At 44.2% G+C, this 140,252-nt stretch overlaps 9 protein-coding genes, 1 long non-coding RNA gene and 1 pseudogene across 17 annotated transcripts; 7 read left to right on the top strand and 4 right to left on the bottom strand.

The window, feature by feature from the left end:
- The first annotated feature begins 619 nt into the window (after positions 1-619).
- Positions 620-14,862, top strand: mrc1b (mannose receptor, C type 1b). 3 transcript variants are annotated; one of them, XM_076148043.1, is made up of 31 exons: positions 620-823; positions 1,032-1,388; positions 1,654-1,824; positions 1,949-2,104; positions 2,550-2,660; positions 2,966-3,103; positions 3,260-3,436; positions 3,548-3,702; positions 3,786-3,899; positions 3,988-4,103; positions 4,191-4,339; positions 4,443-4,642; positions 4,768-4,883; positions 5,086-5,158; positions 5,265-5,418; positions 5,600-5,638; positions 6,094-6,257; positions 6,366-6,427; positions 6,571-6,671; positions 6,785-6,927; positions 7,041-7,146; positions 7,248-7,378; positions 7,468-7,512; positions 7,661-7,763; positions 7,885-8,117; positions 8,497-8,662; positions 8,773-8,937; positions 9,045-9,161; positions 14,087-14,245; positions 14,496-14,525; positions 14,664-14,862. In XM_076148043.1, the coding sequence occupies exons 1-31, from the start codon at positions 751-753 to the stop codon at positions 14,789-14,791; spliced, it is 4,152 nt and encodes a 1,383-aa protein (XP_076004158.1). In that variant the 5' UTR covers positions 620-750; the 3' UTR covers positions 14,792-14,862. The 3 variants fall into 3 exon arrangements, with proteins under 3 accessions (XP_076004158.1, XP_076004152.1, XP_076004146.1); XM_076148037.1 differs by lacking the exons at positions 14,087-14,245; positions 14,496-14,525; positions 14,664-14,862 and adding exons at positions 9,446-9,604; positions 9,903-9,932; positions 10,075-10,660; XM_076148031.1 differs by lacking the exons at positions 14,087-14,245; positions 14,496-14,525; positions 14,664-14,862 and adding exons at positions 9,446-9,604; positions 9,903-9,932; positions 10,072-10,660.
- On the top strand, positions 11,255-13,805 carry LOC142996556 (macrophage mannose receptor 1-like; annotated as a pseudogene).
- A 1,008-nt stretch (positions 14,863-15,870) lies between the features above and the next one.
- LOC142996887 (macrophage mannose receptor 1-like) lies at positions 15,871-27,005 on the top strand. 2 transcript variants are annotated; one of them, XM_076148011.1, is made up of 33 exons: positions 15,871-15,889; positions 16,539-16,701; positions 16,825-17,169; positions 17,318-17,488; positions 17,653-17,808; positions 17,923-18,033; positions 18,286-18,423; positions 18,536-18,712; positions 18,848-19,002; positions 19,155-19,268; positions 19,634-19,749; positions 19,923-20,071; positions 20,162-20,361; positions 20,535-20,650; positions 20,752-20,827; positions 20,935-21,088; positions 21,237-21,275; positions 21,494-21,657; positions 21,752-21,813; positions 22,097-22,197; positions 22,299-22,441; positions 22,702-22,804; positions 22,894-23,021; positions 23,110-23,148; positions 23,294-23,314; positions 23,545-23,647; positions 23,826-24,058; positions 24,315-24,480; positions 24,770-24,931; positions 25,014-25,130; positions 25,349-25,507; positions 25,610-25,639; positions 25,757-27,004. In XM_076148011.1, the coding sequence occupies exons 2-33, from the start codon at positions 16,608-16,610 to the stop codon at positions 26,026-26,028; spliced, it is 4,314 nt and encodes a 1,437-aa protein (XP_076004126.1). In that variant the 5' UTR covers positions 15,871-15,889; positions 16,539-16,607; the 3' UTR covers positions 26,029-27,004. The 2 variants fall into 2 exon arrangements, with proteins under 2 accessions (XP_076004126.1, XP_076004134.1); XM_076148019.1 differs by lacking the exons at positions 15,871-15,889; positions 23,110-23,148 and having other exon boundaries at positions 16,364-16,701; positions 25,757-27,005.
- Positions 27,006-28,125: 1,120 nt separating this feature from the next.
- LOC142996870 (macrophage mannose receptor 1-like) lies at positions 28,126-38,414 on the top strand. 2 transcript variants are annotated; one of them, XM_076147992.1, is made up of 32 exons: positions 28,126-28,348; positions 28,475-28,819; positions 28,967-29,137; positions 29,302-29,457; positions 29,572-29,682; positions 29,935-30,072; positions 30,185-30,361; positions 30,497-30,651; positions 30,804-30,917; positions 31,284-31,399; positions 31,573-31,721; positions 31,812-32,011; positions 32,185-32,300; positions 32,402-32,477; positions 32,585-32,738; positions 32,887-32,925; positions 33,144-33,307; positions 33,402-33,463; positions 33,747-33,847; positions 33,949-34,091; positions 34,352-34,454; positions 34,544-34,671; positions 34,760-34,798; positions 34,944-34,964; positions 35,195-35,297; positions 35,476-35,708; positions 35,965-36,130; positions 36,420-36,581; positions 36,664-36,780; positions 36,999-37,157; positions 37,260-37,289; positions 37,407-38,414. In XM_076147992.1, exons 1-32 carry the CDS (start codon positions 28,255-28,257, stop codon positions 37,676-37,678), a joined length of 4,314 nt encoding a protein of 1,437 aa, XP_076004107.1. In that variant the 5' UTR covers positions 28,126-28,254; the 3' UTR covers positions 37,679-38,414. The 2 variants fall into 2 exon arrangements, with proteins under 2 accessions (XP_076004107.1, XP_076004114.1); XM_076147999.1 differs by lacking the exon at positions 34,760-34,798.
- A 504-nt stretch (positions 38,415-38,918) lies between these two features.
- cacnb2b (calcium channel, voltage-dependent, beta 2b) lies at positions 38,919-57,034 on the bottom strand. Its single transcript, XM_076147524.1, has 14 exons — positions 56,512-57,034; positions 45,293-45,358; positions 43,421-43,543; positions 43,134-43,273; positions 42,690-42,751; positions 42,570-42,595; positions 42,297-42,377; positions 42,066-42,124; positions 41,853-41,962; positions 41,700-41,708; positions 41,287-41,438; positions 41,046-41,141; positions 40,695-40,868; positions 38,919-40,288 (listed from the first exon to the last, which is right to left on the bottom strand). Exons 1-14 carry the CDS (start codon positions 56,557-56,559, stop codon positions 39,584-39,586), a joined length of 1,851 nt encoding a protein of 616 aa, XP_076003639.1. The 5' UTR covers positions 56,560-57,034; the 3' UTR covers positions 38,919-39,583.
- A 1,780-nt stretch (positions 57,035-58,814) lies between these two features.
- Positions 58,815-61,557, bottom strand: tmem236 (transmembrane protein 236). Its single transcript, XM_076148387.1, has 4 exons — positions 61,304-61,557; positions 60,896-60,968; positions 60,052-60,175; positions 58,815-59,974 (listed from the first exon to the last, which is right to left on the bottom strand). The coding sequence occupies exons 1-4, from the start codon at positions 61,555-61,557 to the stop codon at positions 59,328-59,330; spliced, it is 1,098 nt and encodes a 365-aa protein (XP_076004502.1). The 3' UTR covers positions 58,815-59,327.
- Positions 61,558-62,468: 911 nt separating this feature from the next.
- On the bottom strand, positions 62,469-92,378 carry colec12 (collectin sub-family member 12). Of its 2 annotated transcripts, XM_076147980.1 has the most exons (23): positions 91,489-92,368; positions 89,375-89,425; positions 78,016-78,138; positions 74,891-74,977; positions 73,749-74,792; positions 72,896-73,504; positions 72,599-72,750; positions 72,372-72,481; positions 72,149-72,227; positions 70,276-70,348; positions 68,866-68,950; positions 68,594-68,669; positions 68,270-68,365; positions 67,979-68,125; positions 67,740-67,830; positions 67,290-67,485; positions 67,065-67,159; positions 66,690-66,778; positions 66,238-66,325; positions 66,085-66,139; positions 65,826-65,979; positions 65,333-65,448; positions 62,469-65,116 (listed from the first exon to the last, which is right to left on the bottom strand). In XM_076147980.1, exons 1-23 carry the CDS (start codon positions 91,493-91,495, stop codon positions 64,894-64,896), a joined length of 3,846 nt encoding a protein of 1,281 aa, XP_076004095.1. In that variant the 5' UTR covers positions 91,496-92,368; the 3' UTR covers positions 62,469-64,893. The 2 variants fall into 2 exon arrangements, with proteins under 2 accessions (XP_076004095.1, XP_076004089.1); XM_076147974.1 differs by lacking the exons at positions 62,469-65,116; positions 65,333-65,448; positions 65,826-65,979; ... (9 more) ...; positions 68,866-68,950; positions 70,276-70,348 and adding an exon at positions 71,043-71,946 and having other exon boundaries at positions 72,085-72,227; positions 91,489-92,378.
- A 3,443-nt stretch (positions 92,379-95,821) lies between these two features.
- clul1 (clusterin-like 1 (retinal)) lies at positions 95,822-98,000 on the top strand. The gene is made up of 7 exons (XM_076149401.1): positions 95,822-95,924; positions 96,063-96,211; positions 96,298-96,468; positions 96,545-96,983; positions 97,219-97,341; positions 97,420-97,634; positions 97,824-98,000. Exons 1-7 carry the CDS (start codon positions 95,822-95,824, stop codon positions 97,998-98,000), a joined length of 1,377 nt encoding a protein of 458 aa, XP_076005516.1.
- A 494-nt stretch (positions 98,001-98,494) lies between these two features.
- yes1 (YES proto-oncogene 1, Src family tyrosine kinase) lies at positions 98,495-116,033 on the bottom strand. Of its 2 annotated transcripts, none has more exons than XM_076147945.1 (12): positions 115,690-116,033; positions 109,286-109,576; positions 107,455-107,554; positions 106,800-106,898; positions 106,148-106,251; positions 105,910-106,059; positions 105,031-105,186; positions 103,837-104,016; positions 103,251-103,327; positions 102,256-102,409; positions 101,752-101,883; positions 98,495-100,292 (listed from the first exon to the last, which is right to left on the bottom strand). In XM_076147945.1, exons 2-12 carry the CDS (start codon positions 109,566-109,568, stop codon positions 100,084-100,086), a joined length of 1,644 nt encoding a protein of 547 aa, XP_076004060.1. In that variant the 5' UTR covers positions 109,569-109,576; positions 115,690-116,033; the 3' UTR covers positions 98,495-100,083. The 2 variants fall into 2 exon arrangements, with proteins under 2 accessions (XP_076004060.1, XP_076004070.1); XM_076147955.1 differs by lacking the exon at positions 115,690-116,033 and adding an exon at positions 111,707-111,845.
- Positions 103,262-108,728, top strand: LOC142996848 (uncharacterized). The gene is made up of 3 exons (XR_012961785.1): positions 103,262-103,351; positions 104,475-104,656; positions 108,343-108,728. It is a non-coding gene; the product is annotated as an uncharacterized LOC142996848 (long non-coding RNA).
- Positions 116,034-119,640: 3,607 nt separating the features above from the next.
- adcyap1b (adenylate cyclase activating polypeptide 1b) lies at positions 119,641-122,341 on the top strand. 2 transcript variants are annotated; one of them, XM_076147703.1, is made up of 4 exons: positions 119,641-119,744; positions 120,726-120,860; positions 121,263-121,367; positions 122,124-122,341. In XM_076147703.1, the coding sequence occupies exons 1-4, from the start codon at positions 119,641-119,643 to the stop codon at positions 122,305-122,307; spliced, it is 528 nt and encodes a 175-aa protein (XP_076003818.1). In that variant the 3' UTR covers positions 122,308-122,341. The 2 variants fall into 2 exon arrangements, with proteins under 2 accessions (XP_076003818.1, XP_076003827.1); XM_076147712.1 differs by lacking the exon at positions 121,263-121,367.
- The last annotated feature ends 17,911 nt before the right edge of the window (positions 122,342-140,252 follow it).

The following is a 140,252-nucleotide window of genomic DNA, read 5'->3' as shown; positions in this document are numbered from 1 at the left end:
CCTTCCCGACAAAACAGGATATTGTGTTGCCATCAGTTGCTACACTTGTACAAAATAATCTCTTGATCAGCAACAGTGCAGCATTATTCTAGTTTGATAACCTCACATTTCATCTTTTAGGACCTATGACTTCCTGCTGTTTGTACTCCATGAATGAATTAGCAGCCCAAGCTCTTTCTGCTTGGGCGGTTCTTCTCCTTTGCACACTCAGAGTGGCCTGATGCTGCTCTTTCAGTCAGAGTAACGACCAATATGAAACATACTGCCAGACATGAATCACCCAGTTATGTTTTTGATACTTAAAATGATACTTAAAAACGACTGATCAACCACAAATGGAAAGCAGATGTTGCCGCTCTATATGCTGGTGGATCCCATCAGACAGGTTGATTAGGTGACCTGAATCAATCTCCAAGAATTTCCTTCAGCATGTTTGAGCTTAATCTCTTTCACATAACGCTTCCAGGACAACAAAGTGAAGGGGCCATCTGCTGGAGTGTGACACTTGTGCATACATGCATACATGCGTGTGTGCGTGTGTGTGTGTGGCCCCTCCTTCCTTCCTAATTCAACCTTTTCGCCAGTGGGGAAATGTTGAAATATGACAATCTGAAACATGACACTTGATGAAAAAAGTGACAGTGTCGGCGGAGTTAAGTTTCCCCCCTTCTCATGCTGCTGCTCATATGTCCTCAGCTCACAATGCATTGACGGACAACAGTCTCCGCTGATCCAACATATAGCAGAAGAATGCTGACCACACGGATAACTGTTGGAGCTTTTATGCTCTTCATCCAAACATTTCAATCTTCGGCCTCAAATGGTAAAGTATGACCTCAATCTTTTATAGTATATGCACTGCTTATGTCAAAGTGTAAACAAGATTAATGCAAAGAAGAAGACAACATTTTTGTGGGGAAATGCTGATATAACAGTAAAGATTTGGGTCAGATTTGTTCTATTAAATGTCGCTGAAATTTAAATTTAAAAAAGGAAAGTTTTGCATTGATCCCTTTAACATTTTTCCACAGATTCACCATTCATACTAACCAACAAGGGCACCGGTTTTTGTTTGGTGAAAAGATCGACACGCTGCTCTGAAGTACGTTGGACGACCGGTAACCGTCTTTTTGTTACTTCTACCAAAAAGTGCCTGGGAGCTCAGGGGAAAAGCGTGGGAAGTGAAATCAGCCAATATGATTGCAACGACAAGACCGATCTCCAGAAGTGGGAATGCAAAAATGAAACGCTGCTCGCCCTCAAAGGCCAAACGTTTTACATCGAAATCAAACCTGATGAAACAGTCGCCCTCTCCAGAACACTGGGGCCCAATAACCAACTGGTAATTCAAGGGACATCCAGTGGTGCTTGTTCCAGAACGTACAGAGGTAAAGTGTGAAAGGTTTGAGTTTTGTGTGCATTGGTCAGACCTTTAAGCACATTTGTTCACTCCAGGTCATTGTCTTTTATGAGTCCTCCTTAATAGAGATTGTGTAGCAAGCTTCAACTCACAATGTTACTGGTATCAAATAACAAATAAGCTTCTAAAGTGTCAAGTGAGTTATGAACAGATTCCACTTGACTGGATTTTGGCTTATAGTTGCACACAATCGCTTCATGTTGATTTGTCATCCTTCTCTTTCTCCCTTTTAGAACTTTACACTCTTGAAGGGAACGCGTTTGGTCGGCCCTGCATGTTTCCCTTCCTCTACAAAGACCGCTGGTTTTCAGACTGCACGACTTTCGACTCCTCAGTGAGGCGTCTCTGGTGTGCAGTTGAAACTAAATATGAACGTGAACTCTGGGGTTACTGCCCGACTACCTGTGAGCATCTCTCCAATGCAGCAGATTAAACTGCACACATTATTTAGAAGCAATATACATCATTCAAGTTGTTTCAGGCTTTCATTTTGTATGAATGGAACATTTGTGTATCGATGCTTCACAGCCACAGAACACTGGCGGAAAAACTCTGCTACAGGAGCTTTCTACCAGATCAACTCACAGTCCAATCTGGCCTGGAACCAGGCTCAGACCAGCTGCAAACAGCAAGGGGCCTCCCTGGTCAGCATTATTGATCCCCATGAGCAGGCTTTCTTCACAGGTAAGGCGCCACACTGTGGGCATTTGTCAGTACTGATAAACTGATGACACATTTCTGAGCCAGTCATATGTCTGACATTTCTACAACACAGATTTAAAATGTCATTGTTTCTGAAATTTTAAAGAAATCAGCATCACAAAAAGACAAAATAAAGCAGATTGTTGCAGGAATATGAAAGAATTCTTAATATCAGTGATTTTGTATTGGAACTGCAGTGATCTCACCCATTGTTTATTCACCAACACTTGGGATTAATGATAAATGCACTATTTTAAGTAAATATGCACAAAACTACACGTATGTTATCATGCAATTAATCAGAGAATATCATTGAAATAGAGGAACAATTTCTTTGTCTTTACTTGACTCTTTTTTTGTCCTTCTCTACCACCAAAACACACACACACACACACACACACACACACACACACACACACACATACAGCCATGTTGGATAGGGACAAATACAAGCTTTGGATCGGTCTGGTCCTGGACCCGGAACACTACTGGCAATGGTCTGATGGGAGACCTTTCCGTTATCTGAGATGGAATGCTGGTAAGTGGTTCAACTGTGTGGAACCGTTTACTAGTTGTGGGGGTGATAAAGAGGAAATGCAGCGATAATGATTTGTAGGCGCGATGCTGGAGTTCCTCTAGCAATAACACTAAACCAGCACATTTGACTGGAAGCTGTAGAATAAACAGATGTTTAGCTGTGCGTTTCACACTCCACCCAGCTCTTTTCTCAAATTTTGCCTCATCAGCTGTTCGCAATCTTGTGTCCTTCCATTCCTTATTTAAAGTTTGTTTTGGTACAAGACAGAATGCATTCCACTAAATTGCCTCATCCTCTTGCTTCAGGTCATCCACTTCCTAACCCAGGACACAACTGTGCCATTATGGATTCTGCTGCACAGTTTGACTGGCAAAGTTCATCCTGCTCAAAGAAACACGGCTACGTCTGCTTCAAAGAGGGAGCGCTCCCTCCCACTCCTGAAGGTCCTGAGAAAAGGCCAATCTATTCTATTCTATTCTATTCTATTCTATTCTATTCTATTCTATTCTATTCTATTCTATTCTATTCTATTCTAGTAACTGTATTCTTACTTGACTGGTTTGACTTTGATTGTGATTTTTTGTTGTTTTCATGATCAGTCGGGACAGGATTTTGTTCGAACCCTTGGATTCCCTACAACGGCCACTGCTTCCACCTTCATCGCACTCCGAAAACATGGACCGACGCTCAGCTGGAGTGCCGCAAGGAGGGAGGGGACCTGGTGAGCATCCGCAACGTGGAGGACCAAGGCTTCGTCATCTCTCAGCTTGGATACGGTATATTATTGGCGTGATGTTTGCACTATAGGGTAACAGAGGGGGGCTAAAAATACATTTACACCTCATCAAACATTCATAAAGGTCATTTTCAATCGTCTATTTCAACAGCGAGCAGCGATGAGCTCTGGATTGGACTGAACGACAGGAGGACAGAGGGTCTGTTCGACTGGAGCGACCACTGGCACGTCACCTTCACCAGCTGGGCGTTTGGGGAGCCGGCGGTCTCTGTAAACGCAGAGGACTGTGTGCTCATCAAGGGGGAGGTAAGGAGCACCAGATGGGTATGAGACAGGAATGACCTCCTCTCTTTACAAATACAGATACAGTATATTTATCATGTATGCAGAAAGGGAACTGGGCTGACCGCGACTGTGACGAGCAACATGGCTTCATCTGTATGAAGATGACTGTCGCCGAGCGTCCCGGAGATGTAGTACCGATGGACTTAGGTTGCAAGTTTGTGAGTGAATTCATCATCTATGTTCTGTCTGAATCTGGTTGATTTGCGAACTTCAGACTTATTCCTAGCTGCGTGTCCTGTACTCCAGGGGTGGAAACGACACGGCTCTTACTGCTACTTTGTGGGGTCTGAGACAAAGACATTCGATGAAGCCAAAGAGGACTGTAAGACCTCAGAGTCGTACTTGGCTGATGTTTCAAATGGGTAAGAATAAGCACAGATTTGTGTCCTGTTTTACTCTGTGGCATGGGTGAGTTAACATTTCTAACGCATCTTTGTAAACCTGTCCAGGGTGGATAATGCGTTCCTGGTCAGCTTGGTGGGAGCAAGACCAGAGAAAAACTTCTGGTTAGGTCTCTCAAACCAGAAAAACATTGATGATTTTGTGTGGACCAACACAAACACAGTGAAATTTACTCATTGGAATGCTGAAATGCCAGGTATGGATCAGCTTCAACTTCTGCTGCTACAACTTCACGAGTTGTAGAAAAAGAGAAGAACAGAAGCTTCACAATGGAAATTTTATGTTTTCTACCCACATAGGTAACGACCAGGGCTGTGTTGCCATGGGGACTGGGATTTATGCTGGACTCTGGGATCTGCTGCCCTGCACTAATCAGGAAAAATACATCTGCAAGCATCTGGCAGAGGGGGCAGTGTTGACCCCTCCTCCACCAACACGCAGCACTCCACAGTGTGCTGACGGCTGGAACCCATTGGGGTCGAGAAACTTCTGCTCCAAGGTACGATCACAAGTGAAAGGGTCGACCCAAACACAGATAAGATATGTTACAACCTACTGTCCTGCCACAATTACTATGATAGAGTAAGACAGAGCTACAAAACAAACAACCTGCTCTCTCTCCAGTTCTTCACAGGGCCACGTGCATTTGAGAAAACCTGGTTTGAGGCCCGGGATTACTGTCGAGCAATCGGAGGAGATCTGCTCAGCATCCACAGTACCGCTGAGCTACGAGTGGGAAAGTAAGATGTGCTGGAAAAATATTCCTCTTCATCACATATACACAAACACTGTAGTAGCGCTGTATTGTTGTGGTGGAATTAATATTACGTGCAGGAGATCCACAACATGCATCCATTGTGCAAAGTTGAAAAGTATTCCAGCAGATGAATACAAGATACTTAAAGTACTATACTAATACTAAGTATCTTTCATGCTCACCAGCTATGGGAGAGCCTGGATTGGACTTAATGCCCCTGACCCCATCACCGGTTATGTATGGAGCGATGGATCACCTGTGAGTTAAATAATTCTGGTCATGTTTAATGTTTCACTTTCAGTCTTCAATCCATTGTTCAAATATATAATATAACAACAAATGTATGGTTTGTTTTTATTCACAGGTTAATTTCCATCACTGGCAGGAAAACGAGCCAAACAATAAGAATAATGTAGAATCTTGTGTTGAGTTCAGAATATTTCACTGGGATGAGGGGGGCTCTTGGAACGATGCCCAGTGTGAGGGTCACAATGACTGGCTATGTCAGATCCGTGCAGGTATGCTTGAGCGAATGTGCTTGTTTCACCAATGCTACTCTTTTCAGCCTTGATCCAGTAAAATAAATTCACAAGTGTGATGTAAGTGTTCCAGATTCTCTTTAAACTAGGTTTCCTCAACTCAAGAAGAACTGTAGAGGAATGCCACTAATATTTGTGTTTTGTTTACTGACACTTACAGGAGTGACTCCAAAGCCAGCTCCAAATAACACTCTTGATGGTATGTACACACACACACACAGACACACACAGACACACACAGACACAGACACAGACACACACACACACACACACACACACACACACACACACACACACACACACACACACACACAGACACACACACACACACACACACACACACACACACACACACACACACACACACACACACACACACACACACACACAAAGGCCTCAACGCAGTAGTTGGGATCGGCAGTTAGACCAAGAATTGAGGTTGATTGATTGATTTCAGTGAGTTGGTCAATTGGACAAATTCACACACTGCAGAACAGATCTGAAGTCGTAACTTGGTTTTGATATTGTTTCATAACGAATCAAACGCTACGGACAATAACATGTTCTCTATTTTACACAAGGAGAACACAATTCTCTCACAATTCTCTCAAATATGAACAAACAAACAATCTGCAATCTGATTTTCCTTTGCAGCGAATAATATGACTGCCGATGGCTGGATCCTGTGGGGAGGGAATCAGTATTACATTAACCAAAAACAGATGGCCATGGAAGAGGCTCGACACTTCTGTAAACAGAGACACGGTGACTTGGTAGTTATCAACAATCGCGCGGAAAATGTCTTCCTATGGAAACAGGTACGTAGCATGTGAAAGACAGTTTAATGCCCATACACTACAGTACGTCTCACTCTGTGTGTGTGTGTGTGCGTGTGTGTGTGTGTGTATGTGTGTGTGTGTGTTCAGATATCCAGGAGCTATGGAATGTTTTACATAGGTTTGAAACTGGACCTTGATGGAACACCTTGGTGAGTTCACTTTGGCTACAGTTATTGTCAGGCATCTTTTTTTTTTTTCACACGTTTTACAACTACAACAGTAACAGAAATTAAAAGTAATTATATTTCATGCAATAGATTTTGTGATATTTTCATTTTTTCCGTGCCTCAAGGTGGGTGGACGGTTCTCCAGTGGCGTTTCAAAGCTGGGATGAAAATCAACCTGATTTACACAACAATGCTGAGAATTGTGGAGCAATGTCTTACTATACTGGTGAGAAAGCTTCAGAATGTGCACACTTACATATTCTTGTAATTTAATTCTTTTATGTGGGATTTGAGCTCAATGTGCTTTAATTTAAACTTCCTTTTCCGTGGCGTTGACAGGCTTCTGGGTGGATTTTAATTGTGGCCAAGAGCATAACTTCATCTGTAAGCGGAGAGGATCTGCACCTGTCAACACTACTGCAGCACCAACAGTGGCTCCTCGTGGTGGCTGCCCGCTCAAGTGGACAAAATTTGATTCTCAGGTCAGAGGTCACTGTTAAACGATGACAAAAGCTTCAGTTCGGATTCGGGTCACGTGTTGTTAATTGGCTGTCAGAGAAAGCAAACAGGCATTGACATTTCTGGTGTTGTTTAGTGTTACAGCGTCATTACCAACCGCATGGGCACCTGGGAGGAATCGAGGCGACAGTGCATCGCCATGGGAGGAAACCTGGTGTCCATCGTCTCCAGGCGGGTGCAAGGTTTGTTTGCAATAGCCACATTCATGTCATCATTTTGAAAGAGGTGGCATTAGTGATTTATTTATTTACTCCTTTGGCATTAATCAAACAAACACTTCCAGCATTTTTGATCACCGCGTTGGGTGATGTAGCCGCCACCTCAGACGTGTGGATTGGTTTGAGCAGCTTAGGAGACGAAGAATTTTTCTGGACTAATGGCAAACCGAGGCGATACACCAACTGGGGCTATTCTGTATGTATTGACTTTGATGCAGCTTAGGTGGATTGTGAAATGACTAAACCCAAACTTTTCTGTACTGATATTTTCATTCTGCTCTGTAGAAAAATCGCCGTCGCCCATTAAGTTTTTACCAACAATGGAACGAGGTAGCACATTTTAACATATATCACTTTGGTGTTATTGTTGTGATGTAGAAAATACAAAAATATCTCAGCAACACACTGTAAAAGTTTTGATTTTTAGTAAGTTCTAAGTCCCTCCATTATGCCAACCATTCCCCTTGTCCCTGATTAGGAGCAGTGTGTGGTGATGACCACCAATCCTACTCTTGGGATTGGAAAATGGTTGATCACGTCCTGCAATGACACCAATGGGTATATCTGTCTTCGAAGTGTTGGTGAGCCCTTCCTTTTATGAACTGAAAGTTCAATCATCTCATTGAAATACATCCATGTGAAGTTTCAGAACAGTGGAAAACTCTCTCTCTCTCCTTTGATTTTCCCGTTTCCCCTCAACAGACCCAAACATCGCGCCTCCACCAGATGTAGCAGTTCCTTCTACCTACGTGAAAGTGGCGAATGACTCCATCAAGGCCACGACTGAGCTACTGTCGTGGGACGCCGCCCAGAAGAAGTGTCAAGCTGAGAAAGCCAACCTGGCCAGCCTGAGGAATGAGTGGACGTCAGCCTACGTGGAGCTGCTGTCCATGAATCTCCAAGCTCCTCTCTGGATCGGACTGAACAAACTGCAGGTAAAAGAACTGCAACTACATCAAGCAGACACACACACACTTACTTAATTGTCACAAAATTGCTGCTGTGGTCAGATCTAAACCGCACATACAGTTGGTTGCTTCAATGACCAAACTGTCTGTGTGAAGGAAACAACTTCCTTATAAGGTCACGCTGGTGACTACAATGCAGTGGACTGCAGTCTATGATAATGACATAATTTTAAACTGTTGGCATAATTACAGCTCAGATCACACTTGCACTTTACAGAATATGGCAATAAGGTATAAAATGTAGACAAACTGAAAATTGTTTCTTCAGGGGAACAAGTTAGTAGACTAGAGATGAAAATCTACATTTTCCACGTTGATTTGGGTTTCGATCCTTCCTTCCCTCCAGACTGATGGTTATTTTAGGTATATTGACGGCTGGCGCTTGAACTTTGCCAACTGGGGTGATGGTGAACCAAGCAAAGATCGACCGTGTGTGCACCTGGAGGTAGATGGAACATGGAAGACCTCTTACTGCAATCGGACCATAGGCAGTGTCTGTATGCAGTCCACAGGTACAACCCATTACAAATAAGCCAAATAAATCTTATCTTATTAATATCTGTCTCATGTAAGTTTAATTATCACTCCAAACATCATTCCTCACTATCTCCTCCTCTCCCAGACGTGGCGCCGACACAGTCTGCTAGTTATCCCGGCTTTTGCCCCGAAGAGATAGAGCTCGAGCATCGCCAGACTTTTTACTGGATGCCATATAAGGGCCACTGTTACATGTTCATCACATATGAGATTGAATGGGCGGATGCAGCGAGCAGCTGTGTGCAGCACGGTGAGACGCTCCAGCTGGGAAGCGCTTCTTCATTTTGGAGAGTTTTGAGTACACAACTGCACATATTTTGCATTAGTTTACCTGTGATTTACTTCTGTGTTGCTCAGGCGGAGTTCTTGCCAGTATTGAAGATCCTTCCGAACAAGAGTTCATTAAAAGCACTGTTGAATTACTTCAAGACAGCCAAAGCTCTTTCTGGCTTGGCCTGTACAAAACGCATAAAGGTATGAATAGACTCTCTGCTCTTCCATCTAAAAAGAATTAGATAAACTGAGCACCTTGCTATTTGGGAATAGTGGGGCCTAATAGGCATAAAACAAAAGTGATAAATACATCACTAGGGGGCAGAGGAAATTGCCTAAGACATGGGACAATGGGTTTAAGTCAAGCACAATGATGTATAAGATGTAGGGAAGGAAAAATGTAATGTCCACATATGAGGACGCAGGGTCTTGGGAGGTTTCCTCTTTTCTTTTTTTATCCTGGATTGTTTTCTGTTGGTCCCCAGGCAACTGGAAGTGGTTGGATAAAACTATCATGGACTACACGAACTGGGGTGGGGACGAGTCTGATGATGACAGTTATGGAGCGATTGCAAGCCTAGATGGGAAATGGAGGACGGGGGGCCGATGGCATGACAAGGCATACATCTGCAAAACACCCAAAGGTGAGACCACTGTAACCTGGATGGATGGATAATTATCATTATAACATTTATTATTTTTATCATTAGTATTATTATTATTATTATCATTATCATTATCATTATCATTATTATTATTATTAATTAGTATTATTATTATTAGTAGTATTATTTTTAATAAAACATGCCCCTCAAGCTGAATTTATGTACATTGTTGATTAATGTGGCAGATTTGTTTTTTATTCCATTTAGTGGATTTGTGGTTCGTTCAACATCCTGTCTATCTTTCTGATCAGTCTTCCCTTCCCTTCTTTCTCTCCAGCGGCCCGGCTAGATTTGTCACCCACAGCTGGTAAGTTGCACCTCTTCATCTGCAGTAACTGAAGTTGTGTACTATCCAATGTGTTTAAACTCAAGCCCCTTGCCTCAGGTTTATCTCAGCCGTTTTAAATCAAATCCCTACTAATATTTATCTCATTGAATTGTTGCAGCAGGTCTAGCAACGGATCCTCGTCACCGCGTTCACACCAATCTGGCAATTGTGCTGGTCATCACGGCTGTTGCCGCGCTGGCAGTCATTGGATTCTTCCTCTACAAGAAGACCGGTCGCCCCTTGCCCACCTTTGACAACCCGCTTTACTTTAACGGAGAGAGGTCCCAGCCAGATGTGGTGGACACCAACAAACTGATAGAAAACGCGGTGGAGGAGAACCCGGCGCCCATCATTACCCTGTGATGTAAACACCTGCAGAATCTAGTGGGACATACACTGTATAGGCTCAAATTTGACTCTGGTTTTCTTGTTGTATGTATATTCAGATATTTAACAATATGTCACTAAATGTGAGTTTCAATGGAGTTGACGATGTCTGACCTCATGGAACAGAACAATATAGGCTCTAGGATGTCTCATCGAGAATGATCAGGTTTTTTATTTTTCTGAATCTATGATTGAATGTATAGAATTCTTTATGTGCATTTCACACCTACTAGATATTGTTCATTGCTTGTATGATTGACATTTGTTGCAATCATATCGCTCATCGCTGTGTTATTCAAATTAAACAGGGACTAAGCATCTATCAGGCCTGTTCTTTGATTTTTAACTTGCAAGTTAAAGCTGAATTCAACTAAGAAAAACTAAAATCACTGCATTGTTTTTCCTTTTCTTATGTCTCGTCTATGACTTATCTGCAGTATTCAGCACATGCTAATGCACAACCAGAAAATCAATAAAGTTGCTGTTCTAACCTCTACAAAGTGAAATTATATCCCATTACCTCCCGGAATAATTACAGTTGCTCTTCAATAGTAACAACAAGAAGTTATGAGGTAAGTAAAATAATTATTCCACAGGAGGAATAGGAGTTCATATACAGTGACATATGATCTTCATGCAGAAACAACAGCAGTTTTATAAATAATAATAATAAGATAAGATAAGATAAGATGATTATCCCGAGGGAATTTTCTGTGCAACAGTTACAGTATACAGCATGAAAAAACAAGAACCAGAAATCAGAAATCACCCAACTAGTGCAATAATGAAAAGTGCAAGAATGCAAGTAGATAATAAGTACACGATAAGTACAAACAATAAGGGGGTACGAAGTACATACAATGGGGGAACAGTACATGACAGCATAAGTACATAAGGAGGACAAGGTTACAATGCTGAGAATTGTGGAGCAATGTCTTACTATACTGGTGAGAAAGCTTCAGAATGTGCACACTTACATATTCTTGTAATTTAATTCTTTTATGTGGGATTTGAGCTCAATGTGCTTTAATTTAAACTTCCTTTTCCGTGGCGTTGACAGGCTTCTGGGTGGATTTTAATTGTGGCCAAGAGCATAACTTCATCTGTAAGCGGAGAGGATCTGCACCTGTCAACACTACTGCAGCACCAACAGTGGCTCCTCGTGGTGGCTGCCCGCTCAAGTGGACAAAATTTGATTCTCAGGTCAAAGGTTACTGTAAATGGATGACAAAAGCTTCAGTTCGGATTCCGGTGACGTGTTGTTAAGTGGCTGTCAGAGAAAGCAAACAGGCATTGACATTTCTGTTGTTGTTTAGTGTTACAGCGTCATTACCAACCGCACGGGCACCTGGGAGGAATCGAGGCGACAGTGCATCGCCATGGGAGGAAACCTGGTGTCCATCGTCTCCAGGCGGGTGCAAGGTTTGTTTGCAATAGCCACATTCATGTCATCATTTTGAAAGAGGTGGCATTAGTGATTTATTTATTTACTCCTTTGGCATTAATCAAACAAACACTTCCAGCATTTTTGATCACCGCGTTGGGTGATGTAGCCGCCACCTCAGACATGTGGATTGGTTTGAGCAACAAAGGAGAAAGCGGATTTTTCTGGACTTATGGCAAACAGAGGCGATACACCAACTTTGGCTATTCTGTATGTATTGACTTTGATGCAGCCTCGGTGGATTGCAAAATGACTAAACCCAAACTTTTCTGTACTGATATTTTCATTCTCTTCTTCATTCTCCTCTGCAGAATAAGCGCTGTCGCCCATTAAGTTATCAACGATCGAACAAGGTAGCACATTCAAACATATATCACTTTGGTGTTATTGTCGTGATGTAGAACAGACAAAAATATCTCAGCAACACACTGTAAAAGTTTTGATTTTTAGTAAGTTCTAAGTCCCTCCATTATGCCAACCATTCCCCTTGTCCCTGATTAGGAGCAGTGTGTGGTGATGACCACCAATCCTACTCTTGGGATTGGAAAATGGTTGATCACGTCCTGCAATGACACCAACGGGTATATCTGTCTTCGAAGTGTTGGTGAGCCCTTCCTTTTATGAACTGAAAGTTCAATCATCTCATTGAAATACATCCATGTGAAGTTTCAGAACAGTGGAAAACTCTCTCTCTCTCCTTTGATTTTCCCGTTTCCCCCAACAGACCCAAACATCGCGCCTCCACCAGATGTAGCAGTTCCTTCTACCTACGTGAAAGTGGCGAATGACTCCATCAAGGCCACGACTGAGCTACTGTCGTGGGACGCCGCCCAGAAGAAGTGTCAAGCTGAGAAAGCCAACCTGGCCTGCCTGAGGAATGAGTGGACGTCAGCCTACGTGGAGCTGCTGTCCATGAATCTCCAAGCTCCTCTCTGGATCGGACTGAACAAACTGCAGGTGAAAGAACTGCAACTACACACACACACACCATTCTCCATCGACAAATTTAGCTTAATTGTCACAAAATTGCTGCTGTGGTCAGATCTAAACCGCCACTTACAGTTGGTTTCTGCAATGACCAAACTGTCAGGGTCACTATGGTGACTACAATGCAGTAGACTGCAGTCTATGATAATGACAGAATTTTAAACTGTTGGCATAATTACAGCTCAGATCACACTTGCACTTTACAGAATATGGCAATAAGGTATAAAATGTAGACAAACTGAAAATACTTCTTTGGGGGAACAACATTGCTGTTAGTAGACTAAAGATGAAAATCTATATTTTCCACATTGATTTGGGTTTTGATTCTTCCTTCCTTCCAGACTGATGGTTATTTTAGGTATATTGACGGCTGGCACTTGAACTATGCCAACTGGGGTGAAGGTGAACCAAGAAAGATCGACCGTGTGTGCACCTGGAGGTAGATGGAACATGGAAGACCTCTTACTGCAATCAGACCATAGGCAGTGTCTGTATGCAGTCCACAGGTACAACCCATTACAAATAAGCCAAATAAATCTTATCTTATTAATATCTGTCTCATGTAAGTTTAATTATCACTCCAAACATCATTCCTCACTATCTCCTCCTCTCCCAGACGTGGCGCCGACACAGTCTGCCAGTTATCCCGGCTTTTGCCCCGAAGAGATAGAGCTTGATCGTCGCCACACTTTTTACTGGATGCCATATAAGGGCCACTGTCACGCGTTCGTCACATATGAGATTGAATGGGCGGATGCAGCGAGCAGCTGTGTGCAGCACGGTGAGACGCTCCAGCTTCTTCATTTTGGATAGTTTCTGCTTCAGTGGAGTACACAACTGCACATATTTTGCATTAGTTTACCTGTGATTTACTTCTGTGTTGCTCAGGCGGAGTTCTTGCCAGTATTGAAGATCCTTCCGAACAAGAGTTCATTAAAAGCACTGTTGAATTACTTCAAGACAGCCAAAGCTCTTTCTGGCTTGGCCTGTACAGCATAAAGGTGAAAAAACGCATAAAGGTGAAAAATCAATGAAAAACAACCAATGCTCCTGAGACCTATTTTATATGCATTTTCAATTTCTCCTTGATATTTTGGAAAAGTGAGACCTAAAAGGTATAAAACAAAAGTGATAAGCACACCACAAGGGGGCAGAGGAAAATGCCTAAGACATGGGACAACAGCTTTAAGTCAAGCACAATGATGTATAAGATGTAGGGAAGGAAAAATGGAAATGTCCACATATGAGGACGCAGGGTCTTGGGAGGTTTCCTCTTTTCTTTTTTTATCCTGGATTGTTTTCTGTTGGTCCCCAGGCAACTGGAAGTGGTTGGATAAAACTATCATGGACTACACAAACTGGGGTGGGGACGAGTCTGATGATGACAGTTATGGAGCGATTGCAAGCCTAGATGGGAAATGGAGGACGGGGCGCCAATGGCATGACAAGGCATACATCTGCAAAACACCCAAAGGTGAGACCACTGTAATTTCTAATAAAACATGCCCCTCAGATCCTATATGAGTAAGAGGATAGATGTAGATAACAATTGGAATTAATTGCCTTGTTTGTGATGAGTATTTAAAATGGAGCCAAGCTGAATTTATGTACATTGTTGATTAATGTGGCAGATTTGTTTTTTATTCCATTTAGTGGATTTGTGGTTCGTTCAATATCCTGTCTATCTTTCTGATCAGTCTTCCCCTTCCCTTCTTTCTCTCCAGCGGCCCGGCTAGATTTGTCACCCACAGCTGGTAAGTTGTACCTCTTCATCTGCAGTAACTGAAGTTGTGTACTATCCAATGTGTTTAAACTCAAGCCCCTTGCCTCAGGTTTATCTCAGCCGTTTTAAATAAATCCCTATTAACATTCATCTTATTGAATTGTTGCAGCAGGTCTAGCAACGGATCCTCATCACCGCCAATCTGGCAATTGTGCTGGTCATCACGGCCGTTGCCGCGCTGGCAGTCATTGGATTCTTCCTCTACAAGAAGACCGGTCGCCCCTTGCCCACCTTTGACAACCCGCTGTACTTTAACGGAGAGAGGTCCCAGCCAGATGTAGTGGACACCAACAAACTGATAGAAAACGTGGTGGGACATACACATTCACACCCACTAGATATTGTTCATTGCTTGTATTGACATTGACATTTGTTGCAATCATATCGCTCATCGCTGTGTCATAAGATTTAGCCAAACTCCAACTAAGAAAAACTAAAATCACTGCATTGTTTTTCCTTTTTCTATGTCTCTTCTATGACGTATCTGCAGTATTCAGCACATGCTAATGCACAACCAGAAAATCAATACAATCGCTGTTCTAACCTCTACAAAGGGAAATTATATCCCATTTACCTCCCATAATTATTACCGTTACTCTTCAATAGTAACAAAAAGTTATGAGGTAAGTAAATTAATTATTCCACAGGGGGTGGAAGTTCATATACAGTGACATAGGATCTTCATGCAGAAACAACAGCAGTTTTATAATTATAATTATGGCCTACTGCTCACTTACTTCTATCTGAAGCATATTTTTTCATATCAGTCTATCCTTTCAAATAAATGGATAAATGAATGAAATGAAAAATGGCAAGAACCAAAAAAACTAAATTCCGTGTTCCTTAAAGCCACGGTACAACTTCTGCCCCCCTCTACATGTAAACATGGTACGTTCCCGGATCGTGACAAACTCTCAGGCGCCTTTTCCCACCTCAGCCCCATATGCTCCCTGTTGCCGTGGGGATACAGTGCGACAATTTAAGTGTTTTGAACTGTAAACCAATCAACTGTTTCCATCTAGTTCTTGGACTTCTTCAGCAGGGACGTGACACATTACTCAGTTTAGACGCTGGGAGGAGTTTGTCAAAATTGAGTAAAAACATCCAAGCAGCTGCAAATTGCTGACAATGACAAAAAAACATCTTGCTCAACGTCTTAGCCGACCTTTGTCACGGGTTGAACCAAAACTTTACTTAATGTTGCCCAATTACTTTGTCTGCCACATTTTTGTGTGTGACAGTTAAGTGACCGTATTTGATCCTCTTCCTTCCTGAGTATTCACAATCTGGTATGATTCAGCTGCTGAGATGGCGTTTATGTCAACGCTACAGAGAGTGAGTACATTTCCTCACCCTTTACTTTCCCCTTAGTCGTGCTACTACCAGTGCCGCCGTTTCCTCCCCACCACAGACCTTCCCTGCATTCTTCATCGTTTCGTATTCTCCATGTGAAATGTATGGTTTACATGTACACAACAGCGTTTCGGGCGCGTCTGTTTGCCTTTGAGCAGGATATCTTAAAGGTTATTGACTGATTTCCGTGAAATTTGGTTGCCAGGTTGGACTTGATCCAGGGAGGAATCCATTCAATTTTGGTACCGGCCAGATGTTGGCACTGTAATTACTACTTTTATACTCTGGCCTACAACTTTTGACCTGAATCGACATTCCACTTGGAGCACTCTCTGATTTTACATATGTGTGAGTTGTTTATAACTGGCAGCATGTGGGATATTCAAGCATTGATTTCTTGAGAAGTTCCTCTATTCCCTCAGAATTATCATTCATCATCAATTACCAGAACTTCCTGTTTTCCACATTGTCTGTCTATAACATTAACGCTGGAAAAGCCAAATGTGCTTGGATCAGCGTTTCAGTTAAGTCAGGAGTAAGAACAGATTGTAACCACTCCCTTTGAGTCACAAGTCAAATGTTCAGATGATGAGCATTGATAAATAGAGGAGCCATCTACATGATGTGACAGGATGTGCCGAGGCTGTGAAGGTTCACGTTCGCAGGACTCCCGCGATACTCAACAAGCAATCCACGGATAATGTCTGCTACTTTGGGACATTTCAGAGCGATGAGGATAAGCTGTGCAGTGATTATGTTTCTCATCCAAACATCCCACTGTTTGGATACAGATGGTATGGTCGTCAATCTAATTCAATAAATCCTTGAATCCTTTTTTTCAGGCAAATTTTGATTTACCTGCCTTGCTCTTCTCCCCATTGTTTTTAAATTGATATTTTACCATCTTTTCTCTGCAGCTTTCTTAGTTGTAAATGGAGACAACAATTGTTTAAAGTTTCAAGAATACTGCTATCCCCTGCTCTGGACAAACGAAGGCCGACTCATGGTTAAGTGGCTTAAGAAGTGCGTGGGAGTCCCGGGGAAAAGTGTGGGAAGTGAATTAAATCTATATGACTGTGACGAAACCAGTGATCTCCAAAAGTGGGAATGCAAGAATGAAACATTGCTCGCCCTCAAAGACGAAGAGCTATACCTGGAAATAAATGACAAGGGCGGCGCAGCTCTCTCTAGAACTATAGGACCTCGTAACTACTTGACAATGTCAGGAACGTCCAACGGTGTTTGCACAAAAACATTCAGAGGTACGGTATAAAATAGCTTTGTTCAGAATAATTTGTGTCTGCATCGGCCACAGAAGGTCAAGTTATTGGGCAATAACCAGCGAAGAACACATGTCCTCATACTAAACTTCCTCTTTCTTTACTCTTCTTCTTTTTTTCCCCCCGTTAGAACTTTACACTATTGAAGGAAATGCATTCGGTCGCCCCTGCATGTTTCCCTTCCTGTACAAAAACATTTGGTATGATGATTGCACGCCGTTCGACTCTGCGACGAAGCGTCTTTGGTGTGCGGCTGAAACGAGATTTCAGAACGAACTCTGGGGTTACTGTCCGACTAACTGTGAGTACTGCCTGGGAAAGATACAGAATGTAAACTCATCTATCTACATGGCATTACATCAACTGTAGTTTGTTTTGAAGTTCTACTAGTTTAAAGTTACTCAACCATATAAATGTACAATTCTAAGGTAGAGGAGAAACTGAATTTTTATGTTAATTTTGTAGCCAAAGAGACTTGGAAGAAACACCCTTTAACAGGTGTAAGTTACCAGATCAACACACAGTCGGTTCTGACTTGGTCCCAGGCTCATACCAGCTGCAAACAGCAGAGTGCCTGCCTGCTGAGCATCACCAGCCCCGGCGAGCAGGTGTACATCAGCGGTGAGGAGCCGCTGTTATGAACAGACAAAGTCATGCCATGAATATGCCACAAATGCTGACGTTTGCTGGTCTTTGTTTTCCTTTACACACACGGGCGCTCTCACACACTAACAGAGGTGTTAGGTGCGGGGAACCCTAAAATCTGGAATGGGTTGATCCTGGATCCGGAGCACGGCTGGCAGTGGTCCGACAGGAGCCCCTACCGCTATCTGAAATGGGACGGAGGTAAACATAGATACAAAAGATAGGAAGTAATGAAGCTATAACATTATGAAACAAACTTATTTGGAACCTAACCCATTATTTTCAACTGTATCATGCCTCAATTGCACCACCGCTTGTTCTGAATTCATAGAGACATTACGATCCAAATGAATACTGCTGTCATTTGAAATGCATTATTTATGGATTCATACATTTCTGCTATTGGTTATTCTGAGACATAGGGGGAATTAATCACCGACCATCTTGTTTCAGGATTTCCAAGTGGAGACCCAGGCCACAATTGTGCAGTTATGGATTCTAATGTTCAGTATTCCTGGCAAAGCTCCACCTGCTCAAAGAAACTGGGATACATCTGCAAAAGTAAAGGGCCAATAGTGCCGCCGACTGAAGGTAGATCAAAATCTATTCTTGTTGCCCGATTGTAGAAAGTCTCGGTCCTGAACTTCCCCTGCAGACGTCATAGTCATTCACTTCCTACATTTCCTGTTCTTTTCATGATCAGTTGTGACAGGATTTTGTTCAAACCCTTGGATTCCCTACAACGGCCACTGCTTCCATCTTAATCGCACTCGGAAAACCTGGTCTGATGCGAAGCTTGAGTGCCGCAAGGAAGGAGGGGACCTGGTGAGCATCCGCAACGTGGAGGACCAAAGCTTTGTCATCTCTCAGCTTGGATACGGTATGTTGAGACATTTTGAGAATATTTACAGTTATGTGCCACAGGTACAAGCCACGGATTAGATAGGCCAAATGGCAAACTGAGCAGTGGTCAACTAAACAAATAACACACATTTTCCTTTTTCAATAACTGCAGCAATCACTGATGAGCTCTGGATCGGACTGAACGACAAGAGGACCGAGGGTCTGTTTGACTGGACCGACCACTCGTACGTCACCTTCACCAGCTGGACATTTGGGGAGCCGGCAGTCTCTGCTAACCAAGAGGACTGTGTGCTCATGAGGGGGGAGGTAAGGGGGGAGGTAATCTGCACAAATCAGACAAAGTGGGAATGATCCGTTGATTCACCAAATGACAAATCAAAGAAAAGGGAAAATAGTGCAGTACTTTTAGATATACAATTGTATACAGATCTTATTTTACAGTGTCTATGTTCTTGCAGAATGGTAACTGGGCTGACCGCACATGTGAGGAGAACCACGGTTTCATCTGCATGAAGCAAAGTGCCTCTCAGCCTTCAGGAGAAGAAGCGGAGCAGAACATCGGCTGCAAAACTGTAAGTAAAGTTGACTTCTTTTTATATCGTCCAACTTTGGATATCACAAACCGACCCATTATTTAGTATTTAGAAAGAACAAGGACTGAAAATTGGCACTAAATACTTGAAAATTTGATCAGAATCAGAATCAGAATCAGAATCAGAATCACTTTATTTGCCAATTAAGTTTGCACTTAAGAGGAATTTGCTGTGGTTTTGATAACCAACTTTGTATTTGGTCATGTATTTATATGTAATCATTTTTTGCTAGTTTTTAAAGGTCAAATTATCTACAGCTCCCTAAAACAACATTATTCACTTGGGAAAAAAAAAGGGAAGAAAGTCAAATGAACTGTCTTGACATTTGCTTTTGGTCAATGGAGGGGTGGAAACGACACGGCTCTTACTGCTACTTTGTGGGGTCAGAGACCAAGACGTTCGATCAAGCCAAAGATCTCTGTACGAGCTCAGGGTCGTACCTGGCCGACGTTTCAAATGGGTAAGAAGATATTTTAGGAATATATTTTTGAGAATACAACACCAGATTAGGATTTACTATAAAATCTACAAGCAGAATCAACAATTTTATAATGAATATTTTTGCTCATTGGAATCCAAAGACAACATAACAATAAATAAATAAAGCCAATGCTTCTTTGTAAACCTGTCCAGGGTGGATAATGCGTTCCTGGTCAGCTTGGTGGGACTGAGACCAGAGAAAAACTTCTGGTTAGGTCTCTCAAACCAGAAAAACATTGAAAATTTTGTGTGGACCAACACAAACACAGTTGGATTTACTCATTGGAATGCTGAAATGCCAGGTATGGATCAGCTTCAACTTCTGCTCATAAGTCGTATTAAAAAGAACAGAAGCTTCTTGATGGACATTTTACGTTTTCTCACCCCCATAGGTCACCACCAGGGCTGTGTTGCGTTGGCGACTGGGATTTATGCTGGACTCTGGGATGTGCTGCCCTGCAACAATAAGGAAAAATACATCTGCAAGCATCTGGCAGAGGGGGCAGTGTTGACCCCTCCTCCACCAACACGCAGCCCTCCACAGTGTGCTGACGGCTGGAACCCAGTGGGGTCGAGAAACTTCTGCTCCAAGGTATGATCACAAGCGAAAGGGTCGACCCAAACACACATAAGATACAGTATGTTACTAATTATCACCTGAACAAGGAGACAGGAGACACTTGAGCAACCTGCTGTCCTGCCACAATTACTATGATAGAGTACACACACAGAGTTACAACCTCAAACAATCTGCTTTCTTAACAGGCGTTCTTAAAGCCACGTTCAGCAAAGAAAACCTGGTATGAGGCCCGGGATTACTGCCGGGCCATCGGAGGAGATCTGCTCAGCATCCACAGCGCCGCTGAGCTACACATGAGAACGTAAGACACAATGAAACCCAAGTAGGACCGTATTAGGCACCATTGTGAATCATTTTCAGAATAGATATGACACATATATGACGTATATGTGCTTGATGCAGTCGAAATGGTCTGGTCTGGATTGGACTTAGTGCCCCTGATCCAGCCATCGGTTATGTGTGGAGTGATGGATCCCCTGTGAGTTCACTTTTCTATTCATCCCATTTCGCTGTCCAGTTTCCACAATGGAATAATTCAATTCTCAAGTCATTGTTGCGTTTGTTGTGGTTTGTTTGCATTCACAGCTAAATTTCCAAAACTGGAAGGAGGGAGAGCCAAACAATAAAAACAACGTGGAATCTTGTGCTCAATTCTATGTCGGCTTCTCGAGTGGCAAAGGGTCATGGAACGATATTCATTGTGAGAGCTACTCCGATTGGCTGTGTCAGATTCGTGCAGGTACAGCTGTGAAAACATCTCATTGGTTCTTTCGCTCGTGTGTAGTTGTGATAACTTTCTAGTTGACCGAGCCTGAACGCCATTTTGCGGCATGTTCTACATACACATTCGTTCTAAGTATAGTCATCACTTCTTTATGTCCTACCAGGCCTGATTCCAACAACACCTCCACCGGACACTGGCCCTGGTAAGTAGTACGGATGAGAAAAAAAGCCTAACCACGGCTTTCTTGCGAATCCCAAGTGCTGCCTTTGGATAGCTGAGAGAATAAAACTGAAAACTGTCCAGAACAGAGCCAAGAGACATCATTAAACATGATCAAGCTGTACAAATGCTCACCCAGTGCAACGTTATATGTTCTTAGAATTTACCCATAAATGTATTTATCTATTTCTCCTATCTTAGACTATAATAAAACTACAGATGGCTGGCTCATGTGGAGGGGTGATCAATATTATATCAATGATCGTTTGATGGCCATGGAAGATGCTCGTCATTATTGTCAGCAGCATCACGGTGACTTGGTAGTCATCAACAGTGAGGTGGAGCGCGTTTTCTTATGGAAACAAGTAAGCACAGACGTTTCTACAGAATAGAGATAATTTACTAAATGTCTTCTTTTAATTAGGTTTGAACATTCCCTAAACATTTGTTTGTGTGCAGGTATCCAGAAAGGGTTATTCTTACTACATTGGCCTGACTGTGGATATTGATGGAACATTTGGGTGAGAAAGTGTAGAAAAGACAAAGTTCAGAGGGAAATGTTGGTTAATTAGAAAAAGGCAATTTAAAGGACAAACATTTCTTTTAGTATCATAATTGAAAAATAGACGATGGGAAATGATCCTCCTTCTCCTTTGCAATTTGAAACCTAAACACAACATGACTTAAAGTACGAACTGAAACGATCCAGATAACAGATTCGGTCTTTTTTGGCTTTGGACCATCTCTGCACGTTACTCATCAGGAGCTGTTTCTCTAAGTGATGTTTGCCTGTAATGTACAAAGGTGGATGGATGGTTCTCCGGTGGTGTTTCAGAGTTGGAATGAAGGTCAACCTGATTTCCACAACAATGATGAAAATTGCGTTTTCATGGACTCCAGTATGGGTCAGTAAACTAAAGAACAAATCATCTTCAAAGCAAATTACAAGTTAGATTGACAATACATGAATTTTTAAATTGCTCAAATGTTGATGGTGATGTCACAGGGTTCTGGAGCGATCGAAATTGTGGGATTGAGCTTAAATCCATCTGTAAACGGAGCGGCTCACCACCCACCAACACCACTGCGGCACCCACGATGCCTCCTAGAGGTGGCTGCCCACTCTACTGGGTCAAATTTAATTTAAAGGTTAGAGGTCATGTTTTCATTGATAATGTTAAATGTAATTTTGGGTAAAACCTATTCTGAGTGGTTAAAATGCAATTACTTTACACCACTGTATGTTACTGAAGTATCATTGTTTCCATTTTTAACGGAGTCAAAATCAGCACTCCTTTATTTCTGCTACATGGTATTAGTATCTACGTATCTCCTAAGCTTGTTAGGATGGCTGTAGTTGGTGAAGTCTCAGGATCGTAAACCGGTATTTTCCCCTCAATCATCACCAGTGTTTCAGCTTTAACAAACAAATGGATACATGGAGGGGAGCGAGGACACAATGTCAAGCTGCAGGAGGAAATTTGGCTTCCATTCTGTCAAGACGTGAAAATGGTCTGTTGTATTGGTTTCACTTAACATTACCATAAATCAGAGTTATTGTTTATATGCATCGTTCTGAACCGTATTTGTTTCATTGTCAGTGTTCGTGTTAAATCAAATGGCTGCTGATCCGACTAAAGACCTGTGGATCGGTTTTACTAATCCAGCGGGGAATCCATATCGCTGGACTGATGGGCGACCCGTGGGATACATAAACTTTGGCATTAGGGTGAGTTGAGTAGAGACGATCTGTAAATGAAGTGAGCGAGCGAGTTGTGTGCAACACTGTTCTGTTTGTGTGTTTTTCTCCGTTGCAGAGAGATATTCATCCCAGGTTTGATAGAGACTGGTCACCGGTAACGTTTATATCTCACTACCAGTATCTACTGACAAACATTATTGTGGTGTTGGGATTAGTTATGTGCATCTGCAGTCTAAATGATCTTTAAGTGAGCATTTATATAAAGATTCTGACAGTCGTTTTTAATTTTTCCATTACAGATGCGCTACGGATACGGAGAGGTAACATTTTCTTACCCGATTTGTCAACTTCAGACTCAAATTACAGTGAAATAAAAATGTGACGTATTAAGTTGATATGTTCCACATTTTGATAAGGTAATAATCAATATCTCACATCAGTCAAAAATAAAAACAAAAGAAACATTTGTAACAAATGTACAGCATTGACACAGTATGTGTTTGTATATGTTTGTCCTTATTGTTACTTCTCTGTTCTTCTTCTTGTTCAGCAAAAGTGTGTTGTGATTAACACCAATCCTACCTATGGTCTTGGGTCGTGGATGTCCATGTCCTGCAATGACACACATGGGTTTGTGTGTGTTCAAAACCTCAGTGAGCTCAACCTCTTTATCCTGATGCATTTCTTAAAGCCAAGACGTTACTGTAGTAGATAATACAGGGCTCCACCTAAACTTTGCCCACTTCTTACAATTAAATTAACATTCAGTCTTTGGAGAAACTGATAGAATGACTGAGCGCGTTTCCAACTAAATTTTTCCGTCCTCGACAGATCCAAATCTTCCAGACTCGCCTCAACCACCAATCCCCAGCACGTACGTCAAAGTGGGCAATGACTCCTTAAAGGCTGTAAATAAAAACATGACCTGGGAGGAAGCCAGAAAAAACTGTCGGGCAGATGAAGCCGACCTGGCTAGTGTGAGGAAAGACTGGACAAAGACCCATATCGACATGCTGGCCATAAGTCTCCAAACTCCTCTGTGGATTGGACTGAACAAAATGGAGGTACAGAAGCATAGAATAACCCAAAAACACAGCTAAACTCTACAGGATTTGATTTTGTCTTATACCAATGAGGTTGAATATTTATAATCAATAATGTTTTTATTACTACAATCGCTGAGCTACTTATTTTGCCAATGAGAGTCATAAAACTCAAGAAATGCTATAGAAATAATCTCCCATAAAAGCAAAGTAAATGATGTCATTACTTTCTAAAACCAGGTGTGTGTTCTCTCAATGTGGTCATGCTGGTTTTCAGACTGGTGGTTACTTCAAATATGTGGATGGCTGGCACATGAGCCTTGTCAAATGGGCCGTCGGTGAGCCAAGCAGAGAGCGGCCCTGCGTATACGTGGACGAGGATGGAAGATGGAAGACGGCTCACTGCAACCAGACCATGAGCAGCGTCTGTATGAAGTCCACAGGTACAAACATTTGCACTCAAAGACAGTGGCTCAGTGGGTAGAGCTTCTGCTTGGGAACCGGAGGGTTGCCGGTTTGAGCCCCTGCCGAGGTGCCCCTGAGCAAGGCACCGAACCCTCAATTGCTCCCCCCTCTGCGAAGGGTGGTAAATGTAATGTAAGTCGCTTTGGATAAAAGCGTCAGCCAAATGATCGTAATGTAATGTAATGTAAGACACAAACTGGCCAGTGGCTCATATATATACATATTCAGATATGTAAAGTTATCATCATCTGGTGTTCTCACTCACAGATGTGGCACCCAAGGAAAACAATGATTTCCCTGGGATTTGTCCTGAAGAGACTGAGCATTATGGGCGGTCTTACACATGGCGGCCATTTAAAGGTCACTGTTATATCTTTGTAACCCGTCGAGAAAACTGGGCGGATGCCTCTGTGAGCTGCACATCACGCGGTAAGATCTGCAAATACGTTTGTTGCATTGGTGTTCTTAATTTGTACTCTTATTGAGAGTCTACTTCTTTGTTTGTGTGAAGGTGGACTCCTCGCCAGCATTGAAGATCCTTCTGAGCAAGATTTCATTCAGAGTACCATAAAGGGGTTTCAAGATAGTGAGAGCGGCTTCTGGCTTGGCCTGTTTAAGAATCACAAAGGTAGAGAAACGGACTGAAGAGGAAAAGAAACCATCACTCTTTTTGAATAAAAATCACGGATTAAATATTGTCAGTGTACAGAGCTTAAAAAGGACAAAAAGTTACGCTTGATATTCTTTGGTGATTAGGTTGAGGGAACTTACCCAAGACGACTGCAATTCATTTTGTCGGCACAATACAAGAAACAATTAACAAATAAAAACACTATTTGTCTTCAGGCCTGTGGCTGTGGTTGGATGAAACGGTCCTGGACTACACAAACTGGGGTACAGATGAGCCTGATCGGGAGTCTCACGGAAGGATTTCGTCTGCCGATGGGACATGGGGGACGACGTCACGGCGGTATTCAAGACCGTACATCTGCAAAGCACCCAAAAGTGAGCCCATCAAAGTTTTGCAGACTACTTTTGAATTTCAAATTAAAAAAAATAGTGCTTTATGAATAGTTACTTGATCATATTTCCTTACTTTCTTAACAGTGATCCCGAATGTGCCTACCTCATCAGCAGGTATGTTTCTGAACATTTATTCAACTTGACAGCCACTTCTCTGTGAATTTGCTTTGATGTAGTGATTGTGACTCAACTGTTCTGACTGATGATCATTTACTCACTGATTCTATGCAGGAATTCTTGACATTCAACGCAGCCACACTGCCGTTACAGTTGTGGCGATCATTACTGGGTTTGCTATGGGGGCAGCCATTGTGTTCTTCATCCACAAAAGGTCTCGTCACCTCGCACCCATCCAAGAAAAGTTAACCACATTTGAGAACCCGGTCTTCCACAGCAACGAGCAATGCAACTCTGATGGGGTTGATACCAGTAAACTGGTTGAGAACACAAGTGACCAGAGCTCTGAGCCTGAAACGAGCACTGAGCTTGTTGTGACTGGCTAACTGGCTGATTTGGATCACAGTATGAATTTGTTTAAAATGACACGTGTTTTAAATTGATAAAGTAAATGTGATTGAATATACATGGTACAATTTTACTTTACTGTATTTTGCATTATATTTCTATACTGTTTACAAGGTTTGTACGTGGGCTGGAAATCCATAAAAACGCTCTTATTTGAATGTGGTCAAGGTCTGAAAAGTGCTTTGAACTGCTTGAAATGTAATGGCATTATTCTCATAATAAATTGCTCCTTAATATCATGGTCCCCCCCTCCCCATATTTACAGGGATCTGTTATGAAACAAAACGCCACAACAAGCAAGATTGCATCCACGTTTCATTTTGACAGACAAATAAAAAAACTTGAGACCTGAGCTTGAATTAAATAACAGCAACAATAATAAACATTGTGTTATTTTAACACACCCAAACAATTGAATATAATTATCCTCCTTCTTAAAGTTGGAAACTCTGACAGACTCCACACATAGAAATAAAAAGGATAAAATATTATCATACACCTGGTAGTCACATAAACAAGTGGGTAAGATCAGAATTGGGAGATTATTATATACTTTAACTATACTATAGTACAAACTGATCCTCTCATCTTATTTCTTCTTCTTTTCAACATCAAACTACTTCACGAAAAAAACAATTTAGGCTTTATTTCAAATCAAAAATGTGGCGGAGTTTAACACCTGACTTCCTGCTTGCGGACAGTATTATCCAATCAACGACCAGGATCTAACACAGGTTACGCTCATGAACTTTTTCTTGTTTGTCTTCATGAGAAACATCTGAGTCACACTTACCGTTCCGCGGTTGTTACAGGGAGAATTGACGCATACTTGTGTGTCGATTCCTCAACTGTTCTTCGTTTGGACCAATCCACGTCTCCATGTGCGTGTCTCTGTTTACGTCTCTGTTTGAGTGTTTCCTGTCTGCGCTGCAACAATCAGCAATCATCTACGGGCCCCTGCAACTCTGCTGGGCTGGCCTGTCAGCGCCTGTCCAAAAACATCTCAAGTTGCTTTGTTTTTAATATTCTTTTTTACAATTCAAAAGGCTCAATGAGCTGGTTGGCTACTTATTGCGCTCTTATCTTATTTCTATGGCAGTGCAGTATATGTTTGTATTTTTACTTTTTAGCAAATCTAATAACAAGCAGTAAGAAATGGGACTTTGCTCTATGTTTTGACTATCGGCAGCCTACAACAATTAATACTACAAAATGTTTTTAAAAAATAAAGTGCCGATCGATATGATTTTAGTTTAATATTTTAATGACTTTCAACAAAAGAGTGCATATTAGTCAATACTGTACAAAATAAAAGGAATTAAAATTTACTGAAAGGAAGAAAGTCAATTCAGATTGGTCGACCCACAGTCTGCTCAAATCCAAATAATGATCCAGAGTTGGTGACAATCCACCAAACAGTGCAACAGGCTCTCTGCTTCTCCTTACATGAAACTAAACAAGGCAATTATGAAGTATGTACAAATGCATAGAGATTGTATTCAACGAGAGATAGAACATCTCTCGTACCATTCGCGGTTCCACTTTTACTTTTGCACACTCTTTTCCGGACTGTAACCTGTAAAATCCATAGATTTAGGAATTCCCCTAGTGGCCGTTAGCTGTAAAAATCCATAGATTAGCCACACCGTTATATAAGCCGCAGGGTCGAAAAATGGGGAAAAAGCCGCGGCTTATAGTCCGAAAATTACGGTACTTTTATACTCTGGCCTACAACTTTTGACCTGAATCGACATTCCTTTTTGGTCACGGTTGAGTTAATCACCTGTTAAATAGGACCATAGGAAAACATACTTGGAGCACTCTCTGATTTTACATATGTGTGAGTTGTTTATAACTGGCAGCATGTGGGATATTCAAGCATTGATTTCTTGAGAAGTTCCTCTATTCCCTCAGAATTATCATTCATCATCAATTACCAGAACTTGATAGCACCACTTCCTGTTTTCCACATTGTCTGTCTGTAACATTAACGCTGGAAAAGCCAAATGTGCTTGGATCAGCGTTTCAGTTAAGTCAGGAGTAAGAACAGATTGTAACCACTCCCTTTGAGTCACAAGTCAAATGTTCAGATGATGAGCATTGATAAATAGAGGAGCCATCTACATGATGTGACAGGATGTGCCGAGGCTGTGAAGGTTCACGTTCGCAGGACTCCCGCGATACTCAACAAGCAATCCACGAATATGTCTGCTACTTTGGGACATTTCAGAGCGATGAGGATAAGCTGTGCAGTGATTATGTTTCTCATCCAAACATCCCACTGTTTGGATACAGATGGTATGGTCGTCAATTTAATTCAATAAATCCTTGAATCCTTTTTTTCACGCAAATTTTGATTTACCTGCCTTGTATCTTCTCCCCATCGTTTTTATTAATTGATATTTTACCATCTTTTCTCTGCAGCTTTCTCGGTTGTAAATGGAGACAAAAATTGTTTAAAGTTTCAAGGTTACTGCTGTCACCTGCTCTGGACAAACGAAGGCCGACTCATGGTTAAGTGGCATAAGAAGTGCGTGGGAGTCCCGGGGAAAAGTGTGGGAAGTGAATTAAATCTCTACGACTGTGACGAAACCAGTGATCTCCAAAAGTGGGAATGCAAGAATGAAACATTGCTCGCCCTCAAAGACGAAGAGCTTTACCTGGAAATAAACGACAAGGGCGGCGCAGCTCTCTCTAGAACTATAGGACCTCGTAACTACTTGACAATGACAGGAACGTCCAACGGTGTTTGCACAAAAACATTCAGAGGTACGGTATAAAATAGCTTTGTTCAGAATAATTTGTGTCTGCATCGGCCACAGAAGGTCAAGTTATTGGGCAATAACCAGCGAAGAACACATGTCCTCATACTAAACTTCCTCTTTCTTTACTCTTCTTCTTTTTTTCCCCCGTTAGAACTTTACACTATTGAAGGAAATGCATTCGGTCGCCCCTGCATGTTTCCCTTCCTGTACAAAAACATTTGGTATGATGATTGCACGCCGTTCGACTCTGCGACGAAGCGTCTTTGGTGTGCGGCTGAAACGAGATTTCAGAACGAACTCTGGGGTTACTGTCCGACTAACTGTGAGTACTGCCTGGGAAAGATACAGAATGTAAACTCATCTATCTACATGGCATTACATCAACTGTAGTTTGTTTTGAAGTTCTACTAGTTTAAAGTTACTCAACCATATAAATGTACAATTCTAAGGTAGAGGAGAAACTGAATTTTTATGTTAATTTTGTAGCCAAAGAGACTTGGAAGAAACACCCTTTAACAGGTGTAAGTTACCAGATCAACACACAGTCGGTTCTGACTTGGTCCCAGGCTCATACCAGCTGCAAACAGCAGAGTGCCTGCCTGCTGAGCATCACCAGCCCCGGCGAGCAGGTGTACATCAGCGGTGAGGAGCCGCTGTTATGAACAGACAAAGTCATGCCATGAATATGCCACAAATGCTGACGTTTGCTGGTCTTTGTTTTCCTTTACACACACGGGCGCTCTCACACACTAACAGAGGTGTTAGGTGCGGGGAACCCTAAAATCTGGAATGGGTTGATCCTGGATCCGGAGCACGGCTGGCAGTGGTCCGACAGGAGCCCCTACCGCTATCTGAAATGGGACGGAGGTAAACATAGATACAAAAGATAGGAAGTAATGAAGCTATAACATTATGAAACAAACTTATTTGGAACCTAACCCATTATTTTCAACTGTATCATGCCTCAATTGCACCACCGCTTGTTCTGAATTCATAGAGACATTACGATCCAAATGAATACTGCTGTCATTTGAAATGCATTATTTATGGATTCATACATTTCTGCTATTGGTTATTCTGAGACGTAGGGGGAATTAATCACCGACCATCTTGTTTCAGGATTTCCAAGTGGAGATCCAGGCCACAATTGTGCAGTTATGGATTCTAATGTTCAGTATTCCTGGCAAAGCTCCACCTGCTCAAAGAAACTGGGATACATCTGCAAAAGTAAAGGGCCAATAGTGCCGCCGACTGAAGGTAGATCAAAATCTATTCTTGTTGCCCGATTGTAGAAAGTCTCGGTCCTGAACTTCCCCTGCAGACGTCATAGTCATTCACTTCCTACATTTCCTGTTCTTTTCATGATCAGTTGTGACAGGATTTTGTTCAAACCCTTGGATTCCCTACAACGGCCACTGCTTCCATCTTAATCGCACTCGGAAAACCTGGTCTGATGCGAAGCTTGAGTGCCGCAAGGAAGGAGGGGACCTGGTGAGCATCCGCAACGTGGAGGACCAAAGCTTTGTCATCTCTCAGCTTGGATACGGTATGTTGAGACATTTTGAGAATATTTACAGTTATGTGCCACAGGTACAAGCCACGGATTAGATAGGCCAAATGGCAAACTGAGCAGTGGTCAACTAAACAAATAACACACATTTTCCTTTTTCAATAACTGCAGCAATCACTGATGAGCTCTGGATCGGACTGAACGACAAGAGGACCGAGGGTCTGTTTGACTGGACCGACCACTCGTACGTCACCTTCACCAGCTGGACATTTGGGGAGCCGGCAGTCTCTGCTAACCAAGAGGACTGTGTGCTCATGAGGGGGGAGGTAAGGGGGGAGGTAATCTGCACAAATCAGACAAAGTGGGAATGATCCGTTGATTCACCAAATGACAAATCAAAGAAAAGGGAAAATAGTGCAGTACTTTTAGATATACAATTGTATACAGATCTTATTTTACAGTGTCTATGTTCTTGCAGAATGGTAACTGGGCTGACCGCACATGTGAGGAGAACCACGGTTTCATCTGCATGAAGCAAAGTGCCTCTCAGCCTTCAGGAGAAGAAGCGGAGCAGAACATCGGCTGCAAAACTGTAAGTAAAGTTGACTTCTTTTTATATCGTCCAACACTGGATATCACAAACCGACCCATTATTTAGTATTTAGAAAGAACAAGGACTGAAAATTGGCACTAAATACTTGAAAATTTGATCAGAATCAGAATCAGAATCAGAATCACTTTATTTGCCAATTAAGTTTGCACTTAAGAGGAATTTGCTGTGGTTTTGATAACCAACTTTGTATTTGGTCATGTATTTATATGTAATCATTTTTTTAATTTGCTAGTTTTTTGAAGGTCAAATTATCTACAGCTCCCTAAAACAACATTATTCACTTGGGAAAAAAAAAGGGAAGAAAGTCAAATGAACTGTCTTGACATTTGCTTTTGGTCAATGGAGGGGTGGAAACGACACGGCTCTTACTGCTACTTTGTGGGGTCAGAGACCAAGACGTTCGATCAAGCCAAAGATCTCTGTACGAGCTCAGGGTCGTACCTGGCCGACGTTTCAAATGGGTAAGAAGATATTTTAGGAATATATTTTTGAGAATACAACACCAGATTAGGATTTACTATAAAATCTACAAGCAGAATCAACAATTTTATAATGAATATTTTTGCTCATTGGAATCCAAAGACAACATAACAATAAATAAATAAAGCCAATGCTTCTTTGTAAACCTGTCCAGGGTGGATAATGCGTTCCTGGTCAGCTTGGTGGGACTGAGACCAGAGAAAAACTTCTGGTTAGGTCTCTCAAACCAGAAAAACATTGAAAATTTTGTGTGGACCAACACAAACACAGTTGGATTTACTCATTGGAATGCTGAAATGCCAGGTATGGATCAGCTTCAACTTCTGCTCATAAGTCGTATTAAAAAGAACAGAAGCTTCTTGATGGACATTTTACGTTTTCTCACCCCCATAGGTCACCACCAGGGCTGTGTTGCGTTGGCGACTGGGATTTATGCTGGACTCTGGGATGTGCTGCCCTGCAACAATAAGGAAAAATACATCTGCAAGCATCTGGCAGAGGGGGCAGTGTTGACCCCTCCTCCACCAACACGCAGCCCTCCACAGTGTGCTGACGGCTGGAACCCAGTGGGGTCGAGAAACTTCTGCTCCAAGGTATGATCACAAGCGAAAGGGTCGACCCAAACACACATAAGATACAGTATGTTACTAATTATCACCTGAACAAGGAGACAGGAGACACTTGAGCAACCTGCTGTCCTGCCACAATTACTATGATAGAGTACACACACAGAGTTACAACCTCAAACAATCTGCTTTCTTAACAGGCGTTCTTAAAGCCACGTTCAGCAAAGAAAACCTGGTATGAGGCCCGGGATTACTGCCGGGCCATCGGAGGAGATCTGCTCAGCATCCACAGCGCCGCTGAGCTACACATGAGAACGTAAGACACAATGAAACCCAAGTAGGACCGTATTAGGCACCATTGTGAATCATTTTCAGAATAGATATGACACATATATGACGTATATGTGCTTGATGCAGTCGAAATGGTCTGGTCTGGATTGGACTTAGTGCCCCTGATCCAGCCATCGGTTATGTGTGGAGTGATGGATCCCCTGTGAGTTCACTTTTCTATTCATCCCATTTCACTGTCCAGTTTCCACAATGGAATAATTCAATTCTCAAGTCATTGTTGCGTTTGTTGTGGTTTGTTTGCATTCACAGCTAAATTTCCAAAACTGGAAGGAGGGAGAGCCAAACAATAAAAACAACGTGGAATCTTGTGCTCAATTCTATGTCGGCTTCTCGAGTGGCAAAGGGTCATGGAACGATATTCATTGTGAGAGCTACTCCGATTGGCTGTGTCAGATTCGTGCAGGTACAGCTGTGAAAACATCTCATTGGTTCTTTCGCTCGTGTGTAGTTGTGATAACTTTCTAGTTGACCGAGCCTGAACGCCATTTTGCGGCATGTTCTACATACACATTCGTTCTAAGTACAGTCATCACTTCTTTATGTCCTACCAGGCCTGATTCCAACAACACCTCCACCGGACACTGGCCCTGGTAAGTAGTACGGATGAGAAAAAAAGCCTAACCACGGCTTTCTTGCGAATCCCAAGTGCTGCCTTTGGATAGCTGAGAGAATAAAACTGAAAACTATCCAGAACAGAGCCAAGAGACATCATTAAACATGATCAAGCTGTACAAACGCTCACCCAGTGCAATGTTATATGTTCTTAGAATTTACCCATAAATGTATTTCTCTATTTCTCCTATCTTAGACTATAATAAAACTACAGATGGCTGGCTCATCTGGAGGGGTGATCAATATTATATCAATGATCGTTTGATGGCCATGGAAGATGCTCGTCATTATTGTCAGCAGCATCACGGTGACTTGGTAGTCATCAACAGTGAGGTGGAGCGCGTTTTCTTATGGAAACAAGTAAGCACAGACGTTTCTACAGAATAGAGATAATTTACTAAATGTCTTCTTTTAATTAGGTTTGAACATTCCCTAAACATTTGTTTGTGTGCAGGTATCCAGAAAGGGTTATTCTTACTACATTGGCCTGACTGTGGATATTGATGGAACATTTGGGTGAGAAAGTGTAGAAAAGACAAAGTTCAGAGGGAAATGTTGGTTAATTAGAAAAAGGCAATTTAAAGGACAAACATTTCTTTTAGTATCATAATTGAAAAATAGACGATGGTAAATGATCCTCCTTCTCCTTTGCAATTTGAAACCTAAACACAACATGACTTAAAGTACGAACTGAAACGATCCAGATAACAGATTCGGTCTTTTTTGGCTTTGGACCATCTCTGCACGTTACTCATCAGGAGCTGTTTCTCTAAGTGATGTTTGCCTGTAATGTACAAAGGTGGATGGATGGTTCTCCGGTGGTGTTTCAGAGTTGGAATGAAGGTCAACCTGATTTCCACAACAATGATGAAAATTGCGTTTTCATGGACTCCAGTATGGGTCAGTAAACTAAAGAACAAATCATCTTCAAAGCAAATTACAAGTTAGATTGACAATACATGAATTTTTAAATTGCTCAAATGTTGATGGTGATGTCACAGGGTTCTGGAGCGATCGAAATTGTGGGATTGAGCTTAAATCCATCTGTAAACGGAGCGGCTCACCACCCACCAACACCACTGCGGCACCCACGATGCCTCCTAGAGGTGGCTGCCCACTCTACTGGGTCAAATTTAATTTAAAGGTTAGAGGTCATGTTTTCATTGATAATGTTAAATGTAATTTTGGGTAAAACCTATTCTGAGTGGTTAAAATGCAATTACTTTACACCACTGTATGTTACTGAAGTATCATTGTTTCCATTTTTAACGGAGTCAAAATCAGCACTCCTTTATTTCTGCTACATGGTATTAGTATCTACGTATCTCCTAAGCTTGTTAGGATGGCTGTAGTTGGTGAAGTCTCAGGATCGTAAACCGGTATTTTCCCCTCAATCATCACCAGTGTTTCAGCTTTAACAAACAAATGGATACATGGAGGGGAGCGAGGACACAATGTCAAGCTGCAGGAGGAAATTTGGCTTCCATTCTGTCAAGACGTGAAAATGGTCTGTTGTATTGGTTTCACTTAACATTACCATAAATCAGAGTTATTGTTTATATGCATCGTTCTGAACCGTATTTGTTTCATTGTCAGTGTTCGTGTTAAATCAAATGGCTGCTGATCCGACTAACGACCTGTGGATCGGTTTTACTAATCCAGCGGGGAATCCATATCGCTGGACTGATGGGCGACCCGTGGGATACATAAACTTTGGCATTAGGGTGAGTTGAGTAGAGACGATCTGTAAATGAAGTGAGCGAGCGAGTTGTGTGCAACACTGTTCTGTTTGTGTGTTTTTCTCCGTTGCAGAGAGATATTCATCCCAGGTTTGATAGAGACTGGTCACCGGTAACGTTTATATCTCACTACCAGTATCTACTGACAAACATTATTGTGGTGTTGGGATTAGTTATGTGCATCTGCAGTCTAAATGATCTTTAAGTGAGCATTTATATAAAGATTCTGACAGTCGTTTTTAATTTTTCCATTACAGATGCGCTACGGATACGGAGAGGTAACATTTTCTTACCCGATTTGTCAACTTCAGACTCAAATTACAGTGAAATAAAAATGTGACGTATTAAGTTGATATGTTCCACATTTTGATAAGGTAATAATCAATATCTCACATCAGTCAAAAATAAAAACAAAAGAAACATTTGTAACAAATGTACAGCATTGACACAGTATGTGTTTGTATATGTTTGTCCTTATTGTTACTTCTCTGTTCTTCTTCTTGTTCAGCAAAAGTGTGTTGTGATTAACACCAATCCTACCTATGGTCTTGGGTCGTGGATGTCCATGTCCTGCAATGACACACATGGGTTTGTGTGTGTTCAAAACCTCAGTGAGCTCAACCTCTTTATCCTGATGCATTTCTTAAAGCCAAGACGTTACTGTAGTAGATAATACAGGGCTCCACCTAAACTTTGCCCACTTCTTACAATTAAATTAACATTCAGTCTTTGGAGAAACTGATAGAATGACTGAGCGCGTTTCCAACTAAATTTTTCCGTCCTCGACAGATCCAAATCTTCCAGACTCGCCTCAACCACCAATCCCCAGCACGTACGTCAAAGTGGGCAATGACTCCTTAAAGGCTGTAAATAAAAACATGACCTGGGAGGAAGCCAGAAAAAACTGTCGGGCAGATGAAGCCGACCTGGCTAGTGTGAGGAAAGACTGGACAAAGACCCATATCGACATGCTGGCCATAAGTCTCCAAACTCCTCTGTGGATTGGACTGAACAAAATGGAGGTACAGAAGCATAGAATAACCCAAAAACACAGCTAAACTCTACAGGATTTGATTTTGTCTTATACCAATGAGGTTGAATATTTATAATCAATAATGTTTTTATTACTACAATCGCTGAGCTACTTATTCTGCCAATGAGAGTCATAAAACTCAAGAAATGCTATAGAAATAATCTCCCATAAAAGCAAAGTAAATGATGTCATTACTTTCTAAAACCAGGTGTGTGTTCTCTCAATGTGGTCATGCTTGTTTTCAGACTGGTGGTTACTTCAAATATGTGGATGGCTGGCACATGAGCCTTGTCAAATGGGCCGTCGGTGAGCCAAGCAGAGAGCGGCCCTGCGTATACGTGGACGAGGATGGAAGATGGAAGACGGCTCACTGCAACCAGACCATGAGCAGCGTCTGTATGAAGTCCACAGGTACAAACATTTGCACTCAAAGACAGTGGCTCAGTGGGTAGAGCTTCTGCTTGGGAACCGGAGGGTTGCCGGTTTGAGCCCCTGCCGAGGTGCCCCTGAGCAAGGCACCGAACCCTCAATTGCTCCCCCCTCTGCGAAGGGTGGTAAATGTAATGTAAGTCGCTTTGGATAAAAGCGTCAGCCAAATGATCGTAATGTAATGTAATGTAAGACACAAACTGGCCAGTGGCTCATATATATACATATTCAGATATGTAAAGTTATCATCATCTGGTGTTCTCACTCACAGATGTGGCACCCAAGGAAAACAATGATTTCCCTGGGATTTGTCCTGAAGAGACTGAGCATTATGGGCGGTCTTACACATGGCGGCCATTTAAAGGTCACTGTTATATCTTTGTAACCCGTCGAGAAAACTGGGCGGATGCCTCTGTGAGCTGCACATCACGCGGTAAGATCTGCAAATACGTTTGTTGCATTGGTGTTCTTAATTTGTACTCTTATTGAGAGTCTACTTCTTTGTTTGTGTGAAGGTGGACTCCTCGCCAGCATTGAAGATCCTTCTGAGCAAGATTTCATTCAGAGTACCATAAAGGGGTTTCAAGATAGTGAGAGCGGCTTCTGGCTTGGCCTGTTTAAGAATCACAAAGGTAGAGAAACGGACTGAAGAGGAAAAGAAACCATCACTCTTTTTGAATAAAAATCACGGATTAAATATTGTCAGTGTACAGAGCTTAAAAAGGACAAAAAGTTACGCTTGATATTCTTTGGTGATTAGGTTGAGGGAACTTACCCAAGACGACTGCAATTCATTTTGTCGGCACAATACAAGAAACAATTAACAAATAAAAACACTATTTGTCTTCAGGCCTGTGGCTGTGGTTGGATGAAACGGTCCTGGACTACACAAACTGGGGTACAGATGAGCCTGATCGGGAGTCTCACGGAAGGATTTCGTCTGCCGATGGGACATGGGGGACGACGTCACGGCGGTATTCAAGACCGTACATCTGCAAAGCACCCAAAAGTGAGCCCATCAAAGTTTTGCAGACTACTTTTGAATTTCAAATTAAAAAAAATAGTGCTTTATGAATAGTTACTTGATCATATTTCCTTACTTTCTTAACAGTGATCCCGAATGTGCCTACCTCATCAGCAGGTATGTTTCTGAACATTTATTCAACTTGACAGCCACTTCTCTGTGAATTTGCTTTGATGTAGTGATTGTGACTCAACTGTTCTGACTGATGATCATTTACTCACTGATTCTATGCAGGAATTCTTGACATTCAACGCAGCCACACTGCCGTTACAGTTGTGGCGATCATTACTGGGTTTGCTATGGGGGCAGCCATTGTGTTCTTCATCCACAAAAGGTCTCGTCACCTCGCACCCATCCAAGAAAAGTTAACCACATTTGAGAACCCGGTCTTCCACAGCAACGAGCAATGCAACTCTGATGGGGTTGATACCAGTAAACTGGTTGAGAACACAAGTGACCAGAGCTCTGAGCCTGAAACGAGCACTGAGCTTGTTGTGACTGGCTAACTGGCTGATTTGGATCACAGTATGAATTTGTTTAAAATGACACGTGTTTTAAATTGATAAAGTAAATGTGATTGAATATACATGGTACAATTTTACTTTACTGTATTTTGCATTATATTTCTATACTGTTTACAAGGTTTGTACGTGGGCTGGAAATCCATAAAAACGCTCTTATTTGAATGTGGTCAAGGTCTGAAAAGTGCTTTGAACTGCTTGAAATGTAATGGCATTATTCTCATAATAAATTGCTCCTTAATATCATGGTCCCCCCCTCCCCATATTTACAGGGATCTGTTATGAAACAAAACGCCACAACAAGCAAGATTGCATCCACGTTTCATTTTGACAGACAAATAAAAAAACTTGAGACCTGAGCTTGAATTAAATAACAGCAACAATAATAAACATTGTGTTATTTTAACACACCCAAACAATTGAATATAATTATCCTCCTTCTTAAAGTTGGAAACTCTGACAGACTCCACACATAGAAATAAAAAGGATAAAATATTATCATACACCTGGTAGTCACATAAACAAGTGGGTAAGATCAGAATTGGGAGATTATTATATACTTTAACTATACTATAGTACAAACTGATCCTCTCATCTTATTTCTTCTTCTTTTCAACATCAAACTACTTCACGAAAAAAACAATTTAGGCTTTATTTCAAATCAAAAATGTGGCGGAGTTTAACACCTGACTTCCTGCTTGCGGACAGTATTATCCAATCAACGACCAGGATCTAACACAGGTTACGCTCATGAACTTTTTCACGTTTGTCTTCATGAGAAACATCTGAGTCACACTTACCGACATTCGTGTACCAATCCACGTCTCCATGTGCGTGTCTCTATTTACGTCTCTGTTTGAGTGTTTCCTGTCTGCGCTGCAACAATCAGCAATCATCTACGGACCCCTGCAACTCTGCTGGGCTGGCCTGTCAGCGCCTGTCCAAAAACATCTCAGGTTGATTTGTTTTTGATATTATTTTATACAATTCAAAAGGCTGGTTGGCTACTTATTGCGCTCTTATCTTGTCGTAATTTCTGTGGCAGTGCAGTATATGTTTGTATTTTTTACTTTTTAGCGAATCTAATAACAAGCAGTAAGAAATGGGACTTTGCTCTATGTTTTGACTATCGGCAGCCTACAACAATTAATACTACAAAGTGATTTTAAGTAAAAATAAAGTGTCGATTGATATGATTTTAGTTTAATATTTTAATTATTTTCAACAAAAGAGTGCATATTAGTCAATACTGTACAAAATAAAAGGAATTAAATTATACTGAAAGGAAGAAAGTCAATTCAGATTGGTCGACCCACAGTCTGCTCAAATCCAAATAATGATCCAGAGTTGGTGACAATCCACCAAACAGTGCAACAGGCTCTCTGCTTCTCCTTACATGAAACTAAACAAGGCAATTATGAAGTATGTACAAATGCATAGAGATTGTATTCAAGCAATACAGTTTATCATAAGAGGATGCATAGAGGATCCACACATAGCACATAGTCAGTGTCACCCAAAACAATAATTCATGCTTTCAGACGGAGCAAATGCAATTAGTAAATGCTGGATGTCTAAACCATTTAGAAAAAACAGGAAGCACAGTGTGACTTCCTTTTACAGTTGTGTAGAAAAATTGTTCTGGGAGTTTTCCGTACCAGTGCTGTAAACAAATCGTTGGCTTGTGAAGAAATGAAATCTGCACATTTGCACACGGAGACAACGATTTGATCTACAGGATATTGATTGATGAAATGCATAAGAGTGTGTGTGTGTGTGTGTGTACATGCATAGCAGAAGGTGAAACTGATAATTAGGAGAAACAAAATTCTGTCCCTTCATTAGTGCATTTGAAATTTGAGCAGCATAAACCCACAGCACAAACAACAGTCACGAGTGTATGTAGGCATTCCTGTGGAACTGTCTCACATCCCTGTCTCTGTCCCGATCTGTCTCCCTGTCCTTGTGTCTGTCTCGGTCTCTGCCATGGTACTGGTGGTAGTTGTGATGATTGTGCACAGGGTAGTGCTGGTTGTGGTGAGTCCGTGGCAGGTAATGCTGATGGTGACTGTGCTGCCGGTTGCGTTCGTTGTGCTCCTGTTCATAGTCTTCCCTGGCTGTGTGTGGCTGGCTGTTACCGCGGTGACGCTGCTGTTGTTGTTGGTGATGGTGGTGATGGTGATGATGGTGATTGCCGTTACGATGGTGGTGGTTACGGTCCCTGTGCTGCACCGCGCGCCTGCGGTCGTAGCGCACCTCCTCCTCCTCCTCCTCTTCCGCCATCTCCTCCCCTCTCTCCTTAGGCGGATGCCGGTGGGTGTCCCTACTTGACTGAGCCTCCGCCGCTCCGGACGCTTGGTTGTGCTGACTGTGTCTGGGGTGCTCCGCGCTATGGTGGTGGTGATGGTGATGGTGGTGATGGTGGGAGTGTTGGGGTCTCTTTGGTTCAGTCCTCAGGAGCCTCTCTCCCTCCTCCCTTTGGCCCTGCTCACCCGGCGGCTCCTGAGCTGAGTCTGCAGGGGGGTCCTGGTCTAAGTGATTCTCATGGGAGCCCTTCCTTTTGGGGTCTGTTGACTTCCTGCTTTTCTGCTCATCCTGGAACAAGAAGATACAATGAATAGCTGTGTAAGTTCTAAGCTCTAATTAATGAATCCTCAGTTCATCAGACAAAGTGTATTGGGCATAATTCAGCTTCGACCAAAGTTTGAATGTACTTCACTCACCACAGGTGGAACTACCTCATTTCAGCATCTGCATCTCCCCAGTAGAGTGGAATGAGGAGAAATGAGATGAGAATGTGGCATGAATGAGTGAAGCTCTTTAGATCACTACTCGACCCAATATCTCACCAATATGAAGTTGAGAGTTTTCGTTCTCAATGAGTATGAGTTTTTAATATTTTTGCATTTCTAACATGACAATGGGAGGCAATGGGCAATGGACAATGGGCGTACAGATGAGTTGAGAGTATGAAACCTCATTGTGTGTGTGTTTCATGTACCGGTATTGCTGTAGGCTTAGTGGGCAGTGTGTTCTCTGCCAGCTGTGCCACCATGGCATTGGCAGGCTCCATCTCTGGTGGATGTGTGGCTCTCCAGTACGACTCCAGGTATTCCGCTATGTGCTCACAGGCATCGGTCAGCTGGTTCTCATCCAGGATGGCGTCGAACATTTCCTACAGTACAGAGACATTGAGAGTAAAACAACTAAAGAAACGATCACCTGTAACAGAGACTTTTCTCTTAATTCTCTACTCCAAAACTGTCTTTTCTGATTTCATTTACTTTCCCCTGACTACTTTCTGTTAAACAAGACTGCAATTTCCACACAAAGGCCACCAGATGGCACTCACCGGTGGGCATTGGGCGAGCTTGTCCGCCGCCACTAGCTGGACATTGAGATGTTTGGTCTGCGATTTCCCCCTTGTCTTGATCAGCCTGGTCAACACCTGTAAACCAAGAGTGACAAGAAGGAGGAGAGAAAGAGGAGCAGCAAAAGAAAGAGTGTAACAGGAGCTCCGGTCATTTCATTGAGTAACATGAGGACATACAAAGCATATGTGACTTTTGAGCACACGTTGATGAATTGTTTACCTTTGGTGAAGAGATCTTGACATAGATCAGGATGGGAGCCAAAGAGGTCTTGGCCACTTGGAGAGGGTGGTTGACTGTGTCTGCGTCCAGGACTACCAGCTGCATGCTACGGGCCAGCTCGAAGATCCGCTCCACTTCCCCCTGAATCAGGGCTGAATCAGAGTCACACAGAGTTCATACCTTTGCTTAACGCCTCTGACATCCAGGGAGTGTCACCACAGACACACTTCCACGAAAACAAGACGTCCCCACTCACAAATTATAGTTTTACTGTGTTTAGACTGTGTGCTCAGAATAGAAGGGGACAAATAAATAACGTGTAACTTAAAACAGTGGCTGATCTGACAGCTATGAGGCAACAAGCTGGGATGTGCAAACACAGAAGAGCCAACAGATAGTTCAGTCATACGTACCAGCATTGTCTGGGATGAGAGAACAATGAGGGAGACAAGAGACAAAACCAAGTAAATCTTCTATTAGACACCCATTCCTTCTCCTAACATAAAGGACACTTCATATAAAAAGAGGATTTGCCACTTGGATTGAACGCATTTCAGGCTGTGTACCTAGATTGGAGCGAGTGTTCGTTCGGTCAATTAAGGCCTTTTTCCCAGGGTTGTTGAGTATGGAGCGTTTAGCCAGAGAGATGTCTGCTGTGACCCGCGTAATAGTTATCCTAGAAGAAGAAAAACAAAACATTATACAGATGTGAATACATGTTTCAACAGTTACCGGAATTGCGTGAGGGAGTGATTTGAAGGAATTCAATCAGAACTTACCTGCCTTCAAATCGATGTTTTAAATAGTCAAATAGTGCTTTTTGCATCATATCTGTCACCTGTGAATTGAACACAACGTTTATGCTTACAGAAATCCTGAACAGCACAATCAGAAACAGGATTCAGAGCGTAATTCTATTTGACAGAACTTTCCATCAGCACCCAGAGGATCTTAACATCATTAACGGGATCTTAATCATTAATTAAAGTGTGTGTGCGCGGCTGGCTTACATCTAAGCCCTTCAGCGATGGCCCCATTAGAATCACAGGGCGCATTGTAGGCACGACATCATACATGGCCACCTGCTCCCCCTACAACCAAGGAGAAGAAAGACACTTTAACCAGCAAACATCAGATTACACTGTGATGCTTGACTATAAAAATTCAGGAACAAACTAAACACATGATGGAAACTTATGCCACGGATTGACATAACAAGACCTTAATTTATACAATATTTATAATGAGAACGATTGGAAGAAAACAGATATTAACTGACTTACCGGTTTCTTTTTCACCTGCTGATTAGCTGTTCACAGAGAAGGAGGGCAGAGAAATCTATAATAAGCCGATCAATTTCCAGAAATATCACATATGTAAAAAAAAAATGAGTACACACTGACCTTGTGAAGGAGGGGTGTATTTTTTTGAATTCATGTCTTGAGCTGCTTGAGACGCTGCTTTACTGTGACACAAGAAAGATGTGATTAGACACTTTGGGAAGAGTAATATGCAATATGCCCGAGCAATACTGTCGCCCTTCCAAAGATCTGAGGGAGGCATAATAGTGGATCACTTTAGTATCTACCATATAATACCTATATAAAGATTATAAAGTAAAATCCCTCGAGCCGACTCAGCACAAAATGTGCCAAGAGCGGCAACATTTCCACGTCCTCTACACGAGCTCCTCTCAAGACTAAATCCTCCTGGTGTATTGTGGGAGGAAACGCAGCCTCATGAGAAATCAGAGAGGAATAATTCTGCTATAATAAATACTGACATTCAGGATCTTTTTTTTAACTATCGATATTGTCTTATACAGTTTTTATTTTGTAGGTACATACCTGGCTAAGGCCTTGGCAGCTTTCCTGGCCTGGACCTCTCTTCTGATGAGAATGGTCTCCAGATTGACCGGACTGGGGACAAAGCCCACCACAGCATCCTCCTTCACTGGCCGGCCAATCCACCAGTCATTGTTGAACTTCTAATTGAATAAATTAGGGGGGGGGGGGAGCATCAATCAATTCTTCATTCACAGGGCAGCTTTAGACAATGGTGCGCTAAACGCCTTATCGACTAAAACCTTTGCAACACCTCCATCTAAATGTGATCCAGTGAGTCGGTTTCAAACCTCTTTGACGTGTATGAAGTCTCTGGCCTCGAAGTTGACGGCCTGGCCGGGCACAGGGACGTTGTCGTCATCTGCTGGTGTGTAGGAGAAGTTGCAACGCACCGCAAACGCCACAGGCTTGTACTGGGGACGCAGCAGGAGGACATTAATGCCACATTATCACTGCAAATGGATATCTCAGGTGTATTTACCTCTACAGATCTGTATACCTGTAGTTGATGTGGTGGTTAGAGGTTTGAGTCAAATCTTTATATGAGCAACAGGTGATGATACTGGTTTTCAATGTCAAACTAAAACACAACCAGCACGACATCAAACAGCCATCTGTGCTCCTTTAAAGGATCCATGGAACAGGACTGATGTTAATGTGGTAAATGACCCATAGACTTCTAACATCGCAGTATCTTCAACAGAGCTGTTCATATTCTTATGATGCAAGCATAATAAATACAGTTTATATTATAATTATGGTGTGTGTGTGACTTTGTGTCTGTGTATGCATGCTGTGCCTGTATACTGTGTGTGTGTGTGTGTGTGTGTGTTTGGTATGTACAGTGTGTGTTCTGTAGTTTCCTGCATTGTGCTATTTTTAGCTGCCGAAACAGCTCTGCAGGTTATTTAACAGCTTGGGAATGATGCAGTGTGACCTTTATAAAGACAGTAAAAGATGATGAAGTTGAGTTTAAACGGGGACTTAACACATCACATATATTTATCTAATGTCCTACAACTACACTCATAAACATGCATTACTTTAGAATGAGGTTTGTGTCAAACACGGCGCCGTTTGTCGAGCCTGACAAAACCACTTCAGGTAAAATATCTTTCATGCATCGCCCCGGCAGCTACATGTCTCCTCCTCTTCCTCCTCCTGTTTTGTTATAATCCTATCACAGTCAAATGTCAGCGTCGTGCTGATCAAGGTGCTAATTACTCCACTCTGCAAAGTTTGGGCTGTGAGCGTCAGCGTGGTCAGCAGGGGACGAGTTGAGTGTGTTTGCCACATTAATTAGGGAGCACCGACGGGAGCGCATTAAGTCTGTGGGGGCGCATTTAATTCAATATTCAGTGGAATGTGCATCAGCAGGTGCTGCTTAAAAGACAGAGAGGGGCAGAGACTCGTATCTGCTGTGATACTTTCAAGTGTAAATGACCTTCATGGCCATCGTGCCTACAGGAAAACAGCCCCGCCTTCTTTACGCATGTACAGGAAGTCACAGGAACGCCTTGATGGCTCGTGTCTGAAACTTCAGTTACACTTCATGTCAACACCATAATGGAATTGAGCTGAGAATCTTTTGTTACTTGTTGTGGGGATTTTACTGTCTGTTAAACGGTCGTGTTGCTGTACTGTAGCATCCATAATGCCTCCTCTGTCTGTGAGTGTGAGTCATTTGCTTTATTAATCAAAGTGTGCAGGCGTGATCACAGCGTGGGAGCTTTAACAGGCAGAATGGACAGACGCCGTGGAACTAAACAGGAGCTCTGAGCACCACTGATTGGTGATTTCCCTCATCACACAGATTCCCTATAGTCTAACATTAAAGTTGGCCTAGTGAACTGCCGGAATATCAAACTGCACTTTTCAGTCAGCTGAACAAAAGGGCCCGAATTCATTCAATAACTGATATCCTTCATTATTCTCGTCCAGACATTCAGCACCTGAGGGGATAAGAGGGATGAAGATTGCGATGACTCATTTCAATAGCAGAATATTGCTGGGCTGATACGACGTGCTGCCGTCTGTTTCCCGAGTGTGTGATGTAATGGTGTCCTTGAGAGCAGCCGGTCTGAAGAATGAGTGTGTCAGGGGCATGTGTGAGGGGCATAGGGGGTGGGGAGGTGCGGTGGTCGTTAGATACTGAGTGATACCTTCGCCTTCTCCAGCTGCACCTGGGCATTCCTTTCCTCGACAACGTCCGAGTCCCTGTGTTCTCCCTGTGGGTGGGGATGGGATAGAGGGAGAGAGAGAGAGAGAGAGAGAGAGAGAGAGAGAGAGAGAGAGAGAGAGATCATTATGCCTTATCAACAATTGTAAAACACTCAGGCGATTTTTTTATTTATTTATTGGCAGATGGAGGAAAAATGGAAAAAAAAAACTTGAGGCTGTGGACACAAAAATAATCATTTGGAGTCACTAAGCAGTGCATCACATCATGTCATCATCCATCTCACAGGCAGGAAGCACCAACACACACAGTCACACTGGAACACTGCATTTTGGAATTGTACAAAACACTGTGAGTGTATTGAGATTATTTCAGCCTGTTTTCAATAAAATCATCAAAAATAAAAGGATGCAAATGTTTTATTTACTGATGAATTCCTTAACCCCATGATTTTGGCTCTAATTCAAACGGCTCTAAATACATCTTATGACCTAAACACACAACCATCCCTAATCAGGTCCTCTTCATTATTGTTCCTTTTCCTAGAACACTGCTGGCTGTAATTTTCAGGAAGTGGCATTTTGGATCCCTCCTGGGACCTCCAGGTTTATGCTCCATGTGTCCCAGAGATTAGATTGTCCTCTCAAAGACACGGTAATTAATGCCCTCTGTGTCATAGCCAGGAGGTGCTCAGCCTCTCTCGCGTCAATCTAGCACTCAAGACACACACTCGCATCCCAAAGTCACAAATCAACTCTCTCCTTGCAGACCGTCTGCAGCTCCCTGATGCATTTTAACAAAGCGACACGGCTGAGTCCTCGCTAAGTCTCCAACTTTGCTGGGTTATTGGAATTGATGAAATGCCACATTCTAACGCACCCACGCTTCACTTTATTGTTGTTATCTGGGGCGCTAAGCAATGGCCTTTGAAGTTAAACTCAGGCTTTAGAAAGAGTCGAGTGAAATGTGCATTTTTTTCCCCTGCGTCAGACACCGGATCAGGCGGGCCTTTACCCTCCACAGACTGTCCTTTAGTCATCACACTGAGCTGCACGCCACAAGGAAAACACTTTGACAATAATGGAATGTGCAGCATGTAGTTACCAGGCTGCTAGTTGTTGTTGTAAATCTTTAGCACTATAAGACTCAGCTTTTAATAGCATGTATCCTTAAATGAAGAGAAGGGAGAGAGGGAGAGGACATAGGAGGTGAGATAGAAGACACGAGTAAGGAACGTAGTCAGCAACACGAAACATGATGAAGGAGGACGATTACATTATATAAGGGACAATAAGAGAAATGTGAAAATCAGGTCACAACAACAGTATAACTGATAAACTATTAAATGGTAGCAAATTAGGGATGTAATGAGAGGGCAGCGTGTGGAATCCATTCAAGGGAAATAAGAAAAGTGGTACGTGTCCGCTGAGTGTGTGTGTGTAGACTCACATCCATCGATTTTACACACAAGAGCTGAAACTGAAATGATGTGAAGTGCCACCATGAGGAGGAAATTAGAGCCGAGGAAGAACTTCTCTCCCTGGGGCAGAATTATGCTCTGGCGTGTGTGTGAGTGTGTGTGTGTGTGTTTGTTTGTTTACCCATGGCTGGTGTAGACATCTGCTCACACAGCACCCACCTCTCCTGCGAGCCAATGTCACCCAGCCAATGGTACAAAACGCCCACGCTGAATGATTAAATAATGTGACGCCAGCAAGTGCAGGTGACATGGAGACGCCTGCTGTCTAGCACCCAGAAAACTAGAGAAAGGTTCAATTTAGGGTTTTCTCCTTCCTGTGCTGAGTGCTGAATACTCTCCTCTAAAGCTGAGGAAAAACCCTGGACTGCCTAATTATGAGAACAGTGAAAATTACTTAATTTTTCATGGTTAATGATTGCCAATATGAGGCTCCAGGGCTATATTGGCGAATCAGTGGTCTAATATAAATGTTTACACTGTGTGCTATGGCAGATTTTGTGACATTAAAAAGCTATTAAAATGTGCCCTTTAACAAAATAATAATGATCCAATTCTATGCCAAAACAAAAAAAATCTCACATTCCTCCATTTCAGCACTCCCCCCCATCCATCCTTCCTTCCTTCCTTGCTTCCTTAAAGGAAGCTTGAGGACGAGGCCGCGTTCAAAGTGCTACCTGCTACCTGAAGGTGACCTCTCCCTCTGCCGCTCAGACAAGTTAACGCAGCTCTGTCCTCAAACGAATACATCGGGAGAAAAGCATCTGATTGGACCGGTGGACGCTAAACCGTCGCTTAACCCAAATAATCAAAGCCACTGAGTCACCGGCGGCCAGCTGGCGAGCCTGGAGCGTCCCACGCAGATGGACACAAATAACTGAAGTCTGTCTTTTATTCATTTATTCCAACTCTGAAGTATTTACCACTTGGATTATATTATCCTAATGAAACCTTGCTGAGCACGACAGCAGATATCTGCATTATGACCACGTGCATCTGAAAACGTGACAGATTCTACTTTATTTGTAGAATTATGAGAAGAGCTCAAGAGTTCAACTTGTAGTCGTCACTAATAGAGTCTAGATGAGCTGCTTCTTCCTGTGGCTGCGCCTGATATCAAGGCAGAGATGTGGATATAAATACATGATCACGAATAGAAACAGAGGTCATTGGTCCTTGATGTAAAAAAAAAAAAGGTTTACGAATCTTTGATATTAGTTAAATATAGTCAAATGTTCCAGTGTTCTGCTCCAGAGGTCAATCAGTCAGACATCACAAGTTGCCAGATGATCAAACAGGGACACAGATCCAGAGGTTTGCCTTTGTTTACATCCTGGAAAAGGTCTTAGGAATAATGACAAAAAGAGCCTTTGTGCTCACAAAAAGACAATCAGTGGCTACGAGGCTATAAAGGCATAAATGATAAAAAATATCAGACAAAAGGGAAAGGAAGTGTTTGTGATGACATTCATCATTACTAAGCCACTGTCAATGGAATCGCTGAAGAACAAAACAATCCTCAGATTCATCCCTCCGCCCTGCACGCATGAAGATATCTCGTTAAGAAATCCTTCCTTCCACGCACTCCTCCGACAACTGGAGACGTGTTTCTATGGAAACCAACGAATGAAATGTGCAACCTAAGCTTAAATAACTCCTCCTAATGAAATCCCTCTCTCATTGTGAACTGTAAGCCCCGACTCATCTGAAAAATGTGCAGGAACATCCTCCTTCAGTCGTCTTAGCCTCCAAAAACCAGCCAGAGTGTTTGTAAAATCAACGACATCCTTGTAGATTAAACGAAACAACCGCGGCAATGTTACATCTCTAGGTCAGCGGGGTCAGCCTGGCAACGTTCACGGCCAAACTCATCATTCAGCAATCGTAAACGCAGGAGCACAGATTTTAATTGTTTGTGTAAGAACAAGTGACGCAGGACATAAACATTTTATTAATCACATTTGATGGATCCTCTCTGATGTGAGATGTGATATTAAAGACTGATATCGGTCCCTCATTGGCACCACTGGTCTGACTGAGTGACGTCAGACGTATGTGCGGCTTCCTGTCATTAGTTAATGTCATTAGTAAGCTAAATAAGTCTAAACCTCTCCACAGCAGCTCTGCAGCATCCAGATATCTGTGCCACCTTCAGCTTACAGCAAGGCGACAACCTGCCAGACTCAAGCAAGCGGCACAAGAAGGGAAATATAGAGACGTTGGCACCGTCCGGCCTCACACAGGGTTCTACAGGATATTAACACTGGTAACCATCGACTACTAGAATGAGGAGAGAACAAAGCAAATTAGGTTTGGAATGAACAAAGTGACACTGAGGCAGCTCGTCACTCACACATCAGCTCAGTCCATTCAAACTCCAGCACAGTGATAATGACAGAACCTTCATTCTCAATTACCTTTAAAAAGGTTAAACGTTCCAACACCTGAACTCAGCAGAGAGCCATTTCTCCAATGTGCGAAGGCGGGAAAGTTGCTCATTCAACCCTGACTGACACCCGTTTATGAAACTCTATACGCTGTTATCATCACTAATGCATTACGTGCCACGACGCCGCCCTGTGTACGGCGTATTCCTGGCCTGTTTTTAAATGGAGTCGGCGTGGGAACGTTGCCAGCCCGTTTATGAAGTTTTTCCGCATTAATTTGGATGGCTGAGTGATGGATGTGAGGGCGGCGGGAGCCAACGCACTCAACAAACTGATGGGGGGAGGCCGGGTGTGTTCTTACAGAGGGACTTGACCCGCTGGACGGGGTCGCTGACGGTAGGACGGTATCCAAACTCCTGTCAGTCATGGCGAATATTTTCCTACGCTCACCACAGTGTGGCTGGACGGAGGAGAGAACACCGACTGATTTCCTTTAGCCATAGTGCACACATGTTCCAGTGCATTCTGCTGATGCTCTCTTACAACGAAGACTTATGAGCTCCATTGAAGTATAACTGGGGAGCTAGGGTGGCTTGAATCTCGCTTCTTAAACAATCTACACCATAAAACATTGCGGTCTGTGGAGCAGGTCGCCGACGTAATTGTGATTAATTTCCTGTCGGACCTCCAGTCGGCCGGAGTTTCTGAGCTCTCGTATTCGCAAATTCGGAAAATCTGCTTTTTCTGTTGCTGAGGATGTGTGAAACGTTGTCGGGCGGCTCCTTTATCACCACCTTTAGCTCTTACCATCTAATTATTCCTCCCTGCAATGAATTCTTTGCAACTCTGTCTCTTTCTCACACTGAGTTCATTTGCATGCAGCGTTGGCTCACATTTCTCCAGGCTCTGTCTAATCAGTGGCTTTGCATCATCTGTCTAGAGGAGACTGGCATGGCGCCCTCAGCCCGTTCCCGCCACAGAGCCGGTATGGCCGCGCTGGCACCGCCACCTTTACTTTGGCACCAGTCACAGCCTGTGGAGATAAAAGCTGCATCACAGCCCCGTACGTCTCCAATTATAGATCAAATGTGGCAGCCTACCGCAAAAAACATCATTTATCTTTATATGTTAATAAAGGATTCATCAATATTGTACATTAGCAAAGAATCCAAATGTGGTCAGGCACAATAAAGAACATTTATCATCGCTCTCGTTCATTATGAGTGAATGATTAAACCATCCACTACTTCAAGGAGATTTTTTTTACAAATCTGGCAGAATATTAGAGGGAAAAACGGTGAATACTTAAGAATCTAACAGCACTATAAACTCCCTGCCCTCCACCTCTCTAGGCATGATTGTCTCTGTGTAAGGAGATTAAGATAGCATGTGTCAATCCTGGTTTTAGAGAGAGAGAGAGAGAGAGAGAGAGAGAGAGAGAGAGAGAGAGAGAGAGAGAGAGAGAGAGAGAGAGAGAGAGAGAGAGAGAGAGAGAGAGAGAGAGAGAGAGAGAGAGAATGCAAACTCCTCGGAGACAGTGTGTGTGTGTGTGTGAAAGTGTGTGTGCCACCTTCCTGACAGTCATCAGATAGAGATAACACCAAAATAAAAACTCCATTTATATTCTCCAAAGCCCATATTGACTCGTTCACCAGGGCCCAGTCGCAGATCTTATAACATCTTATTGATTGTGGATTATGGATTGTGAAAAAACATCCCTACGCCAACCATTGCTGTTATGATCGTTTCCCACGTATGCGCCGCTGACATTAATGAAACATCTCCATCACTGTGTCACTTTCCTGGAACACTACAACACAAATAAGCTGCAAAACAATCAGATCATAGAGTGTGACATGCTCCTGATCCATCCCTGTTATTACCTGGACCTTCCCAGACACCTACAGTGAATTGCTCCACTTCCTGCCAGGGAACAGAGCAGGTATCTGGATGTAATGCGCCACTCACAGCTACTAAGAGGCTTTTCCTATTCTGGGTAACGAGCAGCGGGACAGAACTGACACTGAGGAGGCAGGAGGCCGTTCTGACTGTGCAAAGTCTACACATGAAGCCATCAGTACTGCTTTAATGCCTTTAGTGGTGAAATTCCATCTTGCAGTCAAACAGTTTTGTCATACAAATTAACTTGCAGAACGATGTGGGCGAGTATAAATAAATCATAATCATATTCCCTTCTGTCTGTGGTGAGAAGGATTTATTTTAGGAGATCACTTCTGCACTGACGGCTTGTATGTATTCTGCTGCTGTACACTGTGAAGCGCTTAGCTGTCGTCTACCATCAATAAATCAATACATAGAAGATACAATTTCTGTTTTCTAATTCTAGGCACAGCTGGGACCAAACACACTTCAGATCTGTGTGGATGTTCTGCAGCCTCATGGGCCTAAAATGCACGAGATGGAAAGTTCTTTGCATTCCACTAGTTATGCAACTACAATATACAAAGTACACACACACACACACACACACAGGGCATGATACAAGCGTGTGGACATGTATGCTTCTCATCTCTATCAGCCTTGTGCAATGATGTGGAAAGGCCCCACATAAGGATTAAGGCCCAGTGCAACAGATGGTGCATGCTGCTATTATTCATGCTCCACACACACACACACACGCACGCACACACACACACACACACACACACACACACACACACACACACACACACAATAATATTAAACATTTTACCCTTTTCTTGGGCGGCATGGTGTCAAAGACGCTTTGTTGTTGGTGTAGAAATCAGGTTAAAGTAGTTAAGCTTCACCTGTCTGCAGTGACTGAGACATGGAGGAGAAGTTCACCTGCAGGAATCAGCCCATAAATCCCAAAATGTCCTTGAACGTCACAAATAAAAAACAAGCGCGTAAAAACTAACGACTTTGCGCGTAAAATGTTTCCGCAAAAAAATGGCGTCGCGCAGGCACCGGCGGAGGCACCGCACGGCTGAGTGGCGTGACGGGTTTCACTTAAGTCCGAGTGTGTCGGTGTGTGTGAGTGTGTGTGTCGTTGCCCTCTGCTGGGGCATTAAAGGCTTATTTCCAGCGCGGAATCTGTTGCGCAGCGCGTCGCTCATGTGACCCGAAGCGCCGAACCAAGTGTGTGTGTGTGTGTGTGTGTGTGTGTGTGTCCAAGTGCGTAAAAGTGACTCGTTTGCTAACCAGAGATGGAATCGTCCGCTGTGTGTGTGTGTGTGTGTGATGCCATGCCATGTTGGAGTGTGTTCACCTGCACCAATGAGCGTGTGATCATGGATTTGTCCCTAAAAAAAGATCAAATACATGCAGTATGAATACAGTGTGTGTGTGTGTGTGTGTGTGTGTGTGTGTGTGTGTGTGTGTGTGTGCATTTATATCTGAAGTGTACAACAAAGTGAACATATGCACACTGAGCCCATGTGACCATTTTAGCAACTCATGTAGAAAGAGATTTAATCACAGAGGCATTAACACACACTAACACACACCGACAACTCTATGATGCGTGAACCCTCTCTCTCTCTCCCCATACACCAGTGCATACACGTGTTCCACTGCACATGTGCACTCACACACATGTAAACAAACATCTGTTCATAAGCCTCTTACAACCTCTCTCTGTGTGTGTGTGTGTGTGTGTGTGTGTGTGTGTGTGTGTGTGTGTGTGTGTGTGCGCGCTGCTGGGTCAGGAATAGGTGGCACGCAACACACATCTGCAAATCAAACTGTGTAATTATTTTCCTTCTCTGTCTGACAGTCAGATTGATGTCACGTGAACATGCAAACTCAGCACATTTTGGCTCCTCCCACTCACTCTGTGCTCACTGATTTGGATCTAATTGTTGCCTCCTGAGTCCTATTTTGTTAAATAGGATGTTTCAGTTGACCAGGCAGCGTTTTATTTCAGCTGGAGAAGAAGAAGCACCAAAGCGTTTGCAGAGCGCTGGACCGGGGGAAGAGGAAGGCGTCCTGAAGAGACATGAACACAACAGAAACAGGCCCTGCAATCTGATTTAACCCCAAACCAAAACCAAAGCCTGCATGTCATCACTGCAGAGTAAAGCTCCGAGATGATCTGAACACCAAGCAGCCAAAGATACCAACATCCAAAGCCGACAAGCAAGACACAAACGTAAAAGCACTCCAACTGAACTCCCATTATCCTCCACAGCTCCAGTGTCCATCACACCTCCACTACTCACCCAGGAGACATTTTTGTTCTTTGCAACTTTCGGCATTGGCTCGCTTTTGGAGAAGGATGAGAGCGGATGAGAGCGGATGAGAGCCAGACCGTGATGCCCTCGGCGTCCTCACACCCACAGACGCCCAGACCACCTGAGCAGCAGCCAGTCCAGCATGGAGACGGGCTACATCATTCTCTCACCAGGTAAATGTTACACATGCCTGGAACCTCGCCTAAACACGCTGCGCAAAAATAGACTCGATGAGGAGGAGGAGGAGGAGGAGAGTGTGAGAAGAGGAAATAATTCCAAAAGCGCTGGCGAGTTCAACTGCCAGGCGGTGAAACAGAACATGCAGAAAAGTCCCTTCAGCTTTTGTCCTCTTCAACCTTCCTCATCTTTCTGTGTGCACACTTTGGGTTCATAACATGTTTGGACCCCTGCATGAATACGCAGCCAAACATCTGGCTGATGCCCCTCCTCTCTGATGCTGGAGGCTCTCGCCAGCAAATGGCCCTCTCCCGCCTCACTAACATCTGGGAGAGGAGGGATTGAAAATAGGGGAGAAAAGGAGGGAACAGTGTCCAATGAGTGAGAGGAGAGGGAACATAATGAGAGGAGAGATGATGGAGGGAGAGTGGGAGGATGGAGGCACAGAGAGCATGAGGAGAAGGGGACAGAGAGGAGGAGGAGGAGGAGGAGAGGGTTGGAGAGGAGCAGGGCACAGCAGGGCAGCACAGCTTGGAGGACAGGTTATCGATCCCTGACATGGTATCAAAGCAAAACACTTTGCCGGCCTGAATCCGTTATCTAAAATCAGAATGACCTCGAGAAGCTGACGTGGCAGACAGACAGACAGACAGACAGACAGACAGACAGACAGACAGACACACAGACAGACAGACAGACAGACAGACAGACAGACAGACGCAGAGAGACACATGCAGCTCATCATTTAGACTTTTCCTGTTTGTTGCATATATGATTTAGCTTGAGAGCCCCTCAGTGCTGAAGAGCCTCTCAGCCCCACACAGAGACTCTGATCTGCAGCCTCCTCAGGTAAAGGCAGAAACAGCCAGAGACAACAAGTCAATACCAACCACAGTCTGGTCCAGACCAGTTTGTTTACCAAATCCCCAGTATTTTGATTCAGCTTTGTAATCGATGTGTGTGCTGGCTCTGTGTGGATCGGAGCTCCCTGAAGATGCGTCTGATAGCAGTGGGCCAATAATGGAAAGGAGTTCAAAGCAGCAGGAATAGAACTATGAATAAAGCTGAAACACATTTCACCCTGCCTTATTGTGAATATAAAGCTGTGATTAGATCAGATTACATCATCATGGTTACACTGTAGCATTGCTAAATCTCTACATTTCTTACGCAGCTAAAGCAGATTTGCTCACTTGCGTTTCTAAAATCATGCAGAATCCCAAAAAGAGTGAAAACCAAAAGCTCAAAAATAAAAAATCATTCAAGCAAACAAAATCCATAGTCCACAGTGTAAAATCTGAGTGTGACTGAATACATTTAGAGGCTTATCTTTCCTTTGCATTCGCTTTAAGACGAGCAGAAGGGAGCGTCCAGGATTTGAGGAAAACCGCCAAACATAACAATCTCAGAAATCATATTCATTCATTTTACTTCAGGCGGTGTGCAATATGTCCTGTTTGCATAATAGAGGTGAACCGATGGGCCTCACACACTCACACACTCATACCCTCACACCCTCAACTGCAGGCTCAACTGTCCGCACATAGCAGAAACGATAATCCAGCTCTGTCTGAGAAACACACCCGCAAAGGTGAAGATTTAAATATAAATGTAAAGATAATGTGTTGGGTATGAGGTTAGACAAGGAGGTCCAGGTGTGTATTGTGCCAAAGCAGAGGTGCATCCAAGAGGGAATGGTTCTTATGAACCATCGCTTTGAATTTCAGCGCTGACAGTGTATAGTTGGCAACATCATCATCATCACACACACACACACAGAGAGACACAAACACATAAACACACACACACACACACACAAACAAAATGGATGAGTAATAAACTCTGACAACATTTGGCAGAGACACAACGACAACTTATCGTCCATTTTCTAAAGCTAACTGGCCCTTAATAAACAATAATAGGACTTCAATTCCTTTATTTAGGAACAATTTATGTTTTTTCTTCTATTAAACTGCTGTAACCTTCGTTTGTCATTAAGAACAGTTGTGTTTTTTAATATGGATCTTTGTATGGCCCCCTATCATGGAATTAATGCCATGTAATTGTTTATTTTTTGTGAGATCGGTGTGTTACCTTTGAAGAAATTGATGAAAACATTGAAAAATACGTGAAAAATGGGTTAGAAAGCATCGCTACGTTTTGTCAAAATGGATTCAGATGAGGCGAAAAGAGTGTTAGTGGTGACAGATGACAGGACAGACAGGCAGACAGACGTGAGGGGTGAGACTGAGTCAGCGTGTCGTCCCTCCTCGCTCCTGTCTGACATTGAGAGGACAGCAGAAGCTGCACCTGTCTGTCCTGTCCCTCACTCCTCTCCTCCTTCAGTCTGACGGGATCAATGGCGCGAGAGAGACAGCATCCGCACACACACACGCGCGCACACACACACACACACACACACATACACATACACATACACATACATACATACACACACACACACACACACACACACACACACACACACACACACACACACACACACACACACACACACACACACACACGCGCGCAAACGCCTCAACTTTCAAGTTCACAGTCAGGGAGCTACAGGACTGAAGTGTCGACAAATATCAAATCAAGCTGTTGCCTCGGGAAACGTTAAATCCCAATTGCGGTATTTGAGCTCGTTTTCAATAAGTGGCAGTGATGAGATCGATACAGAGAGACACTGTCTGCTCCGAAGGTCCCTGTAGAAAACTCACAGGCAGTTAGACCTCCAGCAAATAGTCTGCACGGACACCTTCACAGCTGATAACAGGTTGCAAGCTTGTTGTTAGTGCACACTGCGGACGCAGAGGAGCAGAATTCTGGCACAAAACATGAATGGACGAGCCGGAGTATACAAACATGGACGTTGCATCTCAACCAAACGTCTACGCTGTTCCTATAGGAGTGAAAGAGTGGTGCTGTGACGGTCACTTACATAGGTGGACTGCACTCTCCGCCAGTGTCCCAGCCCACAGCAATACATCAAGACATCCAGTTAAGGGAGGAGGAGAGTGGGGGAGACAGGCTGCTGGAGTCCTTTGGGGGGTTGTTTCAGGCCAGCGTCACACACAGGAGATCCTCATGGCACAGGAGATCCACGTGAGCCCCCCAGGCAGCGAAGACAGAAAGGAGAAGAAGAAGAAGAAGAAATCTGTGAGTCCAAACTCTTAAGTGCACACTTTCTGTCAGGGAGGATCAGCAGCTGGGGTTTGTGGTGAGGTGAAGTTCCTCTGATCTGATGTTAGGAGACAAGGGGGGGCAGCGTGATCCTGAACGCCTCACAGCATCTCGTGTGAGAAGATCCCGGGGACTCTCTCTGAGGCATGCATGCGGTCTGGTTTGCAGTCAGGTGTGTGTGTGTGTCTCTGTGTGTGTGTGTGTGTGAGCGCCTCATCTCAGAAAGTGTGAATGGAGGTGTCCATCACCCATCCTGTGTTTACTCCTCCACTCACACTGCACCCTCCCACTCCCACAGCTCCCCCTCCCTCCTCTCCCCTCCACCTCCTCCTCCTCCTTGTACTGTCTTGGGAGTATTAAGTGAATGTCATTTTCTTCTCAGCGTGTCTCTCAGATGTATCCAATCAGAGCTGGAGTTGCCCCATGTCCATCTCGCCTGAATCGAGCCGGACCCCCACTCTGGCAGCCCACCCGGAGCGCTGTGGAACCAAGCCCCGATTCAGAGAGCTCTAAATTTCTGCGCGATGCATTGCTTCTTCCTCCTCAAAATCCAGCTTTAGCTCCTCCCAGCATCTCTCTCTCTCTCTCTCGCTCTCTCTCTGTCTTTCAATGTCTGTCTGTGTCCCCCTCCCTCCCTCTCGCTCTCTCTCTCTCTCCCTCTCTCCCTCGCTCTTGCTCTATCTCAAGGGTCCCTCTCATCAGGGGCGTTCCTGCTTACCTGAGTCACTCTTTACTCCTGTAGTGACAGTGTGGAGTCTGCAGTTGAAGCCCACTGCTCTCTCTCTCTCTATCCCCCCCCCCCTTTCTCCCTCTCTCACTGTTGCCATGCTAGAGCAGGTAACATTCGGCTAGCGCAGGAGACACACAGCCTGAATTCAAATGCGCCTCCAGCCCCAGCGATTTACAAAAGCCTCCACCCACCCCCCCACCCCCCGTCAATCTCTCTATCTGCCCTCTCTCCCTCCCTTTTTCCTTTATCAGTTGTGTGATTCCTCCTCTCTCCCTCTCTTGTTTCCCATGTTACCTTAACAGCAGGATAAAGAGGCTCCAGGGGATTCCGTTTCTGCTCAATATGCCAACTGTGAAGTTTAGTAGTAGATGAATAATTGCAATGCTGCTCAGCTTTACAGGAGGCATTCACGTGGATCACACACTCAAAACCAGGAGGAATACATGCAGGCTTTGGGCTGGTTGGGAGTAGTGGTGGTTCATTTTGAGCGTTGGGATAAAAAGGAATCTCTCCATGCTCCATGCACTGTGAAGAAGCCACAAGCTGCACCGACACTTCCTCGCAGATTACAGCATGAATCATTAAGGAGGAGAAGGATGATCATGGCTGTGGGGAAATTAAGGGATGTTAATTTTAGTTTTCATTAACAAGTTAATGAAAGCAGGCCGGCGCTGACACCTCATTCAGCCACAAGTGAATCTTACAGCCGAGCCCTGTGTCGTCTGTGTATCATCAATAATGTCTTTTACTCGTTCCTCCCTCTCAGTGTGGCGCTGCATTTTAAATGGAGTTACATTCCTCTTTGAAATTTACTCCATTTATCATCACAGATGCAGCCGGATGCAACTGCTCCTAACATTCTCCCTGCCTTCTCCCCCCCTGCTGTTTTGGCAATTCCCTTAAACACTTTGTCCCTCTGCCCCCGGCTCATCCATCAGAGGGACAAAGACCAAGACCGCTGGGTATAATTCTGTCAGAGCTGTCGTGGCGGAGGGCTTCGTGTTATAACATCTCTCTGCGGTGTCGCTGTGGCACTCCACATTGATACACAGACACACACACACACACACACGCACGCACGCACACACCAAGGTTACACTCGGTACTGTCGGTGGACTGGTTTGAACCTGCCCGGTGCCACAGGGCCAGAGATGTGAGTGAGACGCAAGTTTGTCACAGCCGAGGACGAAACAGTCATCAAAAATAAGCAAGACGGAGAGGAAATCTGATTATCTTAGTGTGAGATTAGATAAAGTATAAAGCTGAATAATACAATTGCAAGGGAAGTCACTGGTGTGTGTGTGTGTGTGTGTGTGTGTGTGTGTGTGTGTGTGTGTGTGTGTGTGCAGCAGCTAGAAGTAATTATACAGTAAACCTGCTGAAGTCTGAAGATCTGATAACAACACCCAGCTGCAGAGTTCAGAATGACTTTTTACAATACAAATATTTATAAATAGTTGATGCCATGACTCCAAAATTAAAAATAAATCTTTGCTTACAAGTTAAACAGGTAATTTATTTGTTTGGCTTTTTGTTAAATGATTGAAAGAATGAATTAAATAATCTTTTAAGCACATATACAGCAGATGAAAAGGAATGTCTTCACACACACGCGGTGCAGACACACAAAACTGTGAAACTAAATAAATGAGATATAAATAAATAGTATTCTGATTACAAAATATTTGACAAAAATAAAAGCATCTGGCTTTTTTTTTGTTCTCTAGACTTTGATTTGGGGCGAATCTGAATTTCTTTGCAGGCGTTGATATTCACAATTCTTTCCTCCATGTTTACCTGCTGCTGCTTCCTGCATAAACACCAATAAAACAGTCTCCTCCTCTTCAGAACAAGCTCCTCCTCTGCAATATATTCAGCTTAGTCAGGTATGTGAAGTAGATAAAAGTCAGGCTCACCAGCGCGTTTTTAAACACGTACAACAGCGGCGTTATGAAACCAAACACAGCAATCAGAGCTACCCGAAAGACAAGGAAGGGGAAATCCTGCAGAACCACTCCAGCAGTGGACAACAGGGGGTTCTGAGGGGTGATGATCATTCGGACAGCGGACAGGAAAGCCAGGATGTAGATGGGGAACACCCAGATTGAGTAGAAGACTCTCGGCTCTCCTGCCACTCTCAACAACTCCGCAGTATCCAACCAGAACAGGAAACTATCCACGAAAATCTCTGCCCTCCCGTCCCTGGCCCACAGAAAGCGCAGCGGGCCAGAGTAGGCTCGGGGCCGTGAGGATGAGGAGTACAGGTAGGCAGCGGTGGTCGTCTGCCAGCCGAGTGTTGGCCGGCTGGGCGTGCTGGTGTAGTCCCTCGCAGTCTGGTCCTGCGAGGCGCTGTCTTTCCTGGCCTCGGCCGGGCCGGGGGTCAAACCGTTCTGGCCTTTGTCAGGGCGCGGCTGGCCCGATACGGTGGTTACATGCTCCACGTGGGTGAGGATGGGGCTCGGCATCTCAAAGTCAGAGTCCAGGGGGTCAGCTGAAGATGAAGAACATTGAAACATGGATATAGTTTGTGTAACGCTCAGGATGATGGCAGGCAGGTCAGAGACTCACTTTGTCCAATCAGGCTGCATGTCCGAATCCTCTCTATGATGTCAACACAGATGAGAGAGACGAGCACCAAGGACACCTGCAGCTCGGTGAAGTGGTCGAACCTGTCCTTCCCATCCACCTGCACCTGTGACAAGGTGGGACAAACATAAACGTGAACGAAATACAAAAGACAAACACCTGCTTTCTAAATCTAATGAATCCATCATTTTATGAGCCATTAGGAAACACATTATGATCGCCCTTGACACAAAGGTAATACATCTTAGAGGTATACACAAAGTCATCACACACACATTTTCAGGACGCAGATCTGTATGTTATCTATGTCTCTGTGTGTGTGAATAAAGGAGTTTAGCACACGGTGTTGCCTTTGTGTTTAGAGTGGAGGAAGACATTAAGGTTTGGGTTAATGGCCAACTTGTTATGTTGACGTTGGGTTACTGAATACCTCAGACTGCTCGCTTTCAGTCTTGTGACTCGTGTGCAGGTTTCCGCTTCACTTGATTTATAACCGTGATGCTACGAACTTTCTCAGTATGAGCAGAGGAGATATTTGGGTGCAAACACGAGTAGCAAGCAGCAATCAAACTGAAAAGATAGTAAATAAGCTTGTGACAAACATTCTTTAGCTTTGGCAGTGGGCCGCGTCAAGTGTCACTCAGTGAATAATTATAGTGCGCTTAACGCATTCTCTTACACAAGGGGGTTATAAAATGAGCTTGTGCCACAAATGGAGCGTTTACAACAAATATGCCTCTTGAAGGACCCAACCCGAGCGTGACTGAGAACAAAACGTCAACAGATGCTTTTCCCTGACAAGAACAATCAGTCTTTATGACGTTACCTTGGAACTGGCTATTAAAATAGCAAAGCATGGTAATGGGCACAAGATGAGATACGCCAATGCTGTTGGTCGCCTGAAAAACAAAATAAGTGAGCCAGATTATCTGTTTATGTCACTGCTTTATGAGCTAATTCCCCTCTGGTTTTTAGTTATTCAGAGTAAAAACAGGAATTAGACAGAATTGATAAGATAATTCAGTCATTTGTATTTATTATCCAAGCAAAATAATCATCACTGCATTATTAATTGATTTGATATGTATTTGTGAGCTATTTCTATCTATTTTTCTGCCAAAACCCATTAGATTGAAGTCTGAAAAGTGGACATATATACACAAATTGTAACATTTTATCGAGAAACATTTATCACTCATAGTAGAGCTTCATAATTGTCAGCAGCTGTACTCACCACTGTGTGATCTCAGTGACGAACCTGCGCTTCTTCAGGATCACATATTTCAGAGGCACCCACACCAGCAAGGTCACAGAGGTCACATAGGCAACAGATGCCGCCACCACGAGCCAGTAGGCGGTCAGATTCCCTTGTTTCACATCGCGCATCAGGCGAGCAAACCTCTCCATGATCACAAACACGGGGACGCTAAGGGCGGCAAACTGCAGCAGCTCGTACAGGATGAGCTTCACCGTCTTTCCTGAGGGCATGATCTGCTGAATGATGACCTGATCCGTTATGTTTCTGGTCTGAACGCAGAGCTGAAGACGCTCACACTCGTCCCACGCGGAGGAGTGACGGTAGCAGGGCCATTGGACTCTGCACACTGACATTGCTTACTCTGCACTGGAGGCTGTATTGTTTTATTGCTGAGGTAATGAGGTGGTCACGCTCGCCTCTTTATGGGCGAGCAAAGATGAGCGTCCCTCTCCCATAATTTCTAAATGAAAATTGCCCAAGACATTAAAAAAAAGTGAGTTAAAAGCCAAGTCTGCTTAACTTTCTATTTTTAGAATGCAGACAATCGTAACATCAAACCAGACAAGTACACATTTCTGAAAATGTAGTGTGCTTGCAGATCAACTTGGACTAGGTGGTTGCTTTGGTGTTGTCAACTTGGGGGGTTGCCATGGTGTTTGTGGGCAGTTGTTGTGGTGGTAGAGTGGGTGAATGGGTAGATAGAAGTTGCTACCGTGTTCAATGTGGTTGCTACAGTGTTCTGGACAGTTGCTAGTGTGGTTTCCATGGTGTTTGAGGCCGTTGCAATGCTGTTTTAGGTTGTTGCTTTAAAGCTCTGGGTGGTTGTCTTTATCTTTGCGCAAAGGTGTGTCTGTGTGCATGAACATGTACGTGCAAGGGTTGCTAGGGTGGTTGCTAAGTTGACATGATGTACAAATATGACAACATATACAAATGACATCACATAGGGGAATATCAGTTGAACACAACATGGAAATTGGGGCGAACACAAACAGTATTTAGTCTTGGCTCAAATAAGCTCCCCTGCTGCCTTCTATTCCAGAATGTTCTGTGCTGAAACCTTTCTCTGTAGCCTTGTTTTATCTCTGAACAAACACTTACTCCCCTCTAGTGGCCTGAAAATGCCTCAATAAAAAAAAAGTCAAGCAAATGAGGCCACATAACATTCTGTACATTTGGCCTGTTTTTATTGAGAATATCGATTCATAAGTATGGTTAAAAGAATACATACAAACAGCAAGGTACAATTTTAGACAGAACATTTACAATAATGATGGTTTCAAACTAAAAAACCTGGCAGCGTCTCCATCCTGTACAATAAAGTTACACCGGGGCTGCAGTCCAACGCTAACGTGGTGCAAAAAGAAGATGAGACATTCAATGGTGGTTAACTGGCTTCTGTGCTTCCAGAATAGCTGCTACTTTGATATTTCCGGCCCTCTTTGATCCGTCAGATTAACACTGTTATTAATAATAAGCGGGGGAAACAGGATAACAATACCAACGTAATTGATCTGCGCTTCAATGGGGAAAACATCAGAAAGCGTGACAGCTGACTGACGACGCCTTGGTTTAGCGAGACTGAACGTTTGTTTCCTTGCTTTGTCGATTCAACATTGTGTATTTGGAAATGAGCTCTTTCCCCCAAAGACCTTCAACATAATAGCTGTAGAAAATTCACAGAAATAAGACTTTTTTAAAAAGGTGCTTTGATTCAGCATCGTGTCCTAATGTGACTAAAGAGACAACGGGTGGGAAGGAGACTTTGCGTTTTGCTCTTGAATGCTTTTAAATAAAACGCCACTAAAGTAGATGCATCTCAGGAAGACGATGGGGAAAGCGGCTGTACACACACATCCTGAGTGTACTGTCCGAGGGATTACGCAAACTTCTGTCAGTTCAGCTTCAGGTAGAATTAGCGTTAGTGTTAGCTTACCATTTGACCCTACAGTACGATTAGCATGTATCAAACACAGGAGAGAGAGACGTCTTCTTCACTTCTCATGAGAGCAAACTTAAATATACAACTAGGCAACGCGGAATATCACATACTCCGCTTTTCTCTCAATACATACATCCGGGTACTGCCTCCGTTTAAAATAGCATAACAATAATCAAAGTATAAATTAAAATGCACTACAAAAACAGAATTCATTTCCCCCCCCAAAACACTGACGAGAGAGAGAGAGAGAGAGAGAGAGATGCTGCTTTAAAGACACCGGGGTGAAGGATCCAGAGTTCACCCCTTAGGAGCCGAGTCTGAGGTCCGAGCCCGTTAGTGCAGCTCCTAATGTGGACCGCCTGCTTGGAAAAGGAGAACTCTGCAGTGTGTGGCACCAAACAACCGCCACCAGCTTCCTGCTCTGATCTCATTGGTTGCAGACATTTCTTCCTCACTTTGTTCACTTTGGCTTTAACACAATTGACCCCCCCCCCCCTTCAGACTGCAGAGTTCCCCTTTAAGGCCGAGTGCGACATCCAGGAGCTGAGCCAACACACAGCCCAGCCGTGAGGTCATCCTGTGGCGTCACTTCTTGTTCGGTACAGTATATTATATATATATATACACAAGAGTCAGGTGCATGCTTATATTCTTCATCATCCTTCTTTTCCCTCCAAAAAAAAGTGGCTTCAGTTTTCAGTACTTCTATAAAGAATGTAGTAGCCTAACATTTTCAGCATAGCCAAAGCAGCGTCCACCGCTCCGATTCAAACAATAAAAGACGGTAAATGTGAACCAGCGGGTGTGAAGGCTGTGTGTTACGGATTTATCTGCTTGTTAGTGTGTGTGAGCGAAGAGAAATGATCGCTGAGGATGATTTTCATTCCACAATTGACTGCTGCCCGTCTGTCTGTGCCTGTAGTGTGATTGAGTGCGGGGTGTGTGTGGGTGTGTGTGTGTGTGTGTGTGTGTGTGTGGTTCCAGTGTGCATGTAAAGTTGATGTGCGTCTCTATCCCACGTGATCAAATAGCAGTTGCATATACGGTGTGTGGTGTGTTTGCATTGTTTCTGGCTGGTTACACTCGCCATGTGAGGGATTTAGGAATAGTCCTTTACAAAGTGGGATGCAACACACATCGGGTCTCATATATAAAGATGCACAAGGGTCCGATTGCAATCAGTTCCTCCACAATTCACTTCTGTAAAAACATGAGGAGCAAGAATGTTTTTGTCAAATGAAGCAATCTAAAGAAATACAGTGCTAAAAGAACGGATGAGACGTTTCCAGTTTTTTGCGTGATCTCGTAAAATCCAGCCTGAATGATCGATAACTAGAACGGCAAAATGTGATAAACTTACAGACTGGAACCTTTGGGGGCCACAAGACAGAGAAACACAAAGTGCACCAGATGTCTAAGTCACTTCACTGCACTCATGTGTGACAAAAAGCTGAATTTTTCTGTTTGTTTTCCTAAATCCTGCCCACCAATTAAATATAACAAAGAAAATCAAAGAACTATCAACAATCACTATTTGATCAGGTCTGGTGGATGTGTTGGTGTGTGTGTCAGTGTGTGTTTGTGAACGGGGGGAGGGGAGAGACTATGAAGAGCTGAGGGGACCCTATAGCAAGGCTTTCTCTGAGTAGGGGGGCTGTGGAGTGTCTGAGTGATGTGCTATGCTTTGGCCTATGGGGGCGCTGTAGTTTGCCGTTTGTGTCATGCCTGGGGGATTGTTGCCTGGGACCGGGCCGGACGGGTTCTGGTAGGACTGAGGGTCTGCTGGGGCCATGCTGCCTGGAGCTGCACTGTAGACTGGGGGCTGGCCAAGGTACATGTGGACATCACTATGGAAACACAATGTTGAATGAAATGTTAATTATAAAACACTACAGGAAGTGGAATTTCACCAAATACAAACAGAGCCATCATTTCCTCCTATGGTGTTGGTATTTCAGATGTGTATGTGTGTGTGTGTGTGTGTGTGTGTGTGTGTTTGTGTGTATGTGTGTGTGTGTGTGTGTGTGTGTGTGTGTGGACCCGGTGGTGTGTGCGATACTGACCCCGGAGCTGGCTGGCCGGGCATAGGGGTGCCCGCTTGAATCTGCTCCATCGGAACTGTGTAACCCTGCACCCCAGGGCCGCTCATAGCATACGATGGTGGCTGACCAGGGTATACCTGTGCGCACACACACATTACGGACACATATATGGAGTGTTGAGTGTAAATCCAACTGCACAATTTTACATTTTCGGTAACGGACTGTTGACCCAAATCGTGTGCTTTCATTCAGCATGTGATCAATATATCAGGATAAATCTGGTGCTATTTCCTGAGGCACTGGATGAAAGTTAACCCAGGACAAGGATATCTGATTAGCGACCTAAGATGACCTCATTATGAGAGGTGGATTCTGTAATGAGACTGGCGGTGTCCTGGGGAATTAATTAATTAGATTCGATTTATAATTTTTCACATCATCAGGGCAGAACCTAATCGTTTACTTTGCTCAACGCTTCATTTAACGGAGCACGGCCAGCACTGTAGACTTTTACCTGCTGTGCTGCGTTGGCGGGCTGCTGCATGTAGTACTGTTGGCTCTGCAGCTTGGCGTACATGGCGTAGACCGGATCCTCGTTCATCAGCTTGGCATACAGAGACAAGGCTTCCATCACCTGCACATTCAACTCGGACAGCTCTGAGTGCTTCCTGACAATGCAAACACACGCAACGTTGAGATTTCATCCTTTTGATTAGTTCAGATTTGACAGTGAATTGCTCATCATAGCTTGTCGTGTTATTGGTAAAACGCACCTGTCTATATCCTCCAGCTTCTGGTCGATCAGAGGTCCCATTTGGTTACAGGCTCCTGATAAATAAACAGAAAATAATAGTTTTAAATGTATTTTAAGGCATCACTCATCAGTTCTCTCTCATTCCTATATTTTCCGTCAATCCCACACGTACCTTCCAGCTGTAGTAACTCCACGCTGTCTTCCTGGTTGTCTTGGGGATCTGCACTCTGGATCATTTGAAGCAGTTGGTCCATTTTGTCCTGAAAAGTTTCCATAAAGTTTCTGTAGATGATACTGTCCAGATATGTGTGAGGACTTTCTTCCATCCCGACTACTAAGACTCATTTAGGAAACAAAAACTTCACACTAGCACCTATAAAATATTTGTAAAACACAATGAAACCTGGTCTGATCCTTGTAGCTCGACAAACTGAGCCTATTCTGTCATTTATATAGTGAAAGATCAGAGTATATTGTGATTTTGTGCGTTACTTGTAACAGGAGTTGGCTCTTGAAATGCCGGATCCCATTCTAGAACAAATCTCTTTACATATTGATGCAACACTGCTCTGTCAATTAAGCTGCTGAAGTTCAGTGAGTAAGTGCACTCAGTAGCAAACCTACCTCATCTATATACACGGGCTCCTGCTCGGGCTCTATGGTCTCCACCTGGATGTCCTCACTGAACTGCACAGACTTCTTTTCTGTCTTCACTGTGGATTAACAGCATGTGATGTAACATTAAAAAACAGTCAGCAAAATGTCTCTAAGTGGAAGTGTGTGTTTCTAGTCAGGCTTCCAGTAAGCACATGCACAGGTTCTCATTCATCGATTGCTCTTTGCATCAAAAGTTGTGTTTCAGTGATGAAGTATTTCCCAATGTGGGATCAATAAAGCAAAATCACTAATGGACTAAAAGGGCTGTCAAAACCTGGAGAAGACACATGTGATATTAAGTTTGTGTGTGTGTGTGTGTGTGTGTGTGTGTGTACTACTCACTCATCTCAGGCTCTGCTGTGAGATCAGCAGTGACAAAGTTGGAGGGGAACAAGCCGACTCCCTGGTACGTTTCCCCTTTCCACCAGTTGGGGTCACTGCAACGGAGAAGAAAGACATTCAGAATTTAACAGAAATGACAATCTCTTCTCTTCAACTCTTTAAACAACAAGGGTAAAGGTTAAGGACTTGTTATTCCTACACACCCCTTACAGAGTGGCAGCTTACCTGTCGTCCATGATAGTGATGATTTCTCCCGACTTGAAGGTGAGCTCGTTGTCCTCGGCGGCCTCAAAGTCGTAGATCGCCCGGACTTTCCTGCCGTCGGCCTTGTGCGAGGACAGGAGGCTGGAGGCGTTGGGGTAAAGGCTGGACAGCGAGGTCTGGGGCTGCTGACGTGTCTCCTTCAGAGACAGCTCGATCGCTGTGCACAAAAAGGGAAAATAGGCATTGTGTGTGTCATTAGGTGACATCTGTGGTTCTTTAATCTAGTGTAAACTGCAAAGGCTGTGCTGACACTTTGATGGATTAAAGAGTGTTATTGTGCATTAATAAGAACAACACCGCTTTAGATAAATCACTCTAATGGTGGCTAAAGACTTAAGAACGTATTAGCATTATAATCATGTAAATATGGTCACACTATAATCACCTATTGTGAGACAGATGTTTCTTTACCTTTGGCCAAGTCTTCCTCTTCTTTTTTGTTTGTGGAGGTGGAGGGATCTTTGGCCACTAACGCAGGGCTGGCCTTCGCTTGCTCTGCGGCCTGTAACAATGATAATGACATGTGTGAGCATTCATGGAAGAATAAAGCTGAGTAATCAAATAAAAGACCCTGAACACTGAAATATTACACCAGTTAATTTGTATTATTATTATTATTATAGAGACCCTAGTTCTTCATGTTTACCCACCTGTGAACCAACAGCAGGGAAAGTGACGCCCTGCTCACGTAGATTCTTGATCATGGCAGAGATCAGGCTGAGTTGGGGATCATTGCGGAAGTCCTCTGCCCACTCCACCATCAGGGCCTTCAGCTTCTCACACACCTTCGGGTGCCCCTGGGGATAAAGACACAAAGCACATCATAAGAACAAGAAAGACTGGCAATGGACTGGCAGCTAATTAAAAGAATCTGAAACTATTAAAGGAAGTGGAGAACACTCAGGCATAAAGGAATACGAAGAAGGAAGCAAACCACACACCTTGTTTAAGACGTTGCTGACTTCACTTGCAAACTCCCTGGAGCAAACCTCTAGGTGGAATATCTTCCCACAGTTTGAAACACAAGCACCAAGTAGCTGTGAGAACAATGAGTACAAACAATTATTCTGACTCACCAGCTTGTCACAAGGACCAAGCAGGCAACTTTAAACACAACACACACACACAGGCAAAATAACAGGTAGGCTATAGCTTTGTACGAGTTCAGTTCTTCCATTTGCTCAGCTCAGTGTGAGGTTAAATGAGGTTAGATGACACGATGCTTCCATGTAATCCACTGAACGCAGTGTAGACGTTGTGCTTACAGTCAGTGCCTGCATGGCCACATGGGGATCCTTGTGGTTCACTCTTCTCATTATTGCGCGGAGACATTCTTTAGGCCTGAAACAGAATGATGTGACAAAGGTATACGGTGATTATAACTCAAAACAATCCCAATACGGTTATTTCACAGTCTGCTTTCTTTTGCTCCATCTTAAAACATGGTGAAACTGTGTTGCACAACTGAGCAACCTTCAAAGAAACATTACACAATGCTGTTTTACGTTGCAACGTCTGTCAGAAGACGGACACTAACCCCGTTCGAGACTGTCCTATCTTATCACAGATGTCCAGAATGAGGCCCCAGTCCTCGGCTGTGTTCATCTCACTGGTCGCTTTCTCTGCAGAGAAGAGGCACAACAATGAATCAAAGAACTTCTGAATCACTAAAGAACTGTTTTCTTCTTTAGACAGAAATAAAAATGAGTTATCTGGATCTGGGTTGAATCGGAGCTGAGAAATCGGCTGGTTGGATCCAAACATCTGAGGATTTTTTAAATTTCTAGTCCCCTTCTTGACACAATGTAGGATCTTATCCATTTTGTATTCTGCAGTTCTTTCAGGTCCATCTGTTTCCCAGGATTTATGTGAAACTGTGCAGAGGAAGATTTCTTGTCGGCACACAAAGAATGCTTTGCCTTAAATAATCAGATTTTGGCATAAGTATATTCCCCTGCTTGCTTCCAACACACCTGTGCACACAAAAGCCACAGGCACACCCACAAGCATCATTGAGAGATATCCTTGGATACCATGAACTGGATGACTGAGGACCTTTAGAGATACAAACCGTGGGAGGAAGGACACAAAGCGCTTTCAAACAATGACTCAGCTGTAAATCACTGTCTTACAAATCTCATAATGTTTGGTTTGTGGTGAGCCTGACAGAGGTTGGGTCAACTTGCAGGGTTTGTTTAATGCTTTGGCTTACAGTGTGTTAAGAAAACCTCCCAACAACCAGCTGCAATGCAGTTCTTCTTTGTTCAGCATCTTTACCTGCATATGGCATCTTAGTCTGCATCTCTTCATCGCAACACAGTCATTTTAAGATTAAGATGACGAGTAAGTGGTTACTGCGAGGCTGTGTGTGTTAAACCAACCACTGTGCCTGCTAATGAACTAGGTAAATACTTATCAAAACACTAAGCACACAAAGCAAATGCATTCTGGTTTAATGTTTAACCCACATCCTCCTCAGGGAATCATGAGGTTGATCAGAGTGCTTAACGGACACATAACGTCATAGTTAACATGGTATTGATAATTATTGACTGAGTAAATAACATTGGTCTTATTTTCGTTTAAAATCATCGTGGGTTTGTGGTTTATGTTTGCCCATAACATGACCTGTTACGTTGGTGCAGTAGGGGATTGTAGAAAGCTTTTAGATGCATCAGCTAGCTGTTAGCGGCTAATTTAACTACATAGAAAATGTCCCATGCTAGTTCGCTATCCATCCCTGTTGTGGCTCAGGATACACAAGCATAACACACATTTACAAAGCTGACATAGGCAGCAAACACTTATCGCAATTGTGTCAGTTTACCCAGACAGACTAGCACGAGAGTCGTTTAGCACAGCGTAGCTACATGGAACTGAAAAACACAAACAAAGCTAAATTAGCTAAGCGGCTACAAGCTAAGTAGCTCCTAGCCATACTACTCACCAACATCTTGGTCAAATGGGTTGGTCGCGAAGAGAGGCATTGCCGGTGTCTTGACAACAACAACAAATTTCGCCTTCTCCTAGTTTTTATTTCCCTTTATGTTTTATTTCATACACAAAAAACGCATAGTAGCGCCACCTTCATGAACGCCTAAAGCTGCTGAGTGCCAGCTTCTATTCTACACAGTCACTCCTTCACCAGACAGAAACAAGCGGGGCATTGTGGGTAAATGGAGCGGAGAGCCCGAACAACACCAACTGCTTTCATTAACTATTATCTACAAATAAGAAATGGTTTAACTCTCTCTCTGTCATACACACACACATACACTCGTAATTCTGTTGATGTGTTTCCCTGCACGAACACGAAAATAAAAATGAACCGTAAACTAGCATCAAACTGCCCTTGCCGTAAAAAACAACATGTCATCATCAGATGATGTCTATCACGTGACATGATGTCATCTCGCTCAGTTACTCTTTGAAGATTCATCACTTTCAACTTTTTATCATGTTCATTTTACACTTTTTTATCTATATCTATCTATCTATCTATCTATCTATCTATCTATCTATCTATCTATCTATCTATCTATCTATCTATCTATCCATGTTATTGTGTATTTGCAGGGTAAGGATAATAGTTTTAGTTTAGTTTAGTTTGATCTCCATTACAGTTTACTATCTCTTTTCCAATCCAGCATCTTTTGGACTGTCCTCTGCTCATCTTGTGAGGCTTTTCAAAGCACAATCATTGACTCCAAACACTATTTCTGTCCCAGTTTATTGTCACACTGGGTTAATTCATAGCAACCTGGTAATTTACTGGCAACATAATTGCATGGTGTGGTAAAAATCTGTCATACATCAAGAAACAATCAAATAAACTATAAACATAAATGTGTAACATATTTCACATATTGTATTTGGCATAACGAACAAGTCATCTAATGATGGCTACATTAAAAGATATGTACACAGTTAATGTGTGCCTTATATAAACTTAATACTGGCTGTCCAAAGTCTAGAAATACTTTCTCCATCAAGCACTGTTCACAATGAGCATCAATTTAAAACCAAAACTAAAGATCAACCAAAACATTATATTTCAATTTGAACAGAAATGAAAATTACACTAGCCTGATTCATCTGTATTATTTGAGTTGAAGCTTAGTTCTGCGTATAGCTCTGAATGTATGAAGTACATTTGAGTTTAAAAAGGTTTCCACTGTTTTAACATCGTCCACTAATAAAGTGTGGAAACAAAAATAGCGAAGGCAAGTAGTAAAACATGTTAAATTCAATTCCAAGCGACACGGTTTCTTTTATAAAATATTATTTACACATACACCTGTACAACAGTGGCTGCACAAAGTAATGATTTACATAGCCTGATTAAATGACTACATTCTTTCCTTCATTACAAATGTTGTATCAATACAACACTGGGCTGGGCTCAAGGATGCTCTGTCTCCACACCATACTGCCTTTTAAGTGCCTTTTAAGACGGACACAATGAACAGGCCAAGTCTCAGACTCGGCTGGCTTTATCAGAGTCCTCCAGTAGAGCGCCCCCTCATGGCCTTCATTATCCTTGCATTGTATCCTCTTCAACTTTTCCCGGTGACAGTTCACACTGTCAGAGATGGATGCTATAAAACTGGAACTTTGACTGTGAAGACAACAAAGACATGAGATGTTTACACCTTCACATTGGGTTTGTAAGCTGATATTAATAGACATATACTATCATTTCATTTCATTTGAACTTAACACAAACAATTGGAAAAAGTAGGAAGTAAGTACTCACATGCAGATGTCTGTTCACATATGTATCCAATCCGGTCAGTGCAGTAGAAATCATTCCAGTTGGCATCGTGGATCAGACCCGCACAGTCCTCCCCATCTTCGTGGCCGTGGGTCCAGTTATCAGGCTGGCCAGGTTTCCATTTCCTGAGACAGCAAACATAATGCAAAATGTATACTTACAACCAATCGATTTAAACTGAAGGAAGCAAGTCACGTGATTCTTTTTGCTGATAAACTGATTTATAGATCTACAGATTTGCTGTACAGCCATTTAAACCATTAACTCACTTGAAAACAGGCAACGTTCCATCAACCCACTTCCAGATATTTTCCTCCTCTTTGTCATTGAGGCCCAGCCAAAAATAACCCTTTCCTTCAGTCTGCTTTCTGATCCATTGCTAAGAATAGATGAGGCCCAAATAAGTAGACATGGGATTAATTCAGAAAGTTATTTAAAAAACGTTAAGCAAGTGAGATGAAAATCCATAAAGTTTTCTTTTACTGATTTGTTTTACCTGTTCCTCATTGTTGTTGATAATGAGCATATGAGATGACATGTTAACACAATATTCAAACGACTCATCGTAATTGAGTTTTGGGGGACCTGAAGAACCAGAAGAGAAGTAATAGCAGCTGCTGCCAAAGCCTTTCCACTGAGGAGGACAACCTGAAATGAAGAAGAAGAAAATGTTATTATGAAAGATGAAAGAAAAATACGCACCTTATAAACTAGACATCATGCAGAAATATGATCATACTCGATATTATATCATATAAAATACGAGCAATAGATCAAAACTTTTTTAACTCACCAGGTGATTGAGTGGTGGCCACAGGGGCCTGCATCTGTCGAGACACCGTGCCCTGTGGTTCCTGCCGTGGTTTAGGAGGTGGAGGAGGTTTGGGTAGTCGCTGGGGGGCTTCAGGCAGCTTTGTAGGCGGCAGAGTTGGAGCAGGCTGAGCAGGCTGAGTAGGCTGCGGAGGCTTAGGAAGCTGAGGAGATGGTGCAGGGAGTCCTGTTAGCCCCGGAGGACCAGGAGGACCGATTGGCCCGACAGGACCACGAGGCCCCTCCAACCCTGCAGCTCCTGCCGGGCCTCTGGGCCCCTGTGATCCTTGTGGTCCAGGCAGCCCCGGCTGTCCATCCCTGCCAGTGAGCCCTTGGGTCCCAGGTTCCCCCTTATCACCAGGTGTTCCAGGTCGACCTCCCAATCCTCTGGATCCTTTCAGCCCAGGAAGGCCCCGAGATCCAGGTGCACCTTTTGGACCTGCTGGCCCTGGTGGTCCAGCGGTGCCTTTTTCTCCTTTAGGTCCCACCAGTCCTAGCACGCCTTTGTCTCCTTTGTCACCCTTCTGTCCTGACTGGCCAACTGGACCCTGAGGCCCCTTATCACCTCTGGAGCCTCTTGGACCTGGGGGACCTGAACAATAGCGACAGCATATAAGAACTACCTTTGGAACACATCATGTGAAGTAATGGTGACATTAAGCTTTGTAGGTCTTTGTATTGAGTATTATACTGGACTTACATTTGAACAAGTTTCAGTGATTTCAGTGAATTTAATTATCATAATGCCAAGCCAGTAAATAAATGTATCATAAAAGTTACTTATAAGACATATAAGTTACTCCAGGAAGCAAACCAACTGTATTGTCTATTCTTACCCTGCAGGATGGTGAAGTTGGTGATGAGTTGTGTGTGCTTGCTGTCCACCAGTTTCATCTCCTCCATCACTACAGACATGTCGGCCACCTCTTTGTCCAGCCTAGCAACCAGCTCATACTGTTGGGCCTGCAGCTCTTTGCCATCAGCCTTGGCCTCTTCCACGCTATTGTTCAGCCCCAGTAACAGGTCTGTATGGCGTATCACTGTCTCAGCGCAGGACCTCAGGCCATTGAGGTCTGAGCTGATGGCACCAAGCAGCTGTGTGGCAAAACTCACATTTCCAGTCACACGGTCAATGTCGTTCTCTTGTCTGTCCAATCGTGCTTCCATGTCATCAAACTTAACTGACGTGACATTATCATGATCTCTCTGGTGGTCCATCACCTCACGCAGGCTCTGGTCATGTCCCTCAATTACAGTTGAGGTGTTCTGAATCTGGCTGGCTAGTGAGGTGAGCTGAGTCCCCAGTTCATCCAGGGCGTCTCCATTGGCCCGGGCCAGGGCTGAGTTGTTGGCTGCCAGCACCTGCAGGTTCTGGACTTTTTCCTTCAGCCATTCTGTGTCAGCCTGGGTCTGTCTAGCTGTCTGCTGCAGACCCTGGTAATCATTCTTTAGTTTCTGCACAGCCTGGCCCGTGTCTTCCACTGTCTGCTGGATCAAACTGAGCAGGTTTCTCTGCTGTGCCTGTGTGATGTTTAAAGCACTGACACTGACCTGGGTCTGGCTTTGCACCTTGGCCCGGCTCTGTATCTCAGACTGGAGCCTTGCTGTGTCTGTCTGGAGGTCGTCAATCATGCCACTGTAGGAGGCAACAGTCTGGTTGACCCCTCGCAAGGACGCAGCATTACCCTCCAGAATGCTCTGCAGTGAGACGTGTCCATTTTGCATGTCGTCTCCTGTAATCCGAAGATTATCAAGCAGGTCTCTGTTTCTGGTTGCTCTTAAGGCGATCTCATTCAGTTGGTCCTGTAAAGTCAGGAGGTCTGACTTGAAAGTCTTGATTTCAGTGGTGGTGTTACCTGTCTTCTCTCCTGCCTGGTTACCTGAAGATGTGACACATAAATGACACAGATGTATTTATAGAAAACTGAAATCCAAGCTATCCATTTTTGAAATCTCATCAGACTTTAATTGGACTCACCTAGCTTCTTTAAATCTGTTTCCACAGCAATGATCTTGCCTCCATAACTCTGCATGCCCTCTGTGACATTGTCCATTCTTTGGACCACTGACAAACAAGGGAACAGAAGAGTAATTAGCAACATTATCCAAGAACAAATAGAAACAATTAAAAGAAAACAAGGTGATTATTTTCCTGATTTTGGAATAAAGAAAGGTATTCATCACAGACACAGACATGTCCTGAGGAATGTGGTCACTGTGGGTCTATAGGGGTCCAGTTCTATCTTGCTGTAGCAAACAGACAGAGAACTTATTCAGTCTATTTTTGAACACCAGAGGGAGCTATTGCATTCTTTCCCCACAGGTGAATAACTTCAAACATAACTTGGCACTGTTGACTATGTAAACTCGGCAGCTGTTTATCTGTATCTCGTTCACCAGAATCTCCATTTTCATCACAATTCAACTGAGCACATTCATAAATTCAACTCATGGGAATAAGCTAAATCAAGCACGTAACGAATACCAGACTAGAACACTTTGTTATTGTGGTTTCACTTTTTCTCTCCTCACATCTGCAGCGAGAGGCCATCTCCTCTCCTGGATTTTGTGTTTTTTTGCCGGTATGTGGTTGTCTTATACTGGCCAAAAAACAACACTGGAAATCATCCTGGGACTTCTCTGTTATCCTTCCACACTTGACAAACACCAAACAATAACATGGTCTAGGGACGAATGAAAACACAAGGGTCCATTTCAAAGACCTGTTGGTCAACTGGGGAGCAGGAGGCAAGAGGTCACATTGGAAGACCCCCTCTCTCTTCCTCTCTCTATCGCTGGCTAAAACAATGTTTTTTTTTCCATTTCTCAAGAGAAAAATATTTGTCACATGACATCCTTGCCCTTGCAACCATCATTTATTGCCCCAGTATCTCTAAACTCTGCTGCCCTATGGAGCTTATAGGCACTTTTAGATCTTTGTTTTACGGGCAGAACTTCCACACTACAGCACACCTGACTTAACAGAGCATAAGCTTTTACAATGGAGTGGCCATAGTGCAAGCGCTGTGGTCGTGTCTCATGTTATACAATAGAGGTGACCAGCTTGAAGATGTCTATACACAGTGCATACAGTATATTATGGGTTTTTTCTCAGCCTCACTCAGAGCAGCTGGATGGAGAACAGAGCTGTTAAAAAGCTTGACTTTCTAAGACTGTTCTCTCCCTGCACAGCACCACCTGGCAGAAAGAGCTAAAAGAATGATGAACTAACTGGGTGAACAGTCGAGTCCAGGGTTCTGTTCATGCTCCACTTATGATGAATGTGGAATCGGGCAATTGTTTTGTAAGATATGAGCCATAATGACTTCAGAAGGCTATAATATATCAGGATTTATACACATTCTCGGAAGCTGACACATGATAGATAATACACAAATACTGTATGATATGTTGACAAGGCTGATAGTGATGATCAAACGCACACTGGCTCTAATGTGTCTTCATAGTTTTACTGCTCTGTATCTCTTTTCATCGCCCTGGAAAATAGCTCTATGAGTTGTAATAGAACAGTCATGCAATAAAGCTGTACAATGTCCACATGTGTTTACGTATGGAACCCCTTTATCCAACCTAAATCTTTCTGAACAAGTCACCAAAGCCAGATGAGATGTGATCTATGCAGCATGTATTATAAAGCCCTGAGACACACACACAGACAAGGAGACTTAACAATGTGGCTAATCTGGAGTGCAAAGATAAACATTTTAGTTTGAAAGGCAACCTATGCATACGTTTGCTGGAGAAGCAAAGCGTGAATGTCCTTGACAGCTGTGCAACAGAAAAACACAACACAGAACTCCGTCGCTGATGTTCTCTTGCAAAATCAAACTGTTTTCGACACTTGCGGCCATTTGTGAGTCAACCTGTGGTTCACGAGACAACAAATTGCTACCAAGCCATAAAATCTCCTCTGGGTTGTTAAGCCAGCGAAGTCTCTGCATGGTCATCTGGTACACATTACACCCAAACCATCAAAATCACATGGGCTCTACACTAACACAGAGCATGGAGTGCCTGCATGTACCTATAGTTAGATCCCACAGCTTCTATAAGGCGAGACTTGGGTTAATATCTTAACTTGTTGAGGACTTTTGTATAAAAAAAACAAGTTTTTGAAGTGAAAAATATACCATTGGACATGATCCACCAGGTTATGAGCATGTGGAGCAAATGTGACTCAAATATTTTGCTCAAGTTTATTTTAACAAGCTGTGCTTTTGGGTTGAGGCCATAGATTTGTTTAAAGATGAATAAAATGGAACTTCTCCGTTGCTTCCTGTTTCTATTTATTATTACTGACCTCATTCTAACAGCTTGTGCTAAGTCTGATTAGAAACACAGAATGCAAGCAAAAAAAAGGGCAGTGTTGCATAAGAAATATGCTTCCTGAGATTAATCGCTTTCCTTCCATAAGCTCCTTTACAAACTGAATGGAGAACAAACAAGAGGTTTTGTTTGGGGAGACGCTGTCGAAGGGATAAATCGAAGGGAGAGTTGATCTATTCTGAATTGTTGCCAGCATATGGGAGCCAGGAAGACAAATCCATTCCAAGAGCTGACTTTACATATTTACATTGCGCTGTTCCGATGATTTTGATCATCAGGCTGTATTATTTACTCTAGGTTAAGTTGTTCCAAAAGCCAAATTCAAAGAAGCACTTACAGTTCTGAAACAGAACTCATCATGGAGCGGCAGCAGTTAAGGGGCCATGCTGTCAAACCCATTCATTGTCTTTGTGTCGCTACGCTCAAAGTTCAACACCATTTGAACTTTGGGTGCAGCGCTCTGTGACGACACCTGGGTGCATCCAATCAGACGGGGCAAACAGCCAGCTTGCAGGCTTTGCTGGGGGACGACTCAAAGATGGGGGAACACTTAAGTTTCTCAGCATGAAGGTGGTTATAATGTGGCTTTGAGAGGAAACCAGGACATCAGGAGGAGTCTACACTGAATAATCACGTCCTAATGGCATGTTTCTGACCCCTATATTCAAACTCACAGACATGTAAACTCTTCTTAAATCATGCAAGATAACCAGTATGACTTTACTTCCTAAAACTTGACTGCCTGATAAATCTTACCTTTGTATCCGAGCACTGCCACTGCTATGGTGAGCAGGGCGCAGAGGACGTAGAGCAGGCCGATCGCGGCCCTCAGTGCCCAGTCGTTTTTACATTTGGTGCATTCCGTGCCCTCCTGAATTCCTGCAACACACAATATCAGATTTTGTGTAAATGGAATAGAGTGTTTATAAAAAAACAAGCCAATGTTTTCATCCAAGGTGGCATTTTTTTCCACTTCATCACACAGTTTAGTACTGCATGTCTGAGAAGGGACATGCTGTGCCTTTCTCCAGCCAAGTATCAATTGGAACCATTTGCCTGCATGAATAGGCAGAAGTACTCGCTGTGAAAGTGAATAAAAACACTGCACATGTGTGAGCCATACGGGAAAAAGGAACCATAACAAGTGAGTGGCACCGTTCCCTCACGGTGCCATTCCCCATTGCCATCCAACCTCAAATCTAAGAGCAGGCAAACATTCCGCCTTTGGTGTCACAGATGTGCTAAAGTTCTGAAAAGCCAGTAAACACACGTGATGAGAGCTAAACACTGTATTTTAGCCAAGCGCTTTGCATGACTTCATGACCCGAGCAGAGCAAGAGGGCGCTTTGTGTAACTGGGCTGGTCTCTAAATCAGATTTGAGTGGGGAGAGAGGATTTACGATAATCCGTAGACAGGAAGGTGACAAAATAAATGGTTTTAGCCAAAAGAAACAACAGGAATTTAGAAGGTACAGCATATTAAAGGAGGCCCATAGTTCGGAATCGGATTAGACACAAACAAGTTGCAAGGTGAAGCTTATTGGTTCTTAGCCAAGCGCTTATTTGCACAGTAAATTAATGCTTCTTGGCTGTGGGTCTGAATTGGACGGCTTCCATTTTTCAACATTTTAACAATTTATTATAATCTTTAGGTTATGTAAAGGTTTTTATGGCTCACGGTGCCTTGACCACTTAATCTTTGTTCTCTCAGCTTTGACATCAACATGCTGCACAGTCTTGTCTGCAGGTTTATTGTTTCCATGGGTCGAGGCTCCACAGCTGGATTTACGTCTTCATTTTACTTCCTCCTCCTTGCAGGATCAGAGGTCTGGATCGGTCTCTTTAACTTCACGTCAGCAATGATGGGAATCTGATAGAGGCTCTTTCCCTCTTGGTCAGGAGTGGGTAAGACCACCAGAAGGGCGTTCGGGGGTTTGGCCTCCTGGCCTTGGACCCACACATCTGTGAAAACATCATGGCTGACCGCCTCAAAGGGGCCCGGCCGTGACCCCAGACATGGATATGCTGGCCGGTGTTGTCCTTATGTGTACTGAGAGCCTTGTGTTTGCGAGCCTGTGTGGAGAGCTCCATCAGAGACCCCCTGCTGGGCCTGACCGCATGCTGCTTCCAGGACAACATCACACCGTGTAAACAAGCAGCAGACAGTCTGGAGGTTCTGGGTCAAGAGCAGGCAGAGGTGGTGCATCTGTGCCAATCACAGTAGAGGGACGTATTCGCTGAGTTGGCAGAGTCACACGTGTGGAGAACGGGTGAGGAAAATATGAGTCTCAATGTATCACAGCTACTTTCTCACCGCCACAACAATATCCAACAGCAAATGTGTTAAACAGCTGCACAACTCACATCTCTAACATATAAGGAGAGATCATTTCATGGATACAGTATCACATAAACTTCTACTTGTTTGTATTTCAGATTGAGTGCTAGAATGCATCTGATTACATCCATATTGGTGTGTGTTGTTTCTGCCTGAGGCCATATGTTGGCATCATCCAAACTACATGGCTGAATGTATTTCAGCAGTGTATTATTAGATCCAGTAGCTGTCCCCAGAATGAATGAAAGAGGGTGCTGGACCCTGGAAACCTGCAAACCTGAATCTAACCAGTCCACCAAAACAATCACACTACCAACATTCACACACAAGCTTCAATCTGGAGACAGAAGCCTTAACCGCAGTTTGGACCAACCTGAGCCAATGCACTAATGAACTGGCTGTAAAGAGAGTCACCTGTCCAGACCACACCACCCAGTGTTAATGAGTGGGCACATTAAGATCTTAGAATAATAAGTCCCAGGCTGCAGGGACCAGGCTGGCAGCCAGTTGGCGGCCAGTGTGTTGTACTGAACCCGCCTGCAGTCCTTCAGATTTTCCAGACTTAAAATCCACTTCTAACTATCCCACATCATGTCAAACTCAACAACTGCTCACTGGGAGACTAATTGTTGCTTTGCGTTGTCTTATGTAGAGTAGCGTTATTAAGTGTTCTTTTTCTCTGTAAGATTAAGTTCCCAAACAAAGTTCTACAAAGAGCTACAAACTCAAGGCACTTCCCAGCAACGACATCAGCGCTGAACTCACAGGAATATTGCTCCTTCTGGGCAGAGTCACTGGTGAATTCTTCCAGCTTTGCCACATTTTCCAACTGTCTCTAATCGTTGGTATGATCTGCGCTCCCCACTGAGGACATTTGCTTCACTGATTCTGCCAATGACGTGGCACCCCGTAAGGATGAAGAACAAACACTTCCAAAATAGTTACATACATATATATATATTCTCCCACGTAGACTCCGGCAGGAAAATAAACTTACTGAGCTTCTATAGCAACAGGAGATGTGAGTGAAGTACTATAGTTTCTTTGAGGGGTTGTTTTTATCAGAACTTGCACACTTTTCTGAGATTATTGCTTGGAATTCAATAGTTTTATCAGGACTGAGCTCTCAGACAGTAACAAACGAAGAGAATAAAACCAAAATGTCCACCTCTAAATCCCTAAATGCATTCCTGTATCTGGAAGAGCAGCACATTTTACCAGGTCTGCATTACATCCTCCGTAATGTACGATCCCTCATTAGTCAGTGAGCGTGTCGTGTTTCGTATCCACACGGCCGTCCTGACCTCTCGCTGTCAATGCATAAAATAGCTCAGTACAAACATGCTGACACGTACATGTAATGAGCTGACTGAAAACAGACTGCGAGTCTAACTGGCACGGCAGAGTGGAGCTCGGGAGCTGGAGAGCGGCCAGGACGTCCTAATCAACAGGCTGGAATGTGGCCAGACTTTACCCGAGAGGTAAATAAATGCCAGAAAAGCCTAGAAAGAGCGGATGTATGAGAAGGACATTTTCTTTCTACACAAGGCTGTCAAGTGAAGAAGTGCGTGTCCAGTTTTGACATGTTTTTCTTTGTATTCATGATCTACTGGACTGTGTAAAGTCGTTTATAGACGGCTCTAATCGACCAAAAACCTTGAAAAACACACGCATCAAGTTTGGTAGTTTTGTGTCGGCCGTTACAGAGGAACAGAAGAAGAAGGCAATCGCTTGTTTGCTTTCATGTGCTTACAGCAAACATGTGCAGAGTGCGTTCAGCAGACAGAATGACAAATTACAGCAGAAGAAGAGGAATGGATGCAGAGGCGTTTGGTGTCTGTAACAGCTGTACACATACATACACATACACATACACATACACATACACATACACACACACACACACACACACACACACACACACACACATACACACACACACACACAAACCCTAACACTTATTCCCTTATTCCATGTACCTGCCATAGGCCTGTGTGCCCCCGTCTCACTGCTCGCTGCTGGCAGTGGAAATTTCCATGGCAACACAAAGACAGCCTGTACAGAGTAGAGCCTTTTTGTGGAGTGTTAATACTACGTTCTATCCAGGACTGCGTGGCCGCCACAGGAATTCTTTAACTTCACAGCCTTCCATTCCATGTGACGGGAAAGCTGCACGTGGTCGACAAGCCAATAATCAGGAGACACACACGCTGGCCGTGTCTAGCTACTCTATTTATAAGGACATTGATGGATGCTAATAGTGCCAAACACTGCATTTTTTTCCAGACTGAATTGGTTTTCTGGAATAAAAATACATGCCACTACACTGTGCAATTTTCACTTCAAACAAGCTAATTTGTTATTCAGCATTATACAAAATCCCTTCCTCTGACAGGGTAAGTGTTTGTGCTTAACACAAACGTTTCATTTAGGTGAATAAAGTCCCTTAAATGATGCTCTAACATTTTTATGTAGCCCCATTAGACAGATCAGAGGTTTACTTTTGCTCACTTATCGTTCCGTGTGTAACTTGTCATTCTTCACATAGTCTGTGTGTTGTCTTTGAGCAGACGGGGTGCCCTGGGGTCAAAGTGGACCCCTCTAACCCTTATAACTACCCCGGCATTAACAGTCGCCAACTGGAATGTTAACAAGTAAACACTCTCCAACAGGGGAAGCTACCACCGAGACAAATTACTAAGACATTAGGGTCCATGATTTGCTGAGCTGGCCCTGCATGCCTGCGTCCTGCCTCTTTCACCAACAGGTTTATGACACTTTAAATTGGGCCGGGTCTTCTACCACATCTGGACCTTGTTACAGTTGAGCCAGGGGAAAGGACACACGCAAACATTTGATACAGCATCCCTTCATGCCAGGCATCTTAAGATGAAGAGGCTGAGCTCTTAGATGGCCTTTAAGCGAGCCATTCTGCAGCAGTGGATGTTTTTATAAGAAGTCGTCTCGGTGGGGCTGACTTCCTTTTCATGATATGGAAATAGATCGGTGGCTTAAAGCCAGAGATCTTTACATTAAAGTGGTATAAAGAAAAGCAACCCATGGGACGACTGCATGTCTGAGCAGGATGCGACGGTCTCGTTACACACACACACAAGTGCACATACATTGCCCACAGCTGACAGAGCAATGTCCTTTGAAGGCCCTAACCACAGACCATAAGATAAACACCATACTGGGATATATGGACGAGTTCTTTTAGAAACCAGCCTCTCCAGCACGCTATGGTCTGTCAGGTCTCTTGTCTGGTGCCGTATAATATTGGCTATGAGCGATATATGTTCTTGCTGAAACGTACATTTCTTATACGAGCCAATTTGGTCAGCACCTTTTTCTTTTTTTGGAAAATTATGAGTATACCATTCCTTTGTGAAGCATATGTCCATGTACCACTTCAAAGCCGCTGTTTGTGTCTCCCTGATCCTGCATTTAAAAGCATCCATAAAAAGTTAGATCATCATGGCGAGACCCTCGAGCACACTGGAGCCTTTTTTGACACGATTAAAGGAGAGAAATATTCTTTCACTGTGGCACATCCATAAAATTGAGCAAAAAGAAAAAACGGAATTCTTTAGTGGTAAGAGGGAAAACATTATGGTGCCCCTTTTGTTCGCTGAGCAGGCTTCTGTTTGTTCAAAGTGCCAAAAGGCCCAAACGGCCCTAATTGGCAGGGAAAACAGTAAGAAAGCCTATTAAAACAGGGATCCAGATCCAATGGAGCAGTGAACGTTGAGTTGATTAGGTCTGGTTTTGTCATTCCATCTGTGCTTGGTTAGAGGAAGACAGACGACGACAAATCGGTCATATATCTTTAATCTCCACAGACAGACGCTTAAGCACGCAAGTGAGCCTCATAAACAAAGCTGGGCCACTGTATCTGTCAGGTTAGACGGGATATCAGAAAAAGTCTTAAAGTTCCAGTCAGCAGTTTCCATCAGACTGAAATCCAAACTCACTGTTTGCCTCATGCTGCAGATTGAGGGATTTGGAGTTAAATGGTTGTACTCACATAGGCTGCCATGAGTTCTAGGGGGGAAACACAAACTATTGAGTGTGTTACAGAGCGTAACATCTGATGTGGCTCCAGCATGGGGTTGGCAAGCGGCGGTCTTGGCAGCATTTCTTTTTATGTAACTGAGAATTAATTTTCCTAAGGAAAGCTGTAAAAACTCCAATAGCACCTGTATCTACATTATTACACCGGAATGTTCTTATAGCAAGCACACCAGAATGTGTTAAGACCCTCACACAGGTTGACTTATCATACATCACACTCACACTCCTCTCATTAATCATTAGTTCATAACTCAAACTCCTGAATGTGTTTATCTCTGGTTATGAACACAATGTAATGCCCCTCTGATTTAACATTATTAACCCACACTCACTCACTTTGATCCATTATGACACAAATGAATGCAACCGTCAGTCGTACAATGTCAAATCTCTGGGCTGTGGAGGAGAGAACAGTGTGTCAGGGTGTGAAAACTAGTAACATGGTAAATTGTAAGGAGATGTTACATACTTTCCTAACACGTTATTACAACACAGCACAGAACTCAGGACAGTTTCACTATGAAAAACTGCTCCTTTAAAAGAGGAATTTCTCAATTACAACTATTCACATGTGTACATTTAGAACAACATGAAAGCCATAAACTATCTTTATGGGCCCAACTGGAGAATGACAGAGACCCTCTGGGTCCTTCTGCTTATGTTCCATTGTTGGCATGTAGGAATGAGGTCATTATGAGTAATGCTGGACCGTGTGAACCTGAGAAAAAGGGAACAGGGGGGTTGGTCCCTGGTCCGGACTCTCACCAAGCCAGACACACCACATGGACGCTCCATTGTGATTTAGGATGTACATTATGTGAGGCGTGTGTTTGTAAATGAGAGATCTGACATGTTTTGACTTTAGAAGGAAGCACCCCCCTTAAATGTGTTACCATCTGGGAGACTTTCTTTCATATCCCGTAATGCTCAGGCATGGATCCAGTGATCCACTGAAGGGAAAACTCAGCCAGTTTCTGAAGAACACAATCATAATCCTCTGGAGATGTGAGCACATGCTAGCATCTGTCCAGTGTGAATCAATGCTCTGTTATCAAGCGGTTGATACAGATTTCACAAGAATCCTTCCATCATTGCTTCAGTCATTTGGAAAGAGAACAACAGAGCCCAATACAACAAAAGGCTCCAGGATGTTTTCATTCAAACATTCATCTCAGCAGAAAAAGTACAACCCTGTTTATGTCTGACGATGATTCCCATCAACATCAAACTGAAACTTTCCTTCCAATCTTATAACGAGGGAGTACTAAAGGGTGATACTTCTGTTTGGGGGGAGGGGAACTGTCGATTCTTGGAAAAGGCCGTATTATTATAATATTTACAATGGCTGCTCAAAGTGAGACATGCAGAAGGATCAAACCAAAAGGCCTCACACTTGGTAATCTCCTTCCCACAACAACATGAAGCTAAATGAGCGGAGGCGTATTTTGTCATGTCATTACACCCACACGTGTTGGACGCGTCTGACTCCGCAGACCATCTGTGTGCTGGGGTTTAGTGTGGTCAGACCTGCTGGGTGGCCCGTGCCATACGAGCACGCACCAAACTGAATCAGCAGCGATCATGGCCCCGGTCGCGTGATGGGCCTGAGTGCGGGCTGAGAAGGGCTTCATCCTCTGCACGCCGCGTTTCAGGCTTCATCGCCCCAGCAGAGCCCACAAAACCACAGAGGTGGATTGGACGAGTCTGACCGTGCCGGTGTGAAAAGATGCTGAGCAGTGTGGATGTTTTTGGCCGATACGCACATCGTCACATACTCAATTCATCAGGTAGACAATTTCACTGTACTACAAGATGACTTACAGGAAAAACTGATAATTCTAGGCTGTTGGAACATCCAAAGGTCCCAACAGACACCTAATGCAAAGTAGACACTTCACACAACAGTCCATATAGCGTGTTTGTCCAGAATGATGTGGTTCAGTTCTTTCTCTGCAGACTGAAGACTGAAGAGTTCACACGTCTCCTCTCTTATTTGTAGGGAACACTTCATGAACACACAAATGACTAAACCAGCTGGTGTCTCACCGCTGCTCAGGCCACTTCTAGGCTTACATCATATTCTACAGAGCCTGAAATAAGATTCTTACATGTATTTGCAAGTTATTCCTGCAATAATAAAAGTTACTGGAGCTACTTTTCAAGGCGAACAGACTGGAATTGACTCTGACTCTGGCATCAGATACGCAGATGTGAAAAAACAAACAAACGCCTGAAGTGCTTGAAAGCTGAGTCAAGAGAACAATTCTTTGCGGTTGACTTCTTTGCACTAGAGGCACATATTTTTTATCCCAAAAACGTACGACAGCATAAATAAGACAAGGAGTGAACGGTGAGTTGGTTTGGGGTCCAACGCAATCACAGCCAGAGAAACCAAAGCATCACATTCAGGTTAGATGTGATTCACATCAGAACAAAGAAAAACACAAATCTCTCATTTCGGCTTCTCAAAGCGGAAGCGCCAAAGTTGACATTGGCCGATCCACACTCTCTCCGAAGCCCAGCGTCTTTTCACCCCGCCTGTCTTCTGTTGAGACTGTCGGAATAAAATGGAATCAGACGTTTAAATGGCTGAAGTGCGTGTTGTTCTTGTGACGGAGCCAGAAACGGCTGAGGGAGGCCAACGCACCCAACATCCATTACACAAGGGGAGGAAGAGCCAATGAGAGGGGAGTACGGTGCAGGAGGGGGGGTCGTTATGATTGCCGTGTGAAGACGTTATGGTGAAGGCGGTTAGGCCGGTCACAACAACCGTTATGGTAATACGTATATGTAAACCACCGACTGACAGAAGCTCCACACACTGCCGTGAGCCATAACTCTCACTCCTCTTCTGTTGAAGTGTCGACTTAATTGCAGCCATTTCTTACAGTTTGGCGTCCCAAGAGTTCCTGCTACCCAGACACGGTGGAATTCAAGGCAGCTGGGAGTGATTCTGATCTCCGAGTGTGATAACGACAGAAAAGAAATGACATGCCGAAGCCATTTCAGGAAAGTCTGGCGGAGGGTCAACGTCTGTGTGATGCGTTTATGTGTTATGGACGAGGCTCCTGTCTGATCTGTATACAATAAAAAGGCTCAAATTCCAGTGGTCGTTTGTTAGTTTAAACTTATTTGACAGAGAATGTAATTTACTGGAGGAATAAAACCCCCAAATAATAAATGTGAGTTGATTTTGTGTGTAAATTCCCTACAAAATATAGAAGAAAATACATAAATTTGACATAAAAACCCTTGCTGAGTCACTTATATGTCAGATTTTGTTCAGTTTATCTCTTTTATCTTTAACATCTCAGCACAGACACATGCATGTATGGTGATGTCTGCCATGACTCTGTGCCTCATTCTTAAGCTTTACCATCTGCACCTCAGCCATTATCAGCAGCATTGAGTGAAGGGTTAAACAAAGGCCGGCTCAGGTTCGGGGGCCCGTTCCCGCCGACCCGTGTTTGACCTGAGCCTGTCCTCCCTCTAACGCTCTGAGCAGAAGCCTGCATGGCGAGCTTCACGTCGGCCCCTGCCAGGACGCGGTGATTTGTGCCTCGTCTGGGATGCTTCGCCGCCTGCCTGCCTCTCATTGGTGGAGCCAGGATTGACCCACTACTCTCCTGACCAGTCGCAAACCATCATCGTACCGCAGCTCCGGAGAAAGATCGACACCAATCTCCTGCTCCTTTGTGATCCTTTTAATGTTTCTCCCCCTCGTCTCTCACACTCGCTCCCATCTTGATTGAAAACACAAGCCAGTAATCTTTCATTGGGACAACAGAACACAGGGCCGCACGCACGCACACACACACACGCGCACACACACACACACACACACACACACACACACACACACACACACCCTGGAGGGGCTGTAATAAGCAGGCACTCTCAAAACATTCTTTTCTCCTAATAAAGTCCCCGTAAATTAAAACCACTCACTGCTTTGTTCCCAAAAATAAGTTGGCCAGGCCATGAAGGCGCTTCAACTGAAAATAAAACTCTTTGACGAATGTTTCCCTCACCGGTTAGAAGTGAAGAAAAAGAAACAGAGAGAAACGCTCCTCAGTAATGTGGACAAGAAGGTCAACACCCACTTCAACACCCACTTAAGCCACAAACTGTTCAGGGGCTTTAATTTTTTTATATTAAGTTTATAATTGCTCCTGTGAGAGAGAAGTGTACTAATTATAACAAAATTAGAAGATACATTAATAATAATACCCTTTCTTTAATCAGAGACATTATGTTCACACATGGTTGTATTTTTGGGGGCCAATTTAAGGGGCCACAACGCTGACACAGCATCTCTCCCCCCCCCCCCCCCCCCTCTCTCTCTCCCTCTCTCTCGCCCTCTCCCGCTAAGTATATAGGATCTCTCGGCTCGCGCTGAATAAAAATTCCAGTATAGATGCAGGAAGCCGCTCAGCAACTTCTCAGATTCGGTGGCAGTCTCAGAGGGCTAATAGACGTCTCGTGGCCAGCAGATGTCAAACTGCCAGTCCAAACACTCCATTCCTACTCTGAAAGGCACTTGCCACTCTGTATTCTGCTCACGTGTGTAGTTATGTGCAAGAAGTGGATCATTTCATAACTTTATAACACTTAGACGTCCATCATCCGGCTTTGTGAATCGATTGTGCACAATCGACACACGATGTGGACGAGCGCCGCACCGACACTCACTGACATACGACTGCTGAGTGCTCGGGTGACACACACATACTTTAACACACCTCTTAAACCACAGGGACTGTTGTGACCAGTTCAAACCAAAGTGTGTGTAACATGATCTAAAGGGGGGGGTGCAACGCTCCCAGGGAGACGCTGGAGTAAATCACAGTGAAGTTACAGCTCAGGCACAGCAGAAATACGGCTGGACCAGCAGCAATTTGCAGAGATCTAAGCCGGTGTGTGTGTCTGTGTGTGTTTGTGTGTGTGTGTGTGATCAGCAGGACAAAGACAGACTGAGGAGCTGGGAAGGGGAGTGGGAGGGGGGGCAGTAGTCCAAATTGGATTTTTGTGGCGGAGAACTGAGGGTTGGATCTCGTAGGAAAAGTCCAAATGAATGTGAAGCTGCAGACGTAACTCCTTTCTCCATATTCTCATTGTTGTGATCATTTATTACTCTTTGTACAAAATGTACTTTTGTGACACTAGAGAGAATATTTTGTGCATGAGTTTCTGATGATGTGAGTCAAACGTAATAAGGTTTTGGACCACGAGATGCTGACTGATGGTGCGCAAGGAGAACAACAACATGAGGCTTTAAGCTCTTCTGACAATGAGCGAGCGGAACCATTTGGACACTTTGGGGCTTTTCCTCTGTAGATTGAGATGTGTGTGTGTGTGTGTATTTTTAACAGAGCTCGGTGGATTTAAAACAACAACTGAGATACTGATATGGCAGCAGAGCCGGTGCTGCGGCCAGGAACACCCAGGACGCTGCGGCCTCCCCGTCCAGCGTTTCCCCTCCGTGTTTTAACACAGAGAAATAAAAGCCAGAGCCAAGCTAAATAATTGTATAGTTCGGTTTCTGGGAAATAAGGCGTGTCTGGCTTGTAAGGACGCTTGTAGGCGGCTTACAGCTGGGAAAAGTATAGAAAGTAAATACTCGTGTAAGCGTGGAGTCGCCGGCGGCATCGTGCCCGAGTGAAGGCGGTCTGTGGAAGCCGGCGGCCAGAAAGCGATACTCACCGAATCTCTTGTAACCAAAGGACTGAACCTCCTCCTCATCAGCGAAGTCGTCTGGAGGGAGAACACAGACAAGAAGGTGATTAATTGTGGAGCTGAGAACTGTTTATGCACTTACAGAGGAAAGAAAACAGATCTCTGGCTGACGATATTCCTAATTCCGAACCAATTACCTGTTTTTCATCTCTGAATTGCAAACACCTGCAGCCATTCGTTATGCTGCCATCCCAAACAAACAAGTACACCTCGTCTCATCACGCGGTTTCCAGTAAACGTCTCTGTCTCTCTCTGTTAGTCTTTCCTCTCCCCTCCCTTTCAAATGGCTCTGGTGCATTTTTGGGAAAAGAATTTGGTGACTCCAATATTATTTTTGTGTCATCATCCCTGACCGACAGAAGAATAAGCCAGAGATGTGGAGATGAGCTATGGAGAAGGGACGACCACAAGGGCCGGGCGGTGATGAGACAGCATCCCTAACTGTTCATTCCACAAGTATGCACTCTGTCTGGAAAGCGACACACTCGCAGCAGCAGCAGCAGCTCTTGAACCAAAGCCCTCAGACAGACGATAACAAGTTTAATCTCAACAGCTGCAAAATTCGAGAGCTTTTTCCGTGAAACCGGCCACCCTAAGATTACTCTTTCCTGTGTTTGTTCCTTAGCGACGTGTTTGTCCTATTAGAACATCAATGTTACCGTAACTGAGCTTGGCATCGCTGCAGCCGGGCCGGGAGACCTGTTTTCCTAACATTCCGATTCACGGGGAATGGAAACTAACTGGATTTGAAAACTACTGAGGTAGTCCCAGGGTCACATACTCCCAGTTTGATTCTGGCCAAGAATCTTTGTCATCTGTGTTTCTTTTCCTCCTCTGTTGTGGATTTTCCAGTTAAGGGAAATGTCAAACTGCAGGCACAACTTCAGAGTGAATAATAAAGCCTATTTGTTGTTGTTATAAGTAAATAGTTGTTGTTGTTTTACTTTTAGATCATTTCTAGAGTCCTCATCTTTAACTATAGTTCAATATATACAGTATGAATGTTCAGTTATACACACAGGGCTATGAGTGGTATTTGTTTTCTGCAATACTAAGCACCATTGCTCAATTTCACAGCAGTTGATGGAGGTTAATGAAATTACCGCTTTCTTGTAAGCAGTAATCGCTCAGTATCAGTCCAATGATTCTCCATCATGAATGTGAATCACTGTGATACACTGCAGGCACCACTGTGTGTGTGTGAGTGTGTGTGTGTGTATGTGTATGTGTATGTGTATGTGTATGTGTGTGTGTGTGTGTGTGTGTGTGTGTGTGTGTGTGTGTGTGTGTGTGTGTGCGTGTGTGTCCTGTAACAGTAAACAGCATATTCTTTAAAAAATGGTTGTTCTCGAACTGACCAGCAGGAGGCAGCAGTCTGTTTGATGACTCTTTTGTGTTTGGCCTCAAAATTGACACACACTCGATCGATTTAGCAACATCAGTGAAAAGATGCTGCAGTGACAAAAACATCAGGTCGGCACATGTCACACACAGACACATACACACACATACATACGGGTACCCAGCTGTCATGACTCAGACTCCTGCTCACTCCTTAAATGAAAAGCAACATGTTTTTGGATTAAAATTCCAACAAAGTGCCAGAAAGTGCGTTATTTGAGGGTTTTTGGTTCAAATTCTAAACCACATTCTGCTCCTGTTACTGTAATTAAGTCTGACTCAGTATTTCCCGTCATGTACCTGCGTTACTTTAACACAGAATAAACTTTAAGATTCACAAATGACGCGTTTAAAACCGAAAAACAAGTTACTTCTATATTCTGTAACTTAAAATATGAGTTTATGTCCAATCTCATCTCATTTGTTGCAGGACTATATTTAGAAGTTTGTTGTGTAAAAGTTCAGTGTGTGTGTGTGTGTGTTTGATGTGCACAGGCAGCGGCCAGATGCAAAACAATCCCGAGTTCTTCCCTGATTGAATCCAGATGCGGGACGCGAGTGGGACCTTCCACGCATTCCTGCTCTCCATGGCGGAGAGAAGAGCGCAGAAAACGACCACGGTAAGACAGAAAGTCGGGATGAAAATGGTCAAGTATCGCGTTTCTTCATCGTTTTCTTACCTTTCATGGTGCTTTACAGGTCTGCCGTGGTGGAGCTGCTTTGTTTGAAGTCACATCCACAGCATCGCAATGGTCCAAAAAGTCTCCAGTGCGCAGCGGCACTTCGGTTCAACGCGTATCCAAGCGTCTCCCGTCCTGCATCGGCTACAGAAGCTGGATGGAGGTGGAAGTTTAGAGCTCCATGTGAGGGAGGGACGCAGGGAAAGTCTCCCCCAGATCGGCGCAGGTAACCTCGGCACGCTGCACGGTCCGGAGCTTTGCTGGAAGCTGAGTAGAAACTTTGAAGTTGTAGCTGGAAAAGGTGCACGAAGAAGAAGAAGAAGACAAAGCGTGTGTCCTTGTTTGTGTGAGTATGTGTGTGTGTGTGAGGTGGAGGTGGTTCTTGGTCCTGCAGCAAACTTCTTCTACACGCAGTCGTAACCGGAGTAATTCAAAAAGTCAAAGTATTCCAAACGTGAGAGGAAGTGGCGCCTCAGGGCTGAAGGAGGAACCACGTGTTCCACACATCTGTGTGTGTGTGTGTGTGTGTGTGTGTGTGGAAAATGGGACTCAATAACACTCATCTGCCTTTTTTCTTCCACATTTCCCATCAAACATTTGTCTGATTGACCTTTAAGTGTTTTCATCCAAACAGCACCTTTTCACGCTTTTGACCACAATAAGGCCCCTAATGATTAAAGCTGCATGATTAAAGACAAAGAAAGGTCATTGTTAACTGTGACAGCAACACACACACACTCACCCGTTTGGTATTTAGAGTTTACAAACATGTCAAAGTAAATTGAAACCCTGTTTGCCACTTCTGTTCTCTCCTCTAGTTTGTATTTAGTTTCATTGTCCTCAGCTGGCAGAGTTAGTGGAGCTATGTCATACTTTAAGTTTGGGGGACATTTATTTTGAAATGTGTCTCTTGAATGCTTGAAGAACAATGAATATTAAAATAAAACAAAGTCTGAATATTTTCTAGTAATTGTCTTTTTTTCTCTATGTTGTCAGATTTATCTTCAATCTAAGCACAGGAGCCTTCATCCTTTAACTTCTCTAAGAATGTTCCCCAAACAAATACAATTCAGGCGACAAAACAATGAATCTTTGCGTGTGTTATTAGTCATTGTGAAACTCTTTCTTTGGCTCAGAAATAGTTCTGTTTTTGCTGGTGACTCTTTGTTAATAGACTACTTAATAAAGTGTGTGGTGGTTCACAGTGACCTGACAGAGTGCTGCTGACATCTCCTCTGATAACACACTTGGCCTATTGTACAGCTGTGATCGCTCTCAGCGCACCAGAAATCAAGTTTTGGTATGTGCCCATTGTCAAACAGTGCCAGGTGGACTTCATCCATGTAAATCTTCACACCGAGGCCAAGACATCCAACAGGAACTCTGAACACCAGCTGGCAGCAAAGTGACCAACAGATATCCAGCATCTTCCTCATGGATGTGTTATTTGTTTCCCTCCCTAACAGACACACATTCTCTCTGACTCAGTAGTTCTCAGACCATTACACTCCGTTGTTACCTCGCCGCCTTGTAAAGCACTTTATCCTCTGCACCTGTTTATCTCCTCTGTCAGGATTCTCACGCTTTGATCACCTCAGCTCTCTACACCTCACCTGTGGTCTTGAGGAGAGACGGGAGCAGCAGATCAATAAAAAGACACTTGAAGAGGAATGTTATCAAAGATCAAACACAGGCAGTTTCCCCTGCATGTAGTCTGACATCTAAGGATATGAAACAAGCTTTCTTATTGTCAAGTGTTGGCCGTGTTCACGTCAAGGTGGACGGTGGGAGAATGTGGGAAGAGCTTCTCTCAGTGTCGTGTTATAGGAACCAGGTGTGGAAGGTGTCAGCGCAGGGCTTTGGAGGGAGGTTGGCTGTTTCTGATTATTATCCAAAGAGGACCTTATTTTCCGGGTCACAGCGTGCAAAGAGGGCACATATCTGAGGGAGCAGGGGCACCGGCCGAGAAACGGGGACAGAGGAACCCTTTCACCCCACACCCTTCACATTCCATCAGCGGGACAGATGCTCAACATGAGGCACCCTGCTGAGAAGAAGACTTCACTTTCTGTTATTAATCCGGGTTGACAGCTTTGTGTCAGATTAAGATTTGTCGTCATGTAATAATTCAGACTTTAAAGAGAAAGAAACTTCATTTTTCTGGATCTCTGTCAGTCTTCTGCTTATATCCCTGAACTTTTGACCCCATATTCAACCAATAGGACTCTCTTGCCCTCTGATTAGTGTCATCTCACTGTCCCTCAGGGAAGGCTTATGACCAAGACTCTTAATCTTAATCTTACTATTGTATTTGTACAGATAGAGTGTTTCCGTAAAAAATGTTGGAATGTCTTTGACTTTGATTGTTGTCCTGTATTTGTTAAACTTGACCTTTCCTGTCATTTCATTGATATTGGTGTATTATTTTTAAAGACAGTCAAATGTAATGGCGTCTTCATTAGCACACACTCAGTCTCTCTCTAGTCTTTAGTTTAGTTTGGCTCCTAACTTTCTGAGTCATCCTGTTTATACCAATCAACCCACACACACCTGAGTGTGGGCAGACTGCGACCGCTCTGCCGGTTGAATGGACTGGGCTCGGTGGCAGTTGGTGTTGTGGAGCGCTCCATATGGCTCAGCTCCAGAAAAACACTCTGCTGCTCACATGATCGCCCCTTCCACTGTGAGAGAGGCGAACTAGTTATCAACACAGTGGCACAAACAAGTCCAGGTTCAAATGTAACGCAAAGGCCAAACGCTGTTGATTTACCACTTCAACCTTTTGCATAGATATAAAATAGAAATAGACTAGAATAACAGAGAATGAATACATATTGCTTGTGTGTGTGCTGTATGTCTGACATGACTAAGCAATCTCTGCAGCCTGTTATGCAAAGCAAGCCTCTCTGGGGGGGTTGAATGGATTAGCATGCACCAATAGCAGGTAAAGACTCTAATAGGATAAAGTTCGCAGTGGGAAAGAGCACAAATAGTCCCGGACAGGTGAAGATCAGTCGGCAGCCGCAGTCACCACAAAGCACAACAACTTGTTTCTCCTGCTGCCGGTGGAGACGCAGCCACCATCTCCCACTGGTGAGTTTGAGTTTTAGGATCTGTGTGTATTTGTTCATCAGGCATTAAAGCTCATTTATAACAATATTGAGAATACTAGAATGGAACGATTTCTTAATAAGAATATATGAATAATAAACAAACTGCACATTATGTTGATTTGATTTGTATCTCTTTTAAATTATATTAAATTCCTATATACTGTATATATATTTTTAATCTTAAACCCATAATGCAATCAGACCATTCTCATTTGTTGTTCATACAAAGTTGTGTAACTCCACACACGGCTGAACTGGGCCACATCTCCCTCTGAAGCCAGGCAGGTGGAAATAGCTCCGTGATTTAATTACGGCTTTGCAAAGTAACAAGTAAACAAATATCACCTCAGAGAGAAGCTGCTCAAGGTTGTGTGTGTGTGTGTGTGTGTGTGTATGTGTTTGTGTGTGTGTGTGTGCCGTGATAATGGATCAAAAACATGGTGAGTCATTCCTTGTTAGGATTTCTAGTTGAGTTGGGTCGTATAACTTAGCATAGATGTCTCAACCACGATTGTTAACCTGTTAAATATGTGGTTAAAAGCTGCTGTCAGTCAGTGTAATAACTCACAGTGTGCAGTGCATCAGTAAAGACAACAGCCCTCCTGGGGGTAAAGATGATGTGGTGGATTCATGGCAGCCTGGATAATAAAACAGCTTCCAACCTTTTGACCACAGAGCAGAATTTGAAGTAAACTGAAGTAAATGGATTGCAGTCCTCCGTCTCTGTGAGGACGAGGAAGAGGAGCCTTTATGCCCCATAAACCTGTTTCTGATCCACAATATGAGATCTGTTTATTACTCTACAGATGCTATGAAGGGGTTTTGCTGAAACATGTGTTGTTCTTCATGGTTCCAAGACTTTGTTATTATCTGACAGTCTTGTATGAGGGTCAGATGTTGCACAGTATGTTGGGCGCAGACAGATATGCAGCGCCATCAAGTGGCAGACAAACTCATGGTCAGTGTTGATGTTTATCGTGTCCAAACTCAAATCCTATTAGCTTCCTGGATTAGACCAGACAGTACAAACAGTTTTAGATGTTTAATTTTAATCTCTTTGAGTGTGTGTGTGTGTGTGTGTGTGTGTGTGTGTGTGTGTGTGTGTGTGTGTGTGTGTGAGTGTGTGTGTGTGAGTATAAAGTAAAACTTTTTCTAAACATCCATTAAAAACCCCTTTACTCTTCTTTCAGACTGAGTTTTGTGTGTGACTGAGCTCAAACATGAAGGCCCTGCTTGGTGTGGTTGTTCTGCTGGGGACACTGGGCGTCCTACATTGTGTCCCTGAGGACCAACCCAAAGCCATCTCTGAGGACATCTTAAGACGTGAGCGGTCACAGTCAAAGCTCAACCTCTCTAAGATTCTATCAAAAACACTGCTGTTTTATATCAGTGCTATAAATCATATTTAATCTGAGTGCTTAGAGTGTAAACATGTCACTCACCTCTCCTTCTCTCTGTCAGAGTTGTCCCTGGATGGTGAGAGGCTGGTGGACGAGGAGGTGAGCAGAGGTCTGTATGGGGTGAAGCAAATGAGAGAGGTGAAATGGAGGAACGAGCAGAAGCACGAGCACCTGATGATGTCACTCCGGCACAGCAACAACAAGAAGAAGGTTAGAGAGAGAGAGAGTGAGAGAGAGTGAGAGAGAGAGAGCAAGAGAGAGAAAAACATTAAAAGCTGTGTCCTCGCTGCCACCAGGGGGCCGCCCAGCTGGCTGAGGAGGTGCGTGAGAGGCTGCAGGAGGCGGAGGGACAGTGTAAGGACTCCCTGCAGGAGGAGTGGGAGGAGTGCAGACCCTGTTTGGAGGACAAATGCAAAACCTTTTACACCTCCACCTGCCGAAGGGGATTTGCCACTTTCAAAGCCAAGGTATGGAAACTACAGCGCTCAGAGATGTGGTGGTTACCTGCTACTGTTTGTTTGATCTTGAATGGATTTTCTGTAGGCAGAGAACTTCTTCCACAGAGTTTCCAGAAGCTTTGGCCCCCGTGAGCTTCCTGTGGATGCAGCAGACATCGTGGTGAACCAGGAACCCCAGAGCACCGACACAGAGCTCTCTCACATCGAGGAGTCCTTCAACCAGCTGATGGACAAGGTGGGCTCAGTGGTGAACAGAAGCACAGAGCTGGTGTCCAGGATGAGAAGCAGGTTTGACAAAGTCCTCCAGCAGACGTTCCTCACTCAGTTTGATGAGCTGGTGGAGGAGCCCACCTCTGATCCCTACTACCCAGCCCGAGACTCAGGCTTCCTGCAGGGCGTGGGACTGGAGGAGGTGCTGGACTCCTTCTTCGACTTTGGCAAGAGTGTGGTGGAGGAATATGGTGCTGTGGTGACCCAGGTGGTAGATGGCCTCCATGAGACGGTGGAGGAGGTGAAGAGGAGAGGTAAAGGGACCATCAGGGCTGTTAGTGTGTCCTATTGCATGTAGGGCCTCAAATAACAGCAAAACATGATCGCTGTTCCCTATAGAATGTAGTCTTTAGTGTACTAGTTCTTAGATTGTGATGTTTAAGGGGGTTAAAAAGTTCTACTGTTACTTTTCATGTAGATTTAAACCCGAAAACTTTATAACAACAAACATCCCCTCCTCTTCTTCTTCTGTCTGTCTGTTGGGTGCAGAGAGGGACCTTTTGCCTCGTTTCCTGCAGAACAGGAAGCTGTGCCGGAATCTTCGCAGACAGACTTCAGAGTGCTGGCAGCTCCAGAGCCAGTGTGAGTCCTGCCAGGGTGCTCTGCTCACAGGTGAGGCACCAGCACCCCGACAATAGCAACCACTTAAAGAGTACCATCACATATCTGAGCCTCTCTTCCTGTCCTCAGAGTGCCCCAGCGTGCGCGAGCTGCATGTGGAGCTGGAGGAGGTTTCTCAATTGATGGACGTGTCCAAGGAGCAGTACGAGGAGATCCTCTCTATTGTCCGCCGCCACACTGAGGAAACAGTTAGCTGGCTCAGCAATATGGCGGCTGAATTCAGCTGGGTGGCGGAGATTGTGAACAACAACGACGCTCCTTTGAATCTCTTCAATGTCACCACGGTGAGCGCGAGGAAGAGGATGAGGAGGGGGTGTAAGACTATAGGTGGAACAGTGTTTATAATAAGGAAAATAGCAGGAGTCATGGATAATAATAATCTGTACACATTTGAAAGATGAAAAGAACAAATGAAGCACAAACAGTTGGAACGTTGGGGTATAATTGATGACAGTTCTTCTCTCACTCACTAGGTGGTGCCAGACAGCCACGATGAGGAGGCCGCATCAGAGACCAAAGTTGGGGTAAACATCCTGAACTCTCCTCCACTGACCCTCGCTGTCCCCGGGGAGCTGGAGCTGCAGGATCCGGCCTTTATCCAGTTTGTGGCTCAGGAGGCTCTGGATCAGTACAAACAGATGGTCAGGTGAGAACTTGCATCTAGATTTAAGGATTTCAGAATGAATTCTGTTGTACTCACTCGTGGCGTCACGTGGGCTTGTTTCCATTCATCTCCATCTCTTCTTATTATTGTTTTCGAACAGGTTCGAGGATCTATAAACCTACAGAAGTTCTTTCATCTAAATTTCTACTAACAGTTCTTTGAGAGCAAAGCCAGACCTGTACCTGTTCCTGTGAGGTAGCCATCATGTATACTGTAAATGTAAATACACTGTGACCGCCACATGTTAACATTAAAAATTAGGTAAATGCAACTCCTTTATTGTAAAGTTATGTAAATAAATTAAAAAAATTAAAACACAAGAAAGTTGTGTGCAACATTGTGACTTTGGGGGCAAAAAATGTAATTTCTTATCCCATTCTTACCATTTTTGTAGTTGATGTCCACTCGTGATATCCCAGTAAATTCCCAAACCAATAAAAACAATTAAATCAAAAAGAAACAAAAAAAACATTTGAATGAAACCTTTGAGTAAAACCTTTATTTTTCTGTACAAAAATCATCATATTAGTTTATCATTCTCAGTAATTTCATATTTCATACCTCCACTAGTTCAAGTCCCATGTTTGAGAACAATCACATATTAGGTTCTCGTGAGTGAAGCACAGAAAGAAATACAAAAGAATCGTTCACATCTTCGTCCAATTCACAAGTCGACTGAATGAAAATAAGATTTGTTTCATCATCAAATCTCCTGTTTCATACACGCACGTATGAATGTGTGATGAGTCCCGGATGTTTGTCTTGCCAGGTTGTAGCTCTTTGCTACTTTGTTCTTGAAGCGATCGTCCTCTCTATATTAAAAGGTTTGTCACGTTGGCTTTGGATGCACCTGAGGTCACAGTTACTCACAGGTTGTTGGGATTCGACAGACGAGTGGAGAAACACTGACGACTGGTGCAGGTGTGATCTAAGCCACCGTGTGATGACTTTAAACATCATTTGTAAACTGCAGCGGTGAGTGAGAAGAAGCTCCCTGTGTCATCTCCACCTACTGCAAAGTTACACTGGGTGCATGTGTGCAACAAAGGAGAAACAAGTTAGAAAGTCTTCTTTTTTTTATACAACAAAGTAGAATCCGGATCACTTTGTGCTGTGCACCTAACAAAAGACAAAATTCTATCTTCAGGCAGAATTGAACTGGGTCTTATTGTAATTTCACAGCTGTGTGTCCATTTCAAAACATTTATAAAATGTTAACAGGAAAACATGTTTTTTTTTTTGCACTTGTAAATTATCAAAATACCTCTTATGATTTCAAGTCCAAAAATCAAACCCCCATTGAAAAGAAAAATTAAAAAGCAAAATAATCTTGACACTTGTCTTTGCCATTCAAGTGACCGTATTAAAAAAATCGTACAAATCGATTCCGACACTCTCGCTTTCCTCAATCTCACGTGCTGAAAATACATCTTAATGCACATCCATCTGCTTTACCTCTCCATACATTCTGGAATACTCGCTGTGCAGCCCCCGGTTCATCTCATTCTTCAGTCATAAATGTTTCTACAGTCCCAGCACATTTCTCCACAATTCAACCACAGTTATTGGTCACATGAAAACATACTCGTCGACCTAAATAAGACAAACCAAACTCGTGTACGTACAAAAGATCTCCGCTCTGTTATCAAAGACTCGGGTGCTGTGAAACAGGAAAAAGGGGAAAATTGGGGGGGGTGACAGTGGGTGGCATTTATTGTTTTAGAGAAACTCCCTCCTGTTTGATCACAGTGTTCTGGCCCAGTCCTTACGGGTTCTCCTGACCTTTGCATACCAGTACAGTACCATGCTGTACCTTTGGACACTTCCCTGAATATTTGGTCCCCAGGTACACGAGATACAAACACACCCCCCCCTCTCCACTAAAAGCTTTCTCTGCTGCCGACTCCACAAGTGGTTTCCCATTTCGATTACCGTGCTGAAGTCCCGTTTCCCCCTCCCAAGCTTCGATTTCTGCTGCTGTATCAACTCCCCTCCCCCGCCCGCCCGCCCGCCCCTCCCTCTATGGCACCTGTGTTCCCGCCCCGCCTGCCCCCCAAATCCACCACATTTTAGAGGTTGTCCCCCGGCTGGTACTGTGGCTCTGTGGCTGTGAAGTAGTCTTCCAAAAACGACTGAATGTACTCAAAGGTGGGCCTTTCGTCGGGGTCCTTCTTCCAGCAGTGCCTCATCATCTCGTGGAGGGACTCTGGGCAGCCCTGGGGACACGGCATGCGGTAACCTCGCTCCACCTGCTCCAGCACCTCCCGGTTCACCATGCCTGAGAAAACACAGAGGAACAGAACATAAGGACAATGGAGTGACCAGAATCGCAACAAAATATTGTAATACTGCCCCCTGTTGGTGACCGAGGGTTCTTGAAGGCCCTGTGACTCCAGTTCCTCACCCAACAGCACCACCATGCGGTCATTTATAAGCTCTTTACAGTTTCGCCCACATCTCAGGAACTTGCAATCGACTCCGCAAAGAAACTTTCTACTCTTTTCAAAAGGAATTAAACCAAAATAAATAAATAAATCTTGTTGTGTAACCTATTTGACATAAAGTGGCATGAATCTACTCCGATACAAATAACACCAATCTGATCTAACATGAGGGCAAACGGGACCAAAGTACTCGAGGTTCCACAGACACAAACACAATAATAAACTATTCCTCTAAAACTCCAAGGCCACATGGAGGCACTTCATCATCTGCCTTCTTCCCACCATTCTACCGAACTACAGCAGTGGATCCCTTCCCAAGACAGGAAGAGAGTAATCCTGAACCCTGTGACACAGCAGAGACGGCTCTGCTGGGATCTCCACTGTGGTTAAAAGAGGTTATGACACCGAGTCAGAGGCATGGACACAGACGCATCCTCCTTCCATTTCTCCAACTCCCCCCCCCCCCACCCCAGATGTCTGTGGGAGAGTGGGGATCAAATTAACTCAGACTATTAGAGAGGAAAGGCCCGGAGCAACTGCTGAGACCAGGATATGGTTGTCGCGGTGTGTCGGATGCTGAGGTGTTCGCGTGATTTATGTCCTGGATGTGAAAACCTCAGCTGTAATGACACGCCTGTCACACAGCCGCGTGTGTTTATAGAATTCCATATATAGCCGGACTAAAATAGACAGAGATGCCATATTCCCATGTAGGTGATGCGAGTTGCGTCAGTGTGCTCTTGGTGTACTCGCTTCCTGTTGCATCTGCACAATCTAAAGCATAAAGCAAGGGGGTGTATAAATAGAAATACGCTGCTCCTGAAAAAGACAGCACAGCGATGGCAAAGACGGCCTGTGAGTCAAACCGCAACTTTGAGAGGGAGGAAGAAGATCCTCCAGTCTGCCACAACTTCCAGCTCCGTCTACGTTGAATTAATTAGACCCGAGGGTTTGAGCTCAGAGCCAGAAAGCCACAGGAGCCAGATCCCCCCCCCCCCCCTCAACCATAGGAGCGGGTAGTTAAGTCTGCCATATGGCTCAGGCTCTGTACACAGACGCGGTGCAGTACTATTCTCAAACTGCAGGGGTCAGGGGTGGGGTGACGGACTTCTTTCCCACAGCCCTTTGGACATCTGTGTTGTGACTCATGTGCTATATTCTATGTGATTCTGTTTTGTAAGCAGAAATATGATAATGAAGGAAAGGGGGAAAGCACCACGAATAAAACCGTTATAAAATGTCATCGGGAACTTTGGGGAGAGGAGGAACGGTGTGGTGAGCTCTTCTCCTTACCCGGGTATGGAACTCTGCCCTTCGTCACCAGCTCAGTCAGTAGTATACCCAAGGACCAGACGTCTGACTTGATGGTGAAGCGGCCATATAGGGCTGCTTCAGGGGCCGTCCACTTGATGGGGAATTTAGCACCTGGAGACAAAAAAGAAGGAGTCAAGGAAGGAGGAAGTACACAGAACACAATCCACACTGCCATTTAGTTGTGGTGGTTTAGGGGAAAGAAAGGCCTGGGAATGATCCTAATGATTCTGGCACGAAGAGACAGGATGTATGGAGTTTTCGTGAGAGGAAAAGCATATGACTACTTCTGCCGTTGAAGCAAATACCACATGTCAGCAGCTAGAGGGGATGGAGCCGAGCTGATGTGGAGTTTGTGAGAATTAAAGCTGCAGTTACAGGTTGGAAAAGTGAGGTTAGAAGGAATTTGTAGCCGCATCGTACTCCGGTCCAAGTCCAAGCCCTCACGACGTCCGTCTCTTAAAACACACACACGCACACACACACCTTGTCTGGCGGTGTACTCGTTGTCCTCTATCAGGCGAGCCAGGCCGAAGTCGGCGATCTTGCACACCAGATTATCGGCCACCAGGATGTTGGCCGCCCTCAGGTCCCTGTGGATGTAGTTCATTCTCTCGATGAAGGCCATGCCATCTGCGATCTGGGATGGAGACAGGGTTGGACAGAGAGAGAGAGAACAAGAGAGAGAGAGAGAGACAGGGACAGGGACAGAGAGAGAGAGAGAGAGAGGACGGGTCAGCAAACACAGAATGACAGGCAGATGCAGCCATTGCACATTTTCCGTGGGTACACACCAAGAGTGATTTTGTATTTCCTGTACTTGACTCAGGATCTGTGCAGGCTAAAATTAAGCGTGAATGAGAATAAATAGGCCGATCCTAAAAATAACAATCCAACACCTCCTCGCACTGACGCGGTCTTACGCAGAGATATTCTGAGATTTCTGCCTCCCTGTCTTTCTAATTCCCACTCTGAGCGTTTCTCCCCACTCTGCTGAAGCGAGGAAGACGCGGAGGCAGTCGGAGAGTGTGTGTGCAGAGGTGAATTAAGAGCAAATCACAGCGGGTGACTGCACCGCCTAACTCCAGCGCCCTGTGATGAGTGGCGTCTAAGTGCTGCAGGCAGTTTAGCGCCGGTGGGATGAAGCAGCGACGGGCGGTGGCGGAGGAGGAGTAGAAGTCAAATTGTTGGATATAAAATATGACAACTAAACACAGGATGAACCGCAACCCTTACCCACAGAGGGACTAGGCTTTGGGCTGGATATTCAACTAACACACACCCACGCAAATGTGCACACATGGCTGGGAGCTCGCCCACGCCGAGCTACTGAGTTCTTTTTATTGCTCGTGCATCATCATCCTTCCCCTCACACACACACACACACCAGCGCGTACACAGCAGCTGGGCAGGTGAGGAGCAGGGGGTGGCTGTGTTGACACGGCAACGAGACGCCAGATGTTTGCTCTGCGTGATCGTACCTGTGCGGCCATATCCACCAGCTGCGGCAGCTTCAGATATCTGCCGTCTCCCTCCTTCAGAAAGTCCAGCAGGCTCCCTGTCGGAGTTTAGGGAGATTGAGGTCAGGCACAAGTAACACACACACACACACACACACACACACACACAAGACACACACAATGCTTCTACTTCAATCATAATAACATGCATTCAAGAAACTGTTTAATAGTCATGTTCAACCTCCTGAGTCCCGGCGTCCTCATATGTGGACACTGCTACTATTTTTCCTTTCGTACATCATTGTGCTAAACTTAAACCTTTTATGGCTGCCCCTAGTAGTATAAATACTGCTTTGGGTCACCAGAAAACACAGAAGACAGGAAGAAACGTGTTAGGGTTTTGTTTTATACTTATCAGTTCCCACTAATCCCAAATATTGGACTGTATTGCAATTTGGTGCGAGACCTTTGCCCTGACGGATCTGCTCATTCAATGATTGACAGAGTAGTAGGAAGTGATCTAAGTGGAAATCAATGGTGGCAGAGCCGATAAGCCGAGTGAATAATGGCCGCGGGGTTGCGGATGAGTCGGTTTAAAGAGTTTTACCTTTCCCCATGTACTCAGTGACGATGTAGATGGGCTCCTCAGACACCACAGCATAGAGAGGCACCAGTTTGTCGTGTCGGAGCTTCTTCATGATCTGGGCCTCCTGGAGGAAGGCCTCTGGGGACATGGTGCCTGGCTTTAGGGTCTTGATCGCGACCTTGGTGGTGCCATTCCATGTGCCTGCATAAAACAAAAACAAAGGAGAGTTGTACTTATTAATATGTAAACTCCTAAAATTAAACTTCCAAGCTACTTAGTGTCTACGTGTGTGTGTGTGTGTGTGTGTCTGTGTGTGTGTGTCTGTGTGTGAGAAAGGGAGCAGCTGAGGGGGAGAGAGCACACGCAGCTTAAATAATCAGTCACTTCCTGGTTGGGAGCCGCTTACTCACGCCCTGCTTACATACAATGAGCCGAGTCGCAGAGATCTGCTGCTGCTGCTGCTGCCGTCATGTGGCTGCCCTTCATAAATGAGTCATGCTGCACTAAGCTGCACACACGCGCACACACACACACCAGCTGAAAGACAAAGTAGGGCAATAATGATATCTACTTGTGAAGTGGCCAGAGTGTGAGAGGTTAAAAGCGTTTTTACAAAAAAAGCTTAACTGTCAAAACAAGAGGACTTGATTTGTGTGCAGGGAGAGACGGAGAGACTGAGAATTCCTGGGATTGCATAGAAGGAGGCGTGCAGGTCGAGGCGTGCCGCATGCAGGCTGAGCTCGATGAGAGGGCGAATGATGAAAGAGGACAGAGTCGTGCTCGCCGAAACGACCCCCCCCCCCCCCTCTGACAGCCACGCCACAGAGCCCAGGCGTAGGAGGTGACCTGTGATTACTGTGTGTGTGTGTGTGTGTGTGTGTGTGTGTGTGTGTGTGTGTGTGTGTGTGTGTGTGTGTGTGTGTGTGTGTGTGTGTGTGAGAACCAAAGGCAATCATGAGGCAGCACTTGCATCAGTACGTGAGTGTGTCAGTGTGGCGTAAACACTTCTACCCGCCGCTGTGTGGCTTATTAATAATGCACAGTGCATTTAGTGTTGTTTGTATACATGTCGTGGTGTGTGTTGGGTACTTCTTCAGGGTTGTACACATTTATACGCTTTACTTATTCATCCACAGCTATACCCACACACACAGTACTGCTGCTGTTTTACCCAATATCACCCCGCATCAAGCCTTATATATATTTCAGCCTTACCCATCCACACTTCCCCGAAGCAGCCCTGGCCCAGTTTGACCTCCAGTCGTAGGGACTCTCGGGGGATCTCCCAGGCGTCCTTTGCCAGTCCCTGAGTCTGAGGCTTCACGGTGGGACACACGGCCGTCAGCCTGTAGCACAGACCGTCCGCGTGCTCTGGAAAAGCAGAAAGGGAACAGATACATGTGTAAGAGCTCTGTGTGTGAGGCTCAGATTTTGATTTCTTTGCATAGAGGGGCATAAAGAAGTATAGAGGTTTAAACAGAGCAGCGATTAATCGTCTGCAGCACCGTTGTAAGTGAATTACATGGAACCAACTGGCGCAGGTCGACACAAGACCTGAAATCAAATCTGAAACACGTGAGTGGAGTCACAAACCCCCTCTTGTTTACGGATGCAGTGACTGTGAGGGCAGGAGGAAAACATCCACGCTCACACATAAAGGCTGCGTCTCATGTGTGTTTGCATCGTTCAGACTTCCCGTGCTGTCGCAATAGGAAATCTCACGAGGTGCCGCTTCTTGGCACCCTGTCACCATTATTGAGCTGTGAAGGTGACAGCCAAAAAGCAGCTGACTGCAAAATACTGAGAGTCACGTCAGGGGGAAAAACAAAACGTGTCCCAGCAGCAGATCTGCAGGTGACAAACACATTTCTCACTGCAAACTAAAGCGTTCCTAGCTGGATAAAGCTCAGAACAATACTAAAAAAAAAGAACACAAAGCCCCCAAAATACCAAACAATCCCTTTGTTCAAATAAGTCTGATGTGTTCGAGTACAGAACGAGCATTTGGCACAAAGCCGGAGTCCCTGTTCAGTTGTAAACAACCATTTGTCTAAATGCTACCTACGTAACTACAAGGTGGCCTGAGCTGCATACCTGTGTAGTGTTTCACCAGCTTCTGTAGCATCTCAAACTGGGCTCGGGTGGTGATGTAATAACCGCCGTTATCCAGCTTACGGATCTTGTAGTGTTTGACGTTGTCTCCCTTCACCTCGTCCCAGTCCCGGATGGACAGAGAATAGGCCCCTTTAGGAAGAAATGGGAGTGTTAAGATGAGTTAAGGCTTCAAAAACTGTGACGTGCGACATTCTGCCACAGGACGGAGCCACTCTACCTTTGGTGGTCTCGCTCTCTCGTGCCAGGAAGGTGCCGCGCTGGTTTCCTGGCACCAGCAGGAGGCGCTCGGCGTCTTTGCGGCCCATTTTCCCAAAGTACCATCTGCCGAAAAGAGAGAAGAGAATCCAAAATTAAGGAGTCAGTTTTATCAACAATATGCAAAAACATCTATACCACACCCATTGTTAACTGATCAACCGATTTTAAGATATCATGACTAGAGGTGTATGAAAAAGAGTCGTCAATCCCGAGAATCAATCCCGTCTCACTTTTTCTTTTTATCTTCTGATTATATGCACGTCCACTTGTTTTGACAGACATTTCTTTTTCCGCTGTGTATCTTAAATAGCCAGCATTAGAAAAAAATGGCAGTCGGCCAATGAGAACACAGGCCAAAAAGCTGTGGAGCGGCAGTGCAGCTCAGTCCCACACGTCCCTCACGTCCCCATCTCAGCGGACGGACAGCGATGGGAATGCCCGTGGCTCCCAGCGTCAGCACAGGGCTCCATTGTCTAAACTCTGCCCCGTCATGTGTGTGTGATGGGTCAGCGGGGCTACGGCGAGAGGGGAAGCTGCGAAAAAGAGGAAGAAGAGGAGGAGGAGGAGGAGGAGGAGGAGGAGGAGGAGGAGAGGAACAAACGAGTCCTTACTCTTCGGCTTGTATGGAGTCGGCCGGGGCCACGTAGTTGCTGGGGATGTAACCTTTCTGTCCCGTGTTGATGGAGCGAGCCTCCCACCAGTCACCTTCCCTGCAGGGGGGAGAGGAACAGGAAACGCTTGACAAAAGCGCCAACAAACTGAGTCGAGCACTATAGCAGCTACAGCGTCGGCCATTACTCTTCGTTTAAAGTCGAATAGAAATTGTTTGAGTAATCGATCGATCACCAGAGTCGAAGGTGACATCATGATGTCCAGTTACAAAAGGTTAAGACGTTCCATTTAGACTGTTACTAAGGAACACATCAGGTTTGAAATGTTTATTCAACCATATGCCGGTGATTAATTGATTATTTAAGCAGTTTTAATTTGAACTCTGTGTCCCAAGTAGCGTTGAAGGAGTGATGGATGATGGGAAAGCAGCGATGGGGGCTCAACAGATGGCCCATTAGAGGAAGACATTAACCCCGACAGCCTTCAACCTTAATATCAGACCTGAATACAATTGAGGATTAAACCCCCCCCCCCCCCCCCCCCCCGCGCACACACACACACACACACACACACACACACACACACACACACACACACACACACACACACACACACACACACACACACACACACACACACAGCGAATGTACTCACGTGTTGTTGATGATCTGGAAGCGATCCCCCTTCTTGAACGACAGGTCGTCCGACGTCCTGGCCTCGTAGTCGTACAGCGCCACAAAGAACGTCACGCCACCTGGAGGAGACCAGAATCCAACAGTGGTCGTGTTTAGAGAAGCTTCCTTATTAACGACACGTCTTAATGAATTGCTTAATGCTTCAATCGCATGAAAGCCCCGGACTGAAAATGGTTCCCTCATTCATCTTCAGAGGCGAGTTAAGGAAACCAGAGTGCTCCTTCCACATGTTCTCACACTCATTTAGAGTCAGTAAATCAAACGGATGTGCTTTAATCTGTGCACATTAAAGGAAATAGAGTTTCTGTCCGTGTTCGTGTTGTGTTTAAGTGCACACAAACTGCTCTACTCTGATGTCTTAAAGAGGAAATTAAACAGGCAGGATTAGATCTACAACAGGCCCCGAGGCCAGATTATCCTCCTGCTGGAAAGAGACTGTGTGTGTGTGTGTGTGTGTGTGTAGGCGAGGCACATTCTCTTTCTCAACACAGTAACCAACTACATCATTATGTAAGATCACTGCAAAATTGTACCTATTAAAGCTACAGTGCATCGATAACTATATCGCATTTTCATTCATAATTATTGTTGTGTTTGTTAGTTTCTCTCATGTAAATTTGGGGGTTGCTGTTTGTCCTCGATGCTTGAAATTTCTAATTAGCATAATATCTGTTATTGGTAAGCTCTGCTGCATGTCAAGTGTTCAATCCAAGTTGATTCTAAAGATGTTTGCAGAGGATGTTGAAAGAAGAAAGCCTCTCCATACGACTCCAGCACGTTTGCATTGTTTCGGCATTTGTTAAAAGCTCAAAATCTCGAGAGACTTCTGTTTTCTTTTTTCTCCCAGTGTGGATTTTGGAACACAAACATGCATAAATTCCATCAGTGGCGCCCACGAGACACGAGAGCGTCCCCCTCCCACAGGACTCCCACACTCTCATCCACAGGGAATCTCAGACGTTGCGCTCGCTTCAAAGGGCTCACGCCTGCGTTTCTGCACATTTTGTCACAAGTCTCCCGTGCTCTGCATTAATGTGGGACGTTTTCCAAGAGCGCAGCCTTTTTGCGCCGGCTTAGAAATGTGTGTGGAATGTTTTCCTGCCTTTCAGGCGTTTGCGTTTGTTCGTTCTGTACATGCAGAGACTTGAAACTGGTATGATCGGCACACAAACAAAGCCACTGGATACATTTGATTCATTTATCTCTTCACTTCAGCTGCACTGCTTTTAATGTGATATTGTAGTGATCAACATGCCTAAATGTATATGTGTCAGCATATTTATCCCTTTGAATCATTTACATCATGGCTGCATGTATAAACTGTTTAAAGCTCCAGTGCTGATGTTGCCATTCACAGTACATCTCAGGTCATCAATTATTAATCATAATCTTTGCTTCCAAAGCTTTAACTCTTTCGAATGGCACCAAATCATATTGTTTGTTTTCACCATCAAGTCATTTTTATTGAAAGGTCTTCTGGATTCAATTTCCTGCAGAAGATGTCTGACAGCCTTGGCTGCTGTGGCCACAAGTTTTTGTTGTCAGATAATCAAACCCTGAAGTCAAACAGTGAGCGAATATGGAAACCATTGTGTTATTGGGGCGGTTATTGCATTTGTGTCTTCTGTTGGTCGCCGTTTCAGATCGCTGCAGATTTGGATCTCCAACAGAAACCTTTGTACGTCTTGGTCAGCAGTAAAACCTTTATTTAATGTAAACTAAAGACGATTTGTGTGTTTGGAATGAGTGCCTGTGTGGACACCAGTCCTGTGCTACCTCAGCAGACTGACCTGTGACCACACCGGGGAAGGGGCTGCTCACAGCCACGGAGGCGAAGGAGCTGGAGGCGCCGCCAAATGGCGTCATGATAGACGAGGCCCCGCCGAAGGGCGTGAGGCTGGCGGCGTGGCTGTTGTAGCTGTTGTTGAGATTCTTCATCGCTGGTGAATGACCCATCAGGGTGGGGTCGGGCCCGTAGTGGCCCATGTGGGAGTTGATCGGCGTGTTGTTGGAGTTGTCGGGTCGGTACTTCAGCGCCGGGCCCTTGTCCTCTTTACTCCTGACACAACCCATTGTCAAGCCTGCAGGGGGGGAGAACAAGAGGAAGAGGAGCAGGGTTACACACAGGGGCTGGAACGTTTTGGGAGATCTAAACACAATTCCCACCTCCAGCAAAGAAAGACTGCCAGCCGACACGATGACCTCACATGACTTCAGACTCATTAACCAAACTGGATAGGAGCTCCTATAACAGCCTGCGGATGTTTCGACTCTCGTCTCATCAAACATCACAGAGGCCGAGACCGAGTGACAAGCCCTTCATTGTTCCACTCTGTCAACTGAGATTTCTGTGTGTGCTATGATCAAATTACTTCATAGTGACAGAAAGATACCATCAACACTGATTTATCGCTTAAAGGATTCTGGCACACAACACAAGTAAAGCTAGAGTATATAGAGTATATATATATATATCAGTTCATGAGTTTGTATGTCTTATTTATATGTAAGTTATAGTGTCTGTTGTGTATTTTACAGCTTACTCATTATTCTGTCACCTTTGAGCGCGCACACACACACACACACACACACACACACACACACACACACACACACACACACACACACACACACACACACACACACACACACACACACACACATACACACACACACACACACAAAGCTGTCACTGGATGACAGATGAAAGCTCAACTCCAAGAACAATCCCTTTGTGCCGTGACTCAGATCCTCGGACTGTAAAACGTTACAACATAGTGCGTCGCCCATAAGCCTCCCGTCACACAGGCATGTGTACCGACTGTGCGGTGGAGATGTTTCCAGTATTAATCTTTACTGTTCTCACATTATTTTAGAGTAATGCACAGATACAGTATAAGGTAACGTGTGGGTGTGTGTTGCCTTTCTGTCACGTGGAGGAAAAGTTTGAGATGATGTCATCGAGGCAGTAAGCCCTAAATGGCTCTGGAGCTTTGACTCCAAGCAGACTAATGAAAGAGTCAGACATCTTGTGCTGAAGGTTTAACCGCATCTTACGTGTCTCCACACACACACACACACACACACACACACACACACACACACACACACACACACACACACACACACACACACACACACACACACACACACACACACACACACACACACACACACACACACACACACACACACACACACACACACACACACACACACACACACACACACACACACACACACACACAAAATCTAAATGATTATGTTGCGACTGTGTGGGCCACGATCTGAGTTTGATCCCTAAGCTTTCCATGATAATCAAATCTTTGTAATGCAGACAAACCTTGTCTGATCTGATCTCCAGCCTTTACATGTTCAGTGTCGACTCAGAACACATCACAGAAACAGAAGAGATTATTTCAGTCCCCAGTGAAAACCAGGAAATAGAAATGTAACCTCAGATGGAAGCAGATATCGATGCATTTAGTCACCAACTCCAACTGTGGCGTCGGCTTGTGAGGAGCAGGACCTACGACTCAACCTAATGTGGGTCAACAATCCATTTATGGATCTACTTATTTCTGATGGGCGGCGTATTGATTTCCTCCCATGAACTAACATGGCGTGCAACAAACGCTGAAGCAGAGGAAATGGAAGAGAGGCTACATGAGCACGATGGACGGGGACGAATAGGTAGAAAGGACTGAGTTTGACTCTTCACGCTATTCAATAGTTGCCAGTTTCATTTTTTGAGGAATTCAATTCACTTCATAAAAACGATAATAAGCCTCGAATGAAGTCATTGCCCGTCATTAAACAGTCCACTGGTGCTTTTCGAAGCTCCAACGCTGGATTTTCTCGGCAGATTCAACTTAACAATAACAGCTGGTGGCGAGACAGGAGGTGAGCTGTGTGGGCCAGGAGTGTTTGTTTGGTTGATTAATATGCAATACAAAGTGGAGAGGCAGTGAGGAACAGATTTGAGTTTGTGAACACAACACACAGAATCCCATCAAACTGCTCCTGGTAAGTGTATGAAATAGAGAATCTCCTCATACTAGCGCTAATCTAATGTAACGCCAACAGATAAACACACCTAACCAATCACGACATACACTTCAAAACACTGTGTGACACACAACCTCATCACGTGAAGCCACTGACATGACACCGACATGACAGCAGAAGCCAACACAAATCTGACCTCTCACCTTTGACCCTCGCGTCGACCCCAAATGTCAACCACGATGCGGTTCCAAACGTCAACAACACTCCAAAATAGGCTTAGGAATCACTTAGTGACGATGCTGCCGCTAATGCTACAACAAACAAACGTCTGACCTGAAAGACAACCCGATGAGGGAAGTGTAAACTAGAGGGGAGGAAACTGTGATGGTGATGGTGTTCATTGTACAAAATCAAGAAAAAAATACAGATTCTTCCTCTTGTGAGGACTCTTCCTCCTTCATGGCAGTTTCACTTTCTGTTCTGGCACTAGATTGGGATCACAACTAACTGTTCCTGTTCTCACCTTCATCCGAAGAGCGCATGGGGGAGTTGGCACGGGATCTCATGTCAAGTTTCATTCAAGAGCAAAACAATACACACCACGGTCCGGAATGACGTGCAGAACTTACATTAATTCATCAATAAGTCAATAACTAAGGCCATTGACAGAAAACGTTGCTCTGTTCAAATATTCCAAACGATTCTCTTTCCTCGCTGCTGCACTGACACGCAGGATCAAATTCTTTAAAGGGAACTTACAGCACAAAAGGAGATTCCTGAGGGACTGGGGCTGACATTTTTCCACTATAGCCAGTAGCTAACGGCATGCAACTGACCCTGAACGCCCCCCAGCCCCCACCCTCACCCCCCCTCTCTCCCCCCTCCCCTGAGCACTTTCTCATACTACACTGATCGCCATTTGTGCAGGCCCCATCTTTCCTAACTAAACTCTACAGAGGTCAAACATCGCTGGTTCTTTGAAAAAACGTAAAATGACGCAATGAATGACGATGAATGAACTGTAAAATGTTGTTGGGATACAAACATTTTGTTGTTCTGGAGCGATGCAGTATCCAGCTGGCTTTGGCTGAAAAGGAGAGCCGCTCACCTCTCTGCCTGTTTAGTATCACAAAGAAAGGCTTTGGCTCGTTCCTTTGTCCGTCCTATCTAACCTTTGTTAGGGACAAAGAGAAAGTACCGAGCACAGTACCTTGCGGTGCTCCCCCACAGAACACAGCACAGTCAATGCCCCAAACAATGCAAACCCATACAGATGCTAATACAAATGCTAATAAGGGCACGGACACACTGACCTCTTCCAGCGGTGGAGCCTCACAGGCGCAATAATCAATCAAACAGGCTCCTCTGATATTCAAAACATCCAGATGTCTCCACAGATAGGATGTTGTGGCGTCTGACCAAATTTACACGTCTACAGATGTGTGGATGGCTTCCGTCTCCAGAGCTGGAGGTTTGATTGAAATACTTCCTCATTTACGCTTCGAAAACACAGCATGGGAGTACCTTGACTTTGCGGATAACGTCTTTCCGTCGGTACATTAAACTGAGAAACAGGGACTAGACGATTGGTCGCAAAGTGAATAATCACCACCAGTGGGTTTTTTTTATTGGTTGACAAATTAAGCAGGACTAATGAAAGCTCTAATCCACTCGGCAGCAGATCGAATTAAAGGCAGATTATTGTTTCATCTTCGTAAATGAGGCGGTTATACAGAGAATAGGATTAGATTCCTTCAGTGGCTATGAGGCAGCATGATGGTAGATGACTATGGTGAGATGAAGCTCAAACACAGAGGTAGACCAGTCCTCCTAACTCCAATTGTATCGATATCGTGGCGCCATTAAAACTTAAAACCTTAGCGGACATAATCTCACAACAAACACAGCAGGGGAAGGAATAATTATGAATAACTTTACACCCAGGCGTTCTGTATGAAAGCACTCAGAAAGCCAGCAGTCACGTTTAAGCAAATTCTTGATCCGGACCCCCATCCATGTCAAGGCTGCGTGCCAGGCTGCCATTGATGCCGTGTCAGATTAAGGAGACACAGGCCGCCGATTCCCACAGGGGCCTAATGAAACAACGCCGGGGAGCTGCGGAGGAGAAGCTTTCACAGTAGCTGGCACCCAACAACATTCAGGACAAAGGGGGGAAAACAAAAAAAAATAGGAGCCCTATACGGCCGCCATCAGATCAAAGTGATATCCTCGGGTGACAAGGCAGAGATGGAACAGTATAGATGCTCACGCACAGCTAGAACAAAGTGGAGTGGTCTGTGGGGTTCAATGACACAATCGCGGATATGTTCTCACAGCTGGCTGCGCTATATATGGAGACGAAGATGAGCCGCCATCAGTCAGGGGGGGAAGATAGACGAAAACTGTGAATGAATGAATGCAAACAACGGATTAGATGTTCGTATAAGAAGATGGGACCTGACCAATATCATAACTGACTGATCTTCGTGTTCTCAGACTGATTCTGTGTGTGAAGAGCGTATCTCCGGCTGTGTTTAACTTTGTGTGATCCACTCAACAAGATCAAGCATGATGTTACTCTTCACTCCCAATCTTTCTATCAGGATCAGATAAAACCTCTTGATTGTTCCAGCAGAGGCATTTCAAACTTTGAGCAGCAACTTTGCAACTGCCAGTGTTAAATGAGATTGTTTGGGGATTTATTACAGAGAATTGAGTTTGAATAATTGGTGAAGTATGTGAAAATCTAAGAAACAGGGTTTACACAAGCAGCAAGTCCACAGCCCGGTTGCTCGTGACATTGGGAGAAGAATCAGATGCATGACCGTGAAAACCAAGTGGACAGACTCGTGCAGAGATGAGCTGGATCAGGGGCTGCGACCCGTGACTGGAGCATAACCTGGTAATTGCACTGGCACACTCTCTGGGCCGCTACACGGTCTTATCTTCAGGGCAGCCTGCCATCTCTGCCAATCACACTGAGCACGGGGGGCTGCCAGGGGGGGAGAGGGACTTCCTTCCGAATCCATTCATGCCATTGAGGCCACCTGCTGTGCCTGTCAGAGGCTAGAGAGAGGCTAGGCCAGAGAAAGACACATCTACAGCCTACAAAGAAGAGCTGCTCTTGTTCTCTGCTTTCAGCAAAGCGCTGAGGGCGACTGCAGGCTAATGGTACAGTCGGGAATACCTGAAATCTCGCTTCCTCTTTTGTTCTTTTCTCAAGCAAACATTTGTTCTGCGTGCCATTGGGGTAATCGTGTGTGAGTGACTCACACAATACTTTGTACCCGCTCATAATCTTAATCAGTTAATTTGAGGGTGCATAATGACACTGTAGTGAGCCGCAGGGACACTCAGAGGGAGTGTGAGGAGCCTTCATGTCACTTGTTTAACTGAATGGCCTGTAACCCAGCCAACACCACCTGTTAGTGCTCCTCAATCCTCTGCCAACAGCCCTCTTCATTCCAGCTGTGTGTGCGTGTGCATGTGAGAACCAGAGATGACTGTCCAGACAACTGGGATTGTACTCAGGGTTTACTTACCAGAGAGGAGGCTGGGATATAACATAGCAGTTGGTGTATACACAAGCAGGGGCAGTGAAAATGGACACACACACACTTCTCACGCCATCATAATTAAGTCACATATAACAAAAGGTTGTGACAGAGTAACACCACCATTAAAAGAACAGGAAACCGTTAAAAGCAGTGGTTTGATTTCCATTTTATTGGCGGTGTGAGCTATTAAAGCTGAGGCCTACAGCAACACACTGAGCTCGCGTGTACGTGTGTGAGTGCATGTGTGTGAGGGAGAGAGATAGTGGGGTGGTAAGAGAGCAGAGGGGGTTTAAACTTTGGAGTGGCAGAGCAAACTCATTCTGAGGAGAAGCTGCATGGTCTGGAGAAAGCAGCCAGGATTTTCGCACTGGATTTCCCAACCCAGCGACAAAATCCTTGTTTTTGTATAATTTAGGGGTCTTGGCTCGCCGCTTTCTTTGCTAATAAATGACATAAACAAAGTCTCAATAAAGCCTGAGACGAACAACGATCCGGGCTTTTATTCGAGGCTTATACCGCTTAGAAACTCTTAAGATCGTTCCCACAACTTTCCCCAACTATCACAGCCCACCAGGCCCTGCACACTTCACACACAGAGCCGAATGTGTATTTAGCGAAACAAATCTTACCTTAAAAGCGACCTTTGTCGTGATTTAATTCGCCTACATGCGTACTGCGGTGGTTCTTCCACGTATTTTACGTCGACAATCCGGGTGGAAACAGCCGACACAAGCAGTCTAACGTGGAATCTCAGTCTTCGGTCGGTCCCATACCGATTTACTACTTTACCAACACAAAGTCCTCCGCTCAAATCCGTAATGTCCCCTTTGGAAATGCAAAAACGGTGCCAGCAAGGACAGTCTGGTGGGGTTCGAGCTTATAAAATGTTAAAATATCCAGAGATGAGCTGCTGGCTGCCTGGAAAAGACTCACAACAATAGCCAGACTAGTACCGAGGAGCCGACAAGGCCAAAGGAGGAATCGTGCTGCGTTCAGGGACCCCTTTTAGACTCGTCGGACCGAGCTCCCAAGACTCTGTCAGTCTTAAAAACACACGATTGCAGTTGAAAGATCAAAAACGAAACTATATGCACCTCAAAGTTTGTTTTGCTCTCTAAATTACGCGATACATTGCTAATTTGTGGTGCATTCGGAGAGAAAAGTGATGAAGATGGATCGTATACGTTAAACGAACAAGTGAAAGTTTTGGTTAATATATAATATTTCTTAAGTGAAAGCTTAACTACCCGAAAAACACGAGTGTTTGTCAGAAAAAATATCTTTATACATTTTTCTACTCCCATAGCATATTTAACTGGATATATGCGGGACAGCATTTGAGTTTCCGATTGCTATGAAGGCAGCATCGTCTCCCATTGAATGGTTTTCCCTTGTGTCCAATATGGCCGACATCTCCGGCTCAGATTGAAGCGGAAATCCTCAGTGACCCCTACCCTAATAATGCTGCAATCATGCAATACGTTTACACGGTATCAACCAAAATATAAACAATACGCTATAAAACAGATTTGACCTGAGTAACCTCACTGTACCGTGCCGTTTAACCCTTGAACCTTTACCAATTTGAATACCACGATTCTGACGCCCCCTAGGACCTAAAGAAAGTATTACACCCCATCAAACCAGAGGGGCACCCCGGAATTAGATCAGAATAAAATCAAATACGGACGGTCTGCATGTTCATCTGCCTCATGTGATCTTAGTCATATTAATCCCGATAACATTCACAGTAAATTGATTAATTTGCTCATAAAATATTAAACAATCGAGCACATTATCGTTTATGATTAATGAGCTGCTTCCATTTTCTTATATTAGAAAGGAAAGACAGAGTCGACATAAAATAAAAGGACACGCTACTTATGTATACACAGTATATCTTAGTGAGAACGTGTTCAGAGTTTTCAAAGTGGTTTGCTGACCCCTAGTGACTCTGACTGCACCGTGCGCAGGCGGCAGCTCCTTGCTGGTTTCATGTATTGTTGTACTGCGTGCGTGTGCGCGTGTGTGTGTGTGCGTGTGTGTAGTACTTATTGTTAGGATTTGTTTTTCCATCGTGCTCCATTATTGTGAAGCACTGCTGGTGCCTTGGTAACATCATTTCATATTCAAGACTGAGATGACTGCACGTGTGGAGGTGGTGCAGTGATGAAGATGATGCATAACCGGTCTCATTAAGATGACATACACCTTTATGCAAATGTTTCAGGATTAATAGATCATTGTTTTGATGTCTTTCCATTACACGAGCACCCATCAGAGGTTCTATATCTTTGGTTTGTCTTTTTCTCTCCCATGGCGATGAATGAACGTCAACGAGCCTCGCAAGTTTTACTACTTTCCTCATGATGGCGCTGTTGCTCAGTCTACTGCGTGGCGTCTGTTAAAGCAGGCCCGATGTCAGCAGTCTGGTCCAGATCAGACAAATGGGGTTTAAGTTGTGCTCTTCAATGGAATCACGCCCCACAAAGCAAGCGATGGATCGGCCCCCACTCGCATGCAGTGACTGGCTCTGTTCGTCATATTGCGTCAGAGTAAACAAAACGCTGACGTGAATCTCTCTCTCTCTCGCTCGCTCACACACACTCTCTCCCTGCTTTGGCAAACCTTTCAAACGGTTGCGTGTGTGTATGAGTGTGTGTTTGAGCTTTGGCTTTGATTTAGTGGTGTGTAATGTTTAATGAAAAGCTGTGCACTATGTCTTCCAGTCCAGGAAAATAACCGCCTAATATCAGCGCGTCCAATTAATCAGGTTTGAGACAAGTATTGACCCCCATTAAAAGTCTGATTATATAACTTGTTTCTGATACCTGACACCACCGTGTGACGTTTTGGTTACGTCAGGTTTACATTATAGTTGGATTGCCCATAATAAGCAGATTGTTATAGGGATCTGACCACACAATGATGGGTTGGGATTTAAGAATAATGGCAAAACCCATCAGTAATGCGTGGGAAGACTTCGGGCCAATAGTTCATCGGGTAATAGGCACATGTATATGTATATCAGTATGGCACTATATTCCAAATGTTCACGTTTTAATCTGTATAGTATACATCAAAACTGATCAAACAAGCGAATCGTTTTAAACCTTATAGGTTCATATCTCCCTGAATGGCATCCTGCGTCACCAGCCGCGTTCCAAATCGCATTAGGAGCCTCGTTTATTCCACCGAGCTCGCAGACAGACCGAGGCCGCCCTGTCGCTTAGCGCAACCTCAGCCTGCAATTATCGGAATCGATTAGCAAAGTGACCGTAAGTCGAGAAACGCGCCATTTGAGACGGCTGAGTCGTTTCAGCACCGGACAGCTCCCGACTCCCCAGAGGGCCTGGGAAGTCAAAACATCCAGTCACACAAAACCACCACGGCCGTCACCACTCACAGGAACACCACCATCATCCCCATCATCATCATCATCATCATCATCATCATTTCCCAGCTCGGGCTTAATGATAATTGTTGAGTTATTGATGACCGTCGCGGTCACGGTGATGAGGGGGAGAGAATGAGTCGCCATATGTTTTTTTTTTCTTGCAAAGTACACAAAAGCATGTATGCGTTCACTTCCCTTACTGGATACAAAAAGTTTGAAAGCAAAACTTCCATCTTAGATTTAGATAGGGAGGGGGGAGAAGGAGGGGAGGGGGGGGGGGGGGGGGTGGTCTGACGGATGCATCGATGAGGAAGAAACTGTACTATTATATTCCGGGAGGAGGACTTGATGACGTCTACAGCATCCTTAATGTGACTTATTGGAGAGGGAGGGGAGTGGAGGGGGAGGGAGGGGGGCCAGGCTTATGTGATACACGGATAAATATCCAAGGCAATCACAGCTCAGAGCAACAAAAAAAGTTTAGGGAAACGATGTGTAGAGAGACGACGACGCTCTTTCCCCGCTGAGCTCGTGTGTGTTTGTCCTGTTTAGTCACACCGGTGTGTGTGTGTATAAAAGTGAGGCTGCATCCGGCTGCACGGAGGGGAACAAGGAGACGACGGAGGCGCTTCAGCCAGGAGAGAAGTGCCGTGAGAAAGATACCATCTCTCTCTCTCTCTCTCGCTCTCTCTCTCACTCACACACACACACACACTCTCTCTTACACACACACTACCACACTACAGCCGCGCCCGGATCACATCCTCCAGCACCGCGCTCTCCCTGCTCTCCTGCTTTAGGTATGTGCGGATTTTCTTTAAAAACTCGGAGATATCCATGAAGATGAAGATTTAATAATGGGAACTATTCTCTTTTTTTTCTCTCCCGCTCTGCATGGACACCTGCTCCTTATTTAATCCATTCTATTACTTTTGCGATTTATGAAAGGAAAGCAAAGGATCGGGGCGTTTCATCTCTTAAACTTTCATGAAATTGGATGATTGAGAAAGAGAGAAACCGTTTTGTTTCTGTTTAATCGGATCAGTTTATTTATCCATTTAAATGAACCTGATCCATCTTTTTAATGAGTATAGAGGAGGAGCACATGCAGGCTGCGGGTTTGATAGAACAAAGCATTGATGAATGTGTGTAACATGAATGTTCTTCTTCATTTTCTGACAGCATGGCCAGTTCGAGTAAAGCCACTTTAGTCTTGCTCATCTACGGAATCATAATGCACTACAGCGTCTTCTGCACACCTATGGGACTAAGTTACCCTAAGATCAGGTAGGTGCACGTCTTTCCTCTATTATTAGATTTCATAGATGTCATTCGATCCAAATTAAATGGTGCTGAATCTATTTTTACTCTGATTAACGGTAAAGTCATTTGAAGGAGTGTTTGTTCTGATTTGGGCACTTCCCTGTTCAAGTGTGCGCGTAATTACGCACAAACCAAGGGCGCGTGCTATTCGGACCTGCAGTAATTAAGGAGTTTATTTATAGGAGATGTTTTCCACACACACACACACACATATGTGAGTCCTCCGTGGTTGAGGACAATGGAGACAGCGTGGAGGCATCTGTCCGGTGGGACGGTTCACAGAAGTCCCCTTATTAGAGCTGAGAGTGCAGCCAGTGTAATGGAGCTCCAGGGATGACGGAGAACAGGCGTCACCAAGGAGAGGCGAGGCGAAGCGAATAGGAACGCGCCATCCTCTTAAGATTTAGTGGGATTTTTTTTTTGCTGTGAAAACCATATCCATAATTTGGGCGTGGCTCTTATTGACTGTAATTTTCTCCGCTAATTGCAGCATTGTTTCAAATAAAAAACGCTCTCCCCTCCTGGCTGAAGGTGATGAGTCTGACAGCCATTGTTTCGATCTTTAAATTATTAACGAGGCTGTTTCCTGTGTTAAGATGTCGCACAAATCTGATTGATTTAACATCATCACATTTCCCTCTAAATACAGAGATGATAAAGATCCAGATAATACAGAAAAAAATGCGTTTAAAAAGAGAAAAAAAAGAAAGAAGCTGCACACATTTGAGCTCTTTTAATTTATTTGACTCGATCGTTTTCAATCCAATTTCCAAAATTTCGTTTTCTGCTTTTATTTTCTGTATTTTTTCGTTTCTTTTCTTGATCTTAATCGTATTTGATTGAAGGAGGCACACGCAGACATTTGGCACCCTGTCAGCGCGCCGCGTCCCACTCTTGTGTGCAGCTCAGATTTGTGATGAATCTCCTTCTTTTCTCCCTCCGCAGACTTGACAACGACGCCTTCGATGAGGACGGGAATTCTTTATCCGACATGGGCTTCGATAGCGACCAAATAGCTATACGAAGCCCACCATCCTTGGACGACGACGGCTACACGCTCTACTACCCCCCAGAGAAGAGGTAACTGCTCCGGACGCACCGAGGCGGAGTCCAGATCTCATTTCTATAATGACTTTTGTTGCTGTTGCGATAATGTTTGCTCGCTTTGTTTTCTCCCAGAGTTTCTCATGTTATTTGTTCAATGTTATTTTCATGCCGAGTAGCCTAAAATGGGGTTTGGAATGCTGCCATTAATCCCAAATATAAGCTCGGGTATAGACGCGCTTCTTGGAGGGAAGGATGCGAGACTTTACTGCGGCTTGATGTGACTTGAGGATGGGGGGGGGGGGGGGGGGTTAAAGGAGGGGGGGAGTGGGGGGGCATTTTAGGCTACTTTTTGGTCATTGGTCATTTTTGTCTGCGCTTTTTTTTCTCCGCCACACTGATGATCTATATATGTGTTTTGGCGTTTTATCATCTCAGACCAGAAAGGCATGCTGAGGAAGAATTAGATAGAGCCTTGAGGGAGATCCTGGGTCAGTTAACAGCGAGGCAATATCTGCATTCTCTGATGACAATTCGTGCAGGGTAAGGGCTTCTCTTCTCAGCGTTTACCTGCAGCTATCATCTGTTCTGTCCCTCCGCTATATTTATATAGATATATATATATATTTATATATATTTATAACCCAAGTTCAGGTTGCTGCTGCTGCATCACTGTCTTTATCATTTGAACGTGGGTGTTATTTCCGTTTTTTTCCTGATCTCTTCTCCATCAAACCGTCCACCACACATCATACACAGCCATCACACCTTTTCTTGATAGTTTTTCTTTTGTGTTGTGGCATAGCACTGCGTTCATTACCAGTGCCCCCCCCCCCCCTTCTCCTCCTCCTCCTCCTCTTCTTCCTCCTCCTCCTCCTCCTCCTCCTCCTCTCTCTGTCTTCTCTCTTTGCCTGAATGAGGGTCAGTTTTCTATAGAGGTTTAAAACACACTGCGAATTACAAGTGATAAATCCATAAATTGATTTTGTCTGCTCCTGCACTAATGAGGAGTCGTGCGTCAGAATATGAAATGGCCTATGTGAATGCATAATTTATACGTTTTTTTCTATCTAAAAGGCTTAAATCACCAATGTTGTACACTGCAATTGCTTTTCGCCTTTTTCTAAAAACGAAAACTAATCGGATAAGAGGCTCATGAATGCAGTATTAATGATTCCTGGCAAGTTTTCTAGTGATATTAAGCAGTGATGATCAGTTAAAAAAAAAAGCAGCTGTGAATCTGTTAAGGATGGAAGACATGCAGCCTAAAGTCCCGTCTCCTTTCTGTCTCTCTCACAGTGATGATAACAGCATGGAGGACGAGTCGGAGCCTTTATCCAAAAGACACTCAGATGGGATCTTCACCGACAGCTACAGTCGCTATAGAAAGCAGATGGCCGTGCAGAAATACCTGGCAGCGGTCCTGGGAAGAAGGTACAGACAGAGAGTTAGGAACAAAGGACGTCGACTTGCCTATTTGTAGCGTTGCCGAAGCGCCCAAACTGCCCTCCTGTGTAAATACATCCAGTCGTTAAATCATCTTTCAGATATAACTGACCAACCAGTGGATTGCGCCTGTGTTCTTTCAACATGTATTTATGTATGAAGTAAAGCCATTAAAATGAATATTTTAATAATAATATCGTTTTTTTTCTTTTTGTACAAAAGCACTTGATACCGCACAGTTATACTTTGTGGACCAATATTTTATTTTCATGTTAAGATGTTGAAAATACAACAACAAACAACAACAACAAAAAAAATTACAAAAAAAGAAAAGAAATTATCAACAAAAAAAAAGATAAATGTGCACCTTCGACGTTATGCGCTTGAAATCTTTAAAGGTCATCTACATATGCAGAAAATAAATAGATTTTAAAAAGACAATCAAAGTATTGAATGTTATACTTATTTTTGTAATCAACGTTCTATTTTTTTAGTGTTGTTTGTTTTCCAAACAGGCCCAAAGAAGCAGTGAGCATGCTATGTGAGGCATATCCGGCTTATACCCTAAAAATGATGGTGCCCTTGCCCCCCACTCCCCCTCCCCCCTCCTCCTCTTCCTCATTGACGGGGGCTGTGTGGGTTTGCTGCACAGCTCGGGTGGCTTTTTGTTGCACACAGCCTTGCATTTGATGGATATTGATTGACTTACACATGTTTGGGTGGTAAAAAAAAAAGAAAGAAAGGATGAAAAATGAATCCAACCCCTCATTTAGAGAGAAATGTCATTGCAGGCTCCTGCAAGGGCACTACTGCCTCCACTAACTGTTGCTATACAGTGATAAAGGAAAGCGCTCAAGCTGCCGTTGACAGTATGCGGCAAACACTTGCTTGCTCACTCGCCTCAAAGTCATTCACTGTAGGAGACAAATGCAGTTCTGCTAGGACTGTGTAAAGAATGTCCCATATATGTGTGTATGTGTGTGTGTGTGTGTGTGTGTGTGTGTGTATTATGTACAGTATAACACTTATACAGCGCACATATTCATCTCAATGTTCTGTGTGTTCAGTTAACAGAATTATCACTTTGGATCAGTGTGCTTCAGCTGGTGATCTATGGGCAGCATTGGACATATTTAGACCTATATAGGGGGATGAAGCAGAGAGGTGGAGGGTAGAGAGAGGCAGCATGTGAGCTCCTGCGGTGTCTGCTTGTGCCCAGTGAGGGATGTGTTTCACTCTTATTTGTTATTTACTGGTGCATGTGGAAGCTGACACCTCGCTGATTTGCTTATGAATCTGCATGCCATTGCGCTTTGTGCATTGTGCTCTTTGGGAGGTGGGCTGTGCTAAGCCTGTTTCAGTACCAACTCCCCTTCTGATGTGCTGGGAATGTGAGTAAGGAGGGCTAGAGGTGGTGGAAACTGGTACTGCACTGACTTGTTGAATTTATTCATTTATTTCTGTTTGACCTCCCTGCTGCTGTTGTTGGATATCCTAAGATGTGACACTGGACCCCCCTTGCTGACTGCCTTTGTCCCAAGTAGCATTTCTTAAGGTTCTTTTTTTTGCTTATAGATGAGGCCGTTCAAGCGTTCATTTCTGATTGACAGTGCTGTGGTTAGTGCTGATCCGTGTTAGATATAGTCCGTGCATGTGTGGATGTGACAAGGAGGGAATGTGTGTGTGTGTGTGTGTGTGTGAAGTGGGAAGGTGTGTGAAGATGTGAAGAGAGGGAAGACAAAGCGAAGGGTGAGAGAGAAAGAGAGGATGAAATAGTTACATAAGACATGTGTTGTATCGCCAAATAAGTCAGAGAGGTTTGTTATGCCTGGATGCAGAAGCAAAAAGAGTCAGTTCAGGATCAAAGAGTCTGATATGAAATAATCACCATAGATATTGATTGCCCTTCACTTTGGTATCAATAAGAGGGACTCAGATATGTGACGGCGGCTGAACGAGGCCACTCTTGAGTCGACCCTCCGTGCCTGAACGCATCAGGGGGAATTAAATTCGGCCTCTTTCCAATGACTTCTATTCAATAATATGCAAATGCAGCTTTAAATGCACTTTTGCAATCCAATCTGTGGCCTCTGCCCCCCCCCCCCCCCCCCAAATCCCCCCCCCCCCCCCCCCCCCCCCCCCCCACCCCCCACCCATAGAAAGCATCAATACAATCCTGCTTCAATTCTTCAATTTGGCTTTGTCCTATACAGGCTTTGTGTGTGCGTGTGTGAGGATGTTGAAATATGTATCGCACGTCACGTCACGTGTGTGTGCATTTGTGTTTGTGTGTGTGCATCTATGAATGTATGCATTTGATATGTGTGTGTGTGTGTGTGTGCAGTGAGTGAGTGAGTGAGTGATTGGATGTGTGTGTGTGTATGTGTGTGTGTGGAGGTGGAAACAGCTTTTTTGGCTTTGGTGCCTTGCTTTGACGTGAGAAAAATAAAAAATAAAATAAATCGCCACAAGTGACAGATGGCAATTTTAGTGGCCCTACAATGCTGCAGTCCATTAGCTTACATTGAGACTCTTCCTTTACTCCGTTTTAATCGCTCAGCTTAGTCTGCCCCGAGAGTAGTAGAATTAGGCTTTCTTTTAAAGCATGGCGGTGATTTAATGAGTCTAAAAAAGAAAAAAAAGAGAACCGAACCTATGTGTCGACGGAGAAGGCAGTGTATGTGTGTGTGTGTGTGTGTGTGTTTACCTGTGTGCATGAGTTTGGGGTGTTCAGTGTCTGTGAGAGTCGTGAACAATGACCAGTGTTTATCGATGTTGATTATGAGATATTGTTGATTGTTTGATATTTGGTATCTGGTAACTTATTGATCAGAAAATAGCCCCACCCCCTTATTTACACGTATGTGCTTCACTATCTGGAGTAAAAAGGTTTCATGACATGACAAGAGTTGTTACTCAGAAGATAGAAAATGCCTGTTGTTGATATTTCGGAAAGCGCCAAACGCCTTACTTCAATGTTTGATCTCTTATCTATCTGAAAACAATGTGTTTTAAAAGTGAACCTTAGTACAAGTGACATCATTATACACACAGGAGTCATTATATGGGGGGGTCGGGGGTTTACGTTTCTCAATGTTATGAAAGTGTTGTAAGATTTGTATGAATAAATTTTTGTAAACAACAACATTTCCCCCACAAATGTCTAATCTTTTGAATGGAGTGACGATCAGTGCATGAGTTGTGTGTCGTGGAGCAACAAGTGTGTTATCTATCTATCCATAGGCATTAGAACTGAGCTGGATTCTACTCCACTTTACACACTAAGCATGAAGGTGTGTGAGTGTAGATCATCCCCTGTGACGTGGTACACAAACCTCAGGTCAGATTACAGAAAACAAAGGTCCACACCCTCCAACAATTACATCATCACCTCCACTCCACTTCTTTGGGTTGCGTTGACCTGTAGGGTCTTTCACCGGGTGTGTCACGTTAAACGCCTCTTCCTCAAAATGGATCTAAGCAGGAACGCAGCACTTCCAGGATTGTACTTTGAGGAGAAGTAATGCAATCTGCTGTAAAAAGAAAAAGAAAAAGACATGAAACCTTGAGAGGAGAAGGAGCTGAGTCCTGTGAGGAGCCAGGTTTCAGCCAGCAAACCTCAAAACATAATTACATTCCCACTGGGTTTTAGAATTTGTAGATTAAGGTCTGAATACACCTTAATATCCACACCTAGAGTGTTTGATAATAACACACTTCAACACAGAAGAACCATCAAACATCAGCGTGAAGCTCATCAAGGAAGAGTGTGAGCCTGCGCGGAGCAGCTGAGCCTGAGCCTGAGTGGAAACCTCTCCTCACCCCACCCGTGGCCTTGGGAGTGCAGCTGGATCCCGCGGGAGAGAGGGATGGGTGTGGCAGACGAGGGCGTGTGTGTGTGTGTGATCTGATCCTCCGCAGCAAGCATGAATGGTTGTATGTGTGTGTGTGTGTGTGTGCGTGTGTGTGCCAGAGCTCAGCTAACCCAATCAGAGAAATGTTGCATGGCAACGGTCCACAAAGGGACATGGGTTATGCATACGCATGTGTCAAGAGTGACTATGTTTGTATGTGTAGAAAGGGTGTGTGAGGGTGTGTGTGTGTGAGAGAGAGAGACGGAGGGATATTCAACCTTTGAACAGGTTTAGCATTGAGATGGGGGATCTACATGAACCAAACAAACAACAAACAATAAACACACACACACACACACACACACACACACACACACACACACACACAGCACTAAAAACCTTGGCACACATCGCACATACTTAGGGCGTGTGTGATGAATGAAACTCAGCTAAACGAATTAGCCATGAAAACACAGCAAACACACACATTCTGAGACATACATCATTGTTTCTTCCCCCAAGGACGTTGATTCATGGGTGTTGGCCCGCGTAGCATGAGAAGCTGACAGATTGTCGATTGTCAGGGCTGAAGGTACCTGCATGACATACAGAACATCTCCTTTCTTTAGATATATAAGTGCATCCCTGCCTCCCTCCATTTATTTGTCCTCCTCACCCATCAAGAAGAAAAGCGAGCTTAGTCCCTTTGACAGGCAGAGTATAGATTTCTGTGGCAAAGCTCTGGTTTGACACGCATGGAGCAGCCCAAGTGAGATGAACAAAAGCGTATTCATAAATAAATCGGATTTGAAATTCATGCCTCGATAAGCCCACAAGTGGATATTGAGACAAATACTCCAATTTGTTTGCACAGCGGCAGGCAGCATGAGAGGGGCCACTGAACCAATTTGTACATAATGTACATTAATGCCTGAATCAATAAAACGCGGCTCCTCCTTCCTCGTCGCGCCGTAGCGTCGCTCCTCTGCCACGTGCATCACATCCACTCCTTATCTCTCCATTAAGAGCCTTCAAGACACCTCGCCGCTGATCTCCATCTCTTTCCTCGGCTTTGGGGGAAGCAGGAAGTGGCCACGACTCTGGGCTACTTCACAAATTCAAGTCTGCTTCATAGATAAATAAATACATAGCTTAGGATGATGACACCCAGTTTGGAATGGTACCCAGTAGTCACATCTTAATCATGTGTAAAGTGTTGACGAGGGGGTCGATGGAGGGGGGAGGGGACACGGCATCTAGGGGGAAACCACAGGGGGAAACCCTGCCACCGCCACTGCCACCGCCACCCACAGCCACACCCAGCTGGCTTTGATGTGAGCCTGCCCTGATGAATATGCAAAGACAAAAAGACTTTTATTATCATGCTTGAGTGCAATTATTCACTCAGCAACAGATATGACCCCCCCATCCCCCCCCTCATATGTCAGAGGCTAAGAATACAACACTCACATGAGAGGAGGACTCCCAACAGGAGTGATGCAGCCGCTCCCTCTCTCCCTCCATCTTCACTCATAAATCATTCTGTGGTCAGGTTTGGGGGGGGGGAGGGAGGTGAGTGAGGAGGAGGAGGTGGTACGTGCTGAAGCCCCATTACTGTGGCAGCCTCCAAGCCCCCCAAAGCACCCCCCCTCCCACGCAACCTTTCCCCTTAAATCCCATCTTGCGGTGGGGCAACGTGGAGCAGGAGGCGCTCTGCGGCAAACAGGAGCACCCCTGGGAGCAGCGAGAGAGAGAGAGAGAGAGAGACAGAGAGAGAGAGGAGACAAGGAGGAGGAGGAGGAGGAGGATAAGAGATGTGGGCGAGGGTTTGCAGACACAGACCACTGATCAAGAGTTGCTTCTGGCTTAGAGGGAAACACTTCACCTGTAACGCTCGAGTAATCATGTGTAACCGCACAGTCATATATTACAGGTTACATGAGCAGGAAGGAGAAGCAGCATCTCACATGTCATCTGAGCTCCAAGCCCATCATGAAGACGCTGGGCTCCAAAGGGGGAAAACAACCTACATGCTAAAGACATTTTATAGTTTGGAACACTTTGTCATGCTTCGTTCTATTCCACACAAATGCTGGACGCCGGTTCAATCCTCACAATGGCGGCAAATAGGATCTCTCTCTCTAGGATCGCTCCCAAAAGTTCCATTCTCCCTTTACATCACGCTCCAAAGACACAAGCAGTGAAGGGTCGTTGGTGTGTGGGGGTCTATCACTGCAGGGGAGGGGGGCTAACTTATTGTTTAGCTGGAGACTCTGTTGACTTCACAAAGAGGAATTCAGATTTCCGTACAGACTCTTCCCGATTGTGGTGCAACACAGTGTTCATGTTCACCCCAAGACCTGGCTTTGGAGGCCCCCCCCCCCAAAAAAAAAAGGTTCACATGTGCTGACCTTGAGATTTCCATTGTGAGGCGCATGAATGAACCCCTCACACAGCTGCAGCCCGTGTTTCTTATTTTAGTCGCCTGTAGCTCGTAAGCGCGTCATTCATCCTCCTGGATTGGGGCGAGGTTGTGCAAACACTGAATAATGTATCACAGTTACAGCAGCGAGGTGTCAGAACTACGCGTGAAATTACAGAGAAAGAAACACGTCCGTGCTCTTTTGGTGCTCCTCCCCCCCTCCCCCCCACCCGGATTTTGTCTCACCTGCCAGAAATCACAAAAGAGGATGACGCCCGACATCCGCCGCTGCATCTGCTTCCCCCATCAATCAGTCTCACCTCCGAGATGAGCAGAGAGACAGATTTCCTGAATGATGTGAGCATTAATGAAGGGAAAATATTGCGCACATAAGAATTGCAAAATGGTGTGTGTGTGTGTGTGTGTGTGTGTGTGTGTGTGTGTGTGTGTGTGTGTGTGTGTTTACAGGGTAGCAAGAAGTCCAAAAGAATTGCATCAGATCAGATTTGATGCTTCATCTGAGGGCAGAATTCCAGAGGATGCTGAAGTTATTCTGCCCTTTTCTTGCTCATAATGACTCTCGGGCTCGGTGCACCTTCTTCCTCCTTCTTCCTCCTCGGAAACTCGTCACACTAACAAGCGTTCACGTTCACAGATCCTGGAGGTGTCTTCTCTCTTCATCTCATCCCTCACATCCGGCACAAGAAAGCTAAGCGTTGCAGGCACAAACCAGGCAAAGGGCTTCCCCTCCTTTCACACACATTCACAATACAAAAACAAAAAAACGCCTCTCATAGAGCATCACGTAGCTCGACAACTCCACAATCGTCTGTGGCAGCTCTATAAAAAGTGATACTGTGTGATAAGTAGAGAGGTGCGAGTGGGAAACACAGAGGCAACCAACCGGGCTCTTCATTCACACCTGTGAGCGACATCCTGTGCTCCCTAGGGTGCAGCATCCTGACAGTGGAGAACCGGGGCTCTCTGACTGTGTCTCCAACCATCTTTGTCTCTTCTCTCTCCGTCTCTTGGAGGGATTCACTCCTACGCCGCTCCACTCATCAGCGCTCTTTTGTTACATTTATTGATATAACGCGGCTTCTGAAGCAGTAGCTTGTGACATTTTCATGCAGACAAATGTGTATTTTGCAACCCTGCGAGTGACTGTGAGAAGAAAATAGTGATTCAACCTTTTGCGACCCACATGTGGCCATCCAGACGCCTCTGATGGCAGAGAGAGGAGCCACATTACTCATCGGTGGACATTTCAATTCATTGTCAAGTGAGACTGCATCGCTCCTGTGCATTGCATCGCACCGTGAGGCTTTACTAAACAAACTCACTCCAAACTCCATTTTAAATAAAAGATGTTTGGATAATGATGCGGCTCTGGCTCTCCATCCGCACCGTTCCTTTGTTATGATTCTATAATATTCAGCAAAGCCTGAGACCAATGTGAAGGCGGCTGCTTATTATCTGGCAAAGGAACAGTTGAGATTGGAAAAAAGGAATCTATGCAATACTTGGGGAGTTATCAGAATACAAACCCAGAAAAGTTCAACAAAAACTAATTTATTTATTAATTAATTGGCCAGCATTCCCTCATCACAGCCAAACAAGCCAAAGAAGAAGAACAGACTATAATAATGACTTCATTTGTCCTAAGAAATAGTAGTTTAACAGCCCTGCACATTATCTGTTGTAATGAGATCTGTGAATTTCTTCTGGCCAAAAGTTTAACAAATGAGCTCATTATGATCTTTTGTTCTTTGGCCAAGTGATAGAGAAGCTGCTCACAAACCTAGTCAACACACAAACACACATGGATACACACAAGAAACAGAAAAAAATTAATCAGTAGAATTAGTTTAAGAATTTGATGGATTAAACTTCTTCATTTCCATTTCCACAAACATATGAAAGAGATGAGAAGGACCTGATGAGTTCTTGTTTCCTGTAATGCATTCGTTACAGTCTACACTGACACTATCTATCGCGTTGGATCATTGACCGCGATGGTTTGCATCTCATTAGAGCTGATGGGATTTATTAATGTGGTCTGGCTTCATGCGAAAACAGTAAACAGTAAACAGTAAAGAGTTGAGAAAGCGAGCGTTACCTCAAGTAATTCGTAGCTGCTGCATCTTTTAGTTTCGCACCTTGAGTTTCTCTTGTGTGTGAAATGTGTGATGTAAATAAACTTTGTCTGGCCTTTGCTGCCCTCAGTGGATCAGTTTGGAGCAGTTTGTTAGAAAGGTTGACAGCTGATTCAGTCCAGTATTGGCATCAGAGCCTAGAGACACAAACAGCTACACAGTTAAAGTTTGCTACGCTGGTTTCAAAAGGTTTATCAACCTTTTCTTTTCACTACTGGCTAATGAAGTGGTCCAGCTCTGCAGAACAAAGACAGAGAAGACAAAAGGGAAAAACAACTGTGTGAAAACCTCACGTGGCGCAGAGCTCATCTTGTTTCAAAGTAACACGCTATAAGACAAAGTTTTCTCATTTGAACCCGGTGATTGTGAGCTAATTATACACCTTAGGGAGCATGTTGATGACAGCACATCTGTGATCAAGCTCTCCCTCCTGCTATACACCATCTAGGTCATTTCCCTGATCTACGCTGATTAGACATTAACTGGACACGTACTGAGAAACAGCTGTCACTCAGGCTCAGCCGAGTCTCGGGGCATCCATCGCGAAAACGATCGTGCAGCCAGAATCTGGGCCATCTGCTGCTGTTCTGCTGGACATGTAGCTCAGGCCTGTATCACTTCCACAGTTTGGTGTAGGAGGTATCTAGTCACTTACGGACTGACTGACAGCTTGTGAGCCATATGGGGGAATGATTGACTACCACATGCACAAGTAGCACAAGTGAAAATCAGTGTTTAACTCCGTCAGTGTAAAAATAGCAGTGTGTTAGTGTCTTTCTGTATTTGGATATACAGTAGCTTCATATAGATGTGAACAGTTGAAGTAGCTTTGACTGGACAAGCTCTCCAATCAACACTTTGCAGCTATTGTAGATAACAATCAACACTGAGATAATCAACACTTGTCAATGCTCCAGAGTTTACAGCATTTAGCATAAGTGTGATATGTTTAGGTCTTAAGAAAGTTCAGAAGAATCCATTTTTAGCAAAGTCCTGATTGGTTGCAGCTACAGACCTGCTGATTTCTAATAGGAGCTGACTCGGTGGAATATTATATACTGTACATATATGAGTCATAAACATTGCGGTCGCATCCACAATCTCTTAAGTAACTTAAGGCATAGTCAGGCAGGAAGAGGGGGGAAACAAAATGCAGCGTTCAGAAAAAAGCTTAAGGTTTAATGCTGGGGGCGAGCGAGAGCGTATTGATCTTTAGTACCAACAACTTCCCGCGTCAGCAATAGTCTATTTCTGGATGCGCCCTAGCTCAGGAAGCCAACAAGACCCTATTTGTGGTGAATGACATTACATTACCTTGTGTCTTCTCTGGGTCTCTCTATTTCTATCCCAAGCACTCTAAACCAGATTGTCATTTAAGGTAATTTAGGTGAGACAGAGAGATGGAGAGAGAGAGAGAGAGAGAGAAACTTCCACACCGCACCCAACCTCTGTAATTGTCATATTGTTGTGAAGGCTGTTCTGCCATCTAATTGCATCGCCCCTTGAGTAAATCCCCACCACGAGCGTCTCATCAACCCATGTGACACGTTACCTACACAGCGTGAACGGAACGTGAAGGTTACGAGCGACACCCTGCTTCATGTCAACAGATGCCAACGATCTCGTAAAGTAGAAACCAGAACTGCACCAGCGAATCCGTTTGGACCGCTGTCACAAACAAGCTCAAGTGTCAAAACTCGCATTTGTTTCTCCAGCTGGATCGGAAAACATTTGGGGATTTGCGAGGCAATGGCGGCGATAGGTAAGTCTCATGAGAGGAAGGGTCTCGTGTTCATGCACTTGGATCCCATGGCAACAAGAGGTAACTGAGAATAGAAAACAAACAACACGTGTTTTCCTTTATTGCTTTAACAAAGACGCCGTGTTAACTGATGTGTGAACGCATCTACTTTAAACAGACATTGAGGGGAACATTTATACTCCGCTAACAACAACCCCCAGGAGAAATTCGCCTGAACAATCAATGAATTCTGATTCAATGTAAACACGGCAACGCTGGAGTCGCTGCGAAATGAGACGCTGCTGTTCTGCGGGCGATGCCGCGTGATTCATTGCAATCTAGAGACTCATTCATTCCTGGTCAGGCAGCCGTCGTTCCCACACTGAAACCTCTGGGTCATCCCCATAATAAATATAGATGTTGACATGGAAATTTTACCAGTCACAGGCAGAGGGAATGCATGTTGTGGGGTCGGACCAAATCTGGCCCCGCGTGTCCGCACCTGACACCCTCCAATTATGTGTGACAGATGCTTGGCGCGTGCAAATGCACATTAATGCAGCGCGGCACGGGATGAAATCTCCATATCTGACAGTGTTCTTTTGCCCCCGATGCCTTCCCCCTTTGCTCTCAGGGTGTATATGACCAGATGTGGCCCTACTACAAATTTAATAAAGACGCAACTGGGCGTGTTTCTCTGTGTGGGTGGTTGTGTGTAAGAGTGAGAGAGAGACAGAGAGCGTGAGAGAGAGAGAGAGAGACAGAGAGAGAGATATTAGTGATAAGCATAGACTTTGTGACGGCATATGAGGATCTGTGCATATGTATGTATGCAGGCGTGTTATATAGCGTGATCCCATAGATGCAGTTCTCCTAAGCGTCTTATTAACAGGCTCCATGTGTCAGTGGTTAATCCCTCGCTCTCTCAAGGGACCTCCCCTCCTCCTTTCCCACCTCCTCCCCCTGTCCTCCTGTCACCCCCTCATCACCACCTCCACAGATGGGACCTTTTCTCCTCCCAGAATACTAATAATGGCCATTGAAGGATTCCAAAGGGGCTGAAGCCCTCCAGCCCCCCCGCCCGTGCCTTACCACCGCCACCACCGGGGCTGAATGGTGGTAATGATGCAAGTGGTGGCCTAGGGAGGGAAAGAGGGAGGATCCAGACAACAGCTAATGCAAACAAAGACATTGTCCATGAATGGGTAATTGCGCTCTCTTATAAATTCTTGAGCTTAATAAGCCTTTAATAAAGTTAGGAAGAGGAGTCATGCTTTGGAAACACCCGGCTCGCTGAATCACGAGGGAAGACGATGTTCTGTAATAAAGCCCAGGTTATTGTTGAGATTTCGTATTCCCTGTCAGGAAGCCGTCTCTCTGGCAATGTATAGACAGCATCATCAAAACTAATATAGAAAGTGTGCAGCAAACAGAACAGGGGAGGGGAGTGGGGGTGTAACTGGAGCTTCTAATTACAGCATAGAAAAACATTATTGAATATCTCAGTGAGAGAGAGACAGACAGAGAGAGGGAGAGAGAAAGAGAGAGGGAGAGAGAAAGAAAGAGAAGAGGGGAGCTTTTAAGGATTCTATGAATAAAATAAAGGAAACAAATCTGCACTAAGCTGCAGTTTGGCAGCTCCAGTAAGCAGCAGCAGCAGCAGCAGCAGCAGCAGCAGCAGCAGCAGCAGCAGGTACTGAAAATTTAATTTCAACAGCAAGAAATCCAACAGCAGCTTCAAACTTTTGGGAAATGATCTAAACCACCAGATGAAGTGCTGCTGATGTAATTATACATGCAGCGTTATTTGTTTAGTGATTAAAGTTCTCGATTGTTTTGGATTAGAGTTAAGGTTTGGATTAAGGTCTGATATAATAATGTCTAATATACTTGCTTGTAATTTTTTCTATGTATTTCTCTCACTATATGTAGTTGCTATGATGTTTTGCTGTTAAATGTAAATAAGATGTTACAGAGTGACCCTCCTCTCCTCCTCCTCTGTTTTCGTTTAGGCTGAAGGATTTGTAATTTCTACACGATATCCCGACGATTTAGTCTAAATTGTGGTAAAGACGTTAAGCAATAAAATTATTATAAATGAAAATACGGTTTTCAATAAACAAATTTAAAATTTTTGTACTTTGGTGGTAACTAAGCACAGGAGTCATATTTCCGCCGAGACACAATGCATTTGTGCTCCAAATGCCCCTGTCTAAATTGGTATAAGCTTAAAACTTGTTGTGTGTGTTTGTAGCATTGTTCTTCTTAATTTTGAAAGCGAGAGTGGGTCATTTGCGTTATTGATCCAATTATCTGGTTTGAGAATGTGCTGTCCCACCTGCTGGTGGCGCTGCTCATCACAGGATGGAGGAAGAGGGGAAACACTGCGATGACACTGAACGCCCCAGTGTGCTTGACCTTACAGAATAATTACTTCAATGATCATGAAATAATCATAACAACAACAATGTTATAACATGAAAAACCTATGAAGAGAAGTAAAATATTAACAAAATGGGAAAGTTTTTGCAATGTTTGCACTGGAACACATTTTAAACATTTGATGTCCTATCAACGAAAAACAGAAACAACTGATTATGTTTTCTTCATCAGAAGAAAAGAATGAGAAGACTTGAAATGCATAATTTAAGCATTCTGTGTTTCAGGAACAAGTGTGATCAAACATGTTGACTGAATAAAAAAGGAAGAGTGTGTTCTGCCTTTACTCTAATATTAATCCACCGCTCAACTGGGGCACAGCAATTACACCACATACACTACAGAACCCATCCATGAATATTTCACAAGTGCAGTTGCAGAAGTGCTAGAGCTGTAAATGAGTTAATTTGTAAGCTATTAAGGCCTCAAAAAGTGTCATTTAATTGCGTGTGTGTACTCTCAATCTAATTGTGCGGGATGCTTGTTTTGGCCTACTTGCTCAGTCTTCCCCCCCTCGTCCTCGCAGGCCAGATTACTTGCAGACCACATGAGACACTTGTTGGACATACTTTGTAATTTGTGACTCACGGTTGTGGTGGTAAAAAGCAACATTAATCTTCCATCCACTGACACAAGCAAGAATAGACCCATAACCTAGCTGCTGTTACGATGGTTACTTATTTATGTACAGTACTGAATGTCATTGCTCTCGACTAGACAAACAAAGTAAATAAATGAAATTAACCACTCTAGACGTGCATGTTGGGAGCATCATCTTACTTGGTGGCGTCCGTCCTCCATAATGCGACATTTGTTTACCCTTAATATTACATTTTTCCTTCAGTCCAATGGTAAATTATTGAATAGAATGCACTCTGGAAAACAATTTCTACAAGGCTCCGTGTAGACTGTGTAAAGTCTACCCTCATCCATGGGCTCCAGAGATGGCAAGAGTGATGGAATTCCTGCCTGCTGGCCACGGCACAGACCAACTTGTCTGTCTGCAGTAGCAACAGATGGCTGTGGTGTTGGGTTGCTAGGAAACTGGTAATCAAATACTTTAATTCAGATTGATTTGGGAATCTGAGGTTTATTAAAAGCAGGGTGAGAATCTTTTGTTATTCCATTGGCAAGATGTTTGCTTTCTCCGTCTTGTTTTGCTTGGTAAATATTTGATTGCCCTCTGAGTTGGAAATAGACTTGGCATTGCGGGATGAACAGGCTGTGTTGTATGTGCACAAATATGTGAATGCGAGTGACTGACAATTGCAGACTAACAGCTGGTGGGACATGAATGGTAAGAAAAGCACAAATATGTTTTTAATGTGAACGAGGCGCTACTACTGCTTGAAACCACTGAGAGACGACACCAGAATCCACAATATAAGGCCTCTTCTGTAAACAGTAAGAACAATGTATGGACCAAACCAAGTCAGGGAACGAGAAAGGTGGAACGAGGAACGAAGACCCCACATGGGACGCTCATGCGGCTCTGTATCTGCGAGGTCATACACTCCAAAACACATACTACTACCTTGATTCGCTGCTGTATGTGTCAGGCTCTGAACTGATGACGGTTGTATGAAGCAACAACAGCAAATTAGAGCTTAAAGAGTCTCAAAAGTAGCGGCGGTTCCCAGCTGTTGCTTTGTTGTTTGGGCCGGCGCCGGTGCAGTGGCGCCTCCTGTGATGCTGCAGCGGCGCCTCTGTTTCCTCCAGTCAGTGGGACACATCTGAGCGGCTGATTTAACGTATCCCTAGCGAGTTCACAAATAGAGCCGAGCAGGAGACAGACGGAATTAGCGGGGAGGAAAAAATATGGCTGCTGACTGTTGTTGTTGTTGTTGTTGATGATGCTGATTGTACAGAAAATGCGCCTGATGAGATATTTTCCTCTTTCATCTAAAAATAAATGATGCAAGATGGTATTCCTCCATCCTTGTTAATTTTTCTGTAAATATAGAAGACAGATGAATCATTTTTGGTGGGGCGGGGGGAGAAGCACAGGAGAGGAGTTTTACATAACACACAAGTCGCTCCATATGCAAATTCTCGGTCTGCAAACACATACACGCACACATATAGAGAGAGAGTGTGTGTATGTATCACTATGCCACATGCAGTGTAAAGTACAGTAGTGAGCTTTTTAGGACTTTGTACTCCTGAGGCAAATGTGTGAGTGGAGATATATTTGCATGAATAATGGTCAACAGGAAACAAGAGAGATTAAACTCCTGAATACAACGAAGGCTGCGGCTGTGCATCCTCCAGCAGGCCTCCATCTGTGAGAGTGTGTTTGCAATATTGTCTTTTCCCAGCGTCGCCTAAACATCTTCAGAGCTGCATTTTAAAATTTTTCATTGGTTACTTGTAGCTTGTTTCAGAAAATTATACCTCCTTCCAAATGTTAACATTATGAAGAGAAAGTCGTAAATGGATTCCATGGGGTTTTGGTTTCATGGTTGTTTGCTTGTGTGTCAGAGTTGAACGCGTTGAACTTTGTGCAATTCTGCCTTACTAGAGCAGATTTCACACACTTTTTTCGTTGCTTCCCTCCAAAGAATTGATGTAAATGATTTGTCTCCCAGGACGATTTGATCCTCGTCAAAAGCCATTCGACGGTATCCAGAACACATGTCAGATGTTTGGTTACTCCCGAGGCGCTCCACAAGGCAACACGTCATCAACCCCGCTGACACATCCAGTCCCCATTCACACGTCACTGATCCATGACGCCATGTGTTCCAAACTAAGCTCAAACTTTCTTCTTACACGTGTCCTACAGATGAAACAGCCGCCCGGCTCTTTGTACGTAGAGGACAAAATCTCTCTCTTACTTCTTTCTTTTCTTAGTGCAATAAGTCCCCCATTTGCGCAAAACGCCGCCGAGAAAAACCTCAAAAAAGGTTTGCATCAAACATGATTGGGTTTCTGTGAAGCTCACAGGGTGTCTCTGGGTGTCCCCAGCTCTGTAATAAAGTGCAATCCAATAAAATAATACCCAGCGACTTTCAGAGGCAGGAAGGTCACGCTGCTGCAGGCGGTGCGGTGAGCCTGGCACAGAACAGTGTGAGATGAAGACAACAGACTGGACAGAGAAATACAGGCTCACATAAAGGAAACTCAAGACGGAGGCAGGGGAGTCAGACAGGACTCACTGGGAAAGCTCAAACTATGTAAATATGTGTGTGTGTGTTCACGTGTATGTGCCTATGTTGCATCATGTACCTGGTTCATGCCTTAAAAGTGACAAATCTGGATATTTAACACCGTTCTCCATGTTTTCACACAGTTTAGATCAACAGAATCATGAGAATTAACTATGATTGTGACATGAATTCTAAACTTTGAACAGTTTTTGATCAATAATAAATCCACGTTGATCAAATACTGCACTGATGCCATAAAACATTCACATTGTGTTGTGTTTGCTCTCATTAAACCTGCTTCTCACTGACACACGTTGGTCATGACTCACTCAGGGTGCGTGGACGTCTCGGGCCCCGGCTGGAGTCGGGGTGTTGGCTGGTGTCAGCTTGTTTCCTGCACGTACCGCCGCTCGACTATCGCTGAGGTGTAACAACGTCTCGCAAGTGAGTTGTTGATAATTGGCTGCTGAGCACAGTAAAAGTTGACATCCTCTCGAAAAAAGTGTTGTTTTGTTTCACAGGAGATGGCTGGATGTTGTGTTACCGGACAGACTGAAGATCCAAGTTTGGCGGTTGTTTGTGCAGCTCATTAAAGTGGGAAGGATATGAACTGGGCTCTCACTGTCTAGACAGATAGATCTATGTACAGCACGATCTATCTATCTATCTATCTATCTATCTATCTATCTATCTATCTATCTATCTATCTATCTATCTATCTATCTATCTATCTATCTATCTATCTATCTCTCTCTCTAAATGTCATTTCAATTTCAGACTCAGCTGCTTCTGCCAAAACACGTCTGAACCAACAAGGTATTTTCTTCCAAAGTGTTCCTAAAATATGATTTTTGTCAGCGATGCATTTCACAGAGCGACGCTGGTCCATGCAGCTGGACGGTGCTCGGTTCAGACAGCTCTTTCATTTAGCCATCTGCTTCAGCTGGCACCACGCTGCACGTTGAGCCCTTTGAATCTCGGGGACTTCCCCCGTTTTCGGGCTCGTCAGCCAAGTCGTGCGCGCTTGAAAGCATCACGCGCAGCGACGAGTGAACTTTACGTGACACTTTAGCTTTGAAGGGGCGCCTCAGCCGTCACGGCGGAGGACACGGGTTCAAGTACGAATTAAAAAGCATGAAGCATCACGTGTGTGACCGAACACGGCAGCAAGCGTTGGTCATTGAGCACACACACCTCAAGCACTTCACCGGGGGGTGATGGGGTGTGTGTCGGCCGTGATCAAGCAGCACTTTTGGAGTCGGGGATCACCGGGATTCACACTCAACACAGGTCAAAGGCACAAGAATTGGATTTTGTTTAACCAGACCCAAGTTCACCCGATACACAGCCGGCCCACTGATCCTCCCTGTGCTCTGGCCCGTCTCCTTCAGTGCCAGACTTCAAATTTTCACTTCTGTCAATGAAAATTAAAGACCCGTCCTTCTCTCTCTCTGACACACACACACACACACACACACACACACACACACACAGGTTTTTGCGTGCGGCGGTGGCGGCTGACGAACAGATTGACAACCTGTCAATGGAAATGAATCAATGTATCATTGTGCGGTAGCAGCGGGTGACCAAATAACAACAGATGGTGGCATGCATACCTCTTTTGAAAGGCGGATGATCAGAGGGAACAGCATGAGGCTGACTGGGTTCTGCTCAACACTGATTCACTATTATATTAGTCATCGCATTTGGACCGGCAAAATAGAAACAAAGGATCAGCAAATCAGCAGGGGCTCTTATTTTGACACGCGGGAACGACCATATGTTAAAGAAAGATGCACTTATTTACACGGCGGCGCATTTCTGAGTCACGTGATGTTTGCAGGTTTAGTTAATGTTACAGATGTGATTTATGGAATGTAAATATGTGTTTATGTTGCTGCAGATGCTTCAGGGACGTTTTCCTGTAATTATCAACAACTTTCAAGTCTCTACTAACATTCAGTGTGTGTGAGTGTGTGTGTGAATGTGTCTTGTAGGTTTAGATGGTATTGCCTTTATTTGATATATATTTTTAGTCTTGACGGTCTTCCTTCTTGCCTCGTCAGTGCTTTCCTCGGCGTTTGTTCCCCTCTCAGTGTGTGTGTGTGTGTGTGTGCGTGTGTGTGCTCCTGTCTGCGCGCCATCCACACCCGTAGGCGTATTAAGTCCCTGTATATTATTAAAAGGGATCCAAGGGAGCAGGTCGATAATGCCCCTGCCC

The sequence above is a fragment of the Genypterus blacodes genome, unplaced genomic scaffold (assembly GCF_046128005.1).
Source record: "Genypterus blacodes isolate CSIRO-AG114 ecotype Tasmania unplaced genomic scaffold, CSIRO-AGI_Gbla_v1 ptg000005l_1, whole genome shotgun sequence".
In the NCBI taxonomy this organism is placed as follows: Eukaryota; Metazoa; Chordata; class Actinopteri; order Ophidiiformes; family Ophidiidae; genus Genypterus; species Genypterus blacodes.
This window is presented reverse-complemented; position numbering and strand designations above follow the sequence as displayed.

Excerpts from the sequence above, each read along its gene's own strand:
- mrc1b (XM_076148031.1), top strand. The coding sequence starts at position 751 with ATGCTGACCACACGGATAACTGTTGGAGCTTTTATGCTCTTCATCCAA. Across the intron at positions 4,643-4,767 it reads CGAGAAACTTCTGCTCCAAG|TTCTTCACAGGGCCACGTGC; the intron begins GTACGATCACAA and ends CTCTCTCTCCAG. Across the intron at positions 7,147-7,247 it reads CGTCTCCAGGCGGGTGCAAG|CATTTTTGATCACCGCGTTG; the intron begins GTTTGTTTGCAA and ends AAACACTTCCAG.
- LOC142996887 (XM_076148011.1), top strand. The coding sequence starts at position 16,608 with ATGTCTGCTACTTTGGGACATTTCAGAGCGATGAGGATAAGCTGTGCA. Across the intron at positions 19,003-19,154 it reads GTGTGCTCATGAGGGGGGAG|AATGGTAACTGGGCTGACCG; the intron begins GTAAGGGGGGAG and ends ATGTTCTTGCAG. Across the intron at positions 21,658-21,751 it reads GCGTTTTCTTATGGAAACAA|GTATCCAGAAAGGGTTATTC; the intron begins GTAAGCACAGAC and ends GTTTGTGTGCAG.
- LOC142996870 (XM_076147992.1), top strand. The coding sequence starts at position 28,255 with ATGTCTGCTACTTTGGGACATTTCAGAGCGATGAGGATAAGCTGTGCA. Across the intron at positions 32,012-32,184 it reads CGAGAAACTTCTGCTCCAAG|GCGTTCTTAAAGCCACGTTC; the intron begins GTATGATCACAA and ends CTTTCTTAACAG. Across the intron at positions 34,672-34,759 it reads ACATAAACTTTGGCATTAGG|AGAGATATTCATCCCAGGTT; the intron begins GTGAGTTGAGTA and ends TCTCCGTTGCAG.
- cacnb2b (XM_076147524.1), bottom strand. The coding sequence starts at position 56,559 with ATGTATTGCTGTGGGCTGGGACACTGGCGGAGAGTGCAGTCCACCTAT. Across the intron at positions 42,378-42,569 it reads AGCAGGTGAAAAAGAAACCG|GGGGAGCAGGTGGCCATGTA; the intron begins GTAAGTCAGTTA and ends CCTTGGTTGTAG. Across the intron at positions 40,289-40,694 it reads CTAAGCCTACAGCAATACCG|GATGAGCAGAAAAGCAGGAA; the intron begins GTACATGAAACA and ends TTCTTGTTCCAG.
- tmem236 (XM_076148387.1), bottom strand. The coding sequence starts at position 61,557 with ATGCCCTCAGGAAAGACGGTGAAGCTCATCCTGTACGAGCTGCTGCAG. Across the intron at positions 60,969-61,303 it reads GTCACTGAGATCACACAGTG|GCGACCAACAGCATTGGCGT; the intron begins GTGAGTACAGCT and ends TTTGTTTTTCAG. Across the intron at positions 60,176-60,895 it reads TTTTAATAGCCAGTTCCAAG|GTGCAGGTGGATGGGAAGGA; the intron begins GTAACGTCATAA and ends ACCTTGTCACAG.
- colec12 (XM_076147980.1), bottom strand. Across the intron at positions 72,228-72,371 it reads GGAACGTTGCCTGTTTTCAA|GAAATGGAAACCTGGCCAGC; the intron begins GTGAGTTAATGG and ends TTGCTGTCTCAG. Across the intron at positions 66,140-66,237 it reads GGAGTTACTACAGCTGGAAG|GAGCCTGTAACCAAATGGGA; the intron begins GTACGTGTGGGA and ends TTTATTTATCAG.
- clul1 (XM_076149401.1), top strand. The coding sequence starts at position 95,822 with ATGAAGGCCCTGCTTGGTGTGGTTGTTCTGCTGGGGACACTGGGCGTC. Across the intron at positions 96,212-96,297 it reads ACAGCAACAACAAGAAGAAG|GGGGCCGCCCAGCTGGCTGA; the intron begins GTTAGAGAGAGA and ends CGCTGCCACCAG. Across the intron at positions 96,984-97,218 it reads GGAGGAGGTGAAGAGGAGAG|AGAGGGACCTTTTGCCTCGT; the intron begins GTAAAGGGACCA and ends TGTTGGGTGCAG.
- yes1 (XM_076147945.1), bottom strand. The coding sequence starts at position 109,568 with ATGGGTTGTGTCAGGAGTAAAGAGGACAAGGGCCCGGCGCTGAAGTAC. Across the intron at positions 106,899-107,454 it reads TTCCAGATCATCAACAACAC|GGAAGGTGACTGGTGGGAGG; the intron begins GTGAGTACATTC and ends TCCCCCCTGCAG. Across the intron at positions 102,410-103,250 it reads TGGTGGATATGGCCGCACAG|ATCGCAGATGGCATGGCCTT; the intron begins GTACGATCACGC and ends TCTCCATCCCAG.
- adcyap1b (XM_076147703.1), top strand. The coding sequence starts at position 119,641 with ATGGCCAGTTCGAGTAAAGCCACTTTAGTCTTGCTCATCTACGGAATC. Across the intron at positions 120,861-121,262 it reads TACTACCCCCCAGAGAAGAG|ACCAGAAAGGCATGCTGAGG; the intron begins GTAACTGCTCCG and ends TTATCATCTCAG. Across the intron at positions 121,368-122,123 it reads CTGATGACAATTCGTGCAGG|TGATGATAACAGCATGGAGG; the intron begins GTAAGGGCTTCT and ends TCTCTCTCACAG.